Raw genomic sequence first — 141,042 nt, forward strand, 5'->3', positions numbered from 1 at the left:
TGGGGCAATAATGGTGCAGAGCACTATATGGCACAGCTATGGGGCAATAATGGTGCAGAGCACTGTATGGCACAGCTATGGGGCAATAATGGTGCAGAGCACTATATGGCACAGCTATGGGGCAATTATGAACGGTGCAGAGCACTATATGGCACAGCTATGGGGCAATAATGGTGCAGAGCACTATATGGCACAGCTATGGGGCAATAATGGTGCAGAGCACTGTATGGCACAGCTATGGGGCAATAATGATGCAGAGCACTATATGGCACAGCTATGGGGCAATAATGGTGCAGAGCACTATATGGCACAGCTATGGGGCAATAATGGTGCAGAGCACTGTATGGCACAGCTATGGGGCAATAATGGTGCAGAGCACTATATGGCACAGCTATGGGGCAATTATGAACGGTGCAGAGCACTATATGGCACAGCTATGGGGCAATTATGAACGGTGCAGAGCACTGTATGGCACAGCTATGGGGCAATAATAAACGGTGCAGAGCACTGTATGGCACAGCTATGGGGCAATAATAAACAGTGCAGAGCACTGTATGGCACAGCTATGGGGCAATAATGGTGCAGAGCACCAGGGAAACAAGCATGGTGCTCCCACTCATTCTGAACCTATGGTAAGTTGAATCACATTCTCATTATAAATGTCATAATTATATGATAAATATGCACTAAGCTCCATCCCTCCATAACCCCACCCCCATATGACCAAAGCCCCGCCCCTGCCCCACCCCCACCGGGCCATGGAAAACTGGTCTTGCTTAAAGCCGGTCCCTGGTGCAAAAAAGGTTGGGGACCTCTGTTTTAGACGACCAATCCTTAGAACAAGTCATCCATATCAGATTGGTAGGGGTCTACCTGATCTGGTGAGCGAAGGTGCAGTGGCAAACCGAAAGTGTCACAGCCAGGGCCGGCTCCAGGTTTTCGTGGGCCCCGGGCGAAAGAATCTCAGTGGGCCCCTTTAACACACACCACAATTCATAATGCACAGTTACAGCAGGGAAATATAGGTAAAGTACATTGCCAAAGATTTCACTTCTTACATTACATAAGATATCTATTGTAAATTCTTCAATAGGTCAGAAACCAGAAAGTATAGTCCTCCATACAGTATTATGGGCACCACAAAGTGTTCCATACAGAATAATGTGCCCCATATATTGCTCCTTACAGTATTATGGGCACCACATAGTGCTCCATACCAAATAAAGTGCCCCATATATTGCTCCATACAGTATTATGGGCACAATATGTTGCTCCATTCAGAATAATAGGCCCCATATAATGCTCCATACAGAATAATGAGCCCCATATATTTTTCCATCTAGAATAATAGACCTCATATAGTGCTCCATTAAGTATAATGAGCCACATATATTGCTCCATACAGTATAATGAGCCCCATGTATTACTCTGTACTGTATAATGGGCCCCATATATTGCTCCATGCATAATGGGTCCCATATAATGTTCCATACAGTATATGATGGGCTCCATATAATGCTCCAGTATATGATGGGCCCCATATATTGCTCCATATATAGCGGGCCCCATATAATGCTCCATACAGTATAGGATGGGCCCCATAGAGTATAATGAGCCCCATATATTGCTCCATACAGTATAATGAGCCCCAAATAATGCTCCATACAGTATATGATGGGCCCCATATAATGCTCCATATAGAATAGTTCCCATATAATGCTCCATATATAATTGGCCCCATATATGATGCTCCAGAGTATGATGGGCCCATATATGATGCTCCAGTGTATAATGAGCCCCATACATGATGGGCCCCATATATGATGCTCCAGTGTATGATGGTCCCCATATATAATGCTCCAAACTTTAAAAAAATTAAATACTCACCTCTCATTGCTGGCTGTTGCTCTGCTCCGGACTCCTCAGCATCGTCGTCTTCCAGCTCTCTGAACTGTGGCTGCTCAGGCAGAGGGCGCACAGACGTGACGTCATCGTGCCCTCTAACCTGAACGTCACAGTCATCAAACGCCGCAGCAGTGGAGCTGGGAGAGGTAAGTATCACAAGTGCCGGGACCCTGATCAAGCGGAGGGGCCCACTCGCGGGTGTCTGCACTAGCACAGACACCGGGCCCCCATAGTGCGCAGGTGTCCCCGACGGTGAGTGAGCCCCCACCTGCTCAGGGCCCTGGCACTTGCCCGGGTACGCCGGGTGCTGATGCTGGCCCTGGTCACAGCCATTCATGGTACTGCATGTTCTTAACCATTCATGAAAATATGTAAGGAGCTGTGCCTCTTTTAATGCCTTGTGGCACCGTCAATCTGCTGATCGGTGGAGTTGCAGGAAAGGTCATTCATTTTGAAGTCCCACAAAATCCAAATGTTACCAATAAAGCTGCCGGCTAAATATGCATGCTAAGCTTAGCTGAGTGTGCATTACAGTAGGAAGATGTAACAAAGCCACCACTAAATGCTTTAGTTGGACAGCAGCTTTACCTCCAATAAAAATGTTGTAATCCATCCACCTGATCCCAGTTTCCTCTTAATCTAGTGTCAGGTACACTTGGGAGGCCCAAATATTGGTAGATTAGATAGGTGTAGGTGGTTTTAGTCATAGTCTATGGTGGTCACTATTTCGGCGACAATCCCATATAAGTGACTGGAGATGACTGTAGTCACTGGCAATAAATGTGAATTGCTTTATGGTTGGAGGCCCCATTAAATATTGCCTTGCCTGCAAGAAGGGGAAAGTTGCACATTCAACTTCCATAAATATAATTTTTGAGGCCTTCAGCTCAATCTCAAGCCATGGTGACTTGATGGATGAACGCTCTGTAGGAAGATCGATCTTGTGCAAGCCTAGAAAGGTCTTCTCTTCTGTCCAGAATCCCGGAGTTTCTGTCAGCCATATCCTCCTTCACCTCTCGCTTCCTAAAACTCAATGTAGACAAAACCGAATTCATCATCTTTCCCCCACCTCACGTATCCCCCTACCTGATCTATCTATTATGGTAAATGGCATCACGTTCCCTCCCGCACCTGAAATCCGCTGCCTTGGGGTAACTCTCGACTCTGCCTTGTCCTTCAAACCACACGTTCAAACTCTTGCCACCTCCTGTCGCCTCCAACTCAAAAATATTGCCAGAATCCGTCCCTTCCTCACCCCACAATCTACTAAGACTCTTGTGCATGCCCTTGTCATCTCCCGCCTCGACTACTGCAACACCCTCCTCTGTGGCCTCCCCGCTAACTCTCTTGCACCGCTCCAGTCTGTCCTCAACTCTGCTGCCCGGCTAATCCACCTCTCTCCTCGATACTCCCCTGCTTCTCCCCTTTGCAAATCCCTCCACTGGCTCCCAATTCCCCAACGAATCCAGTTCAAACTACTAACACTGATCTACAAAGCCATCCACAACCTGTCCCCTCCCTATATCTCTGAACTAATCTCCCAATACCTTCCCTCACGTAATCTCCGATCCTCCCAAGACCTCCTACTCTCCACCACACTTATTCGGTCCTCACACAACCGCCTCCAAGATTTCTCCCGAATATCCCCCATCCTCTGGAATTCCATGCCTCAACACGTCCGACTATCCACCACCCTCGGATCCTTCAGACGGAACCTGAAAACCCATCTCTTCAAGAAAGCCTACAGCCTGCAATAACCATTCTGCTGCCTCGCCATCGCCAGAGCAGCCGCCTCACCACCGCCAGAGCTGCTGCACCTCCGACCTTCTGTCTCTTCCCCACTATCCCATAGAATGTAAGTCCGCAAGGACAGGGTCCTCTCCCCTCTGTACCAGTCTGTCACTGTAAACTTGTTTACTGTAAACGATATTTATAACCCTGTATGTAACCCCTTTCTCATGTACAGCACCATGGAATTAATAGTGCTACATAAATAAATAATAATAATAATGATAGGTCCACCAGGGTCTTCTTCACCGTTTTCTTGATTGTATCAAGCCATCGGGTCGCTGGTTTTCCTCTTCGCCTTATTCTTTCTAACCTTCCCACCATGATGTCCTTCTCCAGTGATTGCTCTCTTCGTATGATGTGTCCAAAGTAGGCAAATCGTAGCTGGAGATCCTTGTCTCGAGGGACATGTTTTATGGCTTGAGTTCTTCCAAAATTGATTTGCTTGTTCTTCTTGCCATCCTTGGTATTGATAACATCATTTTTCTCGAATGATCACAGTAATGTCATCTTATAGGCCAATTGGGGGTTTTTTGTGCCGATATATGGGACCAACCAATTTATCTATGAGGCTATAACTTCGTACGTTCCACTCGCCTCTCTAGAAAAAGGTGTTGTATGGGCACCCAGCCAGATCCAAAATACTACCATGTGCATGAAACGTTCCGTAGCTGATATAGACCCCCTGAGCTAAAAAAAAGAGGCAAAATAAGCTACTTTTTTCTTTTAATTAGGAGTGCCAACTAGCCTTACCCTATCGGTACATGGACGGGTGAAGAACATTATTATTATAGTACTATTAGTGACTAGTAAATCGGAGATCGAAATCTCTCGTAAGGGAAAGTGATTTAGTAAGAGCTGCCTTGTTTCCTGTGTAGCACTGGTATAGTTAGCTGTTTGCGGAGGAGGGAGCAGTGCCCGTATACACGGTGAAAGCAATTCATCTGTAATCTCTTTTCTCTTTCCCCGTTGGAGTTCTATTCATATTCTAATCACAGATTTTCCTTCCTAAAAAAAAAAAAAAAAAAAAACCCAGCCACTTTATCATGGCCCCAAAGCCTTGGCTTTTCACTTCTGAGGCTACTTTCACACTAGCGTTAACTGCAATACGTCGCAAATGCGTCGTTTTTGCGAAACGCCGCATCCAGCAAAAGTTTTTGCTGGATACGTTGTTTCGTCATAGAGTAACATTAGCGACGCATTTGCGACGCATTTGCGACGCATTTCCAAACGGTGAATGCGTTTGGCGGCGTTTGGGCGTATGGTAGCGGTCCGTCGGGAAAACAAAACGCTACATGTAACGTTTTTTGCTCCCGACGGTCCGCTTTTTCCGACTGCGCATGCGCAGTCGGAACTCCGCCCCCACCTCCCCGCACATCCCCGCACCTCACAATGGGGCAGCGGATGCGTGGAAAATATGCATCCGCTGCCCCCGTTGTGCGGCGGAGACCACACTAGCGTCGGGAACGTCGGCCCGACGCGCAGCGACGGGTTGTTCCCGACGCTAGTGTGAAAGTAGCCTAACATCTAATTCCAAGTCTTAAAAAAAAACTCTGCTACCTTCGAAATGTGCCAAAATCGAGATTATCACCTGCCACAAAGACCCGAGAGAAGAGGTCCCCGAGATCTAAAAAACATTTGTCAAAGTTTGTAAACAGAACTTTTCGCTCTTTTTTTACTTTTGTCCTTTTTGTGTTGCATTTTGCTGTTTTCTTACATCTTGCAATGCGACGTGCAGATATTCGGCGACGGGTGTGAATTATTACGTTTTTTTTGTCTTGTTAGCGGCAGCGAGTATCCGGTGGTACAGTTTTTTGAGTGTTGATTCGTGTAGGGCAAACATGGCTTTATGTAGGGAAGGCAAGGACGAGGTTGTGGAAGTATAAGTAATAAAGAGGTTTTATAATAGAAAAAGAGGGGGGGATGAAGTGCCGGGATTGCGTAGATTTAAGCCCCCCTTTTTAGAGGAAAGTCTTTATTATTCAAAACAGCACCACAATGGGCTTCACAGAGAGCCTTGCCACATCCCCATCTGACTACCAGCCATTCATCAGGCAGCCTGGCCTATCAATGACATGTCTCCCATCAGGGCTCTTATAAAATGATGCTTTTTCCCATGCAACATCAGCAAACATTGTGACTGGTCTGTCTCTGCCCTGCTGGATTTACCAAGTGTCCATTTTCATTCCTTGCTCCCTTCACTTGAGATAGGGGGTCTCACATCCCCTAGGATTTTGGTCTTCTGTTCTGCCCATGGGAAGATCATGCATTGTGGGTTATTGGAGGAACCAGACATGGATTCCACAGGTTAGTGAAAGTTTGGGCTTAATTAACCAGTTCCGCTCTGGGGCTTCTTTCATTCTTTGACTTTTACGGGGAAACTTTAACTTTTGTTAAATATTGTTTTTGAATCATAAAAAAAAAAATACTTGTAGGCATGTATAAAACCCAACCAATCCCAGTTTACCAGGGGGCACATGGTGGCTAGGGTATACTAGAAAAAAAAAATAAAAAAAAATAAATATAAATATATATATATATATATATATATATATATATATATATATATATATATATATAGTTATTTAATAAAAAATATATATATATATACACATAATATACATAAATATATATATGTATATATATAGTTATTTAATTAAAAAAAATTTATATACATAAATATATATAATAAAAGTATATAAACACAATATATATATAAAATAAATATATACGTATATACAATATATATATATATATATATATATATATATATATATATATATATATATATATATATAATTTAATTCTTTCTTAAAAATTAATTTTTACAGTACTGCCTATAAACTTTTTTGGGATCCTGGCGGACAATTCAGTGAAACACGTTGGCATTCTATAAATTACTTTTTACAGTAACGGCCGTAAACTTTTTAAAAATCCTTGTATATATCAATGAAATGGATGAGCCATTTTATTCAGTCTTTGTTTGATTAGTAGTACGGTAACTTTTTTTTTTTTACTTTTTTCATGTTAACACACCTGTTGCCTGGGATCAATCCTCTTTAGTCGGATATAATTGGAATAGAAATGTCTAGTAAATTCAAAAGGAGAATCGAAACAGATGTATTTTTATACCCTATAGAATCTAAAAATACGATTTAATGTTAATTCATTAAAGTCAATTTCTAATATGGATAAGCTACTCTCCTCCCCCCAAAAGTTATACATTTCTTATTTTAAGACATAATCCCTGTACTGGTAGTTTGATAACTATACCAAGTGTACTTAGAAGAATATGGAAAGTATTACGGTACATTAAAGTTGCCGACATGTATTTGTTTTTTTTCCCAATTTTGCAACTTTTTGAAGCAAAGATACTATACTTACAATGTCCCAATGAAAAGTCCATACACTTTCATGCCATTTACCACCCCACATCCACAGTGACCCTATAAACTAGAACTACAGAAGAGAGAGAATAGAGAGTTTTGAGCCTTGGATACATTTTTCTTTCTAATTATGGACGACTCATTTTTTTACTCCTCTTTCTACGAATACTTAAAAAAACTAAACTAAAAAAATACACACACCCAACTGTAAAGTAAAAAGACAGCATGTGTATATATATATATATATATATATATATATATATATATATATATATATATATATATAAAATGTATTTATTTATTTTGGAGTAAAGAGGTATATATGTACCATATATATATATATATATATATATATATATATATATATATATATATATATATAATATATATATATATATATATATACGGTACATATATACTGCTTTACTCCAAAATAAATAAATATATATATAATATATATACGGTACATATATACTGCTTTACTCCAAAATAAATTAATTAATTATATATATATATATATATATATATATATATATATATATATATATATATATATATATATATATATATATATATATATATATATATAGTAATAAGTGGTCCCAATAAAAAATTGACTATTATTTTTCCACTAACTTTTGACTAGTTTACTATTATTATGGGATACTAGTATTGAGTATATTGACATTTTTTGCATGAGCTCTTTAGACATTTTTGGGCCACTCTCACAAAGTAATGGAGGCAACAAGTGCTGGGCGCTCTCGTTCCCCCTGTGTGATGGGGCACAGTAGGCGGCCATCAGTATAATCTGTTTAATGACTTTCTTTAGATCACTATATTTCATTGTGCGGCTCATCCTTTTCCCGTCTGATCTAATTATTCAGCCGAATGGTAATTTCACAGCTGCGCTCAGTGACTTCACTCCTTACAGAAAAGTTTCACACAAAGTCGTCCCTCCATTGGGTTTGCCGTTCGAAAAGTTCTTGAAAAAAAAAAAAAATCTGAAAAAAATAAAATAAAAAAAAAGTACTGTAGGTAATTAAAAAAAGTAATTTACTCATAAGAAATGTTCCAATTTTTATTGATTTTTGCACTTTTTTTTTATCCTTTCTACCTATCTAAATCTTTTTCTTAAGTTTCCTTTCCTTTTTTTAATCTTTTTTTTCTTTCTGTCAAAGACTTTAATTTCTATAGCAAAATGGAAAACACAAAGTGACATGGCTTTAAGAAAAGACAAAGGTCAATCAAGTTAATTCTTTTCTCCCAATTAAAGTGTCATATATTTTTTTATTACACATTTTTTAATTTATCAAACTATAAATGTTTGGATTTAAATTTTTTGGAATTAAAGTAAAAAGAAAAATAATAATAATAATAATAATACATAAAATAAATTAAAATAACCTCCAGAGGTCGCACAGCGTAGTGTGTATCATTATAATTGGGCAATGTTGGGTGATGGTAAGAAGGCAAGTCGGAGAAGTTTTGGAAGCGGTGGGTAAAGTTTGCTGGGGCCCGTTACTATGGCAATCGTCCCTTGGCCTGTTGTCATGGACACCACGGTGGAGGAAAGAGATCCACGACAGCAAAATATTATGAGTTGGCAGTTCTGTGCGGAGATCACCAGGCGAGCCGCTACTGGGGGAAATAAAAAAACAACAAAAGGGATTCAGTGCTGAGGCGATGGATTCAGCTGAGCATGCGTGTCCTGACACCGGGACGGATTCCTGCAGACTGAGGCCGGAAAATACTCCAGGAACACAAATCACCATCGGTCATCCCTGCAACCCTCGGCCATCTACATGTATCACTCACCGCCATCATCTATTTATTTCATATCTATTATCTGTCTGTTATCTGTCTATTATCTATCTATTATCTATCTATTATCTATCTATCTGATATCTATCTATTATCTATCTATATATTATCTATCATCTATCTATCTATCATCTATCTATTATCTATCTATCTATTATCTATCTATCATCTATCTATTATCTATCTATTATCTATCTATCTGATATCTATCTATTATCTATCTATATATTATCTATCATCTATCTATCTATCATCTATCTATTATCTATCTATCTATTATCTATCTATCATCTATCTATTATCTATCTATCTATCTATCTATCTATCTATTATCTATCTATCATCTATCTATTATCTATCATCTATCTATCATCTATCTATTATCTATCTATCTATTATCTATCTATCATCTATCTATTATCTATCTATCTATTATCTATCTATCTATCTATCAATCTATCTATTATCTATCTATCTATCTATCTATCTATCTATTGATCTTCTATCTATTATCTATCCATTATCTATCTATCCATCATCTATCTATCTATTATCTATCTATCTATTATCTATCTATCTATCATCTATCTATTATGTATCTATTATCTATCTATCTATCTATTATCTATCTATCTATCTATCTCCTATCTATCTATCTATCAATCATCTATCCATTATCTATCTATCATCTATCTATTATCTATCTATCATCTATCTATTATCTATCTATCTATCTATCTATCTATCTATCTATCTATCTATCTATCTATCTATCTAGTCATTTTTCCTTCCACATACACACAGTTCTCCTGTACACCACCAGCCTTGGTCATTAGGTAATTTGCTTTTGTACAGAAGTTTTTATTGTCCGGTTATTAAACAAAATCAAACTGGCACCATTAGTTCTCTGAACCTAAAATCGAATCAATTCAGGTTTTCTAGTGTCAGCTTGACATCTCATAAACACATTATCAGTACATAGGTGTCACCCCCTAAGCATTAAAAAAAAACAAAATTCTCACCTTATGATTTGACATGTCACACACAAATTTAAGAGTCAAACCATTTTTCTAACATTGCTAAAAAATAATTCCACCTCGCAGTAGTTTAAAGACCGTAGGCCAACGGGATGTCCTCTGTCATCTACATCTTTTCCTATTATGACCACTAAAAGGAGAGCAAAATGTTTTTCCCTTTTTACACTTAATATAATTGGTAATAATAAATGATTGTGAGTCGCTGTAAAGATCTGGTTGTAGCTGTATAAGTGAAAGTTCCAACGATTTCCATATATTCACTAGCTGTGAAGATGAATTCTATCATAGCTGGTCTAATGTCGGCAATGTACCTTCCAAACTCTCAGCATGGACAGTCTGATGTTTTTGTGGCTGCATAATTTGTTTATTTTTTTTTCATTCAGACCATAAAGGGTTTATTTCATCATTAGAAGGTCATATGATCACCTTCTGTCTGCTCCATGGGATTTTCGCCTTCCTCTGGATCAATATCTTAGGCTACAGGTTGAACTCGATGGACTTTAGTCTACCTTCAACCTTATAACTATGAAAGTATGAATGGGGTCTACACCAATATTTAGACTAAATGGGGCACAGCAGCCCCTGGCACCTTGTCTATTTACTGGAATGGGGCTGTGTTGCAGCTGGTGGATGGGAGCCCCACTGGGCAGAGAACCAATAAGGTTTCCTAAGTTACTTTCTTCTTGGAATTGCCGCCGGTGCCAAAAGCCAGACCCCGACAATCATGAAGTTACGATCTTAGGTTTAAGAAGTGACAAGGCCATTGTCAAGTCTGAGGCTTCATTAGGGACCCCACACATAATAGATAGCTGTTGGATGAACGATGGCTCAACCAATTATTCAGCCGGAAGCAATCTCTTCCGACTCTTCCAATGGGCGCACTCTTGTGTCCTCTACGAGAGAGGCATCTCTGGCAGTGGGTTATCTTGCCAAGAACAAAAGGATCGGCAGTCCAAAATCAGGCATGCTGGATCCTTATCTTCCCATGCATCACCTGTCAGGAAAGAGTTGAGAAGCGACCATTCACATTCGACTGTCGGCCGGATCTGTGGATATCAGCGTGTACAGTTTGAGGGCCATTAGGGCATCTTGTAACGGCTATGCTTGCTATTTCAGCAGTCACAACAATTTTTCTAGATCCATACCCTTTTCAGAGACTTGAGCGCTTTCTCTACTTCTGCAGATGACCCTAGAAATTTAGACGCTTCCATTAGGAAAAAAATATTGTCTGGGTGTCCAGTAACTGAGACCGCCATTGAACAGCATTAATGAGTAAACTTGTCAACACGTGTTCAATTCCCCTGCAGCTCCACAATAGGAGGAATTATATATTACACAAGTCAAATGAAAATGGGCAGTAAATGTGCATGCGTCTAGGTCCTCCAGAGTAAGAAATCCCTGGTTGTGCCACAATCTTATTTCCAATTTTTCCTCTAGAGATAGTATTTGTCGTTCTGTGATATATTTTTCATTGGAGAGATGTGTAGCTTCCAGATGAAGGTTTTTGAGACAACTTAGATCTTATCCTCAGTCTTCCTCTTGGTAAACTCATAATTTGTGTCTTCAGCTACAGCATTTTTTTGCATCCGTTTCATACTTCTTGTTGCTCAAACCTTGTGTCATAGTAAGGAAAGGACAGGAAGGAGAGATGTTGGCATGTGGGAGAGGAGCAAGAGCCCGGTGGTGAATGTCATCTGTCTCTTTTTTTAATGGCCTTTGGCTTTATTTCGAGACTTGAGGACTCAATGAATGAACGCTCTGTAGGAAGATCGATCTTATGCAAACCTAGATAGGTCCACCAGGGTCTTATCCGTCGTTATCTTGAAAGTATCAAGCCATCGAGTTGTTGGTCTTCCTCTTCGCCATGTTCCTTTTATTCTTCACATCATGATGTCCTTATCGGGTTGTGTCCAAAGTAGTCAAGTCGTAGCTTGATGATCACTGCCTGTCTTAATTTGTTCCAAAATTGACTTATTTGTTGTTTTTGCCATCCATGGTATTGATAACATCCTTCTCCAGCACCACATTTCGAAGGCGTTTAGTCTTCTTCTGTCTTGTTTCTTTATCGTCCAAGTGTCTCATCCGTCTGTTACCACAGAAAAGACTAAACCATGTATGAGCCGTGTCTTTGTTGCCAGAGATTTGTTCCTTGAGTGCCCATTTACCTGTTCTTTATGTCCATGTTGTTCGTCAGTCTTTTCTCTTTTCCTATTGCCTGCTTTGTAGTTGCCGAAAATTGAAATTCCTGGCTCCAGAGTGGATGGAGGAGGTGCCGGTTGCTAGCATGGGCCTGGCACTGTTGCTGTGTTGAGGTTTAGTAGTGTTCAAAGGTTGATGTGGTGGACAGGGGAACCATGCTGGTTGTTGTGAGAGCAGCTGGACTAGTGTATATGTCATGTAAACAGTGTTGAGGATAGCAGCTGTGCAAAGGACGGAGACCTTGCCCGGTTAAAAGCTGCCACTGTGGACATCTCTTCCAGGATAGTCCCATAAAGAGAGTGTGCTCGTGGGGCAGCTAGGACTATATCCTCAATATTTCTGCTATGAGCATAGAAAAAAATTTTCAATACTGTTACATTGCAACTAAAGTTAATTCCTGCAAAGTTCTGAAATAGTCCCGCTGGTTATCAAAGCTTGGACTTTTATCCGTTATTGTTTGGCTTGGGAGTATTTTCTGGTGGTCAACACAGAAATATAGATTCACAGAGCTCGGCATAAGTTGTGAACCATGTAAAATAGTGGCATAGTGGCTATTGTGACCCGCTGAGGCGCAGAGAAAGTTCTAAGTAGAGTCACTGGTGCACCGCCGCGCTACGACTAGAGGTGGAACGGTCTGTCACTGGACTTAGGACAGGCTCCATCATTGTTCATTGTGGTGTACGCTTATTCAGAGGTTAATGGTTACAGCATCACTCTATTTGGAGGTTCCAGTATATTATAAATTCCTGTAAGCCACGTGTACAGAAATGGTGGTCAACTAGGAAGTCAGGAAAACCTAAAGTGTTAGACCCGGTAAATCACACTAAATGGGAGCAAGAAGACTACACCATCTAGAAAGTAGCTCGGAGGAACTAGGAGATAAAATGTTGACATGAGTGTACTAAGTACCTGCATGTTCTCAGAACCAAATTTAGGTAAGAATACAGAAGTGATCACGAGGTATGACAAATTTTTGGAATTCCTATAGACAATCCTAAAGTAAAGGCACTTGACCACAATAGATGAAAAACAGTCAAAATCATTGAATTTGGCAAATTTTGAAGAGGTTTCTCAACACATGTTGAATTTTACCATGCCTGGTCCTTTGTTCCTGAGGTAGGTATGCCAGGATCAAAAAATGCTTGTATGTTAATGATAGAATTATGAGGCTGAACAAGGGTATATAGGCCTTCTCTGTCATTCCCATAGAGGTGAATGGAATGGTAATCACGGATGCATTAGAAGAGAATTTAGAACTTTGACTCTCAAAATTGTTATAACCATAAGATGGCACCAGGACACTGACTGCTTGGTTTGTATATTTTTTCTCTACTTAGGCGACCAGTTTTATTTAGTGATTGACAGCCTTTTCTGCATGACTCTGTACAGAAGTAGCTGTCAATCAGTGAGTGGGACCTCCCACTGGACTCCTAAGCATGGATTTCGACAACTAAAGTGCAAGTTATACTGAATCTCCTCCTCCCCCCCCCAAAAAAAACCCTATATATTAATCTGCTCAACTTCTCCTGGTCTTCATCATGCTGTCAACCGATACGAATGCTTGGAGAATGTATATGCCTTCTACCGCCATTTCAATGAAGATCAGACACCAAGACGATGTATAAAGTAGATTATAAAGTCATAGCAAATAGTAAAAAATCAAAATCCTCCGCAGCTTAGTCCTTAGGCTGAGCTGCAATACCAGACACGGCCTACGACCAGGAGTGGTGCTGTTTCAGACAATCCTCTTATAAAAACAACAGGTGAAAATTATCCTCAGTGGTGAACCTGCTGATCTGACATGGAGGTCCTGTACGTGCCAGATTAACAGTTTTGTTCACATTTAGGATTCGTAAAAAGCCAATATATTCTGTGCTGTGATGATGAATTTTATGTTACTTGTACACGATGATGGCTTCTTTGGTAAATTTTCTTCTAACTCGTGAATTGACATTGTTTGTCTTCATCTTTTGTGGTCATTTTGGAGATCCCAGTCTCATCAGACCACCCTCTTCTCGACATGACCCTGTCGTTGGCAGTTCATCTCCTCCCCCCATTACCTCCCTTCAGTGTTTTCTTTGTTATCTTGTAATTGCCCAGAATTCCTTTGATTCCAGTTCTCCATGTTATTACTTTTTATGTTAATTTTCTATGCGCTCATTGAAACTGTATGGGGATCGGTATTTTACGAGATGCTTGTGTATAGGGGTCTGCAATGCAGCAAATATTGTGCAGGTGTAGTAGACGGCTGCCGGCACTGCGATAATCAGTCAGACATGACCCGGTAGCACAAAATGTTTGGTTCTGCAATAATATCATTGGCAGATTGCATTGGTATTGGTATTGTACTGATTGATATCCTTGGGAAATTGTGTAAAATTGGATGAACATTATATTGCCGTCCTACCGAATTGGAGCCCTGGGTTCAAATCCAACCAGGGACAACATATACATGGAGTTTGTATCTTCACCCAATGTTTTTATAGGTTTAGGAATGCTACCAATTTCGGCATTGATATTGATTGTATATAACACTTCCTCACTGTCCCCTCAAGGGTTGGAATTCAATAATCTGAGCCTTTTATTTGGCGGTGATAATTCTGGCGGCTCTCTCATAGACAACCCTGGAGGGCTTGGCCAAAATCGGCCAGACTAACTTTTCCACCCAACAGCCATCTAATATGTATGGCCAGTTTTCCTCTGACCCACAGATGCTCCTGGTGACCTGGCAATGGACTTTTTCTGAAGCTATCAATCGATAAGTTCTCCTGCTAATGGTGTTGTAGACTATTTTTGGCCATTTTGTAAATAACCTCTTAGTTCTCCTACCTGACGATACTACAGGCAGATTCACTTGAAATACGCCTGGGATATTCTGCTGTAACTACCATTAGGGTGAAGCAATCTGAACAACAACAAAAAAATTCTGATTGTTCTATATCCGGTGACCATGGTGGCAAAAGCCCCTTTGAAATTTCCCCGTTGCCAAAAAAGGATTACATTTCCGCCATGCTCCTTGTCGATGAGTGACACGTTGCGCCATCTTGCAGAAAGTAACTTGAGGACAGCGTGGCTTGTTGGAGCACATTGTTTCGCTCAGATTGCTTCATCCTAAGTTATTACAGAATATTCGGCGACTATTTTGAATAAATCTCCCTATACTTATTAGTGCTATATAAGTGACAAGTCAACATATCTTGTGTACTGTGTGCTGTCAGGATTTTCTGGTACCGGTATCGGGCAGTCAAAGCAATTTGCATACTTCCTGCCACATGCCAACTAGACTATTAAGTCTATTTATTTATCTATTTATCTACTATTAGTCACTCATGCACTGAGTGAGGCTGAGCACATCTAGTTAGCATGTGACCACTAGGGTTGAGCGAAACGGGTCGGCAATTTTCAGAAGTCGCCGACTTTTGGCAAAGTCGGGTTTCATGAAACCTGACCCGACCCCTGTGTGGGGTCGGCCATGAAGTCGGCGATCTTCTGAATCTGGAATCGGAATTCCGATACCGATTCCCGATATGTTTAAGATATCGGGAACTGGTATCGGAATTCAGATTGAAGTGTAAAATAAAGAATTAAAATAAAAAATATCGCTATACTTACCCTCTGACGGGCCCTGGTACTAACCGGGAACATACCTTCCTTAGAATCAGCCTTCCAGGACCTTGCGGTGACATCGCGGTGACGTCGCGGCTTGTGATTGGTCGCGCAGCCGCCCATGTGACCGCTCGCGCGACCAATCACAAGCCGCGACGTCACCGTGACGTCACTGTAGGTCCTGGAAGGGCTGATTCTTAGGAAGGAAGGCTGCCGGAAAGAAGCAGGGCGTGTCCGAGGGTGAGTATATACCTAATAGGAATATACTCACCCTCGGCTTCGTTCCGGCAGCCTTCCTTCCTAAGAATCAGCCCTTCCAGGACCTACGGTGACGTCACGGTGACGTCGCGGCTTGTGATTGGTCGCGCAGCTGTCACATGGGCGGCCGCGCGACCAATCACAAGCCGCGACGTCACCGTGACGTCACCGCAAGGTTCTGGAAGGCTGATTCTAAGGAAGGAAGGTTCCCGGTTAGTACCAGGGCCCGTCAGAGGGTAAGTATAGTGATATTTTTTATTTTAATTCTTTATTTTACACTTAAATATGGATCCCAGGGCCTGAAGGAGAGTTTCCGCTCCTTCAGACCCTGGGAACCATTGGAAACCCAATGCACTGCATTGGGTTTCGAGTTTCGGCCGACCCCGACCCCGACTTTTTTATAGGATCGGCCGATTTCACTCGACCCGACTTTTGAAAAAGTCGGGTTTCGTGAAACCCGACCCGATCTTATAAAAGTAAAGGTCGCTCAACCCTAGTGACCACATATATACAAATCACACACTTACTGGTCATACTCCTGCCGCCAGCAAATAATATTGAGGATTAACAAGTCTGCAGTCACTAAGGCCAGATAATCGCTTTAAGGTGTTTTCCATTTGAAAAACTACTTTTATTTACCCTCTTAAGGAATGTGGAGAATATAGAGGTTGGGGGACTTCTGTTTTCATCTCCCATCTAGAATAAAGACTGGTTACAAAGAGCATTTTCCACGACACTACCTTTCACCTACTAATAGAGGAAACCTAAAGTGGACAACCTCTACAGATGCTCCATCACAATCTGTAGCACTGTACTGAGATTGTCACTATCATCCGTCCCTGACCTTAATGGGGAATTACTATCCATTTCCCCTATTTTTTTGTTGTCCCATAGACATACAATAGGGCCAATTTTATATAGGACCCCTAAAAAGGGCTTGCCGGTTTCGGGAAACCCTTGTCCCTTGCCTGCAGTTTATTTTGAAAAAACAAGCGGCGCCTTACTCCCCTTCCTCTGATCCACCCCTGAGTCTCCGACACTGCTCCCACTGTCTGTTATTGTCCGAAGTGCTGATGTAACGCAGCAGCCAAAAACTGAGCTCAGCAGCACTGCCCCAGTAGCCACTCAAAAGACACTACGCTTACTGATTGGCTGCAGCGTTGTCAGTATGACAACTGCTCTGCAGACAAGTTCAGACACCACAAGCAGTGGTGAAGACTGAGAGCAAGGCCCGAGGAGGATGAGTAAATGGCTGTCAACTGAACGATTATTCGCCTCAGCTTGGCCGATAGTTCCTGTGCTCTGTAGGAGATAGACGCTGCCAGAACAAAAGGATCAGAAGTCGAAATTCCAAAAGCTGGATCCTTTTTCCCCAAACATCATCTGTGGGAGGCCCCATACACCTGCCAACATCAACAGGTAAAGCCAGCGTTTAACTAATGTACATTCCTCAACATTGAAGAACCAAGAAGGAAAAGTCATGGAATTAGGGAAATCACAGGATGGATAGACACATTACTGATGTGTAAATGGGGAAAAAATGGAAACAACATTTTCAAAATATCTCAACTTATTCAGCATTAAGTATGAGAGCCACGTGCAAAAAAAACCTTACAGCCTTGGCTGCTATCAGTGAGGTTATTAATGGCCGTCTGAGGAATGTTCTGCCACGCTGAATGCACTTGAGCAAATCATCAAGATCCGCTGCTGGCAGCTTCCTTTGCAATTGCCGACAAATGATGTTCCAGATGTGATTGGAGACAAGTCTGGAGACACTGCAGGTCATGGTAGCACGTTTAAGCCACTACTGGCAGCTCCCTGTGTAATCACTGACCAATGATGTCCTTGCTCACGTGGTCTCCAGACCAATCTTTAGAACGATCTATCATTGCATCCAAGACTAAAACAAGACCCCTTCCTGAAGAAGATAGATCTCCTATCCAACCTCTATTGCTATCTGCACTATTAAAGACTTTGAGAGTGGTGTCGTGAGGTGATGAGGTTGTCTACACAAGGAAACATCACTCCGCTCCGATTCTGGGATTATGGTGTGGGATGATATGATGTGCGGTAGCTGGACCCCCTTTTGTTTGTTTTTTCCAGGTACACTAACAGCTCGGCCTTACATTGATTTGGTCGAGAAGCCATTGGTCCCGCCATTCTCCACTGATGTTCAAAAGAGTAACAATGATTTGAACTTCTGACTATCAGGCTCCATATCTCATCATCCACTACAGCTTTGAACGTGAGACTACCATAATTTTATAGACAATATTCTTGGCTATTTCATACATAAATTTGACTTGCAACTATTTTGCATATGATTATGTAGCGCCCCCACTGCCGCAGGGCCGAGGGGTACCCGGTACCGGGCCTCTAAGTCTCTGTTCTGGGGTTGTCACGGTGGCTAGACCCGGTCCGTGACCCTCCTGAGGGGCGTACAATAAAGGTGGAGGGAATGGTGATGATGTTATGGTGGTGCGGTGCAGGTCGCAGTAAATAACGAGGACACCAAGTTGCAGTCTCTTTACCTCTTTACTGAAGACTTCAGGATCCTCAATCCGGGATACGGTTAACCGGGCTGCGCAAGCCTGGCCGGTCCGATGGCACCTCCAGAGTTCCCTTTGCAGGTGGAAATCTGTGCCTTCCTACTAGCGCTATGTGTTGTGGTCCTCCCCTGCTGTGCTCACGGGATAGTCCTCACAACTGTTGTGTCTGTTTCTCGTGTTCCCTCACAACTCGATTCTGATGTTCTTCCACGTCCCCCAGATCTTATGGTTAGGACGCACCCATATGACGGGGAGGCTCGGAGCTCTTCCGGGACTCTAACATCGCCCCACTCCTGTTGTTACCCCCCTGTGTCTTCCTGGGTCAATTGGGTGAGACAGCCCGCCTATAACTGACTGTCCTGCCGTAGGTTTGAAGTTTGGCCTGGAGCTCTATACTTCCTCGGCGTTCCGGCCACCGGTTATGCGCCTCAATAGGATGTTGCCTCGTCTTACAGCACGACTCCTACTGGTATTCTCCTTGTTGCGTTGATCTCGTTTCTCACTCAGCACAATGAACCTCGCTTCTTGTCCTTTCTTGGGTTACCGCCGCTATATCATGCAGGCGCGTGTTGTGAATTTGCTTTTTGCTCCCTCTAGTGGTTACTAGTTTTTTGACTCTGGTTTTTCTGTCATTCCTTTTATCCGCACCTGGGTCGTTAGTTAGGGGTGTTGCTATATTAGCTCCCTGGACCTTCAGTTCAATGCCTGGCAACGTAGTTATCAGAGCTAGTCTGCTGTGCTCTTGTCTACTGATCCTGGTTCCAGTTATATCAGCTAAGTCTGCCTTTTGCTTTTTGCTATTTGTTTTGGTTTTGTATTTTTGTCCAGCTTGTTCCAAAACTATATCCTGACCTTTGCTGGAAGCTCTAGGGGGGCTGGTGTTCTCCCCCCGGACCGTTAGACGGTTCGGGGGTTCTTGAATTTCCAGTGTGGATTTTGATAGGGTTTTTGTTGACCATATAAGTTACCTTTCTTTATTCTGCTATCAGTAAGCGGGCCTCTCTGTGCTAAACCTGGTTCATTTCTGTGTTTGTCATTTCCTCTTACCTCACCGTCATTATTTGTGGGGGGCTTCTATCCAGCTTTGGGGTCCCCTTCTCTGGAGGCAAGAAAGGTCTTTGTTTTCCTCTACTAGGGGTAGCTAGATTCTCCGGCTGGCGCGTGTCATCTAGAATCAACGTAGGAATGATCCCCGGCTACTTCTAGTGTTGGCGTTAGGAGTAGATATATGGTCAACCCAGTTACCACTGCCCTATGAGCTGGATTTTTGTATTCTGCAGACTTCCACGTTCCTCTGAGACCCTCGCCATTGGGGTCATAACAGTTTGCCAGGCCAGTATTAAATGTTTAATGCATTGCAGAAGAGGGATTATAAGAAAGAAGATTCTGAGTTTTTTTTTTTTTTCTTCTTCCCCTTTACCTCAGAGTGGCTATGCTTGCTGCAGACATGAATGTCCAGACCTTGATTACAAGTGTGGACCAGCTGGCTACTCGTGTGCAGGGCATACAAGACTATGTTATCAGAAATCCTAGGTCAGAACCTAAAATACCGATTCCTGAACTGTTTTCCGGAGACAGGTTTAAGTTTAGGAATTTCGTGAATAATTGTAAATTGTTTTTGTCCCTGAGACCCTGTTCATCTGGAGATTCTGCTCAGCAAGTAAAAATTGTTATTTCGTTCTTACGGGGCGACCCTCAGGATTGGGCTTTTTCGCTGGCGCCAGGAGATCCGGCATTGGCTGATCTTGATGCGTTTTTTCTGGCGCTCGGTTTACTTTATGAGGAACCCAATCTTGAGATTCAGGCAGAAAAGGCCTTGCTGGCTATGTCTCAGGGGCAGGACGAGGCTGAAGTGTATTGCCAAAAATTTCGGAAATGGTCCGTGCTGACACATTGGAACGAGTGTGCACTGGCCGCTAATTTTAGAAATGGCCTTTCTGAAGCCATTAAGAATGTTATGGTGGGTTTTCCCATTCCCACAGGTCTGAATGATACTATGGCACTGGCTATTCAAATTGACCGGCGGTTGCGGGAGCGCAAAACCACAAATTCCCTCATGGTGTTGTCTGAACAGACACCTAATTCGGTGCAATGTGATAGAAAAACCGCAAATTCCCTCATGGTGTTGTCTGAACAGACACCTGATTTAATGCAATGTGATAGAATCCTGACTAGAAATTTTGCGTGAAAATTCTTTGTTTGTCAAGGGCTCAAAGTGTCTCTTTGGTGTACAGAAGGTTCCCTTTTTGGGGTTCATTTTTTCCCCTTCTGCTGTGGAGATGGACCCAGTCAAGGTCCGAGCTATTCTTGATTGGACTCAGTCCTTGTCAGTTAAGAGTCTTCAGAAGTTCTTGGGCTTCGCTAACTTCTACCGTCGTTTTATCGCTAATTTTTCTAGCATTGTGAAACCTTTGACGGATATGACCAAGAAGGGCTCCGATGTAGCTAACTGGGCTCCTGCTGCCGTGGAGGCTTTCCAGGAGTTGAAACGCCGGTTTACTTCGGCGCCTGTTTTGTGCCAGCCTGACGTCTCACTTCCCTTTCAGGTTGAGGTGGATGCTTCGGAGATTGGGGCAGGGGCCGTTTTGTCGCAGAGAGGCCCTGGTTGCTCTGTTATGAAACCTTGTGCCTTTTTCTCTAGGAAGTTTTCGCCTGCCGAGCGAAATTATGATGTGGGCAATCGGGAGTTGTTGGCCATGAAATGGGCATTTGAGGAGTGGCGTCATTGGCTCGAGGGTGCTAAGCATCGTGTGGTGGTCTTGACTGATCACAAAAATCTGATGTATCTCGAGTCTGCTAAACGCCTTAATCCGAGACAGGCCCGCTGGTCATTGTTTTTCTCCCGCTTTGATTTTGTTGTCTCGTATTTACCTGGTTCAAAGAATGTGAAGGCCGATGCTCTTTCTAGGAGCTTGTGCCTGATGCTCCTGGAGTCGCTGATCCTGTTGGTATTCTTAAAGATGGAGTTATCTTGTCAGCTATTTCTCCGGATCTGCGACGTGTGTTGCAGAGATTTCAGGCTGATAGGCCTGAGTCTTGTCCACCTGACAGACTGTTTGTCCCGGATAAGTGGACCAGCAGAGTCATTTCCGAGGTTCATTCCTCGGTGTTGGCAGGTCACCCGGGAATTTTTGGCACCAGAGATCTGGTGGCCAGGTCCTTTTGGTGGCCTTCCTTGTCAAGGGATGTGCGGTCATTTGTGCAGTCCTGTGGGACTTGTGCTCGAGCTAAGCCTTGCTGTTCTCGTGCCAGCGGTTTGCTCTTGCCCTTGCCTGTCCCGAAGAGACCTTGGACACATATCTCCATGGATTTCATTTCTGATCTTCCGCTATCTCAGGGCATGTCCGTTATCTGGGTGATATGTGATCGCTTCTCCAAGATGGTCCATTTGGTTCCTTTGCCTAAGCTGCCTTCCTCTTCCGATCTGGTTCCTGTGTTTTTCCAGAACGTGGTTCGTTTGCACGGCATCCCTGAGAATATTGTGTCTGACAGAGGATCCCAGTTCGTTTCCAGGTTCTGGCGATCCTTTTGTAGTAGGATGGGCATTGATTTGTCGTTTTCGTCTGCTTTCCATCCTCAGACTAATGGACAGACGGAGCGAACCAATCAGACTTTGGAGGCTTATTTGAGGTGTTTTGTCTCTGCTGATCAGGACGATTGGGTGACATTCTTGCCGTTGGCTGAGTTTGCCCTTAATAATCGGGCTAGTTCCGCCACCTTGGTTTCACCTTTTTTCTGCAACTCTGGTTTCCATCCTCGCTTTTCTTCGGGTCATGTGGAGCCTTCTGACTGTCCTGGGGTGGATTCTGTGGTGGATAGGTTGCAGCAGATCTGGAATCATGTGGTGGACAACTTGAAGTTGTCACAGGAGAAGGCTCAGCGCTTTGCCAACCGCCGCCGCGGTGTGGGTCCCCGACTACGCGTTGGGGATTTGGTATGGCTTTCTTCCCGCTTTGTTCCTATGAAGGTCTCCTCTCCCAAATTTAAACCTCGTTTTATTGGGCCTTACAAGATATTGGAAATCCTTAATCCTGTATCTTTTCGTCTGGATCTTCCTGTGTCGTTTGCTATTCACAATGTATTTCATAGGTCCTTGTTGCGGCGGTACATTGTGCCTGTAGTTCCTTCTGCTGAGCCTCCTGCTCCGGTGTTGGTTGAGGGCGAGTTGGAGTACGTGGTGGAGAAGATCTTGGATTCTCGCCTCTCCAGGCGGAGGCTTCAGTACCTGGTCAAGTGGAAGGGCTATGGTCAGGAGGATAATTCCTGGGTGGTCGCCTCTGATGTTCATGCGGCCGATTTAGTTCGTGCCTTTCATGCCGCTCATCCTGATCGCCCTGGTGGTCGTGGTGAGGGTTCGGTGACCCCTCACTAAGGGGGGGGTACTGTTGTGAATTTGCTTTTTGCTCCCTCTAGTGGTTACTAGTTTTTTGACTCTGGTTTTTCTGTCATTCCTTTTATCCGCACCTGGGTCGTTAGTTAGGGGTGTTGCTATATTAGCTCCCTGGACCTTCAGTTCAATGCCTGGCAACGTAGTTATCAGAGCTAGTCTGCTGTGCTCTTGTCTACTGATCCTGGTTCCAGTTATATCAGCTAAGTCTGCCTTTTGCTTTTTGCTATTTGTTTTGGTTTTGTATTTTTGTCCAGCTTGTTCCAAAACTATATCCTGACCTTTGCTGGAAGCTCTAGGGGGGCTGGTGTTCTCCCCCCGGACCGTTAGACGGTTCGGAGGTTCTTGAATTTCCAGTGTGGATTTTGATAGGGTTTTTGTTGACCATATAAGTTACCTTTCTTTATTCTGCTATCAGTAAGCGGGCCTCTCTGTGCTAAACCTGGTTCATTTCTGTGTTTGTCATTTCCTCTTACCTCACCGTCATTATTTGTGGGGGGCTTCTATCCAGCTTTGGGGTCCCCTTCTCTGGAGGCAAGAAAGGTCTTTGTTTTCCTCTACTAGGGGTAGCTAGATTCTCCGGCTGGCGCGTGTCATCTAGAATCAACGTAGGAATGATCCCCGGCTACTTCTAGTGTTGGCGTTAGGAGTAGATATATGGTCAACCCACTTACCACTGCCCTATGAGCTGGATTTTTGTATTCTGCAGACTTCCACGTTCCTCTGAGACCCTCGCCATTGGGGTCATAACAGGCGCGGTCCCGTAACGTTCTCTCTGTTTGCTAGGCCTCTGTCAGGATCCCACCCCTGACAGGGACCCCTCTGAATCTTCCCCTACAACACCCTCTGCCACAAGGTGTTGCCTGGTTCCAACCCAGTCAGCTTCTGTCTAACGTTCTGCCTAACCCCCAGTTTTACCAGATTGTGAGGAGTGGCCTAATACATAGAACCCTTAGCTCCCCCTGGAGGCCAGACTGTGAAGTGTATTGGTAACTGTGATACCTGGTCAGATGAACTCCTTCAGTGCCATCAGACGTACCATAGCCCCCTTTAGCGGCGGAGCTCCAGTACTGCAACGACCAGGACTCTGGGGCGCTGCAATTACTTATGCAGATTCTTGTCATGTCACTGCATTATTAATGCTTTGCTCCTTAAAATATAAACTTTAATTTGTATTGTTTTGTTAGCATTTTGTAAATCCAACTTTGGCTTTCACCACTGCTTGAATCCTTCTGGGCATTCTCTCAGTCAGAATCAATCATGTCTTGACCGAAATCTGATCCCAGGACTTTTCTACACGCTCCCAAAGTTGGTGCCTACTGGTCGACTCACTTGGGTATGAATACAGGTTTTTCTTCAACTCCAACCAAGTGTTCGATTGGGTTGAGGTCTGGGGACTGTGGGGCCAATCCAGCATCTCTACTTCATTGTCATTGAACCATTTCTTTGCCAATCTCCACCTATGCTTCGGGTCATTGTTCTCCTGGAACACCAAGTCATCCTTTTCATACCCATAGTACTCAAGTGTATGAAGTAACTCATCTTGTAGGACACTCACATATTGCTCAGCATTGAGACCATCATCGATCCTGATCAAGTATCCAACGCCTTTGGCTGTGAAACAACCCAATATCATCAGGCTTCCTTCACCAAAATCTTTTCTTGGGAAATCTTCATGGCTGCTCCTCGATTGGAAGCAGTGACCTTTTGTTCGGAACCAACCTAATAACATGCTAAGCTATTATGGATTGTGAGAACAAGTAGAAATTTATAGTATTCAGGAAGAAAAAGATTTTTGCACCACCAGGAACAAAACCGCAACAATGCAGTGACATGACAAGAATCTGCATAACTCATCATATATTAAATAGTTGTAAGTCAAGTTTATGTATGAGATAGCCAAGATGATTGTCTATAAAATGATATTAGTCTTACATTTGAAGCAGTAGTGGATGGTGAGATATGGAGCCTGAAAACATTGTTACCATTTTGCTTATCAGTGTATGTGCAGTAGGGCGATGTGCTCCGAGGGGATAATCTGATCTAAAACTGGAGACACCGGTGGTGCTCAGGTAAGAAGAGGCTGCTCACACTGCTGTCCACCCTGTTTATCTGATTTAACACTGGAAATACCAGGGGTGCTGAGGTAAGAAGAAGTTGCTCAAACTGCTGTCCACCCTGTCTATCTGAGCTAATGCTGGAGATATCAGGGGTTTTGAAGTAAGAAGAGGCTTCTCACACTGCTGTCCACCCTGTTAATCAGATCTAGTACTGGAAATATTGGGGGTTTTGAGGTAAGAAGAGGCTGTTCACACTGCTGTCCACCCTGTTTATCTGATCTACTACTGGAGATATCAGAGGTGCTGAGGTAAGAAGAGGCTGCTCACACTGTTGTCCACCCTGTCTATCTGATCTAATACTGTAGATATCAGGAGTGCTTCAGTATGAAGAGGCTGCTCACACTGCTGTCAACCATGTCAGTCTGATATAATGCTGGAGATATCAGGGGTGCTTCAGTAAGAAGAGGCTGCTCACACTGCTGTCAACCATGTCAGTCTGATATAATGCTGGAGATATCAGGGGTGTTGAGGTAAGAAGAGGCTGCTCACACTGTTGTCCACCATGTCTACCTAACATAATACTGGATATATTAGGGGCACTATATTAAGAAGAGGCTGCTCACACTGCTGTCCATCCTATCATCCATATCCATATTCTAAATATTTTTCTATCTACTGGCTAACACGGTACCAAGATATATATCTTTCCCGCATCCTATCATGCTAAATTCTGAATGGCTGCTGTGACCTGGAAATAGATTGACAGTATGTGGTACCTCCAGGTCACAGCAGTGGGGCTTCCTACTGCACACGCTCACCTTTTATTATTCTAGGACAGGTTTCTGTGTACCAAGAAAGCCACGATTATTTCAAACTAAAATGTTGTGTCACTGGACAAAACAAATTTTCTAATGAAAGATATTTAAGTATGCATTTCTTATCACATTTTTTTCTTTCCTTATTTTATTTCTATTCCCAGAGAACACTTTTAAGATCTGTGTTGCTTTTGCTGTTTCACATTCATTTTGACTTGTAACTGCTGAACAGTTTTTTCCCTTGTTCTCCATGATCGCACAATATACGAGTTCCACTTAATGTGTTCTTTTCTGCGACTGGTAATTCTGTTGTCTCATTACCTCAGTTAAATCGACCTCTTCTCATTAGTGTGTGCATTACCGGGTACTCAACCTTCAGATTCAGATCATTGTCTCTGGGTAGACAACCTCTCAGCATTTACTGGTACCCATTTGCTCCACTACTTCGGTTTTCTAAGAATGTTTGTTTGCTTTCTGGAGCTTTGTGACCAAGTAAGATCCTAGTCATTGATATCCACCCAGTACCGCACATATTGAAACCTGTCATCAATATATATAGGAGTACTCCTCCTTGCTCCATTTTTAGTGCAGGACCTCACAGGGCATTACATGGGGATTCCAAGAACACCGAAGTTCACATGTGCCTACCTTTGCTGGCAGGTGTCAATGATTTTTTTGTGCAACTACTCCCCCTTTTAATATCCACACCCCTCTCCATGCCATTCTCCATCCCCTACACGTCTATGTCCATGACTTCACAAGATTGCAGGGCACAAGAAAGCATAAAAAATCATTGATTTTATGTGGAATTGGATAGTTTTGGTAGCACCCGGAAGATATTGGCATTTCCATCATTAGATCAGAAAGACAAGAAGGACAGCAGTGTGAGCAGCCTCTTCTTACCTCAGCACCCCTGATATTTCCTGTATTAGATCAGATAGACAGGGTGGACAGCAGTGTGAGCAGCCTCTTCTTACCTCAGCACCCCTGATATTTCCTGTATTAGATCAGATAGACAGGATGGACAGCAGTGTGAGCAGCCTCTTCTTACCTCAGCACCCCTGGTATCTCCAGTATTAGATCAGATACACAGGATGGGCAGCTGTGTGAGCAGCATCTTCTTACCTAATCACTCTTGGATGAACAGCAGTGTGACTGTTAAATATTGTTATTTTGCACATTTATTTAATCAAGACTATTCACCAGGTGCATTACTCTTAAAGAAAAATGTCATTATATTCTCATAAAAAAGGTAGTGGTTTATTGAATTGTCCACAGAAAAACCACATTGCAGTGAAACATAAAATTGATGAAATAGTTACGAACAGATTGTCCATGTGTAGATATCAGCACTTGATACTCATCTTTCCCAAAGTTTTGAATGGTAAAAGCCGTCTGTGTGAAATCTGAAGGTCATCATGGCTACCAGCTGTTCCTGTTCCTTGTGTGACTTGTCAGATGTCCATGGAGAGTGATGGTGAAGGCAGGAGGTGACAGCCCCCACGTGACAAAAAAGCCAGCCCCCACCCTCCTAAGAGACGTTTATATATGTTTCCTACAGGCCACGTGTTCCCTGTATATGGTGTTGACTTATACATACACAGAAATAGCTTTTGGTAATGTCAGCAAGAAGCAATGTGCTCAGTACAGGATTGAGAATATGAATAATTCAATTAATAATAATTAATATTTAACAGTGACCAGCGTTTTCTTACTTCAGCATTACTGGTATCTCCAGTATTAGATCAAACAGGGTGGACAGCAGTGTGAGCAGCCTCTTCTTACCTCAGCGGCCCTGGTATCTCCAGTAGTAGATCATATAGACAGGGTGGACAGCAGTGTGAGCAGCCTCTTCTTACTTAATCGTTCTTGGTATCTCCAGTATTAGGTCAGATAGACAGGATGGACAGCAGTCACTTCTTAGTTCATCACGTCTGGTAGGTATCTCCAGGATAAGATCAGATAGACATAGCAGAAAGCAGTATGAACAGCATCTTCTCATCTTACCACACCTGGTATCTCCAGTATTAGATTAAACAGACATGGTGGATAGCAGTGTGAACAGTCTCTACTTACCTCAGCATCCCTACAACAAGTGTGATTTGCTAATTATTTATATTTAGGAATTTAATTTAGAATGACATTTTCTACGCTTACTTTTTCTCTAATCCTGGAGTACCACTTTAAAGTGTTTACAATAATGGTTACTCTTTTTGTGGCCACAAGAAACTTCTATTAGCATGAGAAAATTGAGATTATTTGGAGAAGAAATTGTTCCAATGTCGTAAGCAATGGTTTTCTACATGAAAGTCGTGATGTCATGATTTCCTAGTGAGTTCAAAGGAAAATCTATGTGTCAGGCATTATCAGCTTTTGTGCTGAGTAAGGAACACAATGGAGTCTTGTGGGTTGTAATAAGGGCAGCACGTTGCCTGTTGCGTCGAAAAGTGGTTATTTTTGACTTTTTTTTCATTAAAAAGAGCAGTAAATTCTACCAACTGTTTGATACTTTGGCTTATTGCTTTACCGCCTGTGGAATCACAAATCTTGAGTTACTGACTTCATATCTTCCCGCAGCCCCCGGCTGGTTTAGTGTCTGTAGCATACATGAGCTTCTGATTGTAAGGCAAAATCGAGACTTCATTATCGAAACCATGCCCTAATAATGCTGCCATGCACAGCTTAAATATTACTGCCACTCAGAGCCCTCATAAAGGTACAGATGTTTGCTTTAAAAGTTACACAATTAGTGAAAAGATGTTTGGTCAAAATATGTATATTTCATTATTCTATTTCTTTTTTTTTAAAGCCGGAGATCGTGCTCTCCACCCGAGTGTACTAAAAAAGTGACTAAATGGTACCACAAAAGCGTACACTAGGAAGCGGTCAAATATAGTCCTCTCTGACTGGAGAAAGGTCCCCAATAACCATTGCCTCTCGCTCCGAGCCAGAAGGCCACAGTGAGGGTCAAGGACTAGTATCCTCCTCTTGCCAAAGCCAAGGGAGACCCAATCTTGCTGCAAACATCTGCCTGGACTCTCACCCAACTGAGAACTAAGAACCATCGATGGTCGGCTCCCCTCCTGAGAGAGGAGAGCTAAGGAGAGGAATCCGATGGCCCCACACTTTCCCCCTAGACTCATCAGGAGGGAACCCATAAGGGACCCGCACCCTGAAAAGTCCTAGTGACTGGCACACAGTGATAGGGATACACACAGTGAGAAAAACACTTAAAATAAATAATGAAGAGGTTCCCCATTCTAGTCAAAAGGCCCGGAAAGGATTGTTTGCTGAAATAAGTGTGAAAATATGAAGTGCAGTGGAAAAGTGAAATAATCTCTAGTGGGTTTCCCATGCCCAGTGAGTTAGGGCCCCCCCAAGCAAGGTCACCACTTCTCACCTTGAGCTCTCAAACTTAGCCGACATGATGCCCTTGATCCTGGAGGGCCAGAGTCTCCACCGGATGACTATATAAGCCAGCCGGCATACTTCCCAGCACACCGTACCCAGTGTGTATTACGTACCGATCTACTAGGGTGGCCCAGGCCAAAGCCACCTTTCCGAATGATACTACAGTAAATCTTATCCGAAAGGTCAATAATTATGTGGGCAACACTGGTGCTTTCTTCTTTTTGTAACAGTGTTTTTGCTGTCCTGTTAGCTTATCCCCTTCCCGACCTTCAACGTATTCATACGTCCAGGTTGGTAAGACCTTTAATGTTTAGACACATCCAGGCAATTCTTGCACCCAAAGGAGCTGTGCATGCGCGATCATCACCAGGTGTTCAGCTAACATGACAGCTGGCACCTGGTACTCGCGGTCAGGAGTGGTGCCCGCACTGCTCCCGGTAGTTTAACCCTGCGATTGATATAGATTGCAGCATTTATAAGACAGGCAGAGGGAAGGAGCTCCCTCTGCCCTCCGATTGCCACCCCTGTCATCGCGAGGGGCCGATCATTGCCATGGGGGCTCGATGTCGTCCTGAAAATATCCAAGTCACCATTGCACATGCGCAGTGCAGGATCTATCTAACTTGTGTCTGCAGCACTGACAGGTTATAAAGCATAGCAATGCTCCTGCATTGCTATGCTTTATAGCTGCGATCAAAGCTGTGAAAGTCAAAGTTCCATAGTGGGACAAAGTAAAAAAAGTAAAAAAAAAAATAGAAAATATATATATAAAAACAAAAAATTTAAATATATTGTACCAATAAATAAATATTTTATGAAGAAATAAATAAAAACAAAAAAAGTACACATATTTGCTATTGCCGCATCCGGAGGGACCCGAACTATAAAACTGTCCCACAAGTTAACCCCTTCAGTAAGCACCATAAAAAAATTTAAAAAAAGAGGCAAAAAAAATGCTTTTTCATCAGACCGCTAAACAAATGTGGAATAAAACATGATCAAAAAGACGAAAGTAAATAAAAGTGGTATCACTGAAAACATCAAGTTCTACCGCAAAAAAAGAAGCTGCCATACAGCTCCATCAGGAGAAAAATAAAAAAGTTATAGCTCTCAGAATAAAGCGATGCAAAAATAATTTTTTTTTTCTGTAAAATAATTTTTATTGTGTAACAGCAACAAAACTTAAAAAAAAAAAAAAAAAAGTGGCATTGCTGTAATCATAATGACCTGAAGAATAAAGCTGCCTTACCAATTTTACCACACGCGGAATGGTATAAAAGATAACAAAAAAAAAAACAATTCCTGAATTGCTGTTTTTTTGTTCACTCTACCTCCCAAAAAAACAGAATATAAAGAGATAAAAAAAATGTCATGTGCCTGATATTGGTAAAAATAAAAATGTCAATGTGTCTCTCAAAAAACAAGACCTCAGATGACGCTATCTGTGGCATAAACATGAAAAAATAAAGCTCTCAAAATATGGCGATGCAATAACTTGTTTTTGCCAAAATTAAAGCGTCTTTTAGTGTGTGACAGCAGCCAAACATAAAAACACAATATAAATCTGGCATCGCTGTAATCGCACCGACCCGAAGAATTAAGTCGCCTAATCACTTATACCGCACGAGGAATGGTGTAAAAAAATAAATAAAACTAAATCTTCAGTATGTAGATAGTGATAAATATATTTGTGCTAAGAATACCTTCCTTAATGGGAGATCAAGAGTGTAAATGGACCTATTGGGATATAGGACCATACAGGAGCCCGCGTGTCAGCGGGAGATGAGCCACTACGTTGCCAGTGGTGCCGGTTGAATCTATAGAATACTAAAAAAGTCTAGGTACACCCAAGGCATTAGGCCTGAATTTCCCAGTGTCTGTAGTAGCAGTTAATCATATGGGGTACAGGTGATAATGGATCTTAAAATATAATAAAATCAAATAGGCAAGACGACAAGCTCAGAGAACTTACTATAGGTCTTCCCATCAATAAACGTGCTGACTACAATATAGGGAAAGTAGTTCTACATTTCCCGTTGCGAACTGAATGCCAAGTCTGTTCACTAGAAGCTCAATAGTGCATGGTGATGGTCTTCTGTGTCGTGTCTTGTCAGTGTAGCGCCCCCACCGCCGCAGGGCCGAGGGGTACCCGGTACCGGGCCTCTGAGTCTCTGTCCTGGGGTTGTCACGGTGGCTAGACCCGGTCCGTGACCCTGCTGAGGGGCGCCCAATGAAAAGAATACAGTTCGATGTGTAGATAGTGGTGATGTTGTAATGCAGCGTAGGTCGCAGTAAATAACGAGGACACCAGGTTGCAGTCTCTTTACCTCTTTACTGAAGATTTCAGGATCCTCAGTCCGGAATACGGTTAACCGGGCCGCGCAAGTCCGGCTGGTCCGATGGCACCTCCAGAGTTCCCTTTGCAGGTGGAAATCGGTGCCTACCTTCTAGCGCTTGTGTGTTGTGGTCCTCCCCTGCTGTGCTTACGGGATAGTCCCCACAACTGTTGTGTCTGTTTCTCGTGTTCCCTCACAACTCGATTCTGATGTTCTTCTTCGTCCCCCAGATGATATGGCTAGGACGCACCTGTATGACGGGGAGGCTCGGAGGTCTTCCGGGACCCTAGAGTCGCCCCTCTCCTGTTGTTGCCCTCCCTGTGTCTTCCTAGGTGATTTCAGTGAGACAGCCCGCCTATAACTGACTGTCCTGCCGTAGGTTTGAAGTTAGGCCTGGAGCTCTATACTTCCTCGGCGTTCCGGCCACCGGTTGCGCGCCTCAGTAGGATGTTGCCTCGTCTTACAGCACGACTCCTACTGGTATTCTCCTTGTTGCGTTGATCTCGTTTCTCACACAGCACAATAAACCTCGCTTCTTGTCCTTTCTTAGGGCACCGCCGCTATTTAGTGCAGGCGCGGTCCCGTAACGTTCTTCTCTGTTCGCTAGGCCTCTGTCAGGATCCTACCCCTGACAGGGACCCCCCTGAGTCTCTCCCTGCAACACCCCCTGCCACGGGATGTTGCCTGTTCGATTCCCAGTCAGCTTTCTAACTAACTTCCTATCCAACCCCCAGTTTTACCAGACTGTGAGGAGTGGCCTAGTACATAGTGCCCTTAGCTCCCCCTGGAGGCCAGACTGTGAAGAGAATTGGTGTCTGTGATACCTGGTCCGGTGAACTCCTTCAGTGCCATCAGACGTACCATAGCCCCCCTTAGCGGCGGAGCAACAGTACTGCAACGACCAGGACTCTGGGGCGCTGCATCAGCGTGGAGACAGATGGTGAGCAGATGAAGTCGGACTGCTGTCCCAGCCGGTGACAAGTTCTCTGTGCTGCTCTTCCAACCAGCCACGGAAAGGCGGCCATCGCTACGAGATCCTGCGTACGTGCAGGGTTCAGCTCTTGCAGGACATGTGTGACGTCGGTGCTCATGTGGGACCCGCGTGACTGGAGGACAGTAAGAGGTGCTGGGAGGACTAATTGTTCACCTGATGTTGACTTGTTCATTCTGCCTCCCAAAGATAGCAGTAAGGCTCGTCTCACATTTATCCTGCGCTCTGTGTTGAGCGCTTACACCAGGGTTTCCGTGTAAATCTCTGAAATATGTGATTCAGATGAACCCCCAGTGGAAAATTCCCTATAATGAGGCAGATGGAGGCACTGTGGACACCATCTCACCCGTGATCAGGCGATGTCCATCTTTTTAGACGTGCATGAAAGTGTGGTCCACAACAGTTTTGTGCACCTCTGAAAAGAAGAACACCACTGAACAAAGGTCAGATGGAGTTTAGAGTAACTCTGCTACCTCATTATAGTGAATGGCTCCCTTGGGGATTTCACCTGAATCATGTCATTTGGAGATTTAGATGGAAACCCCAATGTAAGTGCTCAGCGTAGAGCGCCGGATAAATGTGATCCCAAACGTTATGTAAAATATTCTCAATAAAAGCTTTATTTATTATGCATTTCTTATATAGCACTATCATATTCTGCAGCACTTTACATACATTATCATCGCTGTCCCCAATGGGGCTCACAATCGAAATTTCCAATCAGTATGTCTTTGCAGTGTGGGAAGAAACCAGAGTACCCGGAGGAAACCCACGCAAACACAGGGAGAAGATACAAACTCCTTGCAGATGTTGTCCTTGGTGGGATTTGAATCCAGGACCCAAGTGCTGCAAGGCAACAGTGCTAACCACTGAGCCACCATGCTGCCCACTTTAACTCAATCCACAAAAATAACCCTCACTCAGGTACGACATCTGTTAACAGAAATATAGGGGGCTTTCAAGTTACTGGCAGTATAGAGGCTCTGGAAAAGCGCTATGGCTCCTCGCCCCCCCAAAAGCAATTCTGCTAAAACTGCACTCCAAAATCCAAATGTCCCCCTCAATTCTGAGCCCCACAGTGTGCCTTAACCACATTTAGTGTCCACATGTTTAGCATTTCTGTAGCGATGAGTGTCTCCAGAAGCATTAGCTAGGCAGTACAACGTACTCGTCACTACGACGTACTAGGCACTACAACAGATTTGCAATTTTCACTCAGCAACATCCACTGCAGCTTGTTTCTGTAGAACATCCAAGTCAAAATTATCACTACATCTGTAGATAAATAAGGAGGAATTCTGTTTTTCTAGTACTAAGGGTACCGTCACACAGTACCATTTTAATCGCTACGACGGCACGATCCGTGACGTCGCAGCGATCGTATGATTATCGCTCCAGCGTCGTAGACTGCGGTCACACGTTGCAATCACGGCGCTGGAGCGATGCCGAAGTCCCCGGTAACCAGGGTAAACATCGGGTAACTAAGCGCAGGGCCGCGCTTAGTAACCCGATGTTTACCCTGGTTACCAGCGTAAACGTAAAAAAAACAAACAGTACATACTTACATTCCGGTGTCTGTCCCCGGCGTTCTGCTTCTCTCCACTGTGTAAGCGCCATAGCCGGAAAGCACAGCGGTGACGTCAGACGTCACCGCTGTGCTCGCTTTCCGGCTGGCAGACGCTCACACAGTGGAGAGAAGCTGAGACGCCGGAGGACAGACACCGGAATGTGAGTATGTACTGTTTGTTTTTTTTACGTTTACGCTGGTAACCACGGTAAACATCGGGTTACTAAGCGCGGCCCTGCGCTTAGTTACCCGATGTTTACCCTGGTTACAAGCGAACACATCGCTGGATCGCTGTCACACACAACGATCCAGCGATGTCAGCGGGTGATCAAGCGACGAAAGAAAGTTCCAAACGATCTGCTACGACGTACGGTTCTCAGCAGGATCCCTGATCGCTGCTGCGTGTCAGACACTGCGATATCGTAACGATATCGCTAGAACGTCACGAATCGTACCGTCGTAGCGATCAAAATGGCACTGTGTGACAGTACCCTTAGGGGCTCGGTATACAGAGTCTACAAACTATTCTAGGAAAATCTGCGCTCCACAAGGCAAACAGCACTCCAGGAGGCAAGAAGCTCTTTGTCCCTCGCAAGTCTCGCCGTGTAGCTAAGTAGCACTGTACAGCCACATATTGGGTATTTCCACATTCAGCATAAATTATGTGACAAATTTTGTTGCCATTTTTACCCATTTCCTATTGTGAAAATGTAAAATCTGGGGCTAAAACTAAATTTTTGTTGTAAAAATGTAATAATTTTTTCTTCACTGCCCAGTCAAGCGGTGCTCATTCCCTTCTGAGCCCTGCCTTGCACCTAAACAGTAGTTTTCCCCCGCATATTCAGTATTGGCATGCTCAGGAGAAATTGGCAAACAAATTTTGGGGTCCATTTTCTCCTGTTACCCTTGTGAAAATAAAAACATGTGGGTCTAAATTAAAACTTGTGAAAAAAAATTAAATGTTCATTTTTTACTTCATATTCCATTAATTTCTGTGAAGCACTTGAAGGGTTAATAAACTTCTTGAATGAGGTTTTTAAGGACTTTGACGGGTGCAGTTTTTAGAATGGAGTCACTTTTGGGAATTTTCTGTCATGTAGACCCCTCAAAGTCACTTCAAATGTGATGTGGTCCCTGAAAAAAATGATTTTGTAAATTTTGTTGGAAAAATGAGAAATCGCTGATCAACTTTTAACCATTCTAAATTCCTAGCAAAAAAAAATTATGTTTCAAAAATTGTGGTGATGTGAAGTCGACATGTGGGAAATGTTATTTATTAACTATTTTGTGTGAAATAACTCTCTGTTTTTAAGGGCATAAACATTAAAAGTTTGAAAATTGCATAATTTGCCAAATTTCTGATTTTTCACAAATAAACACAAATCATATTGAACAAATTTTGCCACTATCATGAAGTACAATATGAGACGAAAAAACGTTTTCACAATCAGTGGAGTCCGTTGAAGGGTTCCACAGTTATTTAAATTAAAACAACGGTTACTCTTTAAGAGAACAATGCTTTGTTGTTGGTGGCTACTCTCACCGTTGTGACATAGTAGCTGGCGTCATGTGTATAAGTGGTAGTATTTTGGCACAGTGTTTTGGCATCATCGAGTTGTATGCCTAACATCAGTAGCAGCAGAAAAATCAAAGAATCTTCTGGATCTGCAGATCTAGAGCAAGCAGAGATCAGAACAGGTGGAGTGAGGAATTGTAAACAGTTGGGTCGGAATAGATGCGCCATATGGAATCTTACAGTGAACTAGGGTATACAGGCGAGAACCATAACAGCTTTTAGGGGGAGGCCACCATAAAACATACTATAAAAGGGAACCTGTGGTTGGAAAAAAAAAGGAATTTACCTGCTGCCATATTGCTGATTTGCATAAATACCATTTCAAACATATTGGTTGGTCTACTCTGATGCTGGGCTGCAGGGAAAAAAATGAAGTTTTATTTTCCCTGCAGCCGCTCACTTCAAGCCAGGTGAGCCGCATTGGTGGCAGTGAGCAGGAAGTGCTGGCTAAAGAGTGAGAGTGCTGTAGAGAACATCGATCACTGTTGCAAGTCTCGCCTACCTGATTAGAACACAGCAGCTGCAGAGAGAATATAAGTTAGTTTTCTCCCTTCAGCCACACATTACATTAGACTGCCGGTTATGTTTGACAGCAGGTTCCCTTTAAGTATTGTGAATACAGCTATGCAGTATAACTTGCCGATGTTGCGCCACATTACTTATGTACCTCTCAGAAGTGTAATCACTATGCTTCATTGCCTCTCTGGACAATAGTTTATGACCACTCATACCCTACAGCCGGCTTAACCTATTGCTTCCCCAGTGCCGGACATTCAGCCATTACAGTAACACTACCTCAATCACACTGTGTCTGCTCACACTGCTCGTGCAGTCACTGCAACACTTGTGTCTCAGTGGGCACTGTACTTGTGCAAAAGTTTTTAAGCAAGGGTGCAAATAAATTCTGCAAAGTAAGAATGCTTTCAAAGGCAGAAGTGTTAATAGTTCTTTTTTAATTAATTAACAACATGCGAAGCGAATGAATGAAAAATAAATCTCAATCAAATCAATATTTGGTGTAACCATTAGAGATTAGTCGATCATCTTTAAGCTGAATTTCTTGAAGTCCCCGCAAAGTCGAACAATTTATGTTTCGATTATGCCTGGCACCATTACACAAACTCACATACTGTTGATATTGCAAAAGCCAGAGAGCGGGCTCATGATGTCAGTGGCGGATGCACGAGCTTCCCTATAGCTCCTTCAGGCTATCACATCCAAATAGGGTGTTCTATCATAGCCAGAATAAAAGTTAAGAGTAGGGAATGCAGCAACCATTTTTTTCAGACTAGGACTAGAGGTAAGAGCGTGTTGTGTAGTCCATGACCACTAGGATATATTAGTAGTAGTGATGAGCGAGTATACTTTGCTCGAGTATTTCCGAGCATGCTCGGGTGATCTCCACGTATTTGTTAGTGTTCGGAGATTTTGTTTTCCTTGCCGCAGCTAGATGATTTGCGACTACTAGACAACTTGATTACATGTGGGGATTCCCTAGCAACCCCCACATGTACTTAGGCTGGCTAATAGCTGTAATTCAAGCAGCTGAACCAACAAAAACTAAATCTCCGAACACTAACAAATACACGGAGGTCACCCGAGCGTGCTCGGGAAAACTCGAGCAACGAGTATACTCACTCATCACTATTTAGTAGCCTTTGGTGGACTTAACTAGGGGTTCGACAAAATCCATAGCAATGCGGTCAATTGGGACCTCTATAAAGGGCAATAGCACTAGGGGACTATGGAAGTGAGAGACTGGAGCAGTTACCTGACAGGTGGGATGGAACCAGCAATAGTTAACAATCTCTCAATGACATCCAGGCCAGTAGAACCTCTAAAGGGCCCTCTCTTGGGTTTTTTCTACCCCAGATGCCCGCCCAAAACAAGAGAATGGCCTAGGTCTAACACCCTATGCCTATAGGGTCCCAGTACTATCAGTTGTGCTATTACCGACCCCCTCAGTTTAGTAACTCGGTATAGCAAGTCCTCATTTACTGCAAAGTATGGAAACCTGGTGTCAGTCCCCGACTTTAGAACAGCAACATTATCAAATGCCCCTTTTAATATAAGGTACTTCATTTGAGCAGTCAAAAAAATGTCACCGGTCACCTCTGGCTCAGGAATATCGGCCTCAGGGGACACTACCTCCTCATCCCCTACAAGGACACAAAAGGGAAACCCGTCAGACTCTGGGAGTGGTGACACTTCTTTAGGAGCGACCGGTCTCTTATACGAGTAACCGAACAAAAGTCTGGCCTATGATAATGAGGTCCAAAAAGTCCTGGACCACGCCGACCTTTTGCGATTCAGTACCCTGTGCCATTTCAATGTCCACTCTAGCCACTGGATAGTCTTTAGCATGAAAAACACTAAAAAAGACTTAATATAGCAGGGATGGGTAACATACATGAGCAGTAAGGATACTCACCCTAGTAATGGCCTAGTGGTTACCCTACCTTGCCGTGGAGGTTGGCACCCTAGAAAACGATAAGGTGCCCCCGCTCAATGTCAGCTTACCCTCACTGATAGTCCTATCATTGCACCATTTTGTCAGCCTCTGAGAGTGCCCACATGGAATTGCTTTTGGGTACATTGCTCCCCCAATGAACCCCTGACATGAGAGGGGGGGAAACGCGTCGGGACGGATATGAATTTATCTACGATAAGCACCTTAGAATAGATTAATTATATGTTTTCCTATGGGTCATATACCTTTTTATATCACCAAGGGAATTTCACAGGTTCATACTACAGATATCATTTGGATCTGGTTTTTCATTTTACTTCTCACAACCCCGACTAATTGTTTGGTTGACGTGTATGTGAACTATTAATTGGTTATTGGCAGATGATTATCATTGATCTGTGCCTTTGATTTGTGCCTTTGACATTGTGTGTTTTGTCTTGTGTACTGTATCGTTTTCTAGGGTGCCAACCTCCTCGGCAAGGTAGGGTAACCACTAGGCCATTACTGGGCCCAGTATCCCTACTACTTATGTACGTTACCCATCCCTGCTATACTTACCAAGAAAACCCCCAATTTTAAATAGTTTCTAAATAAAGCTGTTCTGTATAGTAGGTGGGTCTTTTTTAGTGTTTTATTTGGGACCAGTTTAGCTATTTTGTTTTATAGTCTTTAGCATCCCCGTGGATGCAGCGGATGCCAATCCTCTTCCCAGAGATCAGCTGGAGTGGAAGTGAGGCCCTTACGATGGACACCAAACTCCCTGAGTCTAGCCACCAGTCACTTTTGGACCATTCACCTTTACGGGACAAACTTGAGGCCCCTCTCTGGGTGACCGTTCACACTGCAGGCCAGATACGCATAGTATGAACAGCGGTGTCCCAGGCTACAGTCCATCTACTCAGTCAGGGAACAGCGGGTGGCTTTATGGCCTGGGCCGTGACATTTCCAGCATATAATATTGCCAGTAGGGACCTTCGGCATTACCTACCCTGCCCCTTTTGACCATGGACGCTCCACCCCATTTTTTGCCTCCGTCCCCTGTTGGGTTTCCCAGTATGGAGTGGGTTGCCTACCCAAGAAATTCTTGACCCACTGATACCTTTTGACCAGTCTGACCAGGTAATTGGTGTTCCAGGGATCACCCTGGGAAACCCAAGCCTGCATTGACCTAGAAAGGGAGTGCACAAACTGGTCCATCACCACCCTCTCTACCAACTGCACAGGGGTAGAGGATTCTGGCTGCAACCATTTTTGGACCAGATGCAGCAGATCAAACATTTGAGAGCGAGGGGGTTTGTCCTGGTGATACGCCCAGCGGTGGACCCGTTGTCAGTCATTATCACTCCCAAGCGCTCAAAAATGTCAGTTATTATTTTAACATATTGTTTGGCCTCTTGTAAGGCTAAGTCATAGTAGGCTTTCTGGGGCTCCCCATTAAGTATGGCACCAGCACTTCCTCGCATTGCCCTGGTGGAGGCATTGCTCCCACTTGGCAACCCTTTCAAACATGGTCAAAAAGGCCTCTATGTTGTCACCCGGGGTAATTTCTACAGAGCTTTACTTACTGCCTTCCAGATTGAAAAATCATCAGCTGACCTTGGAGTGGAGCTGTCACCGTGCCACAAACCTCCTCTGTGAGCAATTCAATCTGCTGATGATGATCTTGGTGCTGGACTTGTTGCTGTTGCTGGATCTGTTGCATACATAGCTTACTTGTCTCCTGTTGTACCAGCTGTTGCTGCTGTAGCTGTTGCTAGTAGTGCTGCTGCTGGGCTTGCACTAAATATTTAATCAGGTCCTCCATGCTGTCTGGTGTTGCTTGCTAACTTATGGCCACCTTCACCCAGGACATGCAGTACCTCTATAGCAGTCACACATGTTCCCTAGGAATGCTCCCCGCATTTCTAACATTATGGTAGATCGGCTCACTCAGCTGCTCCAAGAGGTATTCACAGGAACACTTTTCATTTAAGATATCAATTGATTTATTAAAAACATACTGCACAAACCAGTGCAGAGCTAAGTAAATAAACACAACCCTTCTGTCTTCTGTCATAATGGGAAAAACAAAATAACAGACTGTGTGGCTGAGGGGATCTGACCGCTCGTGGAAAACACACGGTTCAGTTCTCTTTCACATGAGCACAGTTCTGAAGATCTCATCTCCAGACACACCGAACACTTAATGAGTCCAAAGTCACCATATTTACCTTCTGCACTAGACCCTGGGGTGGAGAGATGGTGAATAGCCTCCTAAGCACTCTTCAGCTGTTCACAAAAACAAGGCCCTTAAACATGGCCGATTAACCTCTCTCAGCACTTAGTATGCTGGAGCATTTTTCCAGGTTCATATCACCGAGGTAACATCCTCAGTGACACATATCTCTCCTTCAGTATTTTACCAGTGATCTTCTCACAGCAAGTATCTGCATTTATGTGCTCTATGTATACAGTATGTGTGCATGCTATGTGTATATATAGGTGTGTATAACATGTAGTTTGTGTATATCTGTGTGTCACATACTGTGTTTAGCATCCACATTTATAAATACCAGTAGCCCAGAAGGGAGTCCATAGGTGTAAACACCATCACTCGCTCAACAAATGAGAAAAACGCAGCCTATTCATCAGGGGAGTGGATTGTTTATGGAGGGACAGAAATCATTGTTCTCATTAGCACATCGCCCGATGCAAACTACAGAATTGCTGCTGATCACATGATACTGTATGGGGACATATTGATCTATTAGCAATCGTTCTGTTCCCATCATTCTTCCTCACCCTGTGTAAAGAGGCCCATAAATAAGCATCGAAGGACTTCAATATTGCCGATCGTGCTTGTTTAACGGCCTGAACTCAGACCATGTTTCTTTGTGATGGTGCAATATGTTAGCATTTCGAGCCCCACTTCAAAATTTTGCCCAGGGCCCCACTTTGCCTAACAGTGGCCCTGGTGCGAGGCCTAAAATTGGGTGAATAACAGCCAAACTCTGCTACAAAGGTGAGGTTGTGAAAGACAGGTAGATGTTACAAGTCATACAACATGACAAGACTGAGAAAGTCAACAAGATACCAGGTAGTTATACTTCATCAGCAAGGTATCTCCCAGGTAAAGCTTTCAAAGCAGACTGGGGTTTCAAGCTGTGCTGTGCAAGCTCTTTTGATAAAGTACCAAGAAATGGGCAATGTTGAATAACATAGATGCATTTGTCGGCCAAGGAAACTTAGAGCAGAATTTAATATATGTTAGGTTTTTTCCAGAAAGTTGGATTGAACGGTGTCTCAGTGAAAGTGAAAACAAGCGGTATTCAAGCCACACATCCCTGGGCAATGTTTCTAATGAAGAAAGTAAGTATTTATTGATTTTTGTTAAGTGGCTTCTCTTGACAACATTTTGAGACTATTACATTTTATAGTTTTCTGTCTCCGTACAGGTTATCTATAGGCAGGTAGATCCCTTAAAACATTGGCCAATTTCATAATAGAAGTGCCCATGCAGACCTTGTTAGCTTGGGTGGTCCATACATGCCATGCTGAGGAGATAAGGTTCTGGCATGTAGGGTTTCAGACCGACGAACCTTTTGTTCTCTAACATTTTGGGCGCTACCAAAGGAGTATGGCAGTGTCTTTCTGGTAGAAAACACATGAGTGTTTGATGGGAGGAGGTGGGAGAGATAGCTTCCAGCCGAACAATATCTATTGTGTATGGGACCTCTTAAGCTAGTAATACACATTAGATGGCCATTAGTTAGCTGTCACCAGAAATATCGTTCAACCGACAGCCATCTTAGCTGCCCCCACCAAGCACAAGAGCACTCATCTGGTTGAGTGCTCCTGTGTTCTCTTTGAGAAAGCCAAAGTCACATCTGCCAGCGGTTTATCTCAGGGATTGGAAGTCTGAAACCTGATCGCCATCTCTCCTGACCATCAGTCTGCCGGCACCCCCATACACATTAGACCGTCAGCCAAACCCTTCGATATTGCTGGGTTTGGACAGCATAAGTCTAATGTGTATGGCCAGCTTTACAGTGCGTAAAAAATATGTGAACGATGGATTGTGTTTATTGAATTCATTTTCCTCAACTACATTTTTTTCTTGGACAAAAAAATTAACTCAGTGTGGGACAGAGGACAACTGGAAATGGAAAGTGAGAAAGGGGGACATGTATGCATGTTCAGTAACTGGGTGACCAAAGACAGATACTCCGCATCTCCGAAATGGATGACAATAGTTGCAACTTCCCACTGGCTATTTTCGATATTTTCTAAACAGTCATAGAAAAATTAAATTCGCAGGTGTGACCGATTTGTCATATCTGCTTTACGCAAACCATTGACTGTAATTGTGTTTGGAAGCTTTCTTTCATGGTGTCTGCCATTTTACCAGATAAAGGCTTTGTTCATATCTATGGGAGGGTCTGTTTAATTCTACTGATCCTGTGGCTTACAGCGATAAGAGAATCGATTCTCAGGACCCTGGTCCTGTGGCCGGGTGAGTTGTCCACGCCGATTGGACAAAAGCCCTGCAAATCTCCTCCTACTTGCCGGTATCTCAGACAGCTTTTCTAATTAGTAGACCTGGTTTCGAAATCATGTGTGCGTCACATTACAGCGATGATGACGTGCCATGCCTACAAATCAATGGAGATATTAGGGCTTCCCTGCAAGGAGGAGGTGGTTTACAGCTTGCTCAACCAGAGGCCATGGACAGATAGGCTGATAAACCTGGGTCCTGCAAGTCCATTCGCTCCTCTCTTGTGGCTTCTAAGAAAAAGCTGATACTATACCTGAACTAATAATAATGATAGCAATAATAAATACTAATACAAATGTTCCTGCAATACATTGCAAGATATAAGAGATCTAAATTTAATTTACGTAAAGTTAATGTATTTTCCTTTAATTTTCTAGCAGATGAAGAAAAGGAAAACAGGGCATCGAAACCCCACTCCACCCCAGCTACTCTACAATGGTATCAGACTTATGTTTTTTTTTGTTTTTATATCTAAGGCATTAGTAATAAGACTACATTTACTGTAGAGTCAGTCTAGCTATGTATTCCCTTCCCGCCAATTCTTGTGTGATTGATGCCCAAAATTTTGGCATTGTCGTGATGTTCACTAACAAATATCGCCTCTTTGTTATCTCCCTTTCTGAGAACTATGACATCACCTTCTCCTTGTCTCCATTAAATCTAATTACACGCACATACCAACCACATTCAACTGTTTGCTCTTAGCAACTGGCCATCAGTACATATATAAAAAAAAACTGTTAAAGTTTGGGTCAATTAAAATTCCTGTCTTCAAAGAATAAATGAAGTTATTTTGAGGTAGATCAGAAAAATATAGAAGGACTGTAAACACAGCCAGAGAGTCTGTGTGTTAAAGATGAATTATATTTGATCTCATGGATAATGGTGAGAAAATAGAGTAGGCAGTGTGTGTGGGAGTCATTAAGTACCCAGGTACAATAGCGTTTGGTATGTTGTCAGTCTAATGAGTCTATGGAAAAAAAGAGACATCTATGAAATGATTAAATGGAGGAACATGGGCTTATTATCCGACTGTCATTAGGTCTCATCATTACTTCCTTTTCTATCTCCTCCATAATTTCCATTTTATCGCCTTACTCATCTTTTGTTAGCAAGAAAGGTGGGGCCATTGCTTATTCCATTGGCACTGCAAAGGCAAATTGACATTTAGAAAAAGTTGTGGAACCGCAATGGGCTCCTTAATAACCCCATGATTTGCCTCTCTCTAGGCTACATTAGCCCTTATGTGTGCCTAATGATTAACTGACATTAAATAGTTTCATATTACCTGTAATTTTATTTGCCATAAATAAATAATCTGCAAATGTGTCTACAAAGCGAGAAACATTTCCAAGATATTTTGTTTATGTGAATGCCACAATTATTCACAGGTTGGAAGAAAACTATGAAATTGCAGAGGGTGTCTGCATCCCCCGAAGTGCCCTCTATATGCATTACTTGGATTTCTGTGAGAAAAACGACACACAACCAGTGAACGCTGCCAGTTTTGGCAAGGTAAGCTTAGTATTTACCCCAGATGTGTTATTCAGTTGCAAAAAAATGTGGCTGGATTCTTAAAGTGCTCCCATCTGTTCAGTTTTTAAAAGGATTAGAGAAGTATTCTCCTCTTAGTATGCAATGGGTTAATGCTAGGTCATGCTATCACTTAATGTTCTGGGACCCCCAACAATGCTGTGGATTTAGCTATCGTAGTTTTGTACTATTCAAAAACATAGTTCTGCAACTTTATAAATCACTAGTCAGACAGATGAAAGTGTACAGTTTTGAGCACTAGTTCAGAAGAATGAAAGTTTGATCTGGTTCAAAGGTGGGTAACCAATGTAACAAATGGTATACAGTGGGGCAAAAAAGTATTTAGTCAGTCAGCAATAGTGCAAGTTCCACCAGTTAAAAAGATGAGAGGCGTCTGTAATTTACATCATAGGGAGACCTCAACTATGGGAGACAAACTGAGAAAAAAAAATCCAGAAAATCACATTGTCTGTTTTTTTATCATTTTATTTGCATATTATGGTGGAAAATAAGTATTTGGTCAGAAACAATCAAGATTTCTGGCTCTCACAGACCTGTAACTTCTTCTTTAAGAGTCTCCTCTTTCCTCCACTCATTACCTGTAGTAATGGCACCTGTTTAAACTTGTTATCAGTATAAAAAGACACCTGTGCACACCCTCAAACAGTCTGACTCCAAACTCCACTATGTTGAAGACCAAAGAGCTGTCAAAGGACACCAGAAACAAAATTGTAGCCCTGCACCAGGCTGGGAAGACTGAATCTGCAATAGCCAACCAGCTTGGAGTGAGGAAATCAACAGTGGGAGCAATAATTAGAAAATGGAAGACATACAAGACCACTGATAATCTCCCTCGATCTGGGGCTCCACGCAAAATCCCACCCCGTGGGGTCAGAATGATCACAAGAACGGTGAGCAAAAATCTCAGAACCACGCGGGGGGACCTAGTGAATGAACTGCAGAGAGCTGGGACCAATGTAACAAGGCCTACCATAAGTAACACACTACGCCACCATGGACTCAGATCCTGCAGTGCCAGACGTGTCCCAGTGCTTAAGCCAGTACATGTCCGGGCCCGTCTGAAGTTTGCTAGAGAGCATTTGGATGATCCAGAGGAGTTTTGGGAGAATGTCCTATGGTCTGATGAAACCAAACTGGAACTGTTTGGTAGAAACACAACTTGTAGTGTTTGGAGGAAAAAGAATACTGAGTTGCATCCATCAAACACCATACCTACTGTAAAGCATGGTGGTGGAAACATCATGCTTTGGGGCTGTTTCTCTGCAAAGGGGCCAGGACGACTGATCCGGGTACATGAAAGAATGAATGGGGCCATGTATCGTGAGATTTTGAGTGCAAACCTCCTTCCATCAGCAAGGGCATTGAAGATGAAACGTGGCTGGGTCTTTCAACATGACAATGATCCAAAGCACACCGCCAGGGCAACGGAGGAGTGGCTTCGTAAGAAGCATTTCAAGGTCCTGGAGTGGCCTAGCCATTCTCCAGATCTCAACCCTATAGAAAACCTTTGGAGGGAGTTGAAAGTCCGTGTTGCCAAGCGAAAAGCCAAAAACATCACTGCTCTAGAGGAGATCTGCATGGAGGAATGGGCCAACATACCAACAACAGTGTGTGGCAACCTTGTGAAGACTTACAGAAAACGTTTGACCTCTGTCATTGCCAACAAAGGATGTATTACAAAGTATTGAGATGAAATTTTGTTTCTGACCAAATACTTATTTTCCACCATAATATGCAAATAAAATGATAAAAAAACAGACAATGTGATTTTCTGGATTTTTTTGTCTCAGTTTGTCTCCCATAGTTGAGGTCAACCTATGATGTAAATTACAGACGCCTCTCATCTTTTTAAGTGGTGGAACTTGCACTATTTCTGACTGACTAAATACTTTTTTGCCCCACTGTATATATAAAACCCAAAAAGGTTATTAAAATGATCGTTTTTTAGTTTTAAAAAAAAAGATAGCAGAGGAGTGACCAAATAACTAAGTATACATATGTCAAATAGCAGAGATCACCAATGTGGGATTCTTTACTGTTAGAGCAGTAAGACTATGAAGCTGTTTAGATTACTGGAGATGTAACATTAATTTGGAGATTTATTCTACATTTTTGGAGTGGAGAACACGTTTTTTTTCTCTCAGGTGAGGAAAATTGGATGGGGGCTTGCAATATTGCAGATAATACGATGAACTGGATGGACAGACGTCTTTTATCATCTTCACAAACTATGTTACTATGTTTACATCATGTCCTGGGTTTACTTTTGGCATGTATGTGTGGACACCTGGAGTAAATCTGCAGGGTTCTATCCACACTTTTTTGGCCTCCGTCTTAATATAGAATAACGTAGGTAGCTATGCTATTCCATAGGAAGGTATTGAGTAAAAACAAAACACATACAATGGAACCCTATAATCAACGCATCCAACTGTCTGCCTATATAATACAATATGTTGCCGCCTTAGGCAGAGGTATAGGCCAGGAGGTTTTCCCAGCCCCTAGAAGCTGGAATGATGATGACTACTGGGTTGGTTCTGATTTTATGACCATCTATTTACCCGGAATTTAGAATAGGGTTGTTTAAATCATATTTCCTCCACAACATGTCTAAAAATGATCCTTTACGTCTTGAAATATTACATCTTGACATTTTTAGCCCTTTGGAAATATAGATTGTGTCTGGTCAATATTATTTTAACAGGCCAAAACAAAATTGTGAAATATTTTAAAAAAATTGGTAAAGGATGTCAACAAGGAATCTACCGAAGATCCCAAGTCGCCAAAACTCCAACGTAGGGCCAAAGTTATCTGAACACCTAGGTTGCAGACATTGGTTGGACCTTAATTATTTCACTATTTTCTCAAGGAAATTAATTAAAACAACAAATATATTGAATGGACTTCAAGAGCAACATAGAAAATGTAGAAAAAAATGTTGTCTTTGGTTAAAAAAAAAATCCAAAGGCGTCAAAATCCAATATCTAATTATATAAAAACCGAAGTGTTGAGCCAAGGATGATGTTCCCTCAATGGAAAACAGAGCTCCTTTTGTCATCATTTTTAACACATTGCAAAGTGTTCTACGCAAGAAAGCAAAAACTTTCACTTTCCAAGTTACAAACACTTGCTTTTTCTATTCTGTGCTGCCTTTAACTGGCCTTCAGTGGCTTAACCCCCAAGCTCCATGACTGAACGCTGCCCCACCATGGTTTTCCCCCATCGTCCCCTTCGGAAAGGGTTAAATGATTTTGGCTATTGAGTCCAGGAATGTTAGATCAGTAGCTGGAACAGCATGGGGTGTTCTTATGGCAAGCTTCATTGAGTCTATACAAAAAAATAGCAGAAAGACAACTGCCCAGCCTGTCTGCTCATTTATCAAGGTTCTGCGCCTCCTCACAAAGTTTTTTTTGTGTTTTTTTTTGTTTTTGTGTTTGTAATGTTTGCCGAGGTTCTGCTCCAAAAATAAAACCAATGAGAGGAGAATCCAGAAACGCAAAAGCTTAGTGCAGATGTGTAAATAAGGGCAAAGCGATTGGAAATGTGTGATCTTAAGGTGATACATTCTCCCTGTGAACGACTTTTAATAAAAATAAACCCTCGGATACAATGGATAGAGGAACATCTTGGAAATTCATCAAGTTTACACCTCCTTTTTTGTGCTGATATTAACAGCTGAATGGGTCCGCGGCCATCTGTTTGGCAAATACACAAATGTTTTGTAATAAATTTTATTTTTTTTCAGCGTTAGGTTTATGCATTCACACTTCCATGAACTGAACCAGGAATACATCATTTTACCAGCGATCTTCAAACTATTTTTAGAGAGGAAATGTAAGACCTTTTAAGATGGTCAGAAAGGGATCTTCTTTGAGATGATATTTAGTATTCAACCCCGCTAAACCTTCATATGATTTATCATGTTATGGGATAATAATATTTTTTTATATCAGCACTTAAAGATATAAATTTGGTCTAAAAGTCTTTACAAAATATTAAGAAATCAACACAAAAGAAAATATGATAACACAAATCCAATTTTTGGAGCAGAACCTCGGCAAATATAGCCGAAGGAGTCACGTATCTTTTCTTCGTCTCTTGATCTTGAGTGATTCTAAATTAGCTTGTATTTTTTGGTATTTGTTTTAGAATTTTTTGTTGTCAGATTAAAGGGCAGATTGAACACTAAATAAACTTTTCTTGATCTGTTACCTCCATTTGGAATTTAATATAGTCTTTGAAGATCTATGTCGTCCACGAAGGGCAAAAGAAGAGAGATGATGGACCTACCCTAGTTTGTAAAAGGTTTCTAAAACAGGTCACAAAGAGGAGTCTGGTAATACTTGCCAATATAAAAAATGGGTATAAGGAAGGGGAAAATCATCAGCTCACCGGAGTAGTAGGAATGCCAGAGAGGGATAACAGATAGCTCAAGGCTGGTTCTTGAAAATGTAAGAGAAAAAATAGTTGATCCAGCAGCCACTACGTTAGACGGAAAGTCTATTAAAAGATCTCATTTAATCAGTTATAAGTTAAAACTGGGATATTGATAAAAGTGTGAAATTAGGTACCAAAATACCGGGTCTACGCACTTTGAGCAGTTGCGCTGAAGAGCTTCGGGTTGACCTAGTGTCTTGCCATGCATATTGCTAAAAGCATAAAAGTAGATGTCAAAACAACAGGTCTCCACATTTCGACCAGGAACTCTTAATCATTAGCAATGTAATGAACTGAAAGGAAGAAGATACAGATTAGATATTAGTAAAAAAAACTTTTTGACAGTGAGGGTGATCAATGAGTGGAACAGGCTTCCATGAGTTCTCCTTCAATGGACGTCTTCCAGAGGCTGGACAGACATTTGTTTGAGATGGTTTAGTGAATCCTGAATTGAGCAGGGGGTTGGACACGATGACCCTGAAGGTCCCTTCCAACTGTAAGATGCTATGATTCTAAGATTCTTTGATTAGGAGCTCTTGCTCGAAACGCATAGACCCCATGTCTTGACATCTACTTTCATGCTTTTATCAATATCCCAGTTTTAACGTCAACTATTTTTCACTTGCCAATATGTTCATGTTTATATTGAAAGGAATGAAAGTAGGGGCTGATAGCAAAAGGCAAAATGGAATCCATCTACCGGTGTTGGTCCATGCCACCATAACTGTTAGAGGGGTCAATGCTTGTTAACTCTCATCTTATACTAATGTTATGGTATTTGTAGAGATGGGATATCTTGAATATCGGCCATATATGGGTCTTGTGGTTCCCAACGTAGGAATGTCCCCTAACATAAGCAACGTTATTTGTTGTTGCCAAGAAGGCTTGATTGAGCCAAGACTCTGGCCAACTTCAACCATGAAGAAACCAAAAATTCACAATGAAAAGTCAAGAAGGAAAAGAGGGATGGAGGAATAAGAAAGGGAAAAATACAAAAAAAAGAAGGAGGAAGAAACTAGGAAAGAGCAAATCTCGGGTTGCTCCTCTTGTCTCAATATATTTATGTCCCCATGCCAAACTTTAAAGGGAACCTGTCACCACGTTTTTGGAAGATGGGATAAAAATAGCGTTAAATAGGGGCAGAGGTGGGCGTTACATTAGTGTGTGTGTTATGCGTTTATTACCCACCTAAGTTGCCGAAATAACTTTGCAAAGTCTCCGTTTTCGCCTGTCAATCAGGCTGGTCAGGTCGCATGGGCGTTGTCTTCCCCCAGATTTGGCGTAGTTTTCCGTTGGTGGCGTAGTGGTGTGCGCATGCCCAAAGTCCGGAATCCTCTTCCAGGGGATTTAAAATAGCGCGGTGTTCGTTATTGCATTGGTGATCGGTGGGCGCGGCCATCTTCCTTTGGCCGCGCGTGCGCAGAAGCGGCGCTCTGCTGGCCGCGGCTTCAGGAAAATGGCCGCCGCGATATCCATCTGCGCACGCGCGGCATCCCGCGGCCATTTTCCTGAAGCCGCGGCCAGCAGAGCGCCGCTTCTGCGCACGCGCGGCCAAAGGAAGATGGCCGCGCCCACCGATCACCAATGCAATAACGGACACCGCGCTATTTTAAATCCCCTGGAAGAGGATTCCGGACTTTGGGCATGCGCACACCACTACGCCACCAACGGAAAACTACGCCAAATCTGGGTGAAGACACCACGCCCATGTGACCTGACCAGCCTGATTGACAGGCGAAAACGGAGACTTTGCAAAGTTATTTCGGCAACTTAGGTGGGTAATAAACGCATAACACACACACTAATGTAACGCCCACCTCTGCCCCTATTTAACGCTATTTTTATCCCATCTTCCAAAAACGTGGTGACAGGTTCCCTTTAAAGAGAAAGGAGACCCAAATTTCATCCTTCAACACTGTCCAGTAGAAATCACAATCGTAAACCATATATGATATCATCCAGACATGTATACAATAAACTAATTTGGACCTAAATAATTTTGGAGTATTTTAAAAAAAATTTCTGCAATATAACAGAATCTGGATACATAGCGAGACATTTCCAGAAAAGTTGCTAAGGAATCACATTGAAACCAAGGTTGTGACCTTGAACCCATTGTATTCTCACGCAGATAACTGACCTAGGGTAATATATTTTATTTCTTGCAGATAATTAGACAGCAGTTCCCACAATTAACCACACGGAGACTCGGAACTAGGGGACAATCAAAGTGAGTACAAAAGTCGAGAAAGGAATTTCAACATTGTGTATGACCCTGAGTGAGAGGTCACTTTAGGCAGTTTTACAATGTTGTGGATATAAAATATAAATTAATAATAATAATAAAAACATTTTTTAAAGAGATACTATTTTTAACTTTTACATTAAAAAAACAACAACAATTGTTCGGAGAAAGCTGAATGATGTGTCAGAAATATTGGGTACAAAAATTCAGATACTTCAACTTAACTCAGGTATTATATTCACCTGCTTCAGTTATGTTTGTTTCTAGCAAGGTTGGGTCATCGGCAATATTTCTGCCATTACAGCTATCACAAGGGCTTGTCAGGTCCCTAACTGAACCACTCATTAGCCACAAAGGTGACAATTTCGTATCATAACTGTATGGTATGGCAACTTGACTTTATTTTACTTAAAGGGGTTGTCTTAAGTTTTTATGTGGTTAAAATTACCACGTGCTTGTAAAAACATGCAACATTGCAATTTAATTCTTATTAAAAATCCCCTCAGTTTTCAAGAATGGGGAAATATTTAATTCTATAGTTTATAGTTTAGTTTTTTAGTTAAAAGATCATTGCCTTGTTTACTGGCCAGCGTGCAGTCTGAAAGTTGCCGGTTACCTAGGCAGCTCTGAAGCTAGCCAGTTATCTAGGCAGCTCTGAAGCTGGTCAGTTATCTAGGCAGCACTGAAGCTGGTCAGTTATCTAGGAAGCTCTGAAGCTGGTCAGTTATCTAGGAAGCTCTGAAGCTGGTCAGTTAGGCTACGTTCACATTTGCGTTGTGCGCCGCAGCGTCGGCGCCGCAGCGCACAACGCAAACAAAAACGCGGCAAAACGCACGCTAAAACGCTGCGTTTTGCGCCGCATGCGTCGTTTTTGGCCGAAAGTTGGACGCAAAAAAAATGCAACTTGATGCGTTTCTTGCGTCCAACGCTTGCGGCCATGCGGCGCAAAACGCAGCACAACGCATGTCCATGCGCCCCCATGTTAAATATAGGGGCGCATGACGCATGCGGCGCCGCTGCGGCGCCCGACGCTGCGGCGCTGACCGCAAATGTGAACGTAGCCTTATCTAGGAAGCTCTAAAGCTGGTCAGTTATATGGGCAGCACTGAAGCTGGTCAGTTATCTAGGAAGCTCTGAAGCTGGTCAGTTATCTAGGAAGCTCTGAAGCTGGCCAGTTATCTAGGCAGCTCTAAAACTGGTCAGTTATCTAGGAAGCTCTGAAGCTGGCCAGTTATCTAGGAAGCTCTGAAGCTGACCAGTTATCTAGGCAGCTCTAAAGCTGGTCAGTTATCTAGGAAGCTCTGAAGCTGGTCAGTTATCTAGGAAGCTCTGAAGCTGGCCAGTTATCTAGGAAGCTCTGAAGCTGGCCAGTTATCTAGGCAGCTCTGAAGCTGGTCAGTTATCTAGGAAGCTCTGAAGCTGGCCAGTTATCTAGGAAGCTCTGAAGCTGGTCAGTTATCTAGGCAGCACTGAAGCTGGTCAGTTATCTAGGAAGCTCTGAAGCTGGCCAGTTATCTAGGCAGCTCTAATGCTGGTCAGTTATCTAGGAAGCTCTGAAGCTGGCCAGTTATCTAGGAAGCTCTGAAGCTGGCAAGTTATCTAGGAAGCTCTGAAGCTGGTCAGTTATCTAGGAAGCTCTAAAGCTGGTCAGTTATATGGGCAGCACTGAAGCTGGTCAGTTATCTAGGAAGCTCTGAAGCTGGTCAGTTATCTAGGAAGCTCTGAAGCTGGCCAGTTATCTAGGCAGCTCTAAAACTGGTCAGTTATCTAGGAAGCTCTGAAGCTGGCCAGTTATCTAGGAAGCTCTGAAGCTGACCAGTTATCTAGGCAGCTCTAAAGCTGGTCAGTTATCTAGGAAGCTCTGAAGCTGGTCAGTTATTTAGGAACCTCTGAAGCTGGCCAGTTATCTAGGAAGCTCTGAAGCTGGCCAGTTATCTAGGCAGCTCTGAAGCTGGTCAGTTATCTAGGAAGCTCTGAAGCTGGCCAGTTATCTAGGAAGCTCTGAAGCTGGTCAGTTATCTAGGCAGCACTGAAGCTGGTCAGTTATCTAGGAAGCTCTGAAGCTGGCCAGTTATCTAGGCAGCTCTAATGCTGGTCAGTTATCTAGGAAGCTCTGAAGCTGGCCAGTTATCTAGGAAGCTCTGAAGCTGGCCAGTTATCTAGGAAGCTCTGAAGCTGGTCAGTTATCTAGGCAGCACTGAAGCTGGTCAGTTATCTAGGAAGCTCTGAAGCTGGCCAGTTATCTAGGCAGCTCTAAAGCTGGTCAGTTATCTAGGAAGCTCTGAAGCTTGTCAGTTATCTAGGCAGCACAGAAGCTGGTCAGTTATCTAGGCAGCTCTGAAGCTGGCCAGTTATCTAGGCAGCTCTGAAGCTGGCCAGTTATCTAGGCAGCACTGAAGCTGGCCAGTTATCTAGGCAGCTCTGAAGCTGGCCAGTTATCTAGGCAGCACTAAAGCTGGCCAGTTACCTAGGCAGCTCTGAAGCTGGCCAGTTATCTAGGCAGCACTGAAGCTGGCCAGTTATCTAGGCAGCACTGAAGCTGGCCAGTTATCTAGGCAGCTCTGAAGCTGGTCAGTTATCTAGGCAGCACTGAAGCTGGTCAGTTATCTAGGCAGCTCAAGCTGGCCAGTTACCTAGTCAGCTCTGAAGCTGGCCAGTTATCTAGGCAGCACTGAAACTGGCAAGTTATCTAGGCAGCACAGAAGCTGGCTAGTTATCTAGGCAGCTCTAAAGCTGGTCAGTTATCTAGGAAGCTCTGAAGCTGGCCAGTTATCTAGGAAGCTCTGAAGCTGGTCAGTTATCTAGGCAGCTCTAAAGCTGGTCAGTTATCTAGGAAGCTCTGAAGCTGGCCAGTTATCTAGGAAGCTCTGAAGCTGGTCAGTTATCTAGGCAGCTCTAAAGCTGGTCAGTTATCTAGGAAGCTCTGAAGCTGGTCAGTTATCTAGGCAGCTCAAGCTGGCCAGTTACCTAGTCAGCTCTGAAGCTGGCCAGTTATCTAGGCAGCACTGAAACTGGCAAGTTATCTAGGCAGCACAGAAGCTGGCTAGTTATCTAGGCAGCTCTAAAGCTGGTCAGTTATCTAGGAAGCTCTGAAGCTGGCCAGTTATCTAGGAAGCTCTGAAGCTGGTCAGTTATCTAGGCAGCTCTAAAGCTGGTCAGTTATCTAGGAAGCTCTGAAGCTGGCCAGATATCTAGGAAGCTCTGAAGCTGGTCAGTTATCTAGGCAGCTCTAAAGGTACCGTCACATTAAGCGACGCTGCAGCGATAACGACAACGATGCCGATCGCTGCAGCGTCGCTGTTTGATCGCTGGAGAGCTGTCACACAGACCGCTCTCCAGCGATCAACGATGCCGAGGTCCCCTGGTAACCAGGGTAAACATCGGGTAACTAAGCGCAGGGCCGCGCTTAGTAACCCGATGTTTACCCTGGTTACCAGCGTAAAATGTAAAAAAAACAAACAGCACATACTTACATTCACGTCCCCCTGCGTCCACTTCCTGACTGACTGAGCGCCGTACAGTGAGAGCAGAGCGGTGACGTCACCGCTGTGCTGCTTTCACTTTCACTTTGCGGCGCTGAGTCAGAGGAGGAAGCAGACTGCAGGGGACGCAATGTGAGTATGTGCTGTTTGTTTTTTTTACATTTTACGCTGGTAACCAGGGTAAACATCGGGTTACTAAGCGCGGCCCCGCGCTTAGTTACCCGATGTTTACCCTGGTTACCAGTGTAAAATATCGCTGGTATCGTTGCATTTGGTGTCAAACACAACGATACACAGCGATCAAACGACCAAATAAAGTTCTGGACTTTATTCAGCGACCAGCGACATCACAGCAGGATCCTGATCGCTGCTGCGTGTCAAACTAAACGATATCGCTAGCGAGGACGCTGCAACGTCACGGATCGCTAGCGATATCGTTATAAAGTCGTTTAGTGTGACGGTACCTTAAAGCTGGTCAGTTATCTAGGAAGCTCTGAAGCTGGCCTGTTATCTAGGAAGCTCTGAAGCTGGCCAGTTATCTAGGCAGCTCTGAAGCTGGCCAGTTATCTAGGCAGCTCTGAAGCTGGCCAGTTATCTAGGCAGCTCTGAACCTGGCCAGTTATCTAGGCAGCTCTGAAGCTGGTCAGTTATCTAGGCAGCTCTGAAGCTGGTCAGTTATCTAGGCAGCACTGAAGCTGGTCAGTTATCTATGCAGCTCTGAAGCTGGTCAGTTATCTAGGCAGCTCTGAAGCTGGCCAGTTATCTAGGCAGCTCTGAAGCTGGCCAGTTACCTAGGCAGCTCTGAAGCTGGTCAGTTATCTAGGCAGCTCTGAAGCTGGCTAGTTATCTAGGCAGCTCTGAAGCTGGCCAGTTATCTAGGCAGCACTGAAGCTGGCCAGTTATCTAGGTAGCTCTGAAGCTGGCCAGTTATCTAGGCAGCACTAAAGCTGGCCAGTTACCTAGGCAGCTCTGAAGCTGGCCAGTTATCTAGGCAGCACTGAAGCTGGCCAGTTATCTAGGCAGCACTGAAGCTGGCCAGTTATCTAGGCAGCTCTGAAGTAGGCCAGTTATCTAGGCGGCACTGAAGCTGGCCAGTTATCTAGGCAGCTCTGAAGCTGGTCAGTTATCTAGGCAGCACTGAAGCTGGCCAGTTACCTAGGCAGCTCTGAAGCTGGCCAGTTATCTAGGCAGCACTGAAGCTGGCCAGTTATCTAGGCAGCTCTGAAGCTGGTCAGTTATCTAGGCAGCACTGAAGCTGGTCAGTTATCTAGGCAGCTCAAGCTGGCCAGTTACCTAGTCAGCTCTGAAGCTGGCCAGTTATCTAGGCAGCACTGAAACTGGCAAGTTATCTAGGCAGCACAGAAGCTGGCTAGTTATCTAGGCAGCTCTAAAGCTGGTCAGTTATCTAGGAAGCTCTGAAGCTGGCCAGTTATCTAGGAAGCTCTGAAGCTGGTCAGTTATCTAGGCAGCTCTAAAGCTGGTCAGTTATCTAGGAAGCTCTGAAGCTGGCCTGTTATCTAGGAAGCTCTGAAGCTGGCCAGTTATCTAGGCAGCTCTGAAGCTGGCCAGTTATCTAGGCAGCTCTGAAGCTGGCCAGTTATCTAGGCAGCTCTGAACCTGGCCAGTTATCTAGGCAGCTCTGAAGCTGGTCAGTTATCTAGGCAGCTCTGAAGCTGGACAGTTATATAGGCAGCACTGAAGCTGGTCAGTTATCTAGGCAGCTCTGAAGCTGGTCAGTTATCTAGGCAGCTCTGAAGCTGGCCAGTTATCTAGGCAGCTCTGAAGCTGGCCAGTTATCTAGGCAGCACTGAAGCTGGCCAGTTATCTAGGCAGCTCTGAAGCTGGCCAGTTATCTAGGCAGCACTAAAGCTGGCCAGTTACCTAGGCAGCTCTGAAGCTGGCCAATTATCTAAGCAGCACTGAAGCTGGCCAGTTATCTAGGCAGCACTGAAGCTGGCCAGTTATCTAGGCAGCTCTGAAGCTGGTCAGTTATCTAGGCAGCACTGAAGCTGGTCAGTTATCTAGGCAGCACTGAAGCTGGCCAGTTATCTAGGCAGCTCTGAAGCTGGTCAGTTATCTAGGCAGCACTGAAGCTGGTCAGTTATCTAGGCAGCTCAAGCTGGCCAGTTACCTAGGCAGCTCTGAAGCTGGCCAGTTATCTAGGCAGCACTGAAACTGGCAAGTTATCTAGGCAGCACAGAAGCTGGCCAGTTATCTAGGCAGCTCTAAAGCTGGTCAGTTATCTAGGAAGCTCTGAAGCTGGCCAGTTATCTAGGAAGCTCTGAAGCTGATCAGTTATCTAGGCAGCGCTAAAGCTGGTCAGTTATCTAGGAAGCTCTGAAGCTGGCCTGTTATCTAGGCAGCTCTGAAGCTGGTCAGTTACCTAGGCAGCTCTGAAGCTGGTCAGTTATCTAGGCAGCACTGAAGCTGGCCAGTTATCTAGGCAGCACTGAAGCTGGCCAGTTATCTAGGCAGCACTGAAGCTGGCCAGTTATCTAGGCAGCTCTGAAGTAGGCCAGTTATCTAGGCAGCTCTGAAGTAGGCCAGTTATCTAGGCAGCACCGAAGCTGGCCAGTTATCTAGGCAGCTCTGAAGCTGGTCAGTTACCTAGGCAGCTCTGAAGCTGGTCAGTTATCTAGGTAGCTCTGAAGCTGATTGGTTTGCTGAATCTGTCCAGCTTCAGTCTCCCTGTGCTTCTCCCATGGTGTAAATGCAAAGCTGCCTCTTGTAGCTTCAAGGGAGAGCTGTGCTGCTGCAAACTGTCAATCTTCAGGAGCACACCACCCAATGCAAAGCAGAAAGTCATGGATTAGGAGTAGTGCGCTCCTGAAGAAAAGAAGCTGAGACAACCCCTAATGATGGAGAGCCACAATACCAGTTTTTTTTTGTATGCTTTAACATTTCACATCGCTATGTATATTTAGAATAAATAAGAAACCTTGCAATTTTCATGCTGATCACCAGGCTCAATTTAAAACTCCTTCATCCTGTTGGACACATGGACATCAACAGAACTATACTGACTCAGACCCTGTGTTATAGCTTCTGAGCTTCTAAACTGAACATACTACTATAAGGCCAAAAGTACAGTATATTAAAGATGCAGAAGAGTTTAGCTGTGATATCGCCTTTTGTGAATTAGTGGATCCTATGTTATATACTGTATATAGAGGTGTTATCAGTCATTGTACAGGAGGAGGAGGTGAGCTGTGATATCACCTATTGTAAATGCTAGATCCTGTATTATTAGTGATTATACAGGAGGGGAGGAGAAGAGCTTTGACATTCCCAATTTTGAACGGTGGATCCCTGTTTTACCTACTGCCTACAGAAAAGTTATCAGTTATTGTGCAGAAAGAAGGTGAGGTGAGCTGTGACATCACCTATTGTGAATGGTGGATCCTGTGTTATCTCCTGTATATAGAGGTGTTATCAGTCATTGTACAGGAGGAGGAGGTGAGCTGTGACATCATATATTGTGAATGGTGGATCCTGCGTTATTTACTGTATATAGATGTGTTATCAGTCAATCAGTCATTGTACAGGATGGGGAGGAGGTGAGCTGTGACATCATCTACTGTGAATGGTGGATCCTGCATTATCTACTGTATATAGAGGTGTTATCAGTCATTGTACAGGAGGAGGAGGTGAGCTGTGACATCACCTATTGTGAATGATGGATCCTGTGTTATCTACTGTATATAGAGGTGTTATCAGTCATTGTACAGGAGGAGGAGGAGGAGGTGAGCTGTGACATCACCTACTGTGAATGGTGGATCCTGTGTAATATACTGTATATAGAGGTGTTCTCTGTCATTATACAGGAGGAGGAGGTGAGCTGTGACATCACCTATTGTATATGGTCGATCCTGTGTAATATACTGTATATAGAGGTGTTATCAGTCATTGTACTGGAGGAGGAGGAGATGAACTGTGACATCACCTATTGTATGTGGTTGATCCTGTGTAATCTACTGTATATAGAGATGTTATGAGTATTTGTACAATTAGAGGTGAGCTGTGATATCACCTATTGTGAATGGTGGATCCTGTGTAATCTATTATATATAGGGGTATTTCCTGTAATTGAAACCCTGTCTGTGATGATAATGAGACTGCTGAAAGTCATCTGTAACAATTAACAAATGTGAATCTTGTATTAGACCTAGAGGCCATTGTCAAAGCTGCAATATTCTGTGATAATAGGTGATATAGGAAATTGAAAAAAAAACATCAAAATGGAAATAAAATAAATGTAATATAATAACCTGATTTAACAACTGGTCATTTTCTGATGACACATTTTTTATGTCATTATGTTACACAGCTTGTACTTAGATGCTGTGACATTGTCTTCTGCCAGGTATCATTATTATGGCATTGCCGTCAAAGAAAGCTCCCAGTATTATGATGTTATGTACTCCAAGAAAGGAGCAGCATGGGTGAATGAGACGGGGAAAAAAGAAGTCACCAAACAGACAGTGGCGTATTCACCCCGATCCAAGCTCGGAACATTACTGCCTGAATTCCCAAATGTCAAAGATCTAAATCTGCCATCCAGCATCCCAGAAGAAAAGGTATCTATAAAGCCAAATTAGTTCCCCCGGAGCCTCTTGTCTACTCATTTAGATCCATCACTAGAAATGGCAACAGAGGAGAAAAACAAGACACAAAGCAAACTCGTCAGCGTAATAACATCAGGTCGAAGGGTGTACATTCCATTAGGATAGCCATTGTTGCTGCTGTAGGCCCAGTGAGAAAATTGGGGCCAAGTCCTGGCTGTTCTTGTCCTCTTTGCTCTTGGGTGGTGAGAAGACCCTATGGGGGAACTACAAAGTTAGGTTCTTAGAAAGAGAAGATAGGGCCAAGAATAGTGTCCACCTAGGTGGCACCGTAATGGGGACCCAATATGCCCCTACTTATGAGACCCTATCTGTTCTAAGTCCCTTTAATGAAAAAAAGTTAATTTTTTTCCAGATTTCGACATTTATAATGATGTATCGAACTCACTGCCAAAGGATTCTGGACACTGTCATACGAGCCAACTTTGACGAGGTACGGTGGAAATGGATGTCATTACGGTGCTTGTGCGCGGTTGTGATGTATTATACTTACATTGCATAAGCTTTTTTTTATTTCCAGGTTCAAAGTTTTCTTCTGCACTTTTGGCAAGGCATGCCGCCCCACATGCTGCCAGTCCTCGGCTCGTCCACAGTGGTGAATATTGTGGGAGTGTGTGATTCCATACTGTATAAAGCAATCTCTGGTGTCTTGATGCCAACTGTATTACAAGCATTGCCTGACAGGTTGGTGTGTATTAATGTCATCTTGTACCATATATATCCTGTGGTTGAATGGAACATACCCCACAGCAAATTAGTGTTGGATTAGGCAGAGATAGAGCACTCTGTGGCCAGTGATACCAACAATAATAATGACAGCTGCAGAAGAAGAGTGAGCTGACCTTGTCAGGGAAAGTGACTTGTCTACTTATACACTGTGTGCAGAATTATTAGGCAAGTTGTATTTTGTTCACGATACTTTGTATACATGTTGTCCTACTCCAAGCTGTTCAGGCTTGAGAGCCAACTACCAATTAAGTAAATCAGGTGATGTGCATCTCTGTAATGAGGAGGGGTGTTGTCTATTGACATCAAAACCCTATATAAGGTGTGCTTAATTATTAGGGAACTTCCTTTCCTTTGGCAAAATGGGTCAGAAGAGAGATTTGACGGGCTCTGAAAAGTCCAAAATTGTGAGATGTCTTGCAGAGGGATGCAGCAGTCTTGAAATTCCCAAACTTTTGAAGCGTGATCACCGAACAATCAAGCATTTCATGGCAAATAGCCAACAGGGTCGCAAGAAGCATGTTGGGCAAAAAAGGCGCAAAATAACTGCTCATGAATTGAGGAAAATCAAGCGTGAAGCTGCCAAGATGCCATTTACTACCAGTTTTGCCATATTTCAGAGCTGCAACATTACTGGAGTATCAAAAAGCACAAGGTGTGCGATACTCGGGGACATGGCCAAGGTAAGGAAAGCTGAAAAACGACCACCTCTGAAAAAGAAACATAAGATAAAACGTCAAGACTGGGCCAAGAAATATCTTAAGACTGACTTTTCAAAGGTTTTATGGACTGATGAAATGAGAGTGACTCTTGATGGGCCAGATGGATGGGCCAGAGGCTGGATCAGTAAAGGGCAGAGAGCTCCACTCCGACTCAGACGCCAGCAAGGTGAAGGTGGGGTACTGGTATGGGCTGGTATCATCAAAGATGAACTTGTGGGACCTTTTCAGGTTGAGGATGGAGTGAAGCTCAACTCCCAGACGTACTGCCAGTTTCTGGAAGACAACTTCTTCAAGCAGTGGTACAGGAAGAAGTCGGAATCGTTCAAGAAAAACATGATGTTCATGCAGGACAATGCTCCATCACATGCCTCCAACTAGTCCACAGCGTGGCTGGCCAGTAAAGGTCTCAAAGAAGAAAAAATAATGACATGGCCCCCTTGTTCACCTGATCTGAACCCCATAGAGAACCTGTGGTTCCTCATAAAATGTGAGATCTACAGGGAGGGAGAACAGTCCACCTCTCGGAACAGTGTCTGGAGGCTGTGGTGGCTGCTGCACGCAATGTTGATCGTAAACAGATCAAGCAACTGACAGAATCTATGGATGGAGGCTGCTGAGTGTCATCATAAAGAAAGGGGGATATATTGGTCACTAATTTTTTGGGGTTTTGTTTTTGCATGTCAGAAATTTGTATTTCTAAATTTTGTGCAGTTATATTGGTTTACCTGGTGAAAATAAACAAGTGAGATGGGAATATATTTGGTTTTTATTAAGTTGCCTAATAATTCTGCACAGTAATAGTTACCTGCACAAACAGATATCCTCCTAAGATAGCCAAATCTAAAAAATAAAACCACTCCAACTTCCAAAAATATTAAGCTTTGATATTTATGAGTCTTTTGGGTTGATTGAGAACATAGTTGTTGATCAATAATAAAAATAATCCTATAAAGTACAACTTGCCTAATAATTCTGCACACAGTGAAATTTTCTAGAAATGGTCATACATGAAGTCAGGAGCTGTCGTCTGAACACTCTCGAGAATCATGATAATATTGGCAGCAGCAAGAGTTAGCTGACTTTGTAGGGGATAGTAAGTTTTCTACAAGTAGCCATACACATTAAATAGTTGTCATTATCATTCGTGATAATTAAGATGATTGTGACAGGGGTGAAGTTGACCTTGTTGAAGACAGTGACTTGTCTACTTTTGATTTTCTAAAGTGGTCATACACATAATGGTTGTCTTCTGAACACTCATGAGAATCATGAAAATAATTGAAGCAGCATAAGAGTTAGCTGGTGTTGCCAGGGAAAGTGACTTGTCTACTTATAATATGATAAAAATTGCCATGCATATTAAATAGCTGTCATCTGAACACTCACGAGAATCATAATAATGGCCGTAGCAAGAGAAGAGTTAGCTGACTTTGTAGGGGATAGTCACTTTTCTACAAGTAGTCATACACATTAAATAGTTGTCTCACGATCACTCATGATAATCAAGATGATTGTGGTAGCAGTAGGAGTAAAGGGAGTTGACCTTGTTGAAGACAGTGACTTTCTTTTGATTTTCTGAAGTGTTATCTAATAGCTGTTATCTAAACATTCATCAAAATTATGATAACAATGGAAGCAGCAGGATAAGAGTTAGCAGATTTTGCCACAGACAGTGACTTGTCTACTTTTGATTTTCTAAAAGTGGCCATATCTATTACATAGCTGTATTCTGAACCCTCATGAGAATCATAATAATAATGGCAGCAGCATAAGAAGAGTTAGTTGATCTTGTAGGGGATAGTGACTTTTTTTTTTTTTACAAACAGCCATACATATTAAATGGTTGACTTCCTATCAGTCGTGGCAATAAATATTGATAGCAGCAGGAGAAAAGGGAGCTGACTTTGTTAAAGACAGCGACTGATTTAGCAAAAAGGGCCGTACACAATAAATAGCTGAAACGTGAACACTAATGAGAACCAAGATAGTAATGGCAGCAGCAGAAGAAGAGTTAGCTGATCTTGTAGGGGATAGTGACTTTCCAACTTTTCCTTCGAACCTCATATACACATGCATGCTAGACTTGGCCTCGCTTTCATGTTTTTGCGAAATAGAGAGGAAATAAGAAACTGCCTGAATCCTCTGTCAAAAGCTTATCTTCTCCTAGAGCATAGGATCAAACCTGTTTAAATTCAACATGCCCGATCCTTATTTCCCCTGATATGTTTTAACCCCAGAAGCAGCCATGCCTAGGTGTGACTGAAACTACTGCACCCCTAAATCTACTAACATCTATATCACACATGGAAAAATTGGTGTGTGGACTCCACCCCCAATTTTTTGACCCGCCCCCAAGGAACACATTATCTCTAGCAATTCCCTGTAGGTCAGGTTGGAGAACCACTGGTACAGTTTAGGTTGAAACTTCTTTTTATATATTTTTAATAACTTTTATTTTTTTATCCTTAAGTTTGACGCAAGTAATACGAAAATTTGCGAAACAGCTGGACGAATGGCTAAAAGTGGCTCTTCACGACCTTCCCGAAAATTTACGAAATATCAAATTTGAGCGTAGGTATTGATTATATTTGTGTCCTTTTGCCTTATGTGTATAACAGAGCATAATCTAGACTTAGTAATCTCTCGTTAATCCACTTTTCCTCACCACAGACATGTTATTCCTCAGTTATTCCTCCTGGAAATGGAAGACTAAATTGACCACTGAGTGTCCTTGTCGATAGGGTACAACCCTAACACAGTCTGACTGTTACACCTATTGATAATGCAAAAATCTATAGAAAATCTTTAGTTATACAGAATTGTTAAGGGATTTTTAGCGTCGCAGCGTCACATATATTGGCCTTTGTACATAATCCTGATTAAGCTATCCACCTAATGCGCCTAATCTCACAATATTCCTATAATGTTTGGGTAGGTGGCGGCTTAATTAATATTTGTAAAGGGCTTTTATGAGCGTATTTGTAGTGTCCTTCATTACCTTCCATTCAATGGCTTCAGTAATGTTATTTTCCTGTGTTGTAAAAGGCTCTTACTCAATCCTCAGGAATAAAAGGCGCAGATTATTATTGCCATGTACCGGCCCATGTTATCAGATGACTTGGTCTCAGCAGGCAGTCGGCCCTTTCTGCCTGTTCTCGCGGATCCTGCGGTGGATGAAGCCCATCACCTGCACATAAATCCTTTCTAATTTCAAAGCTTAGACGCTTTCTCCATTAACGAGGACTGTTCAGCATCATCCAGTAATTAAGAAAAAGGATTAGCTGCTGATCAATACCGGGAGCGAGGAGGAGGAGGATGTTGTACCTGGGTTAATCAGCAGCATAATAACCTAATAGGAAGAACTGCGCAATATGAGAATATTCAAATAACAAAAACAACCCCCCCAAAAATGTATTTTTTAAAATTGGATTATTTTTAATAAAAGAGTTAATTATTTTTAATAGCAATAACAGAGAACAGGGTGACGGGGGGCTCATTAGGGCCCTATGGTTTCAATTAGGCACAAGGGGTCCTTTTCTTCAGTTAGAATAGTGAGAATATATGTCTTTAGCTTGAGGACAGATATAGATAGATAGATAGATAGATAGATAGATAGATAGATAGATAGATAGATAGATAGATAGATAGATAGATACTGTACATACATATATAGTATATAGTTAATAGGTAGATAATAGATAGATAATAGAAAGCTAATAGACAGATAGATAATAGATAGATGATAGATAGATAATAGTTAATAGATAGAGAGATAATCGATGATAGATAGATAATAGATAGATAGTTAATAGATAGATAATAGATAATAGATAGATAGATAATAGATAGATAAATAATAGATAGTTAATAGATAGAAAATAGATTGATAGATAATAGATAGATAAATAATAGATAGATAATAGATAGTTAATAGATAGATAATAGATAGATATTAGATAGATAATAGATAATAAAAGGAATAATGAAAAACATTACTAAACCTGTGTCACAGAAATGGCTCAGAGCTTAGCGGAGGGAAGTACTCCTTAGGAAAAAGGACAGAATCAAATCAAGATGTACCTTCCAGGACTGACAAAAGTCCAAACCCAAATTCTCCTTTTTATTAGATCAAGGCTACACCCACATTCCTCCCCATGGTGAGCTCATATGGGGGCTAGTTGTGGGATGGGCTAAATACTTTGGAATTTTTTTAGATTCACAACTTACTAGATATCTTCACCCCTGGAGATCCCAGGTGGTAGATATTGTCGTCATGTTTCTTAATGTGATTTTACTAGTCCAAAGAGATGAAACCTGGCATGGATAGCATCATCCATAGGACCAATATTAAGCTGAGTTCTGACAGACTTACAGTGATGTGAGTGAATGTGTTATGTTTGCCCCTTCTCTACGTCACCAAAGATATATCTCCCTTTAATCATCCCCAATATTCATCACTGACAACTGGCTTCAAAAAGTCTGGGAAGTGTGCTTTGATTAGAGAAAGTATTTAGTCCTGGGAAGTGTACTGCCCAGCCTCTTTGTAAACAAATCTCCGTCTTGGTATCTTTTTCCCAGAGAAAATTTCCTGCTGTCATTACATGTTCACTGCAGGAGACCCCTACTTCAATGGAGGCTGAAATGTTCGTGCTCTCTCGCTTTTTCCAGTTATAATTAGTTTCTCTCTTCCCCAGCTACAATTAATCCCATATGTTCAACGTGGAGTCCTACTTCAATGGAGGTTGAACTGTTAGTTCTTTCTCACTTCTACAGCTCCGGAGATTTCTTATGGATTTTATTTTTTTCTCTATGACATAAATAAATAGATGATAGATAAATAGACCATGCTTGGATTCAGAAATAAAATAAAATTTTTGCACATTTTTCATTATTCACCTGGTCACGTATTAGATCATTGCAGTTCCAATCTCAAAAGTTGAAATAAATCCTCCTAATCTTTGTCTTTTTTTACTCTCAGTGTCAAAAAGGTTTTCCCAAATTCTTCGACGACAGACGTCATTAAACCACTTATGCCAAGTGAGTATTCTTCTGTAATATAAGACCACACGTAATAAATATAGTAGTGTAATGTCCGCCTGCCTAAGGAGATGAGTATATGGGATGTTAACCCCTTAAAGGGGGTTTCCAGTACAATTTAACTTTATGGGCCCCCATTGCCAAGGGGTTAAAGTTGTCGCGCTTCTAGTGAGTGAGTGATCGAAATTGATCTGCTCGGGAACCTGCAGAAAGTGTTCAATTATCCCACAGCACTCCCACAGGAGAAATGATGCATTACATGATATTCCCTACAAGTCAATAATTTGTTCTTCCACGTCTATTGTAAAAAGTAGAGGTTTTAATATTTTTTGCATCAAGTATTGGTGAGTTCTGCCTGTTGCATTCTAATTGGCTTTATATTACCATTATTTGCATGTTTCAAAATTTTCACCTTTATGTATTTTTGTATGATTTTTCAGGCCTCACGAACGGTCATACACAGCGCCGATATCACATTCCAGATGCTGGAAGACTGGAGAAACGTTGACCTTAATAGTATCACCAAACAGAGTCTATATACTATAGAAGATTCCCGAGATGAACACAGAAAACTTATTATTCAGTGTAAGAGATGCGATGGGCTCTTAAAGTATTGGGGTATTACTCATACAGTAACATCCAAATGAAAAGAGGTTCACTCCTGTCTACCGGCTGTGTCTGGTATTGCGGCTCAGCTCTATTCAAGTGAATGGGGCTAAGCTGCAGTACCGCACACAACCTTAGGAAAAGTGTGGCGCTGTTACTGGAGCTAATAGGGAAGAAGAGCGGCACTCTGTTTGTTTCTAGGTGCACGGATAGGGTCCCCACCCGTAACCTATAAAAAGTGCAAGAATCCGGCACTCTATTTGGTAAGTTTATTCAAAGCCTGAAGAAGGTGTACACAATGCCTGTTATGGGCAAGGAGTCATAATCAGCAAAAATGGGCAGAGGACTTTAGAACTGAGACTGTAGGAGCCAGCAGGGTGACGACGTCTGTCACTGAGGAAACCAGCCTTGTCTGGGGTATGGCGCCATAGTGGCGCTTAAATATGCATGGGAACACAGAGTTCCGGTTCGCGGGAATGGAAGTGACGTGTCGCCAAAGCCCCTCATGTGAGTGCAAGTTCGTACATGTGTGAGTGTCATATAACTCGCCATGGAGCATTGTGGAACGCTTATCTGGAGTCTTTTCTTTGTTTTTTCTTTATGTTTTCTTTATTTTTTATTTATTTTATTTTTATTTTTTTCTTTAATTTTTCTTTATTTTATTTTTTCTTTATTTTTTTTCTTTACCATTGTTCTTTACTTTCTCAAAAAAATTTTATTTTCCCTTTTCTTTATTTTCTCTTTATTTTCCCTCATTTTTATTTTTTTCTTTATTTTTTTCTTTATTTTTCCTCATTTTTTATTTTTTCTTTATCCCATAATGCTCAACGGCAAGTCATATGACAACCATTTAGGGTACACCTGGTGAAGGTCTGACGACCAAAACGTTTTGTTCACTTGCTTCATGCTATGAAACAAATTACCAAATAGAGTGCCGGATTCTTGGACTCTTTATATGTTACTGGAGCTCATGTTTGTAGTCTTTAATTAAAAGAGGGCGGTGCTCATAGGATAAGCTGGAAGACACGCCCCCAAAGAATCCTGTGAGCACCACGCCATTGGTAAAAATCATAAATATTACCGCTAAATAAAAAAAGCCCTTATCTCTGGAACCGTATTACAGATTTTAAAAAAATATTGCATACTCACTGGCGAAAAAAAAAAAAGTAAAAACTGGTCACTTTTTTATTTAAGTGACAGGTCCCCTTTAAGAGCATATGCATAACAAGAGGATTCCTCCATGATTAGAAAAGAAGTCTATTGACATAATTGAGTGTCCAGAGGGAGGTCCTGATTTATTTTGGTGTTATTTTGTGTAATCACTCTCTACTGAAATGTAGTGGCCATCTTGTTTAATTACCTACAGTATGTATGAGTCGAGGTATATACTGTATTTTTATGAGGCATGACCAGAATATCCAAAAAAGTGTCCATCTGTGACTTGTAATCTTTGGGTTGCAGTGTATCAGGAGTTTGACCATTTATTGGAAGAACAGTCTCCAATTGAATCATACATTGATTGGTTGGATTCCATGGTGGACAGATGTGTTGTGAAGGTAAGTTTATGGACGTTTGATATAGTTTAATGTATATATATTGATTGAGAATTAGCTCTATGTCTATAATAGTCCTTTTCAGAGGAAAACATTTCAGGTAAAACAACAATGCCATAACTCCCACTGTTATGTATTATTGTGACAGTTTCTTAAAGGAATTTGTCACTTTCCATAAATATACAATTTCTTTACATGGTATCAATTTTGCCGTTCTCCTGAATCCGGAAATGTTTTTATTTTGTTCCTGCGCCTCTCGATTCCTGAGATATGGCCCTCTTTTCCCAGTATATAAATCTATTCTTGTGATCTAACTGGGCGTGGTTACCAGGAAAACCCCTGAAAGAACAGTTGAATGCCACGCCCACTTAGCTAACAAGATTACATATATATACAAGAAAGAAGGGGCCATATCTCAAGAACGGAGAGGCGCAGGAACAAAAGAAAAACGCCGCTGGATTCAGGAGAACAGCGGCATTTACTACAAGTAAAAAGATTACATATTTATGGAAAGTGATAGGTTCTCCTTTAAGAGGACTTTTCTGTTTTATGAAATACATGTTCTCTTTAAGAAATAACCATTCCGGATCATCTTTTCTCTGAACTCTCTGTTGTGCCAATCCTGTGTTATACCCCCCAGAAATGTTTCAATAATTGACAAGTGGGTGTTACCATTTGGGATGTGTGTCCCTACACTGTCTGACGCAATTGTCTCTAATTGGACAGTTTTAGCATGTTGGGACATAGCCTAATTGGTAACACCCACTGACCAATTAATTCATACAGTTTTAAAAGGAATAACAGAAGAACAACATCATTCTCAGAAAATATATAAATCTGAATACGTATATGTCACTGAGAATGCAAGTATTTACTGAAATAGACATGTCTCGAGAGGTGAAAATCCCTCTTTAAGAGGTTTATTGAAGCAATTTAGTGCAAATGCTTTCAGAAAAAGGTTTTGCTTTCCTTTAAGACTGGCTGTTATAAACGACAAGGCTTTTTTCTATTGGAGCTCTTTTGATGTATCTGACTTATATCTAATGAACATTAGAAAATCTAGAAAATTTTGTTGAAAAAAGTTTTTGGTGCGATCACAGAAGGGAAATATTTTTATATATTGTTTTTTTTTTGCTTGTATGGGGCCAAATCAGTGCAGCAATCAGACTGACAGCAATCCTATTCTCGGATATCTGTCCCTTAATAATTTACCAAATTTTTACAACATTTGAGGCGTAGACGATTGCAGAATCAGACTACACAGAGTTTGTTTGTAGTCTGTTGCCATGGAGATACATACTGCACAAGAACTGTAAAGACAAACCAGTACATTTGTTATCATGTAGCTTCATTTTCCTATTTTATATGCATTTTTTTTTTTTAAATGTCGCAACAGGGCACAATATTCTCATGACCCTTGTTATGTAATAGTTCTTGTCTATTATTACAGGTAGCATCCAAAAAACCAGACTCGTTAAAGAGGGTGGCACAGCAGTTCCTCTTAATCTGGTCTTGTTTCGGCACAAGGGTCATTCGGGACATGACGTTACATAGCGCACCAAGTTTCGGTATGTTTGAAAATTCTAAAACATAAAAAAATAAAAAGTAAAAAAAAAACAACTTTCATATATTATTATACCAATTATTAAAAATCTGGGTATGTCATAATGGTTCTACCTCGTGTTTGTCCAAAGATGTGACTTGACTTTTGAGGTCACCAATTCAAGGTTTAGGAAAAGGCCTTCACCACTTAACATGTGCCATTTTTTGGGCACAGACACCCCTGGGTGACTAATATGTCCTTTCCGTCCTTTAACCAGGTTCCTTCCACCTCATTCACCTGATGTTTGATGACTATGTCCTTTATTTGTTGGAGTCGTTACACTGCCAAGAACGAGCCAACGAGCTTATGAGGGCAATGAAAGGAGAAGCTCATGGCGGTAAGTTGCTTGCCCAAGAATTACCCACAGAAGACATAAAATATTCCCAATAAGCCTAGACAACCCAAAATATGTCCAAATGGTAATGTTTTGTGGCACGGCTTCCTCTACCTCTACGTATCTCAGGGAAAGAATAGGATTTGAATGGTGGAAATGGAGGTGGACATACACAGTTGCCTATTTCAGTGGTACTGCTCAACCATCTCATGTATATGAGGGTGCTCTTACTCTCCCCAGAAAAAGTTGAACTTCAACATGGCTGATCCTTTGTCCTCAAAAGGCGATAAACCTCCCGAGTTGACTACTTACCCCATACAGAGAACATATATGCTTGGCTGTGAAGAGTGTGCCGTTAGAGGGGGTTTTGACAGATATCTAAGTTGTATGGCTAGCTTTAACTTGGAGTTACTAAATAATCACATGAGTAGTAAAGTATTTAATTTTTTTTTAGAGGACATAGAAGAAATTATACTGGCAGAACCTGCAATTTCCACACCATCTCCAGTACCATTCTCCCCGAACACATCTTCAACCTCTGTTGAGCTCCCATCTGCAATATCCCCTGGGAGCAACCATTCTCCGGAGAGTAGTGCATTGGTGGTAACGACTGGTAGGACACTATTCACACTTTGTATTCTGTATTATACTCTAATTTGGTAAATTTTACAAAGTTTTCATCACGGTACCTGACTCTTTTAAGGGATAGTCTGGTTTGTTTGTTTTTTAAATGCCGTCTATTATCCATCCTAGAAAACAGCCACAAAACCACAAAATTGTCTCTTCCTTTGGAGGACTTGAACATTCATGAATTACAAAGATGATTGTGTTGGTCACCTACCAGGGGAATTGAACATTTGCTGCTGGTTTTCTCCACAGAGCATATGGATCATGCCTTAGTTTATAGCATTTTGAAACCATTTTTCTGTGCCAAAATTTTGGTAAAAATTAAGCTACATCTTAAGCTCATTTCCTCCCCATGAAGAAAAGAAAGAGCAATGCATGAGTCCATCCATATAATTGGTGGGAATTCGGTGAGGACTTAGATGGACACATTGACCAAAAGTACCCAAGGTTAGGAGCCCAGTCCAATCCCCGAACCCAGGCATGTTCTGACTTGACATTTCGGTCAAATCGAGGATTTAATTACCACGTCATGATATAATTTCCGCAAGAAATAAGGTAGCTGTGGGATGCGTAACTATTGAGGATACAAAGGGAACACCAGAGACCTGAAATCGGAGAGGGCCTTATAAGGAGACCAATGCTATAACTAATGCAACTACATCTGGGGCCTGTTACAGATTGTTATCCAAGAGCTGCAAGTTGACAATTCTGGACTCCGTCTTGCCATCATCTATAACAAGTTCACTTTTTTTATTCCAAACTTATGTAACAGCATCTCCCCCAAAAAACAAACCCACAGAAAAAAAAAAAACATTACCCCAGTAAGAGATGGGTAAATTACCTATTTTATGACCCCCCAAAAAAACTTTTCCAAAGGAATGAATTCAAGTGGATGACAAAGGGGCCTTTATGCCATCAGCCTTACTGAAAATCAACGGGTTCTATTTTTATAATAGATAGAAAAAGGTTAAAAAACAGACAAAATAAAAAAAAAAAACAACTTGTGTGCACGTGAAAATTTCAGGAAAAAAATTGGTAAAATTCTGCAGTTGTAACTTTTTACACTTTACTATGTAAACCCCTATTCACCAGGCCTCCTTTATTGTCTTGCCACTTTCCCTTGGGCAGAAAAGGATTCTGCTTTACATTCCACGGATGTCTGTATTGTTAAGTCGGCTGTTTATAGAGCCATGATGTATGCCTTTCTGGTCAATGCCCGGCCTACAACTTATGATGGGACATTGTTGCCCGTTACAAATGCGCACAGCTTCTATTCAGCTCATCTGTCTTACTGGCTTCCAATGGAGCCTTTACTTTACGGCCTAAAACACTGAGCCATTCTCACACTTGGTAGCCATTTGTTTGGGTTCTCTCGGCAAGTTTACCCTCCAGTGAAATGTTTAAGGACTCCGAAGTGGTGACCTACAGTGCAAACATTATAAAATGTAAAAAAAAAAAAAGAAAAACCTCCGTATAGAGGCCGGCCTGACCTGAAAGGGGGAAGTTTAACCTTTCATGTTACGATCTGTATTTAAGAACCTTAATGGATTTAGAAAGAAGACTAAAGATGTTGACATTGTGTGAGAATTTACCGTAAAAGCGCCAAAACTCACATACATGTAAAAAGCACAAAGAAGAAGTAAAACGAATGCAAAAGTAATTACGTAATAGGTTATTTTTACAACTAAAAAGAAAACATTTTGTAATAAAGTTGAAATTTTACAAATGTAAAATATAAACATGATAAAACATAAATTTCTGAAAAAAAAAAATTACTGAAATTATAATTAAAAAAAACCTCTAGGAACTTGAGAAAATAAATTTCTATTTTTACAAGTGGAAACGGGACTCAGATCTTTATACGGACCTTTTGGGAATTATGCTTAAAAAAAAGTCCACTGTAAAGAGTAACTAAGCTTTATTCTAACCCCTCCATGCCTCAACAAATTTATGTTTTTGCATTTCTATTTTTGCCTCCCCTTCTTCCCAGAGTCATAACTCTTATTTTTCTGTCCAAATATACATATGAGGGCTTGTTTTTTTGCTGAGGAGTTGTACTTTTGAATGACACCATTCATCTTACCACATAGTGTACTGGAAAATGGGAAAAAAATCCAAGTGTAGTGAAATTGTGAAAAAAAGCAATTTTGGTATTGTTTTTTGATCATTGCTTTAAGGGGTACATTTCGTGGCAAAAATGAACTTGGAAAATGATTATCCTCATCAATACGATTACAGCAATACCAAACATGTCCAGTTTTTTTTAGTGCTGAAAAAAAATCAGAAGTTGGCCTCCAAAATATTTTGGGGTTGTGTCGCCATTTTTTAAGACCGGTTACATTTTTATTTTTCATCCAATGGAGCTATGTGATGGCTTATTTTTTTTGTGAGTCGAGACATCATTTTTATCAGTACCATTTTGGGATAGGTGCGAGTTTTTGATCAATTGTTACAGCATTTTTTTTGTGGAATTGTGACAATCAAAAAAATGTGATTTTGGCTTTCTTGAATTTTTTTCATTTACGGTGTTTACCGATTGGGTGTTTTTTTAAATTTTGATAGATTGGACATTTCTGAATGCGGTAATATCCCATATGTATATTTTTTTAAAAAAAAATTAATATTTTTATTTTCAAAGTGGGAAAAGGGGAGGTGATTTGAATGTTTAAGTTTTTTATTATTTTTTTTCATATTTTTTAAAACATTATTTTTTTTCCTTTTCACTGTTCTTGTTAGGCTTGACGCTGTGATTGTCCGATCGCTTGTGCTACATCCATCTCTGCATGTAGCAAAAGTCAAGGTCTCCTTTGAAGTTCTGCCACAGGGTTTCAAATAGGCTCAATAATGACAGACACTCTGGTCATCAACTGAGCCTCTACCGTCACGACAACCCATCGGTGACCCCCGATCACGTCATGGGCGCGCCGATGGGCCGAAAGAATGACGCACACGCATGCCAACGCATTTTAAAGCCAATGTCAGAGATCGAGGGCAAAATTTAACAGGTTAACAATCGTGGGTGGACCACCGCCTCACCGGCGATTGTTACCGGCAGGTCCTGGCTGTAATAATAATAATCTTTATTTATATAGCGCCAACATATTCCGCAGCGCTTTACAGTTTAGCAGCTTCAAACACAACAGTCATAAGTAACAACGTTAACAATACAATAATTAAAGCGAAATAAGACGACCCTGCTCGTGAGAGCTTACAATCTACAATGAGGTGGGGAGATACAAAGTACAGGTGTGTATCTACAATGATGTATTTACAATGATGGTCCAGCCATCTTCAGGGAGTGGGGGGTAGGTGGAGATAGTGAATGGGCTACACATACACAAAATAACTGATTAGGGAACATGATAGGCCGTTCTGAACAAATATGTTTTGAGGGAGCGCCTAAAACTATGCAAATTGTGGATGGTCCTAATATCTTGGGGTAGAGCATTCCAGAGGATTGGCGCAGCATGGGAGAAGTCTTGGAGTCGGGAGCGGGAGGTACGGATTAGTGCAGAGGTTAGTCGAAAGTCATTAGCAGAGCGCAGCGGTCGGTTAGGCCGATAGTCAGAAATGAGGGAGGAGATGTAAGGGGGTGCCGTACTGTGGAGAGCTTTGTGGGTGAGAACAAGTACTTTGAATTGTATCCTGTAATGAATGGGCAGCCAGTGTAATGACTGGCGAAGAGCGGACACGTCCGAGTAACGATTAGCCAGATGGACGACCCTAGCTGCCGCATTAAGGATGGACTGGAGAGGGGAAAGTCGAGTAACAGGGAGGCCAATTAATAGAGCGTTACAGTAGTCCAGACGGGAGTGGATTAGGGCGACAGTGAGAGTTTTTGTTGTCTTCATGGTGAGAAAAGGGCGGATTCTAGAGATGTTCTTTAGGTGTAAGCGGCACGAGCGGGCAAGAGATTGTATGTGGGAGGTGAAGGAGAGATCGGAGTCAAACATAACACCCAGACAGTGTGCCTGCTGCCGGGGTGTTATTATGGTGCCACCCACAGAGAGGGAAACGTCAGATTTAGGGAGGTTAGTAGACGGCAGGAGCAGAAGAAGTTCAGTTTTGGAGAGGTTGAGTTTCAGATAGAGAGCGGACATGATGTTGGAGACTGCGGACAGACAGTCAGTGGTGTTCGGTAGTACAGTGGCGGTAAGGACAGGGGATGATGTGTATAGTTGTGTGTCATCAGCATAAAGATGGTACTGAAAGCCAAATCTGCTGATGGTCTGTCCAATTGGGGCCTTGTAGAGGGAGAAGAGAAGGGGGCCAAGGACTGAGCCCTGAGGTACCCCGACAGCGAGAGGAAGAGGAGATGAAGTGGAGCCAGAGAACAGAACACTGAAGGAGCTGTCAGAAAGATAGGAGGAGAACCAGTAATAAACAGCCATCACCTGTAGGGTAAGGGGTCGACTCGCTGCGTGAGCCCACTCCATACACCTGCTTCTGACTTGCGCCGTACATGTAAGGCGGATGTCATAAAGGGGTTACTTCATTTTTGATCAGTGTTTGCAAAGTTATCAGTTTTTGTAAGCGACTCTATTACCTTACCTTGCTTCCTTTTTCCCCTACTCCATGCTGAATGTGCTGTTTTATCTGCCTTGTTCACACACTTAGAGTAGCTGATTTAGATTGCTGCTGTACCGAAAAAAACACATACTCCGGTAGGAGTTTCTCGTTTCCCTTCTCCCATGCCCAGACATTACTTACAAATTCTGTCCCAGTATGGGGGAGGGGAGCAGTTCACGCTAGACTATGGATTTTGGAGTACAGCTGAATTTCAAATCAGCCATTCTAACTGCATGAACAAGGCGGATAAAACAGCACATTCTGCATGGAGTTTGGTAGAAAAGGAAGCAAAATAAGGTCATAAAGTATATTTATAAAGTATATTTAATTTTTTTAAAAAAAAACCTTGTTACTATTTCAGGGAGATTTTTTTTTTTTAAATGCAATAATTATTTTTTTCTACCATTGTTTTTTGTTGGGGGGTGGGGTGTTTCGCTTACTTCTTTAACCAAATGTAGCATACTCTGAATATGATGTGATTTTTCACGCATTTTCACATAGGAACTTATTAGGAAACAATACTCCTAAAAATTTCCTAAAACATTAGGAAAAAATATCTTATGAAAAAAATGCCAAAAAATAAACTTTTTAGAGGTTGGAAGTCAATGTGTTAAATTCTGCGCTGCCAACAACGAAGGACAGGTTTTGGGTATCCATGAAAAGCATTTTTTATTGTCAACGCGTTTCGATGGATGGATGGGTTTACGGAGAATGGATGGATGGAAGGAAGATTGTTAGCTAGATAAAACAGAGAAATAGATCATAGATAGCTAGGTAGACAGATTATAGAAATATGGATAGATAGGAGATAGAAAGCTTAATAGATAGACAAAAGATAGATGGAAGGAAAAGATAGATAATAGAAAGATGTCTATAGATAGATAGAAACTAAAATAAATATGGAAGAATAGACAAAAGATAAAAGAGACAGTAAAAAGATGGACAAAGAAACAGAAATAAATAATACTGGATTGCATTGTAGATTTATAGATAAATAGATAGATAGAAAATAGATATATAAAACATAGATCATACGGTAGATAGATGATAGATACATAGATAAATATATAGATAATATACACAGTGAAGGGAAAAAGTATTTGATCCCTTGCTGATTTTGTAAGTCTGCCCACTGACAAAGACATGAACAGAAAAATAAAATCCAGAAAATCACATTGTATAAAATATAATTTTATTTGCAGTTTGCAGTCAGAAATAAGTATTTGATCCCTCTGGCAAACAAGACTTAATACTTGGTGGCAAAACCCTTGTTGGCAAGCACAGCAGTCAGATGTTTTTTGTAGTTGATGATGAGGTTTGTGCACACGTCTGGAGGAATTTTGGTCCACTCCTCTTTGCAGATCATCTCTAAATCATTAAGATTTTGAGGCTGTCGCTTGGCAACTCGGAGCTTCAACTCTCTCCATAAGTTTTCTATGGGATTAAGGTCTGGAGACTGGCTAGGCCACTCCATGACCTTAATGTGCTACTTTTTGAGCCACTGCTTTGTTGCTGTGGCTGTATGTTTTGGTTCATTGTCTTGCTGGAAGACCCAGCCACGACCCATTTTTAATGTCCTGGCGGAGGGAAGAAGGTTGTCACTCAGGTTTTTACGGTGCATGGTTCCAGCCATTCTCCTATTGATGCGGTGAAGTAGTCCTGTGCCCTTAGCAGAGAAACACCCCCAAAACATAATGTTTGCACCTCCATGCTTGACAGTGGGGATGGTGTTCTTTGGGTCATAGGCAGCATTTCTCTTCCTCCAAACACGACAGTTGAGTTAATGCCAAAGACCTCAATTTTTTTCTCATCTGACCACAGCACCTTCTCCCAATCACTCACAGAATCATCCAGGTGTTCATTGGCAAACTTCAGATGGGCCTGCATGTATCTTCTTGAGCAGGGGGACATTGCGGGCACTGCAGGATCATAAACCTTTACGGCGTAATGTGTTACCAATGGTTTTCTTGGTGACTGTGGCCCCAGCTGCCTTGAGATCATTAACAAGTTCCCCCCTGTGTAGTTTTAGGCTGATCTCTCACCTTCCTCATGATCAAGGATGCCCCACGAGGTGAGATTTTGCATGGTGCCCCAGATCGATGTCGACAGTCATTTTGTATTTCTTCCATTTTCTTACTATTGCACTAACAGTTGTCTCCTTCTCACCCAGCGTCTTAGTTATGGTTTTGTAGCCCATTCCAGCAGGTCTATGATCTTGTCCCTGACATCCTTATAAAGCTCTTTGGTCTTGCCCATGTTGTAGAGGTTAGAGTCTGACTGATTAATTGAGTCTGTGGACAGGAGTGTTTTATAAAGGTGACTATGTAAGATAATTGTCTTTGTGATTTTCTGGTTTTTATTTTTGATAATATTAAAATTAATCTACCCTTAAAATTATAGACTGTTCATGTCTTTGTCAGTGGGCAAACTTACAAAATCAGCAAGGGATCAAATACTTATTTCCCCCACTGTAGATAGATAAATAGATGATAGATGATAGATAATAGATAGATAGTTGTTGTGACTTCGTCTTTATCTAGTTGTGGTTAGATAGTGACCATGATTCCCATTCCTCCCAGTTTTTGTACAAAGTCTGTCATGCACACCGGTGTCACTGCGGATGCTGGCTGACTGTATACACAGAAGTCTTTAAAGGAATGCAAATGATAGCTCTTATTGCTTCTATTGTTTGACGCATTTCACTTTTTTTTCATCAACTCATTTACATAAGTAAATACTAATGAGCTGACTAGCTGGGTGGTCCGCAGGGAAAAATCCTTCTTGTAAAGGAAAATAAGAACCCAACAATAGTTATAGTCTTCCCTCGATGCTGGCGACGCTCCACTATGGCCTGATACTACAAACTACCCAGTGCCAGCAAAGGAGCAGAAAAATGTCAGGGTTAATCAGATATATAAAGACATATATTCATTAAATAAAACCAAATAAATAGATAAAATAATTAGGCATGGGAGGTAGCAATGTATTTTTTGCGTGCACTTTGAGTGCGAGTTTGTATCACATGTTGGATGATTATATTATATTGTGTAGGTGATTTGACCCTTCATTTTTGAGATCTGATGTACCAGTCATGGGTAATCTAGTATAGAAATTCATAATAAAAAATGGTTTCAAAATGTTTTATTTTTTTTCGGTCCATGGAGCTGGGTGAGCGCTTGTTTTTTTAGCATCCTGAGCTGTCCTTTTTATTCTTATAATTTTGGGGTGCCTATGACATTTTGATCACTTTTGTTATTGTTTTTACTTTTTTTGAAAAATGGCAATTCTGGCTGGTCGATTTTTTTTCTTCTTTTCGGGGTTGAACAGTAAACTTTTTAAATTTCTTTATTTTTAATGGAGGGAGTTTAATTTTATGTTTGAAAAAAATAAACTATTTTTTATTTTTTCATTTTTACTGCAATTACAGGAAGATAACGGCTGTGCAACAGGGCACCTGCCTGGTATAAAGTAGGATCAGCTCCTTAGCAAGTTCCATACTTAGCTTAGTGACCTATGACAAAAATGTCAATGGTCGTTAAGGACTTAAGGGATGTCCTTCCTGGGGTTTTATTTGGCCATCAGGTTCCTCATGCCCACACAACTTCTCGTTCCTCTTCCTTGGGAAGTGGACAGGCCCAGGCAGGCTCTTGGTAAGTTTCGGTGAGGAGGAGGCCATCTACCTTGACCTTTATAGTCCATAGGGCCTGGGAAAGGTTTGTTAGGGACCCTTTCTACTTCTGGAGACTGAAGCTTTCAAAAATGTTTTAATCTTCATTACCACATCCACATCTTGGCAGACAATGCCCATTCATGTCCCATAAATGTTCTGGATGCTGGTTTCTGAAGATTGCCAGGAACCTTCTGCTGCGCGTGAGTCTTCCAGGAGACGAGGAGGTCTCTCCCCATTCTGGGCGCCTCTCTGACATGCTAAGAGAAATGCCAAATATGAAATATTGGTTAATTCCACATGGATAAGTCATGGCCTCGTTTGGATTGAAGGAGTTGTTTCCTGAAGACCACCCATACCATCAACCATAAATGGGGGTTGAGCTCTGATTGGCTTCAGCCATCTATTAGATGAATAGTCGTTTCTTTAAAAATCTGCAATGTAATACTACATTTCCCTTGTATTAGATTGCTGGAGAAGAAGGGGACATTTGGTGTTCATTTATCATGAATTGATAGAAACTTTTTTTTTCTCATTGGATAAAAAAAACAGATGAATCTCAGACTAAACTCTCATGGTAAAATCTGACACCCTGACCAAACTCTGATAATAAAAAAAAAAACCACTGATGAAACTGGGACTGATTTTCTCATACGAGAAAACCACTGACGTCTGAATGATTCCCTAACAAACATACTATGCTACTTTAATTTTTGCAGGTGCAATGCAGTCATACACATGGTCACTGACCTATACTGTCACCACAGCTGCCAATGGACCCGGAGAGAACACCCAGCAGATACCCTGTATGAGAAGTCCACACATGCCGCCATCTGTCACACACAGAATACCTGTCTATCCACACCGAGAGGAACATGGGTAAGAATATTAACAAAAAAAAAAAATGTCAACGCAACAAGTTTTTCTCATAAAAATAACATTTTTTAATGTTATTTATTTTTTTGCGAAGGTACACGGGAAGTTATAATTATGGAACCTACAGCAACCAGAGTCCACATCCGATCGCCTCACAATATACATCTCTACCCCATGAATCTGGGATTACCACACCACTCCATTATACAGCGTATCACAGAAGCCCGTCTCAGGTTGGTACCGGTTCAATCACTCCTTGTAGCCATTAATATCAAGCTAGAGCCCAAACCGCTAGCAGTATCGGGCAGACCCGGGGTATCCGTACGTTACATGGACAACCCATCTTCTGGACAATATTCAGCGCTTGATTTTTCCCTGTGAAGTCATTTCCAAGAAAATGAAAAATTTCTACAGGATTTCTCAACATATTAAACCCAAATTTGCCAACTTTTAACAGCTGTAGTCCAACAGTCAATGATTGATGTCGCTCTGGCCATACCTCTTATATAGTCCATGCCCCCTCGATGATTGCTTTCTTCTCACCCTTCTCCGCCCACCCAATGTCTCGTCCTCCCCACACATTCAAAAAACATTCCAAAATTCTTGATTTTAGGAAAGATTTGCATAGGACCAGGAGATTTATCTGCTGATTCAAGAGTTAAGAGGTCTCCACTTTTTCCCCAAGGTCCTCGGTACCTTACATGAGGTTGGCAGGTCTGATTAAACCTGGGTGGAGATACACTTTATACCGGGATGTGCCATATACTGCATTACCTATGCCTTCAGCATTAAAGTAAAGATATTACTAAATTCCCAATCTCGAATGATAGTGAGATGACTCTACTGATCATGTCCCAGACTACACAGCAAAGTGAGCTACAGTGAATAGTAAATGACAGCCTAGAGATAAGGTGATAACTTGCTGATTGCTGGGGCACATGTGAGGTTCCAATTTCATTCTGACTGGGCTTTCCGAGACCTGCTTAAAATCTGCATTTTTTGTATCGGCAGTGCATCAAAGTACAAGTATTCATAGACTGCTATCCTACATTACCTATGCCTTCAGTGGTGGAAAAGATCTGTTTTAAATACCCACCCTCTAATGATAGTGAGATGACTCTGCTGGTCAACTGCCAGTCTATACAGCAAAGCTGAAAAGTGAGCGGCAAAGAACAGTAAATGACACACTACAGATAAACCGACTGCAGATAAGATCATAACTTGATGATTGGTGGGGAACATGAGTGGTCACCACTCCACTCTGACAGGCTTTTCAGAGACCCGCTTTCGACCTGCTACATTTTTGGTGTAGACAGTGCAACAGAGTACAAATGCTTCATAGTTGGCTATCCTGTTGTGAAGCTAGTCGTTACTTATGGACACACCGTGAGGTAGTGAAATCAGGGAGTCCGAGGTCAAAAATTAATAGGGTACGTCATATAGAGGGTGAGGCAAAGGCATAGTCAGGTCACAGTCCGTGGTCAGAATTCCAAGAAGGTAGTGGATCAAGACAAAAAGGCTAGGCAAACAGATGATCAAAGGCAAATCCCAGGTCAGTAAACAAAGATCAAAATACTAGAACTCAAAGCACAGAGCAAACACACACCAACCTGAGCAGAGCTACAACTGGTTACACAGCCAGCTAAATAGCCTGGGAATAATTCTGAACAGGAGACACCTGTAGAAAACCCAGTACGCCCTGGCCCTGATTGGGCAACTGGACTGTCACTCAGTACATTGACAAAGAAAAACACACAGCAAACTGAACAGAGCTACAACTGGCAGAGATAAGAGGTACACAGCCAGCTAAATAGCCTGAGAATAATTCTGAACAGGAGACACCTGTAGAAAACCCAGCACACACCTGCCCCAGATTGGACCGATGAGCTGCCACTCACCACACTGAGAGGAGGAATGACACCTGCATTATATATGCCTTCAGGAGTAGAAGAGAGGCTATTAAATTCCCATCCTCTTATGCTAGTGAGATGACTCTGCTGAATACTTCTCAGTCTATACGGTAAAGCTGAAAAGTGAGCTACAGAGAACACCCCTACAGATAAGCTGATATTTGGGGTCCCTACTTCATTCCATTGGAGCCCTTCAGAGGCCACTATATTATTTTCTCATTTTACATTCCCTTTAATGAACTCTATAAGCCTGTTGACATTTGCCCCTTAATTCAGATTACACCAAGGGGTTAACACTTTACGCTAGCTTAGAGCTTGTTGCACCAGAAAAATGGTAATTTCCTGTTAAGAACAGCACAACAAGAGTTGCCTTCATCATCAGCAAAGATCACTGGGAAAACAGAACCAAAATATCCCTTATTAAACCGGATGCGCAGTGTGAAAGGTGACCGAGGCAGCAACATGCCAAAATCTGTGCAGATGGCATGGTCTGTAAGGACTGAATAGAGAGTTCACTGGAGAGCTGGTCAGACGCATGCCAGCAACACGGTCTTAAAACATTGTCTTTCAATGGTCTCTTCATGAAAGTCAGAGGAAAAGAAAAATAATGAGTCATTTTCAATTAGCTGACCCACGATGACAAAACTTTCCATCTTCCCGTCATAATAGCGTTTATTATACGCCACAAGTTACTCACAGTCTGTATTATTTTTAGAATATATTTTTTGTCCTTTAAACTTCTGACATTCACAGCTGCGGACGAGAAGATGGAAAAATAAAACATCTCTGTGCCGTTGTCTATTTTTCACAATCTTCCAACTAGTAGATGAGTAGGAAGGCTCATAAATCCGAGACAAGTGGCATATTCACGATGGTCGCAGCGAATGGAAATGAACGTAGCACTAAAAAATAAAATCCTATATTATTTCAAAACACTATTTTTCAGTGATCACTTTGTATCTCCGTTCATACTGCACACACACACAAATTATACACCATTTGAAACGTAAACTTGCCCCCTTCAGCAAGAAAATACCCAAACAAACCACACATCCATGATGTGATCACAAAATACACTTTAAACATTCATTTTCATAAATCTGCAGTAAGGAAAAATGACCTGCAGGTGGCACCACACTACCCCAAAGCACACTACCACAAAGCTGAAACAAATCCTAACATTTGCCTTGGTGGCATTCCAGCTTACCGAACTCCTTGCCCAGACGATTTCAGGCAGGTACATATAAAATATTTGCTACATACAGTATATACACTCACCGGCCACTTTATTAGGTACACCTGTCCAACTTCTTGTTAACACTTAATTTCTAATCAGCCAATCACATGGCGGCAACTCAGTGCATTTAGGCATGTAGACATGGTCAAGACAATCTCCTGCAGTTCAAACCGAGCATCAGTATGGGGAAGAAAGGTGATTTGAGTGCCTTTGAACGTGGCATGGTTGTTGGTGCCAGAAGGGCTGGTCTGAGTATTTCAGAAACTGCTGATCTACTGGGATTTTCACGAACAACCATCTCTAGGGTTTACAGAGAATGGTCCGAAAAAGAAAAAAAATCCAGTGAGCGGCAGTTCTGTGGGCGGAAATGCCTTGTTGATGCCAGAGGTCAGAGGAGAATGGGCAGACTGGTTCGAGCTGATAGAAAGGCAACAGTGACTCAAATCGCCACCCGTTACAACCAAGGTAGGCCTAAGAGCATCTCTGAACGCACAGTGCGTCGAACTTTGAGGCAGATGGGCTACAGCAGCAGAAGACCACACCGGGTACCACTCCTTTCAGCTAAGAACAGGAAACTGAGGCTACAATTTGTACAAGCTCATCGAAATTGGACAGTAGAAGATTGGAAAAACGTTGCTTGGTCTGATGAGTCTCGATTTCTGCTGCGACATTCGGATGGTAGGGTCAGAATTTGGCGTAAACAACATGAAAGCATGGATCCATCCTGCCTTGTATGGAGCATCTTTGGGATGTGCAGCCGACAAATCTGCGGCAACTGTGTGATGCCATCATGTCAATATGGACCAAAATCTCTGAGGAATGCTTCCAGCACCTTGTTGAATCTATGCCACGAAGAATTGAGGCAGTTCTGAAGGCAAAAGGGGTCCAACCCGTTACTAGCATGGTGTACCTAATAAAGTGGCCGGTGAGTGTATATGTCAGTGACATACATACCTCTGTGTTCATTATCTCATTAAATACATTTACATTTGACCAGCTTAATTTTCCTAAAATTGTCTGCGCCCCCCGACAACCAACGTGCGAAAATTTCACACAGGCCAACTAGTACATACAAAATAAAAAAAAAAATTATAATAATAATAATAATATATATATATATATATATATATATATATATATACACACAGTATACATATAAAATATAACAGTTAAACTGTAATTGTTGCAGGCCAAAGAATGAAATGACTAATTTTGTTATCATGTAGAATTTTCTGTGTTTTGCTGAAACAGGTTTTTTTTTTTCGATTTCCTGCTTATCTACTCAATTTTCATCTGGAAATCAACTAAAGGGAAAAGGTTCAGTCAAAGTGTGAGGCTCGGTGCTCTTGAACACATACAACAAAGGGGGGAGGATCCTTCTGCAGCCAGAAACGGGATTGTAAGAAGGATTAACATGGCTGATGTCCTAGGACACACAAATATTTATGACCTGAACCCCACTGGTCTCTACTTCCTTTTCTTTAAACCATAAATGGATAAAAATTCCTACTCCTCCAATCACTGTCTGAGGCGGGACACTGTTACTGCAAGTGATTGGCTGAGTGGGCCTTTCCTGTTACAGAAAGTAAATGAACAAATAGAGATTTCTTCCTGGTTCCTACCGGTCTCTACTTCTTGGTCCCATCCCATCACACCATAAAGGAACACGAATGCCCACTCCACCAATCACTGTCTGAGGCGGATCATCGTTGCTGCAAGTGATTGATTGAGTGGGCATTTCCTGTCATGGAAAGTACAGTGCCGCAAGAATCTTGACATCATACAGAAGCTACAAGGGATTGATGAGGGTGAGTATTACTTCTTTTACCTTTTTTGAAGGAGTCTGGACCCGTTTTAGCCTGGATCCTGTTCTGAAACAGATAAAGATTTCTTACCTTGTTCCCACCGGTCTCTACTTCCCTACAGTCCCACTCCATCACACCATAAATGGAAAGAAATGCCCACTTCACCAATCACTGTCACTGTTGCTGCAAGTAATTGGCTGAGTGGGCATTTCCTGTAATTTCTGGAATAAGGAAGTAGAGACCACTTAAGCATCAAAACTGAAGCTGTGAGGGTATTACTTCTTTTAAATTATTTTTCTAAGCTGACTAGACCTTTTTTTTAAAAATTTATTTTTTTCACCAAAAGCTCCTTTGAAGGCAGGAAGTACTGGGATACGCTTGTGCAGAGTATTCCTTTAATTGATATAGTGATCTCACTGTAAAGTAGTGAACCCAATGGTCCAAAATAAGATAAATGGTGGTTTTTATAGCAAATAAGATTCCACTTCTGATCATTTTTCTTTTTTTTTTTCAGTACCCATTCAGCAGCCAGACCCGGATGGATCCATGCCTCATGACCAGTACTCCGAGACTCCATCCGAGCCAGGTGACACCAAGATGGCAAGAAGTAGCATCGGGCAACTCTTGTTACTCTAGTCCAACCATGCACTCTGCCAGATATGGAAGCTCTACTGACATGTACGCATCTCTGGCTACAAGACGTAACTCTGACTATGAACACATGCAGCATTTTCCCGGCTTTGCCTACATAAATGGAGAAGCTAGCACGGGATGGGCTAAATGAAGACTGGCTTGGGAATTTTGGAACTTTTGAAGATTTTTTTCTCGTTCCTGAGATTCTATTAAAGGGATTAACACATCAGGCACAGCTTGGAAAAACAATGAACGTGTACAGAGGTCAACAACAAAAATTTTTAGTAGAAAAAGAAAATCTATCGATACTGTAGAGCACTATTTTGGGCCAACTGGGGCCTTCTATATGTTTTTAATTCCCACTGATTTGACCATACAAGTGGTGCCAGTTCCAGACAATAATTAATTTCTGTTCTAACAAATTTTTTTCTGTAGGTTCATAGGTTCATTGGAGAACCATACTTATGTATTTATTTTTATAGTTGTGTTGGGACACAACCGGTCAAACAAGGCAGGTACCTAAGGACCACCCGAAAGGCGGGTGAGAGGTATCTCCTCAGATCTGCCCTTGGTACCATTAACTTTTCAGATATGTCCATGCTAAATCAGGAGGCACTTAATAATAATAATAATAATAATAATAATAATAATAATTATAATAATAATAATGTGTTTGGGACGCCTAAAGTCAAGGTCAACAATATTTGCCTAGTACCCATTACCATGGCTAAACTCTGAACTGCATCTAGTTTTGATCTCTGCTCCTGAATCTTTCAGTGAAATATTTAAAAAAATATAGTAAAATATAGAGAAAAAAAAATATTTTGAACAGTGGTCTGTTATAAAAGAATATATGAAGATACCCCGTTTCACGAGCACTTGGGTCGTAGACAGTATTTCCAAGGCCAATAAGCAGTTTGTTTCCATCTCACTGCCCTATATCTAAATACCTTCGACGAGTTAGAGAGGCTTTTAGTGCCCTTTCTGGCACCCATCTCCAAGGACACATTCTCCTATCCTTCCCCCATATACGCCCTTGTTGTAGGAGCACAGTTCGGTTTTACCATGGCCTGGAATATATGACTACTACGAGCTGTGGTGTTGGTCATGTTGCCAAACTTCCAACCTTGGAATTTCCATTCTCACGCCAATAGTCTCACGACCGCCAGTAGGAAAGAGGTGTGTTTTATAAAAAACCACACCCAAATATGCCCCTTTATGGTGTGGAGTATGCCTAAGGTGGGGCTTAAATATCCTGAATTTTTCACTGAAAATTTTTGTAAGAATGAATTTTCATGAAGTTATATGACTCTCCCAGAAATGTCCATAAAACCCTCCAGAATAGTCAGTTCAAACACAATTAGCACCTTGTTTGAGGTTTTGGGGACCGATCCTGAAAGAACCTGAACATCTAGGAGGTCTGAATGACATCTCTGCCTATGAAAATGGCTGCCTCTTTGTTGGCAATTAGTTTGCTCATTGCTGTTTGGAAAAAAATACAAAACAAAAAATGTAAAATATATCCTTTGACAACGGTTGTGTCTCTAAAATGTTGAGCCGTTGGAGGTATAGTATAGGTTGGGAAGGATTTCTAGAGGATTTCTAGATGCCATTGATGGAAGACACTGTATCGATATATCATGCATTTCTCATGGGTCACCATATGTAAAAAAAAAAAATTTTTACTGCACCCCAAATTAGACTGCGCAATTCCCATACGGCCAAAAAAATATGTATCCCAGCTTGGTGGAGGCCAAAAAAGACCCTCTGTTGGATCAATGGGGGTGCCTTGATATAGACGTATGCTTTGGAAGCTATCCTGGCGCATACAATAAACAGATAACCCAAGGGCAGTATAAAGGCGATCTTAGATCCATTTGGCCCTTTTTGGTACAGGGCCAATAAATGGCCTAAAAAAAAAATTAAATAAATCACCCAATGATACATTATAAATATACGACTAAACATAAGCCCCCTTTTCCTTCTCTTGTCTCCAATAATATCTAGCATTTTCACCAGGATGGTACCGCCAAGTCAGCTCTGTGTACCGTCATTTATTAAATGCATCCTCTACAATAAATATTGGGGGGAAAAAAATAAATTAAATATATACATAATTTTATTTACTGTATATATTGCATTTTCAGGTATGCAACTTATCAGGGAGTTGTAGATCTGATAATGCAAAATGCAGGCTACAAGTTTGGGATGAAAACCACAAAAAGAGGAAAAAATCCTCCAATATTCAAGAAAAAAAAAAAAAAAAAAACAGGCAGAGTTTTGGGATGAAGCCTAATCAGACTTTCATGACCATGTAATGGCAAATAATAGTTCATTCTAAAGTGTTAAGCCTTATTGCATATTTTTATTGTTTATGTGATGCCTTCTCACCCAACAATGTGGTCTTGCAGAATTAAAAGCCCCCATTGGTCAGTCTTTTTTATGGTTGAATAATGTTACTCACCTGTGTTAGTACATTGGAACAGAGGCACTGATGATATAAATAATGTATTTAGCACAGCCTGGGCTGGAAAAATACAGACAGAACCCTTAATTGTGTTCATTTGCTTTAAAGGAGACTTAAAGCTTGTCATTTATAGTCAATTTTTTTTATCTGATGTTAACAGAGCCGTTCCCCTGAATCCGGCGATGTTTTTCTTTTGTTCCTGCGCCTCTCCGTTCCTGAGATATCACCCCATCTTCTCTGTATATAAATCTTGGGGGTGTGGTCTTCAAGTAGTCACACAGAGGAGAGTTTAAGACCACACCCACTTAGAGAACAAGACTAGATTTACATACAGAGAAGAGGAGGCCATATCTCAGCAATGGAGAGGCGCAGGAACAGAAGAAAAACAGCGTCGGATTCATGACGACAGTGGCATTTACACCAGGTAACAAAAATTACATATTTCTGTTGAGTAAAAAGTCCCTTTAATGTTCGTACCCAGTGCTTACAATATTTCTGATTTAGCGACTCTCCAGTATTTCAGTCTGCGGAGCAGTTACCTATATAAACGAGTAAGACCAAGTCTTTCAACTCACATTAGAAAGAACAAAGTGCAACTAAACGTTTTTAAAAGTCCTGATATGTTGAAGCTACTATTGTAGTTTTTATTGAATGGTTTCAGTGTCCTGAGATCACCACTGATCTTTCAAGGAGGGAGCAGAAACACTCAGATTACTACTAAATGGGCTATCCACTACCCCCTTCCACATTGTTATGCCATGTAAGCTCTGCAGCCCATTAGCTGCTGCTATTGGGTTGCTGTGCTCTTACTACTTCCTTTGAGCAATTGGTGGGTGTATCAGGACCCGGATACCCACCGATCAAAATTATAATACAGTGGCTACAAAATATGAAAACTTTTTAAAAGTTTAGTTACACTTCACCAAGTAATTTCTTCATTTTTTTTGTATGCAGTATCAGCCTCATGTACTATCAGGCTTATCCCCCTTCCTGTATTTCAAGGAGGTTAGCATTTTGGCACAAGTGCAGAGTGATTCTGTGTTGTCAAATCTAAAATGTTGGCAATTGGACTAGCATGGCCATTAAAGGGAATCTCTCAGCAGGTTTTTGTTATGTAATCTGAGAACAGGATGACGTAGGGGCAGAGACCCTGTTTCTAGTGATGTGTCACTTACTGGGCTGTGATTTTCTGTTTCTATAAAATCAGTGTTTTATCAGCAGATTATCACTACAGGACTAGTTGCTTTGTGCATCCTAGTCCAGCCACGCCCCCAACACTGATTAGGAACTTTCAATAAAGCAGCCAATCAGTGGTGTGGGCGGGGTTATACACAGCCCAGCATTCAGAGCTGCAGCAGAGAAAACTGTGATTGTATCACAACTGCTGCACCCAGTAAACTAAGTGATACATCGCTGGAATCAGGGTCTCTGCCCTGACATCATGCTGCTGTCAGATTACATATCCGCTGACAGATTCCCTTTGAAGCTAGTATAAATTTGAACACAAGGATAAAGTTCTCTATTCCAGGTCAGCTCTCCTTAAGCAAATACTTGCATTTTGTATTAAATACCGATTCTTGCACGTCTTTTCTGGCGCCCTCTGTTATTCCTTCTGGAAATATGAATAAATTAACAAATGGGTCTTTATATTAATTCCCCTATTTAATAGAGTGTGTCCTTCATAGTCAGCACTGATTGGACAGTGTCAAAAAGTGAATGACCACACCCACATCTAGCAACACCCAGTTGTCTATTTAGTTATACATTTCCTGGGGGGGAATAATAGAGGAACGACATGAAGTCAGAAGAATAGATGACCCCAAATTGTTATTTTATGGGGAAAACAAGTATTTACTAACACAGCCATGTCAGAAGAGGCGGCAGATCCTCGAATGTTTGCGATGTAGTATGTATCAGCAGTTACACCAGTGCCTTGAGGGATTTGCAATGCGGTGTTAGTGGGTTGTTACGTCTAATGGTAGTATTGTAAGGTTTGTTTCTCTAGTAGATGAAATTAACAGGAATATATTTACAGAAACGCACTGAGGAAATAAAGTGGACTTATTACCCTATGGGTAAGACAATAATGAATGGTCGATATAACGTCGCGGCAATTTGTAGATAATATATTGCTAGCAGCGAGTGTGATAACCGTGCACGTTGCAATTGGAAATACACATATTATTTGTACAGCTGTAAAGCGAGTGTTCACGCCAATAAACAGTTTTACTGGAAATTTACTATTCCACTGTTTTGCTTGTAAAGTTTTTGATTGTACTGCGTGGCACAGTTCCAGATGAGTTGTAGGGTGGTTCACCATAGTGCCGATGGAGAAAACACAGCCTATGACCAGTTTCACATGTCCGACCTTCACAGTCCAAGTACAGACCACTCACAGTTCTCCAGACCCAAACTCCACAGTGTAACGCCGGCGTCCCTGCATGGTTCCTTTTCCTCCTCCCAGCAGGGACGTCGACATGCTTAACGCCGCAGCTGCTCAGTGACATCCCATGCTCCGGCTTCCGCAGTGACTTCCTTTTCCCAGGGCTAGTTGGACACATTGTGAAAGTTCCCCGGCAACGTGCTTAGGTAGCGTGCGTTCCCCACTCCATAAAGGGATAGCGTGTCCACTCTGGAAATGCCCACAGCCGATAGCTGGGAGGCTGTCACGGGTTTACCACGACAGAGAGAGTCCAGAAGATCGCGGTGTCTGATTTCACGTACTCCTTCACTAATTAGAAGCACTTCACCATTATATTAAACAGTGCAAGTGTGAAGATCTGAGGTTGTGGGTTGTAATAATCACCTAAGCAGATTAACGTACCATACATACTCGAGTATAAGCCGACCCGAGTATAAGCCGACCCCCCCAATTTTGCCACAAAAAACTGGGAAAACTTAATGACTCGAGTATAAGCCTAGGGTGGGAAATGCAGCAGCTACCGGTAAATGTCAAAAGTAAAAATAGATACCAATAAAAGTAAAATTAATTGAGACATCAGTAGGTTAAGTGTTTTTGAATATCCATATTGAATCAGGAGCCCCATATAATGCTCTATAAAGTTTATGATGGCCCCATAAGATGCTCCATACAAAATATGCCCCATATAATCCTGCATAAAGGTTAATAATGGCCCCATAAGATGCTCCATAGACACATTCGCCCAATATAATGCTGCACAAATGTCGATTATGTCCCCATAAGATGCTCCATAAAGATCTTTGCCCCATATAGTGCTGCACAAACCTTGATTATGGCCCCATAAGATGCTCCATACAGACACTTGCCCCATATAATGCTCCACAAACGTTAATTATGGCCCCATAAGATGCTCCATACAGACACTTGCCCCATATAATGCTCCACAAACGTTAATTATGGCCCCATAAAATGCTCCATAAAGATATTTGCCCCATATAGTGCTACACAAACGTTGATTATGGCCCCATACGATGCTCCATACAGACACTTGCCCAAAAAAGAGCTGCACAAACGTTGATTAAGGCCCCATAAGATGCTCCATACAGACACTTGCCCCATATAATGCTGCACATAAGTTGATTATGGCCCCATATAGACACTTGCCCCATATAGTGCTGCACAAACGTTATGGCCCCATAAGATGCCCAATACAGACACTTGCCCCACTTGCTGTTGCTGCGATAAAAAAAAAACACATACTCACCTCTCCATCGCTCAGGCCCCCAGCACTTTCAATATTCATCTGACTTCGTTCCAGCGCCGCTCCATCTTCAGCGTCTTCTGCACTGACGTTCAGGCAGAGGGCACGCACTAACCACGTCATCACGCCCTCTGACCTGAGCGTCACTGCAGAAGACGCTGAAGATGGAGCGGCGCCGGAACGAGGAGCAGGTGAATATCGCGCAGCGTAGCACTCCCCTCCCCGTTATACTCACCTGCTCCTGGTACGGTGCAGTCCCTGGCTTCCCGGCACCGCAGCTTATTCCTGTACTGAGCGGTCACCGTTAGCGCTCATTACAGTAATGAATATGCGGCTCCACCCCTATGGGAGGTGGAGCTGCATATTAATTACTGTAATGAGCGGTACCATGCTGGGGCGCCGGGGAAGCAGGGACCTGCAGGGACCGCGCCAGGAGCAGGTGAGTATAATTAGACAGCCCCCGCTCCCCCTCCCCTGCTGACCCCTGGGTATAACTCAAGTATAAGCCCAAAAAAATGGGCTGTAAATCTCGGCTTATACTTGAGTATATACGGTAATTATTTTTATTCCTTACGTCCATGGTCTTACAGCAATTTTGGGTAGATGGTCACAGTGCAATGTCCCCAATCTACAAGGTCCCATCCTGTGGCCGATAGTGAGTATCTCCTGGTAGAGGGCAGTGGAACTATCTCCCAACTTTTGGTTGGCCCAAAACTTTTGTGTCTCCTGCCGGTATAGTCTGTAATCAATAGTCCATGCTCCTCCAGATGATGGATATCACGACCATAGTACGTGTATCCCACTCCAGACAGCAACAACAGTCCTTAAGATAGTTTCTCACATCCAGAAAATGCATATCACGACCGTATCACATGTACCCAGCTCCAGCCAAAAACAACATACAGTACAGCCGCAACCAGGGTTCTCCATAAGCTAGGTTCAATGATGAGCAGACCTGTATTCCTCCAGATGGAACCATGGTTGCTTGGGCTCTTCCTGAAGAGAGTTTTTTTGCAGAGGGAGCCAGAGACTTTTTATATCCACAGCTCCCATTCAGGACATTCTTTCACAGGACTGAATGAAGGTGGAGAGGTGATCCTTCCTTGTTCGGGGGATTGCCAGTGTTTGTTTCATACTGCCTGGTTCTGGAGTTGGAAGTGTGGGTTGTTTGAGGAGGTGTTAGGAGTGTTGTTCAGAAGACTGTTGCTTGGTGATTTAGCTCTTATTTCTTTTTTACTTCCCGGTGTTCTACTCTGTTGTTTGTGAGTGCATATTTGTATCATTGGTATTTTCATTTATCCCTGTACATCATCCCTTGTTAGTCTGGTTTGTGTATTCTTATACATTACAACTCCCTATTTCCCTCGGTGAGGAAGGGGACAGATTAAGGCTGATTTAGGAGCTCATCGAGGCCACATCCCTTGGCGTCTTCACCATCTGGGGAGCAGGGATAGCTGGAGCGCCCCTAGCTTTAGGGATAGGGAAGGAGCTACTAGCCCTGGGATACCCTGCAACAGTGTTGTGGCATTAACACTGGCCCAAATAATTTTTTTATCCATCATGGCTCCAGTGACTGCTCTGGCAGGGCAACTGCAGCAACTCAGCCTTGAGGAGGCAGACCGAAGCACTGTTATTTTGCAGCACCCAAATATATCTGGTTTAAGAACTGCGACTCCCAGGCAATCCCTGTCTAAACCCAAGATTGCTTTACCTGACAGGTTCTCTGGTGGATGAGACAAGTTAAAGGCCTGTAAGCTTTACTTGAAATTTATGTCCTCTCCCTCAGGAACCAAGGAGCAACTGGTGGAGATTGTAATTTCTCTCCTTCAGGGTGACCTCCAAGCCTGGACATGTTCTCTCCCAGCAAACTCTCAGCTGCTTCAGATGGTTAAGAAATGTTTTCAGGCACTGGGTCATATATAGGACGACCTCGACCACGTCTCCCTGGCCAAGTCTATGTTGCATCACCTTCAGTAGGTAGAGCGGCCAGCAGAGTATTGCTCTAAGTTTCGGATGTGGTCCACAGATACTAAGTGGGATGACTTTTGGTCCAACTGTAGTTCACTATAAAGGGGGAGTGTTTTTTCTGTGGTGGAAAGGGTCATTTTGTGGGTTCTTTTCCTTCTGTATCCCGCCGTAAACATCCGCAAGAAAAGTAAGTAGCCGGGTTGCGGGGAGGTTTCTTCTGTGGGTAGGTCACAATTTTATTTTCACCGGCTGAGATCCATCTGGGCAAAATTAAGGTGGTTATTTCAGCCTTTCTGGGCAATGGGGCAGTGTTTGATTTGATTAATGCTAGGTACGTCCAGGTCCAGGGCCACAAACCACATAAACTGTCTAGACCAATACCCATATTCTTCATTTCTTCATCAACTCTGCACCCTTGACCAGGGGTATTTTACTCAGGTCGTTTGAGTGTTACATCTACATGTAGGGGCCATGCATTCAGAATTTATTGACTGTTATGCGCTATAGGGTCTGCCCTCTCCTGTGGTTCTTGGGCTACCTTGGCTTACACTGCATAATCCTGTGGTAGACTGGCAGACTTGGGAGGTGGTAAAGTGGAATGAGTATTGTCAAGTACACTGCTTGGGCACCTGGCTAGCTAGGGTGGGTAGCCATTCTCTGCCTGAAAACCTGTCTGACTTCGGGGATGTGTTTTCAGAACAGGGGTGTCAAGAACTTTCGCCCCATCATCCTTACAATTGCTCGATTAATTTTATACTTGAGGCCAAGGTGCCAAAGAGCAGGCTGTATAATATCTGTGGACCACAGAGGCAGGCCATGAAGGACTACATCGCGGAAAGTCTGACAAGGGGCCATATCAGACCTTCTTCATCTCCCATTGCAGCGCGGTTTTTCTTTGTCAAGAAAATAGATGGGGAGTTACACCCCTGCCTAGATTTAAGCTAACAGATCACGGTCCGGGATCCATATCCTCTCCTCTTATCCCAGACCTCTTTAACCAGATCTTAGGAGAAAAATGGTTTTCTAAACTGGATCTCAGGAGGGAGCATAATCTTATTTGAATTAAGGAGGGGGATGAGTGGAAAACAGCCTTCAATACATCTGATGGACACAATGAAAACCTTGTGATGACATTTGGGTTGACTAATGCTCCCGCTGTCTTCCAGCACTTTGTAAATTACTAGTGATGAGCGAGTGGTCGTTACTCGAGTTTCTCCGAGCATGCTCGGGTGGTCTCTGAGTATTTCAGCGTGCTCGGAGATTTAAATTATGTTGACGCAGCTTATGCGGCTGCTAAACAGCTTGAATACATGTGGGGATTCCCTAACAAACAGGCAACCCCCACATGTACTCAAGCTGTCTAGCAGCCGCAAATCATGCAGCTGCGTCGACAAACCTAATCTCCAGGCACGCTGAAATACTTGGAGACCACCCGAGCATGCTTAGAGAAACTCGAGTAACGAGCATACTCTCTCATCACTATAAATTACCTTTTTAGTCACCTGGTGGCTAGATTTGTTGTAATCTATCTTGATGGCATATTGATTAATTCTCCTGACCTCGAGTCACATCAGGTACATGTCAGGCAGGTCTTACAGATACTCAGAGACAACAAATTATTTGGCAAACCAGAGAAATGTACAGTTATGTGAATAATTTTGTGCCCCCTTCTTAATTACTTATACTTTTGCATGCTTGTCACACTTAAATGTTTCAGATCACGAAACAAATTTAAATATTAAACAAACATAACACAAGTAAACTCAAAATGCTGTTCGAAGGTGGGCAAAAAGAATGATTATGCCAATTTAAACATAAAGATTTCTTCTCAATGGAGAAAGTTCAGATTTGCTACATTCTTTGTCTTAGGGAATGAACTGACTGCAACCTATAACATTAGGGCTCATATGCGACCAAACTAGTTTGAAGCCGTGATCACTTTGCACAGTTGACAACCTTCCCAGTATATCAAGGAGGCTCTTGGAAAATGAAGAGACTCCCGGGACTTCTTGAAGACTTGGCAAATCTCTCAGGGGATGTCGAAGTCTCCCAAAAATGTGTCTGAAGGTTTCTTGTGGGTGGTAACCAAGATGCTCTGTCATAAAACAAAAGTGGGAAATGGTAGTGAGGACTTTATAAAAGGGGCATGTGGGAAAATATTCAGTGTTGTGCTTTGCTCTCAGCATTCCAGAGTCTCCCGCACCACCTCACCTTCAATCATCTGATAGGCAGGAATATGAAGAGTAGGACATGATTTTGATGTCCTATGTCAAGATTAGGTCATCAGTTTTCTCATCTTGTTAAATATCTTTAAAGTAAACCTGTACTTTCACCCTAAATCTATAGAAAACCATAGACTTACTGCCCTCACGCCCTACAACAAAAAAAATTAAAATAGCTTTTGGTGCTCATCCGAGTGTAATATGCTATGGAAACAACCCCATTTTTAGACTCTGTAACTTTCAGTAGGTGAATCCTCTGCATCAGCATTCTTCCAGCATTATACATGCCAGAGCTTTCTTTCACTGACATCCCAGCATACATTTGATCTGCCATTGTCCAAAGTCTTGTCTGCTTTGAACTGAAAACTTGCCTCTCTGATAGGTCTTGTATCTAGTTTGCGAAACAGGAGAGCAGCAACAGAAACAAAGAACCACCCTCACTTCCTGTTGAGAGGAAAAGAACCCACCCACTTCCTGCACAAAGACAACAATCCACCCTCACTTCATATAGAGAGACAAAGACCTGCCATCACTTCCTGTAGAGAGGCAAAGACCCATCCTCACTTCTTGTAGGGAGACAAAGACCCTCCCCACATCCTTTAGACAAACAAATACCCACTCTCACTTCATTTAGAGAGAAAAATAACTGCACCCAACTCCTGTATAGAGACAAACATTTGCCCTCGCTTCAGGCAGAGAGACAAAGATCTATCCTTGCTTCCTGTAGAGAGAGACCAGCCCTCACTTGCTGTAGAGCGACAAGGACCCACTCTCACTTCCAGTAGATAGACAGTGATACATCCTCACTTCCTTTAGAGACACAAATACCCACCCTCACTTCCTGTAGAGAGACAAAGGCCCACCCTCACTTTCTGTAGAGTGACAAAGATAGATCCCCATTTCCTGTAGAAAGACAAAGACTTGTCCTCACTTCCTGTAGGAAGACAATGACCCTCCCTCAGAATTAATAGAGAGACAAAGAACCAATCTCACTTCCTGTAAAGAGAAAAAGAACCACACACAATTCCTGTACAGAGACAAAAAAATCCGCCCTCGCTTCAGGTAGAGAGACAAATACCCGCCCTCACTTCCTGTAGATAGACAAAGATCTGAACTCACTTCCTCTAGAAAAAGACCGGCCCTCACTTGCTGTATAGAGACAAAGATCTGTACTCACTTCCTGTAGAAAGACAAAGATCTGTGCTCACTTCCTGTAGAAAGAGAAAGACCTGCCCTCACTTGCTGTATAGAGACAAAGATCTGTACTCATTTCCTGTAGAAAGACAGAGATCTGTGCTCACTTCCTGTAGAAAGAGAAAGACCTGCCCTCACTTGCTGTATAGAGACAAAGACCCACCCTCACTTCCTGTAGAGAGACAATGACCGTCCTTCACATACTGTGCACAAAAGCTTCCAGAAATATCGGCTCCAGACAGACCCTCTTCTTTCTACAAAATTACAAGTATGGCAGACATTTTTTTCTTGCACTACGGTCACAAATGAACTGATGTAACACATGCAAACATGCACTCTAGTGAATGGGGACACAGTGCCCTCATATAGAAAGCGCAGAAAAGACAATGCGGCCTACAGAGGTTTTCATATAACCAAAGTGCAGAAAATTTTTGATTTAACTTCTTATTTCGAAGCGCTATTCTGGGGTCTGTATCTGTTTAAGTGGTCAAGTGTATGGCTTGTATTTATTATAGAATATGACAGAACAAAATCAAAGAAATGAGACGGAGCATAAGCTGGTATATGTGCAATGTGTAAGAGCATGCTCACAGTGTGGCCATTTCACAGACAAAACCCAAGGAAAAAAACAAACAAATGAGCATATACCCTATACTAAATAAGTATCATGAAGTGACTGTCCTAGCGTGACATGACCCGACGAGTGGACGGTCACAAACCGGCGAAACACAAAACGGTACACCGGGGACACTTTAACAATGGTGGGCCCCGTCGGTAGGGAACGGGGAATGGACACCTCCTGCACTCACCTGAGGATGTGCTCTGCTCTTACTAGCGTCCCTATATGGGTTCTTTCACCCCATCGCCGACCAGGATACCTACTCTCTCACTTGCCCTGATCTAATCCCTAAGTAGGGAACTGGCAGGTGAGAGCACTGGTCCCACAGCTGCACTAATACAACACAGGGGAAGATACAGACAACAAAGGGACAAAGCAACAATAAACTCCACACTTAGCTTTCTCTGCTGCAATGCACCGCACAGCAGAGTAAGGCACCAGATATCAGTATTCGGCTGAAGAACACGGCACTCAGCAAGCTCCTGACTCCAGCTAGGTTGATCTCCAAAAGGACCTGTATAACCAACAGTCAGCTGATTCATCATGTGACCTTTTGAAGGATGGTGGGAGTGGTCACCAACCACATCAGCAGAACTAGCAGCAATGCAATTACACAGCTGACCAGCAGAGGGGAAAAACACAGAAATTAACCCCCGATGACCAGAATGGAAAAAAGTTTTAATATGGAAAGTCAGATCTGCCACAGATCCAAAAATGGATTGTGACAATAAGTAAATGGTAATACTACATATAAATAACACAGGGTACTTAGTTAATACTATTTTAATAAAAAAAAGCGTAAAAGCCATCCCACCGCAACAAGGTGAACCCATTAGGATGGTCCAATTCTGTCTCTAGTATTAAAAACCTCTCCTTGTGTCTGCCCACTCCCCTTTTGACTGGGCATTTTTCTATCCAACTTCCCATGGGCAAATGTCTGAAACCGTCGGGCCCTTGTAGTGCTCTGCTCTCATCTACATTGAGGTCGTGTAATAATTATAGGGGATAACTCAGGAGACTCTTTGCGTGGAACAAGACAACTACAGGACACAGTTTTATAAGTGGTAAAGTCTGTATTATCACACGGTGATTCAAACAGGTGCAGAGAGAAATTCAAGACCACAACACTTGGTGTAAATATTAACCCCTTTCTGACATTGGACGTACTATCCCGTCGAGGTGGGGTGGGCCTGTATGACCACCGACGGGATAGTACGTCCAGCGCGATCGGCCGCGCTCACGGGGGGAGTGCGGCCGATCGCAGCCAGGTGTCAGCTGACTATCGCAGCTGACATCCGGCACTATGTGCCAGGAGCGGTCACGGAAGCATCTAGCAGGGAGGGGGCTCCCTGCGTGCTTCCCTGAGACCCCCGGAGCAACGCGATGTGATCGCGTTGCTCCGAGGGTCTCTTACCTCCTCTCCCTGCAGTCCCCGGATCCAAAATGGCCACGGCATCCGGGTCCTGCAGGGAGGAAAGTGGCTTACCGAGTGCCTGCTCAGAGCAGGCGCTGGTAAGCCTGCAGTGCTGTAAGTCAGATCGGTGATCTGACAGAGTGCTGTGCAAACTGTCAGATCACCAATCTGTGATGTCCCCCCCTGGGACAAAGTAAAAATGTAAAAAAAAAAAACTGTCCACATGTGTAAAAAAAATAAATAAATAAAAATTTCCTAAATAAAGAAAAAAAAAAAAATTATTCCCATAAATACATTTCTTTGTCTAAATAATAAAAAAAACAATAAAAGTACACATATTTAGTATTGCCGCGTCCATAACTACCCAACCTATAAAACTGTCCCACTAGTTAACACCTTCAGTGAACACCGTAGGAAAAAAAAAAAAACGAGGCAAAAAACAACGCTTTATTATCATACCGCCGAACAAAAAGTGGAATAACACGCGATCAAAAAGACGGATATAAATAACCATGGTACCGCTGAAAACAGCATCCTGTCCTGCAAAAAACGAGCCATGATACAGCGTCATCAAAGAAAAAATAAAAAAGTTATAGTCCTCAGAATAAAGCGATGCCAAAATAATTATTTATTCTATAAAATAGTTTTTATCGTATAAAAGCGCCAAAACATTAAAAAATGATATAAATGAGGTATCGCTGTAATCGTACTGACCCAAAGAATAAAACTGCTTTATCAATTTTACCAAACGTGGAACGGTATAAACGCCTCCCCCAAAAGAAATTCATGAATAGCTGTTTTTTTGTCATTCTGCCTCACAAAAATCGGAATAAAAAGCGATCAAAAACTGTCACATGTCCGAAAATGTAACTAATAAAAACGTCAACTCGTCCCGCAAAAAACAAGACCTCACATGACTCTGTGGACCAAAATATGGAAAAATTATAGGTCTCAAAATGTGGAGATGCAAAAACTTTTTTGCTATAAAAAGCGTCTTTTAGTGTGTGACGGCTGCCAATCATAAAAATCCGCTATAAAAAATGCTATAAAAGTAAATCAAACCCCCCTTCATCACTCCCTTAGTTAGGGAAAAATAATAAAATTAAAAAAATGTATTTGTTTCCATTTTCCCATTAGGGTTAGGGCTAGGGTTAGGGCTAGGGTTAGGGTTAGGGTTAGAGTTAGGGCTAGGGTTAGGGTTAGGGCTAGGGTTAGGGCTAGGGTTGGAGCTAAAGTTAGGGTTAGGGTTGGGGCTAAAGTTAGGGTTAGGGTTTGGATTACATTTACGGTTGGGATTAGAGTTAGGGGTGTGTCAGGGTTAGGGGTGTGGTTAGGGTTACCATTGGGATTAGGGTTAGGGGTGTGTTTGGATTAGGGTGTCAGTTAGAATTGGGGAATTTCCACTGTTTAGGCACATCAGGGGCTCTCCAAACGCGACACGGCGTCCGATCTCAATTCCAGCCAATTCTGCGTTGAAAAAGTAAAACAGTGCTCCTTCCCTTCCGAGCTTTCCCGTGCGCCCAAACAGGGGTTTACCCCAACATATGGGGCATCAGCGTACTCGGGACAAATTGGACAACAACTTTTGGGGTCCAAGTTCTCTTGTTACCCTTGGGAAAATATAAATTTGGGGGGCTAAAAATCATTTTTGTGGGAAAAAAAAGATTTTTTATTTTCACGGCTCTGCGTTGTAAACTGTAGTGAAACACTTGGGGGTTCAAAGTTCTCACAACACATCTATATAAGTTCCTTGGGAGGTCTAGTTTCCAATATGGGGTCACTTTTGGGGGTTTCTACTGTTTGGGTACATCAGGGGCTCTGCAAATGCAACGTGACGCCTGCAGACCAATCCATCTAAGTCTGCATTCCAAATGGCGCTCCTTCCCTTCCGAGCTCTGCCATGCGCCCAAACAGTGGTTCTTCCCCAACATATGGGGCATCAGCGTACTCGGGACAAATTGGACAACTTTTTGGGTCCAAGTTCTCTTGTTACCTTTGGGAAAATATAAATTTGGGGGGCTAAAAATCATTTTTGTGGGAAAAAAAAAGATTTTTTATTTTCACGGCTCTGCGTTGTAAACTGTAGTGAAACACTTGGGGGATCAAAGCTCTCAAAACACATCTAGATAAGTTCCTTAGGGGGTCTACTTTCCAAAGTGGTGTCACTTGTGGGGGGTTTCAATGTTTAGGCACATCAGGGGCTCTCCAAACGCAACATGGCGTCCCATCTCAATTCCAGCCAATTCTGCGTTGAAAAAGTAAAACAGTGCTCCTTCCCTTCCGAGCTTTCCCGTGCGCCCAAACAGGGGTTTACCCCAACATATGGGGCATCAGCGTACTCGGGACAAATTGGACAACAACTTTTGGGGTCCAAGTTCTCTTGTTACCCTTGGGAAAATATAAATTTGGGGGGCTAAAAATCATTTTTGTGGGAAAAAAAAGATTTTTTATTTTCACGGCTCTGCGTTGTAAACTGTAGTGAAACACTTGGGGGTTCAAAGTTCTCACAACACATCTATATAAGTTCCTTGGGAGGTCTAGTTTCCAATATGGGGTCACTTTTGGGGGTTTCTACTGTTTGGGTACATCAGGGGCTCTGCAAATGCAACGTGACGCCTGCAGACCAATCCATCTAAGTCTGCATTCCAAATGGCGCTCCTTCCCTTCCGAGCTCTGCCATGCGCCCAAACAGTGGTTCTTCCCCAACATATGGGGCATCAGCGTACTCGGGACAAATTGGACAACTTTTTGGGTCCAAGTTCTCTTGTTACCTTTGGGAAAATATAAATTTGGGGGGCTAAAAATCATTTTTGTGGGAAAAAAAAGAGATTTTTTATTTTCACGGCTCTGCGTTGTAAACTGTAGTGAAACACTTGGGGGATCAAAGCTCTCAAAACACATCTAGATAAGTTCCTTAGGGGGTCTACTTTCCAAAGTGGTGTCACTTGTGGGGGGTTTCAATGTTTAGGCACATCAGGGGCTCTCCAAACGCAACATGGCGTCCCATCTTAATTCCAGTCAATTTTGCATTGAAAAGTCAAACAGCGCTCCTTCCATTCCGAGCTCTGCTATGCGCCCAAATAGTGGTTTACCCCCACATATGGGGTATCGGCGTACTCAGGACAAATTGCACAACAACTTTTGGGGTCCAATTTCTTCTCTTACCCTTGGGAAAATAAAAAATTGGGGGCGAAAAATAATTTTTGTGAAAAAATATGATTTTTTATTTTTATGGCTCTGCATTATAAACTTCTGTGAAGCACTTGGTGGGTCAAAGTGCTCACCACACATCTAGATAAGTTCCTTAGGGGGTCTACTTTCCAAAATGGTGTCACTTGTGGGGGGGTTCAATGTTTAGGCACATCAGGGGCTCTCCAAACGCAACATGGCGTTCCATCTCAATTCCAGTCAATTTTACATTGAAAAGTCAAATGGCGCTCCTTCCCTTCCGAGCTCTGCCATGCGCCCAAACAGTGGTTTACCCCCACATATGGGGTATCAGCGTACTCAGCACAAATTGTGGGGTCCATTTTCTCCTGTTACCCTTGGTAAAATAAAACATATTGGAGCTGAAATAAATTTTGTGTAAAAAAAAGTTAAATGTTAATTTTTATTTAAACATTCCAAAAATTCCTGTGAAACACCTGAAGGGTTAATAAACTTCTTGAATATGGTTTTGAGCACCTTGAGGGGTGCAGTTTTTAGAATGGTGTCACACTTGGGTATTTTCTATCATATAGACCCCTCAAAATGACTTCAAATGAGATGCGGTCCCTAAAAAAAAATGGTGTTGTAAAAATGAGAAATTGCTGGTCAACTTTGAACCCTTATAACTCCCTAACAAAAAAAAATTTTGGTTCCTAAATTGTGCTGATGTAAAGTAGACATGTGGGAAATGTTACCTATTAAGTATTTTGTGTGACATATCTCTGTGATTTAAGGGCATAAAAATTCAAGTTTGGAAAATTGTGAAATTTTCAAAATTTTTGCCAAATTTCCATTTTTTCACAAATAAACGCAAGTTATATCGAAGAAATTTTACCACTATCATGAAGTACAATATGTCTCAAGAAAACAATGTCAGAATCGACAAGATCCGTTGAAGGGTTCCAGAGTTATAACCTCATAAAGGGACAGTGGTCAGAATTGTAAAAATTGGCCCGGTCATTACCGTGCAAACCACCCTTGGGGGTAAAGGGGTTAAACGCAGCTTAACAGTCTATAGTGAACTTGAGAGGAAAATGCAATCACACAGAAAGTCTATGAAGCACAGTTATTCTTGAGAATACTTGACACGTATAAGTCCTTGTTTAGTCCAAACACAGATAGCAATGCTTATAAGGCAGTTCAAATAATATTTTAGCTCAACCAGGGAGGCCTGGGTAATAGTCTCAGGTTTTTGCAGAGCAGCAACAGTTACATGTCCAACAAATGCAGATGGAAGAAAACACAAGCAGCAGATGAAGGAGGATTACTGGAAACTGGTGTATGCAGCAGGAACTCAGAGCAGAGTAGCAGGATCACCACACAGGTTCACAGGAGCAGGTATATAGCCAGGGAGTCATCAGAGGTCAGGAGCTGGATGCAAGGCAGAATACTCTAGCACAGACTGAAGGCTGGGGTGGAGTTTTATAGCAGGAAGACACAGTGCACATGAGACCAAAGACGCCATCTTGGAAAAGGGCAGTAATGCACAAAAGGTAATAAAAAATGTTCAGAGTCCTGACAGGTCGGCTGACACAAGGTAAGGTTTTAGGCTACTTTCACACTAGCGTTGTTTGCTGTACGTCGCAATGCGTCGTTTTTTTCTCCATAGACTTGCATTAGCGACGCATTGCGACGTATGGCCACACGTCGCATCCGTCGTGCGACGGATGCGTCGTGTTTTGGCGGACTGTCGGCACAAAAAAAGTTCCATGTAACGTTTTTTGTGCGTCGTGTCCGCCATTTCCGACCGCGCATACGCGGTCCAAACTCCGCCCCTTCCTCCCTGGACATTACAATGGGGCAGCGGACGCGTTGAAAAACTGCATCTGCTGCCCCCGTTGTGCAACATTAACACACTGTCCGTCAGCACGTCGGGCCGACGCATGGCGACGGCCCCGTGCCGACGCATGGCGACGGCCCCGTGCCGACGCCAATGTGAAAGTAGCCTAAATGCTAGAGATAGGGTAGGATCCGAATGGGTGCACCTTGTCACGGTGGGATGACCTTATTTATATGTTATATGTACTATTACTGTTTACCTGCTACAGGTTATATGCTCATTTGTTTTTTTTCTAGGCTATGATACAGTAGATATGTCACTTACCATAAATGTCATTTTCTTACCTGGTGTAAATGTCGCCGTTCTCCTGAATCTGTCGTTATTTACGTTTTGCTCCTGCACAGTGGTGTACCGCTAATGGGCCCCAGTGCAATACTGCCCATCCTAAGACATCTTAATTTCAACAGTATCTGCATCCTCGGGAAATAGATACAGTTGAATATCTTGGTGGATCAAGGAGCCATTAGCTTGCTGATTCAGAATTGTGAGAATCTACTCTAGGGGTATCATATTGTGTGTCTGGCTGTGGGGGCTATCATTCTGTGTGAGGGGATCATCATACTGTGTGAAGGTCTGTGGAGGCACCATACTGTGTTGGGGGCATTGTGAGGACATCATACTGTATTGCGGTCACTGTGACACCATCATACGGTGTTGCAGGCACTGTGGGGCCATAATGTTGTGTTGGGAGCACTGGTGGGGCATCATTCTGTTTTGGGGTATTTTTGGGGCATCATACTGTGATGGAGACACTGTGGAGGCCATCATGAAGTGTGGAAGACTGTGGGGACATCATACTGTGTGGGGGGGTATTGTGAGGTTATCATACTGTGGGGGTATTCTAAGGGAATTCACTGTTGCTGTATCATACTGTTGTGGTGGGCACTGTGGGGCCATCATACTGTGTTGGGGACACTGTGAGGCCACCATACTGTGCTGTGGGAACTGTGGGGTTATCATACTATGTGATGGGCACTGTGGGGCCATCATACTGTGTTGGAGGCCATCATACTGTGTTGTGGGAACTGTGGGGCTATCATACTACATGGTGGGCACTGTGGGGCCATCATACTGTGTTTGGGACACTGTGAGACCATCAGACTGTGTGGTGGGCACTGTGGGGCCATCATACTGTGCTGGGGGCACTGTGAGGCCATTATACTGTGCTGGGGGCACTGTGGGGCCATCATACTGTGCTGGGGGCACTGTGGGGCTATCATACTGTATTCGGGGAAAGTGTGGGGCCATTAAGCTGTGTTGGGGGCACTGTGGAGCCATCATACTGTGTTAAGGGCAGTGTCGGGCATTCATACTGTGTTGTAGGGCTGTGTGGCCATCATAGTGTGCTGGGGGCACTGTGGGGCCATCATACTGTGCTGGGGGCACTGTCGGGCATTCATACTGTGTTGTAGGGCTGTGTGGCCATCATAGTGTGCTGGAGGCACTGTGGAGGTCATCATGTTTTGAAGACTGTGATGCATTTTGCTGTCTGAGGGAGGGATACTGTGGGGGCATCATACTGTGCGTGTATTATATGAATGTGTGGGGGCATCATATGCTATAGGGGCCATGAACGTGGTATTGGAGTGGGTGTGAACTCTATGGGGCTTCAATAGGAGAAAAACTACTGTTAGTACTGCAGTACATATCCCTCTCCTTTAGTTTAAAAGCTGGGAGGCGCTGGGCGGCCCCTCTGCATCTGCACTGTTATCCTGCCTACTCAGGAGAGGGGGAAAGGGCCCAAACAAGACTTTTGCTATGGGGCCCCATGACTTCTATATACACCAACGTGTCTCTCCATTCCTGAGATTCGTCCACCTCTTCCTTGAATTTAAATCTAGTATTTATAGCCAAGTGGGTGTGGTGCACAAGAAAGAGAACAGTTGGTGACCACGCCCACTTGGGATAACCAAGGCTTAGATCTATACACAGGGAAGATGTGGCCATATCTTAGGAATGGAGAGGAGCAGGAACAAAAGAAAAACAACATTGGATTCAGGAGAACAGCGGCGTTTACACCAGGTTAAAAAATAAGCATCATCTGTACTGTTCATGATGCAGTACGTCCGGGGCCTGACACACTAACTCTTTCCAACCCTCACGTAGTTGTCCAAATATCAATCTGGTGAATCCAATGTCAAATTCTGATCAAAATGGATATTATAAAAAAATGGACAATTCCTTTAAATATGGTAACAATAAATAGTTTATAAAAAATGGACAATTCCTTTAAATATGGTAAAAATAAATAGCTTCTAAAAATGGAAAATTCCTTTAAATATGTTAAACTAAATTGCTTATAAAAAATGGACAATTCCTTTAAATATGGTAAAAGTAAATAGCTTATGAAAATGGACAAATCCTTTAAATATGGTAAAAATAGTTTAGGAAAAATGGACAATTCCTTTAAATATGGTAAAAATACTTATAAAAAATGGTCAATTCCTTTAAATATGGTAACATTAAATAGCTTATAAAAAATGGACAATTCTTTTAAATATGGTAAAAATAAATAGCTTATAAAAAATGGACAATTCCTTTAAATATGGTAAAAGTAAATAGCTTATGAAAATGGACAATTCCTTTAAATATGGGAACATTAGCTTATAAAAAATGGACAATTCCTTTAACTATGGTAAAAATAAATACTTATAAAAAATGGACAATTCCTTTAAATATGGTAACATTAAATAGCTTATAAAAAATGGGCAATTCCTTTAAATATGGTAAAAATAAATAGCTTCTAAAATACTTTTTGTACCCTTACCCTTCCCCCATCCATTGCATCCATTACTGGCATCAAATGGAAAAGAATTTAAAAAACAAAATTTGCCTTCAGCAATCCAAACACTACAACACTGGTTCAACGCATGCGCGTTCCTAAACGCTTGCGCTCATTGCAAGTATCAAGAGACAGCTGGTTGGATCCAGGCAGCAGGTTAGGCTGAGCTCCGTACTATGAATGATCATCTTGGCTTGCGCCTGCGCAGTCCGCCTTGTACGTAAGCGAACTAGGTAGAACCGTGAGCGGCAGTAAACGAGGGCTGGCCAGCGCGCAGGCGCAAATGAGTATGTAAAAGGAAGAGGGAAGAAAGGGTTTTTCGCTTGCAGCCTTAACCGTAGTTTGCTTTAGCTTCTGCTCGGAGATGGACATGGACGTGCTGCTGACGAGAATCAGGCCGGGGAGCGATGCTGAGACTGAAGCTGCCCTGAGGGAGTTCAATGCGCTGGTGAGTGCAATAGCTTGCATTGTGTAGTGTGCAGCCATGACATGGTATATACAGTGTGCAGGGCTGCAGAGGGGTCTCTGGGCCTCAGGGTGGGCCCTGCCAAGTGCTAACAACATAATGGCTTCATTTCCAGAGCCACTACCTAATTCCCAGTGCTTTACCAGCAGCAGACGTGCACCTACCTGTATATTTCCTGTTTCTGTAGCACCGCCATATACTGTGGTGCTGTACAGGATGATGGGGCTTGTAATGTCATGTGCGTATTATACACAGGGATGCCATTCTCTTATAATGGGGGGAGGGGGATAAACTGCAAGGTGGTGTGGGGGAGGGGTGCAACCCAGTCTCAGGTGGGATTTGAACCCAAGACCCTAGTTGTGAAATTGGAGGGGGTCCTTGTCCGGAGGGGGTTGTATTGGATGTCACTGCTGTGTCCTTTTTGCCCCTTCAATTGTTTATATGATGCAATTCCTGCCTCCAATACCAAGAACTGGTGTGCAGACGGGTGGGTTTCAGCAGAAACACACCTGCACCATCTGCCCGGATCAGAAAAGTCTCTGATCTTGGCTGCGTTCACACTAGTCTGTCCTGGCCTGACTGACTGGGTGTCCTGAGCCGACCTGAGCTCGTAGCATCATAATGACATATGCGTGCGTAACAGCGACTTATCTTGGATGCTGTTCACATCTGTGTTCTGTTATTGGTTTAGGGCCAGCAAAAAATGTGGGGGGGAAAATATGGAACCCCCCAAAAGTGTGTGTGTGTGTATGTGTATGTGTATATATATATATATATATATATATATATATATATATATATATATATATATATATATATATATATATATATATATATATATATATAATTTTAGCATATTCAATAATCACTCCAACGCTAAAAAGACATTTCATAAAGGTTAAGGAAAGCAAAGATTGGGCATGTTGAATATCAACATGTCTGATCTTTCTGGTAGATGACTGCCACCAGAAGTATTGATCAGGGGCTTGTATGATGTGTGGTTTTTTTTTTTTTTTTTTTTTTTTCTTTCTTCGATTAATAAATCTGGGCATAACCTGGAAAGGTTAGGTTTAATGTACTGTTTGCGTTTATGGGTTTTTCTTGTATACCGCTGACAATAGAGCCAGTTGTTCTTTCCTGGCGGGTATCTCCTTACATTCATGTATTATTACTAAGGTGAAGGATCCAATTTCCAGGAAGGGACTGACTTGCCTTAAAGTATTCACATACAAGTGCAGTTCTAAAATAAATTTCACGCCCTGGATAAAAATGTAATTAGCTGGACAATTTTCGCAGTGACCCAAACTTCTGGTACCGACAGCATCTAAGTTAGTACTTTTTACCAGTAGCCCCCATCTTGGGCCAATGAGGGGGAAAAAAAAAACAGGTCCACATTCCCAATCCTCTAGAGTAGGGTGTTACTTGTAGTAGTCTTCGTGGCTACTGAAAATCCATCCATCATTTTGTTAAAGGCAGTGGAGTCTTGTCATATTTGGGTATCCCTACCCCCCCCCCCCACACACTTGCATTATGGGAGGTTAACTAAGCTGTTGGTTTAGCTGCAAGGAAACTGGCAGAATTGTGATTGCAGCTCTGAAGTGTACAACTGGATGTTGAGTTGGTTTCAGCCATATAATTGTCCTGGGCCTGTTTTGTTTTTTTTTAAAAAGCACCACATGGTGCTGGTTGTACTTGTCATTATTGATTTCCCTCCTTTGGGATAATTTCCTACAAACCATTAGCTATGCAGATATATTGCCATCATTCCCTGCTCCTGGAATGCTGCTACATGTGTCTATGCAATTGCATGATCCTGTATAGCCGCCTCTCCTGTCCACCAGTCCAGACATGGTTGGCAAAAGTTCCTGACTTTCTTTGACACTCAAGAGTTCTAAGTGTTCCTTCCCATTTGCATGGTGGCGTAGTTTAGAGGTGCCGTGGAGTCTGGTCCTTACCAGGTGTCGCAGGTACATAGACGACCTTTTCATGGTTTATCAATCTGATGTATCTGTTGTGTAGTCTTTCATTGACTATCTAAATCTCAATCCCGTTTAACCTTCATTTTACAACTATGAACATCGCTCCATTGAATTTTTGGATTTACAACTAATAATGCATCGGTTGCCTCTTCCACCACAGTAAACGTGATATTGAATGCGGATGGCAATCACCCTAAACACACCATGCAGGCTATACCAGTAGGAGAGATCACATGAACTGGACACAGTTGCAATCCAGAAGATTTCCATAGGGATGTTCAACAAATAGAACAGAGATTTAAAGGGGTTGTCTGGTCTAGAATGACTGTGACTGCAGATTTGTGAATCCTCCAGTGCAAGTACTGGACAGATTCTTCCTGGGAGTATGCATATCGTGTAACTGACATTCCTGGCCCAGGCACCACTGCGAGGATTTGAGAGTCTGCAGTCAGTTTGCAGTTTTGTTTTTCTAGACTGGACAACCCCTTTAAGCTGTAGAGGTTCCAACAAAACAAAGATGCTCAACACCACAAACAAAGTAACGCCAAATAAATCTATAAATTCTGACACAAATATCAAAACTACAACCAATAAAAATTTGCTGACTTTGGTATTGCAATATAGTAATCAATTTCAGAAAATTAATTATTTAAAAAAAAAAAAAAAAAAAAAAAAAAAAAAATCTTGCAGTTTTGGAGGAGGGTGAAAACCGAAAATTACTACCAATGGGTGTCGGGTTGTCTCCAAATGTGCTGTTTCTCTGGGCAATATTTTCTCCTAGTATTTTAAATGGAACCAAACATTTTAAAGGGAACCTGTCACTTGAAAATAAATAATGATGATTTACTTTTCTGCCAATATGGGGTTAATAGCATTCTGAACCCACCTGGTGCCTGCACTTTTTCCTTTTTTTTTTTTTTTTTTCTCAAGTGATAGTTTCCTTTTAATTAAAAACAAATTGGTTGTCGTCCATGAGATTTTTAACATATGGCTTACACCCTTGTAAAATATGTCCAAATGTTTTATTAAGTGCAAATTAAAATTTGTAGGTTGTGCTACACGACAACTAAAATTTAAGTTTTAGCATAGCATCCTGAAAAACCAACGCCTACTACCTGACGTGCCTAATAACAGTTCACACTCAAATATTTGAATATTTTCTGCATTGGTTACATGGACAAGTTATGTGATGTATCTGCCAAGCACGGTTTCACTTTACATTCGACAATTCTTCCAGTTCTGTGAGATTCCGGGTCGTCTTGCATGCTCTATTTTGAGGTCTAGACACCGATTTTCAATGATGTTCAGATCAGGGGACTGTGAGGGATCCAGAAACTGAACCCTCATATTTTAGTGATGGAATTTTTTTTTATTTAATTTTATTTTTTTTGTATTTAAAGGGAATTTGTTACCAGGTTTTTGGTCACCCAGAATGATGAAGGGGATAAACCCTGATTACTGTATGTCACTTACTGAGCTGCAGATTGTAGAGCCCTATTTAATCCTGCCCATTCCACTGATTGGCAGCTTAGTGTACACTGTGCACAGGCAAAATATGGGGGTGCCATTATACAGTGCCTGCTTTTCATTAAAACTACAGCAAGCAGCCCATTAACTCACACATCACTGTAATCTGGGTCCCTTTTTCTACATTTTCCTGCTCTCAGATTAGCTGGCAACACATTCTCTTACAGACGTCAGTACCTCTTTAAAATGCTGTTAGACAACCCCCTCCCTGATACAACAGGTTTAGTTTGGGCACTTTTATTATTGATCGACAATGATTCTGCTTGTGGATTAATTCTACAGACGTCAGTGCGACGTTTGCATAGAGGAAGTGTTTGATCTGTGCCAGATGACGTACTTTGTGATCTTTGCAAGCCCAGCCTACACTGTGAGAAGCTGCCACTTTGTATCCTGAATACCTATTTCCATAATACTTTTATTTATTAATGGGTTTTAGTATTCATTTAGCTGCATTTTCCAGGCTTTAAAAAGAGGGAAAAAAAAATACTGGTCAATCTAAATGAACAGGTGATGAATATTTCAGGAGGATGTGAAATGTGTGGCTGGAATATACAGTGCGCCCTGCGGGGAGGACTCCTCTGTATAAATAAGTAAACAGGATTTTGGAATCCACTTTCATTCTCTATGAGAACTTGGCAGCAGAATATGCTTAAGCTTGGCACTTGGATTTAGCTCTTTTTTGGCTTTCTAGTTTTAAAGGGGGAGGGGTAAAAAAATTATATATATATATATATTATAAATTTTTTTTTTTTTTTTTACATGACTGTATTGGAATTTTACCTCTTTAAAATGGTAACCAATAGAGCATGTGACTGGGGCCACAGCGTGTGTTTGTAGTTTTCTGTGGCTGACATGGTTCTTACTACTTGGGTCTAAGTGCTGGGTTGTTTGGGAGGTGAAGTCATGTCTGCTGACATCAGTGGGCTCATGGGTGCGAGTGATGGGTATCTTGTGTACCTGTGCTAGTTATTACAACTGGATAGGTGTGCAGGGCCCACCGCCGCTAGGCCTCTGCTCTTTCACTCGCTCACTAGCCTGCCGCTCGCCTGCCGCTCGCTCATTTGTATGGTGCCCCTACACCAAAGTCCAAAATACCTAAAACCTTCTTATCCCTTCACGCTTGCTTTAGGCCCAGTTCACTATTTTTTTTTTTATTTTTTTTTCCTTCCACTTATTTGGTGTGTTTTTTCACTGGTGGCCTTTCAGACAAGTAGTTGACATCACCTCAGAGATGCCATAATACAGGCTAGCTTCTCTGCCCCCCTGCTTTGTTTACATTTTCTAGTCTTTGCTTCTAAAATGGCCGCTGTCTGGTTGCTATGGGCAGTATCATGGCTTCAGTCGTTATAGTTTTCCTACATGGTTGGGGGAGTGGGGCCTTGGTGTGCCTGCAGATTGATCCTAAAATATTCTGTCTAGCTGCTGGGTCCCAGCCTATGGCCCAAATCTGTGGGGGGGCTCGCTGCACCCCTCAGGTCAGACAGCACCGCTGTATAGGGTATGAAATGGACAACCGTTGTCACTGCAAAAGGGATGATTTGAAGTAACTGCATCTAGTCTAAATTCCCTTAGTTAAGAATGTGGTAAAAAGACATAAAACCCATTCTGAGATCATGTACAAATCCTACTTGCTTTATAGCAAGAATATAGAATCAAGGGTTTAGTCCCATTTATTGGATATATTCATGTCTGGACGTTTACAGTTTAAAAAGGGAGACTCGGTCACAGAAACCTATGAAGTATTATCATGAGTAATTGATGGACTGGAAATCAGAGTAACTGTAATGACGGCCTGTCCACTCTTCTGACATGTCTGATATATAGAGGAAACATTTTTATTCCTAATAAAATTCTCCTTTATTCTTCCTGGAAAAACATAATAAAAAATATTATATATTAATCTACTCCATTTTCTGTCTTCATAGAATCTCGCCACATTTGAGTTTGATCCTACCTATGAAGAACATAGAATGGTGAGTATTTATTGCTAGAACAGTGTCGCTCCTTGGCATGTTTGTAAAAACTGTTCCACTTTTACGGGTTTTTCTACGCATCTTTCAGAATTGCAGTATGCTGTGCATCTGCATTAGAGGTATTAGAATTTTAAATGGGGAGTCCCCTACTTTAACATGGCCTAGCCTCATGATTCTCTTGCTCCTGTAGAAATGGTAGTGTCATACATGGTGGCCCAGACACCTCATCCTTCCCGGTTGAGTAAGACTGGACCAATATGTTTTTGTTTTTTTTTTTTTCTTTTTGATTGGTCCTGGTTTTGTAGTCAAGACCTGCAGTAGAAAATTATAGGATGGGGAATATCTCAAATTTTTAAAATTTTATTTTTTCTTTTTCCTCTTGCAGAAACTTTGTGAATCTATTTTTGTAGTCCTGGATAAAGGAGCCAGTATATCCTGCCAGGTGAAGTGTTTGGAAGCTCTCCGCATCCTCTCCAGAGACAAAGTTATCTTGGCTCCAGTGACCACAAAGCAAAATATGGAAATCCTAATGAAAAAGGCAAAGCTGGATCCCGAAACCAAAGCTTTGGGAGATGCTGCTGACTTCCCGGTCATTGTGGAGGCATTGAAGTGTCTGTGCAATATCGTCTTCAATAGTCCCGTTGCACAAAAGCTGAGTCTGGAATTAAACTTCGTTAGTGGGCTTTGCAACGTGTTGGAGATATGCATGGACCATAGTCTGGTCATCAACATCCGCTGCTTCGATCTACGGTTGCTCTTTCTGCTTACGATTTTGCATACGGACATTAGGCCCAAGTTAAAACACGAACTTCAAGGGCTGCTCCTACTGACAAAGACCATGGAAAGTGTTCTGAATATTCAATGGGCCAAGAAGTATCAGACAATAACTAAAGAAAATGCCCCTGCGATCCCTCTGCAGGAGACGGACTGCACCATAGAGGCTTTGAAAGCGCTGTTTAATGTGACGCTGGACAGCTATACCGTCCACAGCGAGGTACTGTATGGCTTCATTCTTGCACCTCTAATTAGCTGCTGATAAAGGAGATCACACCATACTGCAGATGCGCTCCTGTATTCGCCTTTGCAGTACCACTCATGGCTACTACATGAAGTCTTGCTGCACCAAAATTGTCGAATCTATTGAGTGCCAACCTCCTATATAAGTGTCCTGGGGGAAAAGGCCTTTACGTCTAGCTACAGCCATCCTATTCTTGAAGACTAAAAAGGTCTCTACATGTTCATTAGATGATGGCTTATCCTACAACAGCACTCGAATTTATACGTAGGTGCGCCCCACCTGCACGGTATACACAGCACTGAGATCTGTCTGTCCAAGGGATATATGGGATCGCTTGGATTCACAGTGAGGCAGAAGCGTGCCGGAGTACAGACTTGTCACTGTCATAAATACGTCTGATGGCTTACAAACAGGGCTGTGGAGTCGGTAAGCCAAACCTCCGACTCCTCAATTTCCATGACACCGACTCCATCTCCACCAAAATGGCCTCCGACTCCACAGTCCTGCTTACAAAACTGCCACCATTTCAGCACAAAAATTCCTAAGTGCTGGCCAATATGTCTTCTTGTTTTCCAACTGGCTGCCAAGGTTAACCTATCTCTAGCAGCTGAGACAAATTACAATGAGTGGGGGTTTGGTCTTTGGCTCTGAAGTGGCACTCCTGACAAACTTTTTTTTTTACCCCCGACCCTTTCTAAAAGGTCTAATATAGTTGTAGTAGAATATTGCCAGTTTGCAGCGTTGCTCCTCTTCTATGCCAAGATGGTTGTGCAAGTCTGTGCTACTTCCATCCATGTGAGGTTATGGACCCTCAGAACAATTCTTCATAGACTTGCATTGAAAAAGCTATTTTTTGGGGGGCACAAACGACTGTCATCTGGCTAGACTTTTTGAAGTCGAATGAATCTGAAGAGGAGCTGAGTGGCGCTGAAAACTGGAGAAAATGGCAATGAACAAGTATTTTACTAGACCCTATTTAGTGGATAACACTTTTGTTTGGAGTGGGGTTTGTTTTTATTTTTGTTTGGTTTTTTTCCCCCTCGTTCTTCCTGTTATGGAGTCAGGGAAGTCATTGCTATGACCATTCTGTACCCCAGCCTAGCATTACATAACAATGGCAGTCTGCGGCACATCTCATGTTCAGATTCCTGTTTTTAGTGATACATAATTAATGCTTTTCAGTGTTTTGCCATGATGAAAATAATTCATATCATTTTTTTTTTATATATATATATATATATATATATATATATATATATATATATATATATATATATATATAATTTTTTTTTTTTTTTTTTTTTCCCTCTTTCCCCACTTTGTTACAGGTTGAAGCTCATCAATTCCGTCTCCTGGCTTCCATTTTGCGCCATATTTTACTTTCCCGGGGTCCATCTGAACTGAAGACTGAGGAGCTGCATAGGTTGGTGTGAATTGTTTGTCAATGCTGGATTAACAAAAAAAGCCTGAGCTCGCTCATTTCCCAATCCAGAAGTAAATTGGTGAAGTGAGGGGCTGCCATTAATGGACCTTTAAATACTTGCCATATCTTGTGCACTTCTCCTCCAACTAACCCCTCAAAGGGAACCTGTCTATACATATTTAGAATGTTAAAGTAAACGTATGGCCATAATGGCGCTGTTATACTGATTTAATAGATGCCTGTATGGAACAAATCTGCAGCCTGGTTCTTGTTTAATTCACATTACAAGTTTTAATATTCTTTTCGTGCATTGGGGTTGTGGGTAGGGGTTTGAGCCCTTCTGCATTTTTGTTTTTTTTGTTTGTTTTTTTTCTTCCTTCCTAGAGCCATCACATTTTTATTTTCTCACTGATCTAGCCATTCGAGTGTTTGTTTTTGTATGACACCTATTTTATTTTTTATACTTATTTTTTGTATTTTGCTTAACCCTTTCACGACATGTGCCGTACATGTACTGCGCATGCCGTGAATCCCCCTTTGATGTGGGCTCTGGCGCTGAGCCCGCATCAAAGTCGCGACATGTCAGCTGTTTTGTACAGCTGACATGTGCGCGCAGTAGCAGCGGGTGAAATCGCTATTCACCTGTTAAATGCCGCTGTCAAACGCAGACAGCGGCATTTAACTACCGCATCCGGCCGCCGGAAATAACGTCATCGCCGACCCCCGTCACATGATCAGGGGTCGGCGATGTGTCAGGACAGTAACCATAGAGGTCCTTGAGACCTCTATGGTTACTGATGCCGGCCTGCTGTGAGCACCCCCCCCCCCCCTGTGGTCGGCGCTCACAGCACACCTGCATTTCAGCTACATAGCAGCAATCTGATGATCACTGCTATGTAGCTGAGCTGATCAAGTTGTGCCAGCTTCTAGCCTCCCATGGAGGCTATTGAAGCATGGCACAAGTAAAAAAAAGTTTTTGAAAATATGAAAATATAAAAAATATAAAGTTTAAATCACCCCCCTCTCGCCCCATCCTAAATAAAACAATAAAAATCAAACGTACACATATTTGGTATCGCCGCGTTCAGAATCGCCCGATCTATCAACTAAAAAAAAAAAGCATTAACCTGATTGCTAAACAGCGTAGCGAGAAAAATCCAAAACGCCAGAATTCCCTTTTTTTTTTTTTTTTTTTTTTTTTGGTCGCCGCGACATTGCATTAAAATGCAATAACGGGCGATCAAAAGAACGTATCTGCGCCGAAATGGTATCATTAAAAACATCAGCTCGGCACACAAAAAATAAGCCCTCACATGGCCAAATTGACGGAAATATAAAAAAGTTATGGCTCTGGGAAGGAGGGAAGTGAAAAACGAAAATGCAAAAACTAAAAAGGCTGCGACTTGAAGGGGTTAATCCCCTAAAGACTTAATACCATGACCATTTTACCACTGGTGCTATACGACAATGCTTCTGTACTTGAGGAGCCGAACTCTTGTTTAAAACCTTCAAAATTTATCTTGCTCAGTGTTTTTTTTTTTTTTTTTTTTTTCAAAATATCACAGGCTATTTTCCTGTCTGTATCAGCTGCGTGACATCCATTGACTGTCATCCACAAGGCCACCTTAAAGTACCGTCACATTAAGCGACGCTGCAGCGATATAGACAACGATGCCGATCGCTGCAGCGTCGCTGTTTCGTCGTTGTGTGGTCGCTGGAGAGCTGTCACAGACAGCTCTCCAGCGACCAACGATGCCGAAGTCCCCGGGTAACCAGGGTAAACATCGAGTTACTAAGCGCAGGGCCGCGCTTAGTAACCCGATGTTTACCCTGGTTACCATTGTAAAAGTAAAAAAACCCAAACACTACATACTTACATTCCGGTGTCTGTCGCGTCCCCCGGCGTTCTGCTTCCCTGCACTGTAAGCGCCGGCCCTAAAGCACAGCGGTGACGTCACCGCTGTGCTCTGCTTTACAGCCGGCCGGCGCTGACACAGTGCAGGGAAGCGGACACCGGGGGACGCGACCGACATCAGAAGGTGAGTATGTAGTGTTTGGTTTTTTGTTTTTTTTCTTACATTTACAATGGTAACCAGGGTAAATATCGGGTTACTAAGCGCGGCCCTGCGCTTAGTAACCTGATATTTACCCTGGTTACCAGTGAAGACATCGCTGGATCGGTGTCACACACACCGATCCAGCGACGAAATAAGTGTCAAACATAACATCGCTATCGTTCTCGTTGGAAAGTTGTTCAGTGTGAAGGTACCTTTAGAGTAAAGAATTGCTGATGCACTTTAATCAGTCCAAATAATCCCTCCACACCCATTGTCCTTTTCAGTCCTCTTTCTTCATGGTCACAAAGATCCTAATAGACCCCTTAATGGCTGAAAAAGTCATAATACAATATGGAGGACGCACCTTTTGGCCGCCTTGGTTCCCCAAAGTGCATGTGAGGGAACCACTTATCTCCTCATTATCACACCTCTCAAACTTCCATAGATCAGAATAACGAAAATCACAAATCCACAAAGGCGGATTTGCCGTAATCGCCATTTCTGCTGCTGAATTTTCAAATTTTTATTTATTTATTTTTTTTATATATGCAAGAGGCCAAAAACATTGCTGTAAATGTCACTTTCCCATTTAGCGCTGGCATCCTATCTTATATTCAGAAATGCGGAGTATCCTGTGGTAAACTCCTCTTCATTCCCACACGGAGGTGTCCCTGAGACCCCTGCATGGGAGGAGGGGGGGACATGTCAGAGTGATTAATGACCAGGAGGAGAGAATGGAGAAGTAATGTTATTATATACACAGACTCTGGAATGCCAGTAACGATTGTCTTCCCTGGCCGAGTCACCCGGTACACAACATTATACACACTTGTATGCCACAAATAAAACTGTCAGGAACCTGACAAAGATCACACTGTGCCCTCACCAAAAAAAACAACACTTGTTTGGGTACAGCCATGCAGAAAATGTCATTTGTCAGTGACAGGGAAGGGGGTTTCGGTTCCAGCTTATTAGGAAAACCACAAAGGAATGGGAACTCAAGGAAAAACCTGACACCTTGGGGCTGGGTGAAAATGGTGCAGTTATGTGAGAGAATATAGTGAAGTCCCGTGACCCCTCTTCTAAGTGATGAGTGTCAGGTCACATCACTACCTCTTAATCTGAGGGGTGCGGCATCTGAGACCCACAGCAGTCTGGTGATGACGGCAGCCATTTAGAGGCAATACAATCTCCACTTTTCACCAGATCAAGTGATCATTCTTTTGCTCTTTTATTCCTTCTGCTCCCAAGGTTTTTTTATTTGCTGACTATTTTTATGGTTTTGGCTTTCAAAGGAATCCTGCAAGCCATGCCCCCTTGGGCAGAATACCTAAGGAAGCGGGGGGAATAAAATACAAAAATTGGTCACTCTTGGCTTGGTGACCGATCGTCTAAAAATAAATGGTTGACCATGTAGCCAGACCTACAAGAACATGGAGAACCTGAGAGAAAAATAAAATGCTCAAATACCCTATTGTAAGTAAATAACATGGGGTACTTGGTTAAAAAAATAAATGTGAAAGTCATCCTATAGCGACAATGTGTACCTAACTCTTGTAGTTCACCTCACTATTAGCAGACATAAAAATAGATGGGGGCACAGTAGGACCTGGTTACCGACTCTCTAGACACCTGCCTGTAAACAAAATGAACAGCCCCCCCCCAAAAAAATAGGGAGCCATGCCAGTTTGTACCCAAATCCAAAGCTGCCCTTATCTAGAAGTCTGACACCGAGGTGATCTACAAGAGTTGGGCACTGTCCCGATTGATGTACACCTTGTTGTGGTGGAATAGCTTTTACGTGGTGGTGGTTGGTGTGTTTTTGTTTTTTGTCTGACAACTTGGTGCTTGAAACTACTCCATACGTCACACATGGGCTTTAGTACACTGGTGGAACCTAGATCAGTCTTTCCTCTTAAATCCCCATTTTATATTTCCATTTATAATTAGTTCTAGAAACATATATAATTTTTTTTTTTTTTTTCAGCAATACGATCAATCTGTTGAGCAACGTTCCCATTTGCTGTCTAGATGCCCTCACATGTTCCACAATGACAGAAATGGCTGCTAGTAAGGATGAACCTGACATGCAGGCCGTCCACTGCATTCTGAACTTCATGGAGAAGAGAATCGACAAGGTATCCGCATCTGCTGTCTCTTAATACTACGAATTTCACTAGTTGTTAGCGATTTAGATCTTTGGAAATGTTATATACCGTTCTAATATTAATGATTTAGATCTGTCAAAAGAAGTCTACTATTCTGCTGTACACACTGTCAATACGTCTGGTTCTGATGGCTCGAGAGGAACCGAGGTCTGTTACTTCCAGTAAATGTTGTGGAATTGCTATGTCATTAATTGGTAAAATGGGGCATTGTCCTTTTGAAGGGAATGTCATGAAAAACTGTTTAATATTCACCCAATTTTTTTTTTCTTTATTATAGCAATGGAGTGGTGCCTCTAATCTACCTAAATATTATACTCCGGTTTAACTTTTTTTTTTTTTTTGCACTGCTTTAGTTCCACGCTATCTCATGACCACAACTTCTGACTGCACAGAAGTCAGGAGTAATGTCACAAGCTTTCAATGTAAGTGAGCCAGAACGAGTCCCTCAAAGACTTGCATTGAGACGTGACCTCCAGCCCCATCGGGCACCTTACATTAGATGCACCACTCCATTTTTAGGATGACCTTGAGTGGTGCTTTTAATAAGACACCCCCCCCCCCCCGATCGCTTGAGTCCATGATCATCCCTGAACTGAGGCAGGATTGGGGTATTGCAGTCTTTGAAATGTACTTAAATCAAAAAGACTACACAGAAGGGACACCTCTTGTAGCCCTTGCACCTTTTGTTCCAGAGATGGCCCACTCTTCTTTGTCTAAAGATTGGATTAATATTTAAGTGGTGCAGACCTCAACTGTTCTCTACGGGTGGTCTCTTGAACCACAAGTCTAGTCAGCCAAATTGATGTAAAGGGAAGAAGTCATATCTCAAGAACTGTAACACCATGCATCAGGGGTTGTAAATGGATGTCTCCGGACTGGCTGCAGGTTCTTCTGACATGAACTTGATGACCACTGTAGGAATGAGGCAACAAAGTTAGTGACCTCTGGCTGCTCCATGCACAGACCTTTCTTTCAGCAGGAGAACAGCACCAACCACTGTCAGGATACTTGATGTTCAGGCCAGGTCTTGCAGTGGAAGAACGTGTTTCGTGGGTACATGAACTTGGCCAATGGATCTGTGGACTTGCAGTTAGAGCAGAAGGTTGCTAGAAAAGGCAGGTCTTTCTCTGGGGAAAACTGTAGATGGACCTAGTTGATGACCTTTAAAGAGGCCTTTCCATTTCCTAAAGTGGTGCTGATCTGTTGGATGTCTATATATATTTTTAGGATCTGTGGAGAAATCTGACACCTTGGACCATCACTGATCCTGGGAATGAAGTGAGGGCACCGTGCGATCTCCTCACAAGTACCCAGGACACTCTGTATGCATGTGACTAGACCTCTTTAGCAGTACCCCCAGGACAGCAGAGTGCCACACACTTCATTTTTAAGGTCATCGGGGTCCTAGAGGACAGATCCCACTAGTTATCCAGGATCCTAAAACTGGCTGAATATACAAACAAGAATTGTCCTGTCTTTACCATCATACCTTCATCTGTTTTGTTTTTGTTTCTCTCAATCTTATTTTAGGGATCTGACTTCAGAGAAGGCCTCACTCCTGTCCTTACCTTCCTCACTGAATGTTCCAGAGGGCACAGAAATATACGGAAGTACCTCAAAGCTGTGGTAACTTTTTATAACATGACTTTATTTATTTTTACTGTGGATTATTGCATTCTCTCCAGCCCCTTTTAATTTCTGGTTCTTAAATGGGGAAAAAAAAGTTAGTGTAAATTCAGTAAGACCTGAACTTCATCCCAACAATGGTTTTTGTATGTGTGGGGGACCTTACTCCTAGTTTGTCAACTACCAATCTCCCTCCTTTTTTATTAATGGACCTGTTACTTTCACGTTCCCTTAGGTTCTCCCACCACTGAAGGACGTCTCCAACCGGCCGGAAGTGGGATCCACCCTAAGGAACAAGTTAGTTCGACTGATGACCAATGTGGATTTAGGGGTGAAGCAAGCTGCTGCTGAATTTCTGTTTGTTCTTTGCAAAGAGAGAGGTGATAGACTAGTACTGAGGGGATTACGGATTAATGGACTCTTTAATATTTTCCCCCCCGGCTTAGAAAATGGTCCTGAATGTTTGTTTCTTTGTCTTGATAGTGGATAACCTTCTCAAATATACGGGTTATGGAAATGCTGCTGGACTTCTCGCTGCCAGAGGTCTTCTAGCCGGTGGTAGAGGTGACCGCTGGTATTCTGACGATGAAGATACAGACACCGAAGAATATCTCCAGGCAAAACCAAAGTAAGGACAACTGGAAAGTGCACAAACTATATATCCGGCCCTGATCATGTTTGGTGGCTCAGATACCACCTCCACACCCCCCCAGTAGCCGAGACCCTGGAGATTTTCTGACTCTGGGGGAGTTCTATAGCCTTACTCCCGATTGCTGTTAAGGCTGCAATGCAGGAATAGGCAGCCTTAGCTAGCACCGTTTTTAATGTGTTTCAGTGATCGTTAAGGGGTTAGTAGTTAATCACCATTGATTCCAGCCAATATTTTGGATCAAGTCAAACTGTGCTCCCTCCCTTCTGAGCCCTGCCATGCACCCAAACAGTGGCTTTCACCCATGTACAGAGTATCGGCGTATTCGGGAGAAATTGCACAACACATGTTGTGGTCCATTTTCTCCTGTTACCCTTTGGAACAAAATTTTTATTTTCACAAGTAAAAAAATAATTTTTGTGAAGGTGGAAATTTTTTTTTCTTCCACATTGCTTTAATTCTCATGAAGCACCTGAAGGGTTAATAAACTTGAATGTGGTTTTGAGTACCTTGAGGGGTGAAGTCTTTAGAATGGTGTCGCTTTTGGGTATTTTCTGTTATCTTTTATACACACCACCCTCTGATTTAAGGGTACAAAAATTAAAAATTTGAAGTTTGCCAACTTGCATTTATGAAAAACAGAAGTTATATCGCAGAAACTTTACCACTAACATGAAGTACAAGATGTCACAAACATTCTCAGAATCGGTGGGACACATTGAAGCGTTCCAGAGCTATAACCTCAAAGTGACAGTGGTCAGAATTGTGGAAAAAAAAAAAAAAAAAAGGCATCTATAGGAATGTGAATTATACTGTTTTTTTTTTTATTTTTCCAGCATTAATCTAATAACGGGTCATGTCGAAGAACCAGCGCCAAATCCTCTAGATGAGATGACGGAGGAGCAGAAAGAACAAGAGGCAATGAAACTCGTCGATATGTTCGACAAGCTCGCCAGGTACTGAAGCCACATACGGCCAGGGGTCTACTTAGAAGGGATCAATGGCTTCCAAAATGTGATTGCCTAACAATATTTACGTGGGTTTAATGGCAAACCCCTAGCTGGGACAGTCAGACGGGTGTATAAATTAGAACGCAGTGCACGGAATGGCCGGCGCCGCAGCTGCGCAGAAGTGTATCTTCAGGTTGTTTTCTTCCTCCCGCCGCCCTTTGTTCCTCCACCTATAGCTTTAATAAGTGAGCCGTCATGAATAGTGCGCTTTATATATACCACAATGGCTTCTAGCGATGGTTTCGCGCTGCCAGCCAACCCTTTGTTGGGCCTTGGAATCCTACAGTGGTAGAATCGGGTCCAATTATCGCCGAGTTCTGTGATATATTCAGTAGGAGGACAGGCGGCCTGTGCGGCCCCGCTCATTAAAGACACATAATTACAGGCTAATTGTTAAGGCAGTGCGGTTGTGGCTCTTTGTAGCAGGTGACAAAACAAAATCATGTAATAGAAAAGGAGTAGAAAGTATTGATGGTATTTAGACTTCAATTAACACAAAATATTAATGGTGGACGGGGCTCCGGCTTGTGAATGGCTCTCGGTTTGCCGCAGACGGTCGTTAATTGTGGCCGGGAAGAGGCGCTTCGGTGTCTTTGTGTTTCATCTCTGACCTTTTTCTTTCTGCCAGCCAGTCATTTGTCAGGTACGTATCTAATTAAAGCTGGAGGTAAATGGACAGCTGCTCTTGGGAGACCTGTAAGTCTATGCAGGAATGTGGCGTGGACAGACTTGAGTTGGAAATTTTTAATTTTGCCCACATATGATATAGAAAGGCCATTTCCAGGCTTGTTGGCTCATTAAGGGGGTTCTTGGCTTTGGACCCTTGTAACAAGTAGGTATTGCTGAGTGAGCGGATCATTGTTCTCCTGCTGATGATCTGTAGAGAAACCTGACCACCAGCATTTGAAGTGAGTGAGCGAACGTACTCAGATAAGGTGTTATTGGAGCATGCTTGTGTTCTAAGTGTCTAATATGTTGGGACTCTAACATATTTATTTTGAGCACACCGAAGTCACTGTTAGCACCAGAGCATGGAGGATAACGCCTTATCTGAAAACAGTCACTCATCACTATTTGTAACTCTTCGTTTTCCCTGTAGGCACAGTGGAACAGAGTGAAGCCACAAAAATTAAAACTGGCCGTACCCGGAATGGTTCAAGATATGCCACCTAGACCGAATAAATTGTTTTGCTACATGGGCATCATGCCACTATAGTATAACATGCATGCTTTTGAATAAACGTTCCAATTCGCAATGTGTGATTTTTTATTTACTTTCTTTGTTTGCTTTGCGCCACTTTATATTTAAAGGTGTTGGTCTTGGGGTTCATGCAAACATCCATAGATTTTGGTCCGATCACAGACCGGCTGCAGGCCTCCCAACTGGCACATGTCGGCTTCATGTTTCTGAGGCTGTCGCTCTCTGGTCGGGAGACCTGCAGCAAGTCCGTGCATGGTGGTCAGAGATCCACGGACATTTGCGTGAGCACTTACTTTTTTTTTTTTTTTTTAATTCTTGGCGCCTTTAAACTCATAACTGGTTAAACACATTGGTTCTCAACTCTGCCTACCTCCACTTGCAATCAGAAGTTTGCCTTGAGTTAAGAGACTGGGGTGAAATGTGACATTTTCCAAATGTTTCTTGCACAGTCGTCTGTCTAAAACCTCTGCAAAAGTAAAATTGTTAAAAAAAAGAGTGAGAACCTCTCGGCACAATCTTGTAAGGACATGGCTGTAATGCTGATTAAAATGATATTTTAGATTCTCCTATAATCACCACTTGACATTTTCTGACAATTAGATTTCAGTGCATAGGGATTGGACTGTGCACTAGGTCTTCTCCTCCTAGTCTCATTCCCGGCCCCTCCAGTCTGTGAATGATGTCACTGCTGAGATCTCAAACTGGGGAAACGGGACATTCACGGACGGATGGAGGGAATGGGAATCTGACAGGGAGAAGATGACCCAGTGCACAGTCCGGCCCCTGTGCACCAAAAACTCCAAATGGTGAATGAAGAAATCATCTGTTTATGAACAAGTATTTCAGCCATATCTTCCCTTGCATCACAAGTGTGCCGACAGGGTTTTTGTTTACAGAATCTAAAACCAATAATCAGTCTAATGGAATAATTCACTTGAGAAACAATTGATATATTGGGTCCAAAGAGTAGAACTTGAGTAAGAGCTCTTACTAGTGGGTTTTACTTGAGGAGGTTGCACCAGGACATGGCCACACTTAAGTGCACTTTCCCAATAGCTCGTTGTCCCTCTATTGCTGCCCCTTCCCTTACATTGTCAGCTCTGACTTCATTGAGCTAGGGATGGGCTGAGATACAGGGAGTAGGGAAACAAGCAGGTGTATTTAAGTAGTTGGCCCCACCATGCTGCACTGAGGGTCTGTACTTTATTCAAACTAATCATTCTGTGCAGACGAACCCTTTAATTGAGCATAGCCTAGTGCTGATGTCTTGTATATAGTGTGGGAAATCAAACTTTTTTTTTTTTTTTTTTTTGTACACTATTGGTAAAATACACAGCTGATCTTCCATAAGAAAATTTAGACAAATTAACCTCATTGCTTGTAAAGGAGTCTTCTGCTTTGTACAGTACAGACTCTGGAGAAATCTGGTACTGTTTGATTTGCCTGCAGCACTCTCGCAGGTGAAGTTGGGCATTTACAGTGCCCATTTCAAAGTAATGGTTTGGATGCATAACAATGGTCCTCAAGAGTGTCTTTATAACCACTCTGACCATAAGGATCCTAATCGAGGACCCCCTCATACTACAAACTATGCCCCTAATTTGTGAAGTAGGTGTTATAGTATATCTGTGATATGTTTAATTCTATGGACAGTTTTTGGCTTTGATAGGTATGCAAAATTGTAAATAAACTACTCTACCCTCATGATAAAAGGAACAAGTCTTCCCATGTACTTGGTAGTGCCATTTATCTAATATAGACCTTGCTGCACTTTTGTGGTTGATGCCATGAAGTTGTAGAATTAATTTCCTGCGCTTCTTTATTGGCTTTAAATCAATATTGAATGATTCTTCAATGAGGCTGAGCCGTGCAGGGCAGATATAATTGGATTAATGTAGGAGAGCCTTTGGGAACTTTAAAAGGATTAAACTGATTGTCAGCTCTGTAATTAAACCTGCACAGACAAAAGGTTGGTTAATTCCTTATGAATTGACTGCGTCTCGAGCACCACTAGAGGATGTGCGTGCGGAATGCTCCCTGTACCCATCCAATCCCCCTCTTGTGCCGTTAAATTGAAAACATACAGTCTGTATTTAATGGGTGCAAAAGTTATGGTGTGTCCTTAAAGTCATGGTGCACTTTTGACCAGTCACTGAAAAGCTAAAAATGTGAAATCTGCTCCAAATGAAAAACTCAGTTTCATACCTATTCAATGCGGGCTCCAATTGTTGCCCTACACACATCCAAACGATAGTGAAGTTCTTGCCACACACGGGGCAGGATTTCTGGTGTAACAGAGTGAATAATGTCTGATTCTCTGTTATTACACTAAACCCAGTCTTCTACAAAAATATTGCGTCATTGTTAATCTCATGAAGCATATCTGTAGCAAACGTACATCGATTGGGTCTATCTGCCTCTTTGACAGCGTGCAACAGCTGCAATTTGTACCCTGTAAAACAGAGGTTTCTTTAATACCTTGTAGCCTTGATTAGGTGTAATGGTCAAGCACACATACACGGCTTTTTTTTGGGCTCCTTAGGTAGCTATCCCGTATAGCCTCATCACTGACTGGCTTTCTCCACTAAGCTGCCAGTTTCCTTCAACTGAGTTTGTGTTTTATCTTTCCTCATGAACAGGTCTGATATGATTGGGCCAGTAAAAGGGTGCCAAAATGTAAATTATAAATAGATCCTGTGCCTGGTCAGAAGTGCGCCATGACTTAACAGACACACTGTATATATACACCTACTTCCCCTCCCAAAAAACACCCTGCATAGACTCGCATCTTGTCCCTGACTCAATACCTATTACTTTTAGCCACTGTGCCTGAGCAGCGCCCATTCTTCCTCCAGTCATTGTGGCCCTTAATTTACTAAACATCGTATGACTTTTTTTTTTTGTATATGGCTGCAGCAGAATTTTTCTTGTACTGAATTGATCTTTTTAACTTTGTCTTTCAGGAAAAATATTATTAAACCGATGGCAGTGAGATCTGATGGGACTATGGCTCCGCTGGAAAAAGCCGTACACTACACAGAATTTGTTGAGCAAGCCAGTTCAGATTCAGACTAGATCTTCACTTGCAGTTTTTTTGTTTTTTTTCCTCCTTTAGTGATAAATTGCTATTTGTACTCTTGATATGTCTACATTTGAAGAAATGGGGGTGGGATGACTTTATAAAATATTGAGTTATTGGAAAAGAACTCCCCCCCCCCCCCCCCCCTAAAAAAAAAAAAAGAGAGGGGGGGGGGGGAAGGTAATGAGTCTCTCCATTTTGTTCATCACTTTTAGTAATGTATTAGTATTCTCCTTTCTGTAAATATATGGCCACCATTATAGCTGCCATTGTGGTGGGCACCAACTCACATTCCTCACTGAAAATCTGGGTATTGACCCTTCCTCGAAAATCCTGAATGCCAAGTTCACCTAGTTATTTAAAGAAACTGGGCAACAACCCTTTGTGATCCTAGAGAATCTGTCTTGTTCACTCTGTAATAGGTATTAAAAGGAGAACGGAAGTTAAATTGAATAGCCTAAAATGGGTCATCCCTAGTCCAAGGATGGGGCATGAACTAAGGATTCAAAGACCACCTAGTCTCCATCAATAGATCATCGCAGAGTGGACCTCATTTATCAACTCATAACCTTGCTCTGTCGACAGCTCTCTCTGTACTCGCCCTGCACGAGTTGAGAATTGGGATAGAGTAGGAAAGCCAATGTCAGACTCCTCTGGGGCGTGGCTTAACTCACAGACTTAAAGGATTGGCTGCAAGAATCCTTGGTTCCTCCTCTTTGTTAACCGCTAAAAAAAGGCCAGAATATGTTCCAGGCTGACACCATTCTCATGCCCATAAATGCGCTTACATCTAGTAATGATTGATTGGTGGATCCCAGCTGTCCATGAGAACTGACCCGTTTTGATTAGAGCATTGGTCACATACGCGGACTACTTCTCATGTAGATTGTCTATGGGACAAGAGTACAGTATTCTGCCATTGCCCTCACAGACATAGGAGCAGTAGAGTGTTGGGAAACAGGACCGCCATACAGTATCACCTCTTCATTAAACTTGTATTCCATCCCAAAAAACCTCATACCCACCAAGTGTTCGATCAAAAGGAGTCCAACTGCTGAGACCACGACTTGTCTCTAGAATGGGGGATTAACCAAAGAGTCAATGGCCTTGATGGAGTGAGGGTCAAGCACACTCATCGGGAGACAAAAATTGAGTGCAGTTTTAGTGGATGGTCAGAATACCTCTTTACCTGAAAGGGGGCACTGAAAGTTGTTTTTTTTTTTTTAATTTCTTGAGGAAATGGTTAAGATGAGAAAGGTTTACGGTAAAATAGACTGGCCCCTTAATAAAGGGACATGAGAATACATGTTACACTTGTACGAAGTCAGATAATTCCATATATTGGGACGTAAAATACTGTATTTCGTTGTGATCTTCCAATCAGTATTAATTATTTTCTGCCATCTTGGATTGGTGTCACTATTCTCACACTGGCATGTTGGTACATGACCACTAAGCCTCAAAAAGCTTTATGCATAGCCTACACTGGGGGGTTATGTATACATATAAACACATTTATGTATTGGATGAAAAGGAACTGTATGGCTGATTTAGAGAATTGGCAATAAAATTTAAAGTTTCTGTAAGTTTTAATTCTTGACATCTTATTTCTATTAGCGTCTGACAGCTTTTATAGACATGTGTGTTAGAGTGCAAAAATAGAATTAATCTTACCAGTAATTCAGTTTCTAGGAACCTTCCACGACGGCATATGGAGGTTGTCTCTTTGCCCTAATGGGGAACAGGAAACACAGAGAGGTTAAAAGGACCTCCCACTTGCCAGTGACTTACAACTGAGACCATAGCACCGGTTTACCTTCTGAATCCCAGAATTGATCCAGGAATATATAGAGGGTGGGAAATTAGCGCCGTCGTGGAAGGTTCCTAGAAACTGAATTACCGGTAAGATTAATTCTATTTTCTCTAGTCACCTTCCACGACGGCATATGGAGGAATACCAACTAATTTGGCACTAGGGAGGGACAACGGCCTGGAGAACTTTACGGCCAAAGACTAAGTCCTTATTGGATAATACATCCAATCTATAATGTTTGGAGAAGGTATGGAGTGAGGACCACGTTGCTGCCCTGCAGATCTGCTCCGGATCCGCACCTGCTCTTTCTGCCCAGGAAACCGACGTAGATCTGGTTGAGTGGGCCTTGATCCCTACCGGAGGTAGTTTATTTTGAGAAAGGTAAGATTGTGTTATAGCCTTTTTTTATCCACGTAGCAATGGTACTCTTAGCTACTTTCTTCCCCTTATTTTGTCCTGAGAAATGGACAAAAAGGTCCAACTCTAAGAGCACGGGTTTGATCTAAGTAATGTAGCAGAATACGCCGAACATCGAGAGTGTTGAATTTTCTTTCTTCCGAGTTTGCAGGTTTATTGCAAAAGGTTGGTAGAACGATCTCTTGGGAACAATGGAATTCAGAGACCACTTTTGGAAGGAAAGAAGGATCAAGCCGGAGTACTATTGAATCTTCTCTAACCAGTAGATAAGGTTCTCTTATCGATAAGGCCTGTAATTCACCCACTCTCCTAGCCAAAGTTATGGCTACCAAAAAAATAGTTTTATAAGCAAGATTTTGTGGAGAATAGGAAGACAAAGGTTCAAAAGGTGGACCTGTAGGGCCTTGGAGCACAACGTTGAGATCCCATGAAGGAACTATGACTTGCTTCCTGGGGTTCATTCTCGTTGCTGAGGTCATAAATCTTTTGATCCAGCGATGACCTGCTAGATCTTGATCAAAGATAGAACTGAGCGCAGAGACCTGGACCTTCAGAGTACTGGGTCTCAGACCCATCTCCAAGCCTTTTTGTAAAAAATCTAATATCCTAGGTATATTCGGTTTGAGAGGGTCTAGAGGGTTAGGTAGACAAAAAGATGAAAACTTTTTCCAGATTTTATTGTAAATGGCATTTGTTACTGGTTTTCTGGATTTTTGCAGGGTAGCTATGACAGGGTTTGATAACCCTTTTGCTTTCAATACCTGGGCTTCAGAAACCACGCTGCTAAGTTCCATCTCTGAGGGTCTGAGTGGAGAATGGGCCCCTGAGAGAGAAGATTGACCTTCGCCGGTAACATTACCGGCCCATCCACCTGTAGTTGGATAATCAAGTTGAACCAACTTCTTTTGGGCCATAATGGAGCTATCAAAATAGTCGGGATTCTTTCTACCCGTATTTTCCGCAGCACCTTTGCAAGAATTGGAATTGGTGGAAATGCGTAGGCTAGATGAAAGTGCCAATCTTGGACTAAGGCATCTACAGCTCTGGGATTGCCTCTTGGGTTCAAGGAGAAATATGTTTCGACTTTTGCGTTTTGGTGAGAGGCAAAGAGGTCGACTTCTGGGAGACCCCACTTGCATACCAGCATGTTGAATGTTTGATGATCCAGGCTCCATTCGCCAGGATGAATGTCCTGGCGACTCAGATAATCTGCCTGGATATTGGCAGTACCTTTCAGGTGAATTGCTGTCAGAAACAGTAAGTGTTTTTCGGCCCAACAAAAAATTCGAGCAGAGATCTTTTTTAGGCTGACAAATCTTGTACTGCCCTGGTGTTTGATATGAGCCACCATGGCCATGTTGTCTGAGTATATTTGAACATGTCCAGAAATCTTTCGACTTGCCGCTAACAGAGCCTCTTCCACAGCCTTGAGTTCTCGGAAATTTGACGATCTCCCTCTGATTGACCGGTCCCAAAGACCCTGATAAGGGACATGATTTATCATGGCTCCCCAGCCCCTCTTGCTGCCATCTGACTTGATCGTGGTTAGTGGGGACTGAATCCAACTCACCCTTGAGGTTTATGGATTTCATCCACCATGTTAAGGATGCTTTCACTCGCCCTGGTGTGTGAATCCTTTTGGTTAGAGAGCCAGAACGACCATCCCAATTGTCTAGAATGTGGGTTTGAAGAATTCTTGAGTGGGCTTGAGCCCAAGCCACTGACTGTATGCAAGCTGTCATGGAGCCCAAGAGCGATATTCCCTCTTTGAGAGTAGGAGATCTCATCTCTGAATTTTCTGATCTTTACTACTAATGGTAGTCTGTGATCGTCTGGAAGGAAGGACATTTGTCGAGTCCAGAACCACTCCCAAAAATTTCCTGGTTTTTGAGGGTTAAAGCTGAGATTTCTTTATATTTGGAATCCAACCCAGAGACCTCAATATCTCTAGAGTGGTTGAAACATGGGATATCAGGGTCACCTCGGTGGGAGCTACTATCAGCAGATCGTCCAGATAGGGCACTATACAGACACCTTGTTTCCGGATAAATGACACCGCCTCTGCCATTACCTTGGAGAACACTCTCGGTGCTGATGAAATGCCGAAGGGAAGGACTCCAAACTGATAGTGCTCCACCTGACGACTCCCCTGTATCGCAAACCTGAGGTATTTTCTGTGTCTCGGGTGAATAGGAATGTGAAAATATGCATCCTTCAGGTCGATGGTTGCCATAAAGGAGTGATGCTCTATTAAAGGAATGGCTGATTTTACAGACTCCATCTTGAACTTGCGATATTTCACATGCTGATTTAGACCCTTTAAATTTATAATGATACGGACGTCCCCTGATGGTTTGGATATCGGGAATAGTGTCCTAGGCCCCATTCCAATTGTGGAACTAGGGAGATCACGCTTGATTTTATAAGATCTCTGAGACCTAATGTCGATAATTTGTGATCTTTTGTTGAAAGGGTAGTAATTTTTAGACTCGGGGGGGGGGGGGAGAAATTGACTCGATCAATAGGCCCTCCTCGATAACATTGAGGACACAGTGGGAACTGGTGATGGTTTTCCCACTGACCCACATATTTTGAGAGTCTTCCCCCCACTGGGTCGGAGTCATTGTTTGTCTTGTTGGGATTGCTGCTGCTGCTGCTGCTGTTGAGGGACAAAAATATTTTTCCCTCTACCCTTTGCATAGCTCCATCTGCCGGTTTTGCCTTTACCTCTCGCTTGAGAGGGCTGAGACAGTGGGGCACGAAAATAGAATTATTCTTACCGTTAATTCGGTTTCTAGTAACCCACCACGACAGCACACCTGGAGGATGTTACCCCTTTCCTAATAGGGACAGGAAATGACAAGAGGTTAAATAACCCCTCCCTCATCCTCCCCCTCAGTGTTATTATAAAGGACCACAGGAGAAGGAATGCTTCAAATTATATATTTATTCTTTTCAGAACGCATATTAAGCAAAGGGAGGGATTACTCCTGCTGTCGTGGTGGGTTACTAGAAACCGAATTAACGGTAAGAATAATTCTATTTTCTCTAGTAACCCCCCACGACAGCACACCTGGAGCAGTACCCAAGAGTAATTTTAGGGAGGGACTATAGCTCTAAGGACTTTTTCTCCGAAGGCCAAGTCTTCCTTTGACATCAGGTCTAGCCTGTAATGTTTAGAAAATGTATGGACCGAGGACCACGTGGCAGCTCTGCAAATTTGCTCAATGGAAGCACTGGCTTTCTCGGCCCAGGAGACAGCTGTTGCTCGGGTAGAATGAGCTGTGAATTTTTCTGGCGGTGGAAGGCCTTGGATCTGATAAGCCTCCAAGATTGCTCTCTTGATCCAATTGGCAATTGTAGATTTGGAAGTCTTCTTTCCCTTATTCTGGCCAAGAAGGTGAATAAACAGATTCTGATCCTTTCTAATCTTCTCTGAAGCTTGAAGATAATAAAGTACTGTTCTCCGAACATCCAAAGTATGAAACTGTTCCTCTTTCTCATTCTTCGGTTCCTGATAAAAGGAGGGGAGAATTATCTCCTGCGACTTGTGAAAATCAGAGACGACTTTTGGGAGAAAGGATGGATCCAATCGCAGCATAAGCCTGTCCTGTAGAACTTTCATGTAGGGCTCATTGATTGACAGGGCTTGAAGCTCGCCAACTCTTCTGGCTGTAGTTATAGCTACTAGAAAAGTGGTTTTCCAGGCGAGTCTATCCATACTTATTGATGACAAGGGCTCAAAAGGTGGAAGTGTAAGTCCTTTTAGGACTATATTGAGGTCCCAGGATGGGACTATATTCATGGGTTTTGGAGATATGCGGGATGCCGCTGTCATAAATCTTCTTATCCACCTATGATCAGCTAAGGATTGATCAAAATACGAGCTCAGGGCTGCCACTTGTACCTTGAGGGTGCTGGGTCTAAGACCTTTTTCCAGCCCATCCTGTAAAAAAATCCAAGATCCTGGATAGGTCTGGCCTGTCTGGGTTAGGCCGTTCAGGAGCACTCCATGTGATGAAGGTCTTCCAAATCTTTTGGTAGATTGAATTAGTTACTGCCTTTCGGCTTTTTTGTAACGTTTTAATGACTTTCTTTGATAGCCCCTTGGCCTCTAGAATTGAGAATTCAGAAGCCAGGCATTTAGGTGTAATCTCTCGGGATTTGGATGGAGTATTGGCCCTTGGTAAAGAAGGTCTCTGATCAGAGGGAGTGCTATTGGTCCATCTATCTTTAGGCTGATGATAGTCCCGAACCAGCTTCTTTTGGGCCAAAATGGAGCCACCAAGATTACTTTGACCTTCTGTGTTCTTATTTTCTGTAGGACCTTTGGTAGAATTGGTAATGGAGGAAATGCATACGCCAGCGTAAATGTCCATGGCTGGACCAATGCGTCCACACCTAGCCCCGGATTGGTTGGATCTAGTGAAAAAAATTGTTTCACTTTTGTGTTTTGACTGTTTGCAAATAGGTCTACTTCTGGCTGTCCCCATCTTCTGGCCAGTATCTGAAAGACCTCTGGGTCTAGGCTCCATTCCCCTGGATGGATCTTTGTTCTGCTCAGAAAGTCGGCCTGTACATTTAATTCTCCTCTTATATGTAGGGCAGATAGAGAGAGCACATGTTCTTCGGCCCACGAAAATATTCTGGCTGATATTGCTTTTAGATCCTCGTGTCTTGTGCTTCCCTGATGGCGAAGATGGGCAACTGTTGTTATGTTGTCCGAGTATATCTTTATGTGGGAATTCTGAACAAGAGCTACCGCTGCTTTGAGGACCTCCTCTACCGCCTTTAGCTCTCTGAAGTTCGAGGATTGATGACTTATTTCGATTGGCCAGTCTCCTTGGAACATATGTTGATCTACCGTAGCTCCCCAGCCTCTGCCGCTGGCATCTACTGTTATAGTCACTACTGGGTCCTGAACCCAGGGAACTCCTCTGACTAAATTCTCCTTCTGTAACCACCATGTCAACGAGGACTTTACGTGCGGTGGTAATTGGATGTTTTTGTCTAGAGAATCTGGGGAACCGTCCCAGATTGACAGAATATAAGTCTGAAGTATTCTGGTGTGGGCTTGTGCCCATGCCACCATCTGGATGCATGACGTCATGGTTCCGAGAACCGACATGGCCCATCTCAGAGATACTTTCTTTTTGTCCCGCAACATTCTTATCTTTGATGTGAGCAGGGTTCGTTTTTGCTCGGGTAAGAAAGATGTTTGGTTGTGAGAGTCTAACAGGACTCCTAAGAAGATCTTTGATGTTGCTGGAACCATATCTGATTTTTTGGGGTTCACCACCCAACCTAGAGACGACAGGATCTGGACTGTTGTTTGAAGATGTTCTTGTAAAATTGGAACTGTGGGAGCCACTACCAGGAGGTCGTCGAGGTACGGGATTATGCATATGTGTTGTCCTCTGATGTAGGCCATTACCTCGGACATGATCTTTGTAAAGATCCTTGGGGCCGAAGATAGACCAAACGGGAGGACGTTGAATTGAAAGTGGTCTATCTCTTTCCCTCTGGCGACGGCGAATCTTAGAAACTTCCGATAAGTTGGATGAATTGGGATGTGATAATACGCATCTTGTAGATCTATGGTCGCCATAAAGAAATCTTGTCCTATTAAGGGCACTGTCGTTCTGACGGATTCCATCCTGAATCTTCTGTAGGTTACGTATTGATTCAGGGGTTTCAGATTGATTATTATCCGATGAGATCCATTTGGTTTTTTCATCATAAATAGGTTGGAATAATGACCCTTGTTCTTCTCGTTTTCCGGAACTGTGGAGATCACATTGTTGGCTAAGAGATCTTGTACTCCCGCTATCAATGTAGATTGTAGCTTTGGTGTCGACAATCTTGTTGTCTTTAATCTCTTTTGGGGATATGATACAAACTCTATCTTCATCCCTTCTCTGACCGACGTTAAGGCCCATTGATCTATACAGATCTTTTGCCAGTATGGGAGGAAGCTCGAGATTCGACCCCCCACCGTGGTGGCATCATTGCTTTCTCTGATTTTGGGGCTGGGAGAGAAAAAGATTTCTATCTTTCCCCCCTTTTGGATAACTCCAACGTCCCGTTTTCCCTTTTCCCCTGTATTGAGGGGTCTGCTCTTGTTGAGTGCGGAAAGGCCTTTTCCTAGGGTTCCTAGGTTCTGGTAAGGCTTTCTTTTTATCTGAAGCCTTCTCCAGCAGATCATCCAGGGCCGGCCCAAACATATACTTCCCCTTGAAGGGAATAGAACAGAGCCTCATCTTAGAGGTCATATCACCAGACCAGGATTTTAGCCAAAGTGCTTGTCTTACAGAATTTGATAGTGCCGATGATCTCGCTGTTACCCTTACTGCTTCTGCGGAGGCATCCGCTAAGAAGCCTGTTGCCTTTTGGAAAATCAAAAGAGAAGCCAGAATATCTTCTCTGGGGGTACCTGAGGATAAGTGTTCTTCTAATTGCCCCAGCCAGCGGTGCATTGATCTAGCCACACAGGTAGATACTGAGTTAATATTCAGTAAGGATGTTGACGTCTCCCATGACTTTCTTAGTAGTCCGTCCATCTTGCGTTCCAGAGGATCTCTCAATTGGGAGGCATCCTCAAATGGTAGCGTGGTTTTCTTGGCTACTCTAGCAATCTGGACGTCCACTTTTGGAACTTCCGACCAACATGCGGATGTTTCCTCATCCACTGGAAATCTGTCCTTAATCTCCGCTGGAGTAGTCAGCCTTTTCTCTGGGAATTCCCACTCATCCAGAACTAAATCACGAATATTCTTATGGATGGGAAACACCTGTCTTTTCTTAGAACGGAGCCCTCCGAACATCTCTTCTTGTACTGATTGAGTAGTTTTTTCTTCCTCAATTTCCATAGTCTTCCTTACCGCTGTAAGGAGCTCCTCTATGGCTACGTTCACATTAGCGTTAAGCTAATGTGCGTCGGGTTTGCGTCGGCGACGCAGCGGCGACGCATGCGTCATGCGCCCCCTATACTTAACATGGGGGACGCATGCGTTTTTTATTGTTGCGTTGTGCCACACATGCGTCTTTTTTGCCGCAAGCGTCGGACCAAGAAAACGCAACAAGTTGCATTTTTCTTGCGTCCGATTTTCGGCAAAAACCGACGCATGCGTCGCAAAACGCAGCGTTTTTGCGTGCGTTTTGCCGCGTTTTTGCGTGCGTTGTGCGTTGCGTCGTCGACGCAGCGGCGCACAACGCTAGTGTGAACTTAGCCTAAGTCAGTCGAAGAGAAGTAGTATCTGTCCTGCTGGAAAGCTTCAGCGTCCAGAGACAATTCACCCTCCTCTGGGGGTTCGTCTGATGTCTCCCTGAGAGTCCTCCTGCACTTCATCTTGTGGATTAAGTCTCCTTTTCTTAGCTTCAGGAGGAGCACTTGGAGAGGGTGTAGGCTGGGAAAGGGTGGCCAGCGAAGTTTTAATTTCATGCTGGATTATGCCTTTAATCTCTTCCATCAGAGATGGCTGTTCCTCCCTGATAATCTTTTCTGTGCACTCCTTGCACAACGGTTTCTTGTATGAAGAGGATAGTTTCTTCATACAAACTGCACACTTGCGGGCTTTATTTTTGCTTCCTGATGCGGATTCCCTGTCCCCCTAAAAAGGAAGGAGAGGGAATCATAAGATTACAATCCGCATCAGGGAGTGGACACCCTGGGCCAGACTACTTACTGGGGCCGGGATGGTGCTGGGATCTGCTGATGCAGAGCGCGAGGAAGCAGACATCTCCATGGTTTTCACCACACAGTGGGCTTACCTGAGAGGTCTTCCTGTCCGGGGCCTAATATAGGCGACCGGACTGCAGCACCTGTCCTCAAGAATAGAGGACCTCCTCCTCCGAAGTCCGGATACACGTGGGAGGGAGAACCGCCGACGTAATCCGCGCTATTTGTTTTGCGTTCCAGTCTGGAACGCACAAGGACCTTCCACTTCACCGAAGCCCGCCGGCTTCAGACCGGAAGTCCTTACACGCACGCCGGAGGAGGAGAAAGGCTGGAGAGCTCAGAGAGGCCTCCAGCCGAAAAATGCCCCCAGACCTTGCCGTGAAGGTGCGGAATGGTGGCCAGGAGTCCCGAGTCCCGGAGGAGACGGGAGCAGCACTCGGGGAAGAGACGTAAGTCCGTTCCCGGCAATAATACTTATATCCCCCGGTGACCGCTGCCGGCACAGTACACCTGGGATGACCTCTTCATCCCTAGTAGGGACAGGAAAAAACACTGAGGGGGAGGATGAGGGAGGGGTTATTTAACCTCTTGTCATTTCCTGTCCCTATTAGGAAAGGGGTAACATTCTCCAGGTGTGCTGTCGTGGGGGGTTACTAGAGAAAAAACGTTTTCTAGGTTGTTTTTGCTCTGGGTGCACCTTTTTCTTGTCAGTAGCTTTGTCAAGAATGTCGTCTAAGGCTGGCCCGAAAACATATTCTCCTTTAAAGGGTATAGCACATAACTTGGATTTAGAGGTGATATCACCACTCCATATTTTAAGCCAGGGGGCTCTTCTGGAGGAGTTGGAAAGTACTAAGGATCTGGCGGCAACTCTAACATTCCAGAGAAGCATCCGCCAGAAAACCAGTAGCCCTATGTAGAATAGGGAGTGAATCCAACATCTCCCCTCTTGAGGTACCATGAGATATGTGAGATTCCAACTTTTCTAGCCAGCAGGAGAGGGCCCTAGCTACACAGGTAGAGGCGATATTAGCCTTAAGGACAGATGTAGAAGTTTCCCACGACTTTAGGAGACTCTCAATCTTCCTATCCATAGGATCCTTCAATTGTGAAGAATCCTCAAAGGGGAGTGCTGTTCTTTTGGCAACTCTGGCCACCTGCACATCAACCTTAGGAATGTCCAGCTTAACAAAATCACCCTCTAGAGGAATCTATGTTTCATCTCTGAGGAGGTATTAAGATGTTTTTCAGGGAGTTCCTATTCCTGCTCAATCATTAACTAGCATGAACAGGGAACCCTACCCTCTTCTCCGATCTGAGCCCACCAAACATATGGTCCTGTATGGACTGTGGTTCAGGTTCCTCTTCTAGTCCCATCGTGTTACGAACAGCAGATACTAGGTCCTCAATATAATCTGAGGAAAAGAGGTATTTCCTGACCTCAGCCTTAGGTGATACTGGATCTTCCCAGCCAATAGATGAGGTATGAGAGTGGTCCAAATCAGTATCAGATTCTACAACCTGAATCTTCCTCTTTTTAGCTGGGGAATGTGGTGGGGGTGGAGGTGTAAAAGCTGCCAAGGAAGATTGCACCTCCTGTTTAACAAGAGAGCCTATTTCATCTAGTAGGGATGGTTGCTCAGCTTTTATTATCCTGTCAGTGCATGGCTGGCAGAGTTTTTTTTTTATCCCAGTTAGGAGGGAATTTAACAGAACAGATCGGGCACTTCTTTCTATAAGCAGCTTTAGGGGCAGACACTTCTCCCTGAAACAGAAAGGGAGAGAGAGGAGTGAGGACAGCTAACCCCCTAAGGAACTACCTCCCGGATCCCAAACCTGCATACTCACAGTAGCAGGGGCAGCGCTGGGCTCTGCAGATGCAGGGCATAAAGAACCGTCCATGCTGAGGGATTAGTCTTACCTCAGTGGTGATTCAGCAGGATTTTATAGAGCTCCTGCTCTCAGCACCTGCCTCCAGCGACAGACTCCCCCTCCAGGATCCATGTGAGGGACGCCGTAGCGCCGACATGGCAGCCGGCAAAACCCGGAAGTACCGGCTTCAGGGAGATACGAAAAAAAAACGGAAGTGACGCGCGCGACCGCTGACATCACTTCTGGAACGCCGACCGAGCTGCATGGAGGGGGAGAAGCCGGGAAGCTCAGAGAGGAACCTGGCTGGGGATCCAGGCCTGCTTTACCCTTGTGGGGGCGCGGGAAGGCCGGGAAGGGGTCCCGAGGTACCTGGATACAGGACAACGGGAGCAGCACATGGGGAGGCAAGAAGCGACCGCCAGTAGCCCGGCTAAACAGGTAAAGCCTGTAAGAGTAACTGTAGTCGCCGGCCACTACAGCACATGAACACTTCTCCCTGTCCCATGGGGAACAGGAAAGACACTGGCAAGTGGGAGGTCCTTTTAACCTCTGTGTTTCCTGTTCCCCATTAGGGCAAAGAGACAACCTCCATATGCCGTCGTGGAAGGTGACTAGAGAAATACCCAACTACTAATGGAAAAATTTTTTTAAAAAATCTGACTGCCCACAATTAGAGGGAGCTCACTGTAAATTTCTGTACATCAAAGTATTAAAAACAAACCCTTTTTACCACCACTAGAGGGAGCACATTGCAAACTGTTGTGTACTGCATTTAGACACTATGCATTAAGCTCCCTCTAGTGGTGACAAGAGGCAGGTTTGTTTTTTTTTGTTTGCAAATATATACATTGCACTTTGAGCTAAAAAAAAAAAAAAACCCAATGTGTTCCCTCTAGTGGTGGCTGCAGCTAGCTAATAGATTAGCTTTCCAATGCAGGACATTTGGAGCCCTGTATAAAAGGGAGGTTGGGGGAAAATTACAAAGCTATGTTAAATTAAAGATCTTCATGTCCCATGTTATTGGTTCTCCGGACTTCCCTCCTGACATGTTGGATCCAATTTTTCAGCTTTAGATCTCAGGGTAACTTCAGGGCAAAGCAAGTTGGCACAGGCACCACCTGGCCTTCAATAGAAGCCATATTAGATGTGGTCGACCCCTAGCACTTTGTGTTCAACAATACCATTTTCTTCATTCCCTCCCAAATTACTCTTTTTACACTTGTAGCCCATCCGGATTGGTGAGCGAGTGATTCAGCATACACTTTAATCCTTTCACTCTCTGCTAGTCAACCCTTCAGATCAGCCTCCCCCTAGATTTTTAACATAATGAGGGGAAGTTTTGGGCATCACCCTGTCCATGGAACAGAGGGATAAGGTGTTGTCTTTGGCACATAAATCCTCTAAGTTCACGCCTGCAGAAATCTAATTACAAACTCTTATCAAGATGGACTAGGGTTCTGGATAAATTAAGTAAAAGGTTTCTCTCCATCGACAATAAGTATTGGAGATGTGGATCACATGAGAGCGATTGCCTTCACTTTTCTTGGTCTTGCCCAGTATTACCATCACATGGCCTTTCACCATCATCGTTCAGAAAGGCCTTGCGATGCAAGTTTTCCAGCTTTATAAAAACCCAGCCTCCTCTAACCTTGTGTAAAAAATAAAAAAAGGCACCAGCCATGGGTTCTTCTAAGCAGCTGCCTAGCACTCTGAAAATGTTGGAGGCTCACAAAGCAGGAGAAGGCTACGAAGATAGGGCAACTTGAAAACGCTATGCTTTCTTCAGTTTGAAATGTAATTAAGAAAATGGTAGTGAACAGGAACAGTTGAGGTCAAGATAAGGTCTGGAAGACCAAGCAAAATTTAAGTGACAGCTGCTCATAGGATTTCTAAAGCGGCAAATCGGAACCCCCACTTGACCCTCAAAGATTTTGCAGACTGAGCAGTTGAACAATGTACCACAACTCCAGAGACACCTGCACAAATATGGCCTTCATGGAAGAGTCACCAGAAGAAAACCTCTCCCGAGTCCTCACCATGAAAAAAATAAAAATAAATTCAGATTTATGAAGTAGTGGGCACCAGCGAAAGACGAAAAACATCTCACTAGCCATTAAGCATGGGAGTGGGTTCAGTCATGCTTTGGGGTTGTGTTGCAGCCAATGGCACAGGGAACATTTTATGGCTAGAGGCATGAATGGATTCAATGAAATTTCAACAAGTTGGTGATGCACAGTAGACTACTTCAATATACAAGCTGAAAAGTTTTACAGTGGCCCTCACAGTCCCCCTGATCAGAGCATTGAAAATCTGTGGCTAGACCTCAAAATAGTGCATGCAAGACGACCCAGGAATCTCACAGAATGAAGAATTTTTCCCAACGAAGAATGGATGAAAAGCCACCAAACAAGAATTGAAAAAGACTCTTCGCTCCCTACAAAAAACCTTTATAACCTGATATTTTCAAAAAGGGCAGGGTGCCCTAACTTTTGCATTGGCCCATTTTCCTTTTTGTATTTTTTATATTGTAAAAATGTATATAATTTTTAATGCTGGCATCCCCGGTCACTGGGGCTTGTATATTAGGCCCAGTTATAGGTAGAACTTTAGCTTTCTGGGTTTCCTAGGACTCAACATTTCACTCCCTACACCCAGTGATCAGGTGTTTACGTGGTAAAGAGTGTAAAGCAAGGTCAGCGCTTACTAATCTATACACAAATAACTGTTATAGCGCTGTGCCTAGAGATGG

At 42.7% G+C, this 141,042-nt stretch overlaps 2 protein-coding genes across 4 annotated transcripts; both read left to right on the plus strand.

Moving 5' to 3' along the window:
* Window positions 1-5,748: 5,748 nt before the first annotated feature.
* On the plus strand, window positions 5,749-89,617 carry RFX4 (regulatory factor X4). 2 transcript variants are annotated; one of them, XM_077266469.1, is made up of 18 exons: window positions 5,749-6,000; window positions 41,424-41,510; window positions 43,074-43,134; window positions 44,088-44,211; window positions 50,856-50,917; window positions 58,778-58,991; window positions 59,392-59,469; window positions 59,557-59,720; window positions 62,955-63,055; window positions 65,463-65,521; window positions 65,962-66,106; window positions 67,589-67,683; window positions 69,131-69,248; window positions 69,501-69,620; window positions 70,072-70,230; window positions 79,200-79,359; window positions 79,451-79,589; window positions 84,823-89,617. In XM_077266469.1, exons 1-18 carry the CDS (start codon window positions 5,958-5,960, stop codon window positions 85,090-85,092), a joined length of 2,199 nt encoding a protein of 732 aa, XP_077122584.1. In that variant the 5' UTR covers window positions 5,749-5,957; the 3' UTR covers window positions 85,093-89,617. The 2 variants fall into 2 exon arrangements, with proteins under 2 accessions (XP_077122584.1, XP_077122585.1); XM_077266470.1 differs by having other exon boundaries at window positions 79,248-79,359.
* Window positions 89,618-106,485: 16,868 nt separating this feature from the next.
* RIC8B (RIC8 guanine nucleotide exchange factor B) lies at window positions 106,486-126,648 on the plus strand. Of its 2 annotated transcripts, none has more exons than XM_077266471.1 (10): window positions 106,486-106,785; window positions 112,235-112,282; window positions 112,668-113,276; window positions 114,629-114,723; window positions 118,768-118,918; window positions 120,479-120,574; window positions 120,810-120,954; window positions 121,058-121,202; window positions 122,060-122,179; window positions 126,398-126,648. In XM_077266471.1, the coding sequence occupies exons 1-10, from the start codon at window positions 106,702-106,704 to the stop codon at window positions 126,507-126,509; spliced, it is 1,605 nt and encodes a 534-aa protein (XP_077122586.1). In that variant the 5' UTR covers window positions 106,486-106,701; the 3' UTR covers window positions 126,510-126,648. The 2 variants fall into 2 exon arrangements, with proteins under 2 accessions (XP_077122586.1, XP_077122588.1); XM_077266473.1 differs by lacking the exon at window positions 126,398-126,648 and adding an exon at window positions 123,333-123,489 and having other exon boundaries at window positions 106,542-106,785.
* The last annotated feature ends 14,394 nt before the right edge of the window (window positions 126,649-141,042 follow it).

Source organism: Ranitomeya variabilis, chromosome 5, assembly GCF_051348905.1.
Source record: "Ranitomeya variabilis isolate aRanVar5 chromosome 5, aRanVar5.hap1, whole genome shotgun sequence".
Classification (NCBI taxonomy): Eukaryota; Metazoa; Chordata; class Amphibia; order Anura; family Dendrobatidae; genus Ranitomeya; species Ranitomeya variabilis.

Excerpts from the sequence above, each read along its gene's own strand:
- RFX4 (XM_077266469.1), top strand. The coding sequence starts at position 5,958 with ATGCATTGTGGGTTATTGGAGGAACCAGACATGGATTCCACAG. Across the intron at positions 41,511-43,073 it reads CAATGTTTCTAATGAAGAAA|CAGATGAAGAAAAGGAAAAC; the intron begins GTAAGTATTTAT and ends TTAATTTTCTAG. Across the intron at positions 59,470-59,556 it reads TACGAGCCAACTTTGACGAG|GTTCAAAGTTTTCTTCTGCA; the intron begins GTACGGTGGAAA and ends TTTTATTTCCAG.
- RIC8B (XM_077266471.1), top strand. The coding sequence starts at position 106,702 with ATGGACATGGACGTGCTGCTGACGAGAATCAGGCCGGGGAGCGATGCT. Across the intron at positions 120,575-120,809 it reads GGAAGTACCTCAAAGCTGTG|GTTCTCCCACCACTGAAGGA; the intron begins GTAACTTTTTAT and ends ACGTTCCCTTAG. Across the intron at positions 122,180-126,397 it reads ATGTTCGACAAGCTCGCCAG|GAAAAATATTATTAAACCGA; the intron begins GTACTGAAGCCA and ends TTTGTCTTTCAG.